Source organism: Triticum urartu, chromosome 6, assembly GCF_003073215.2.
Source record: "Triticum urartu cultivar G1812 chromosome 6, Tu2.1, whole genome shotgun sequence".
Taxonomy (NCBI): domain Eukaryota; kingdom Viridiplantae; phylum Streptophyta; class Magnoliopsida; order Poales; family Poaceae; genus Triticum; species Triticum urartu.
Genome location: NC_053027.1, coordinates 241,293,836 through 241,438,014, shown reverse-complemented (window position 1 = coordinate 241,438,014; position 144,179 = coordinate 241,293,836).

The following is a 144,179-nucleotide window of genomic DNA, read 5'->3' as shown; positions in this document are numbered from 1 at the left end:
AAGCGAAAACCAAAATCGAAAACATGTCCACATGCTTTGAGAGAGAGGTGTCGATAAAACAAAATACAGACATAGAAGCATCATGTTGATTATTATAACAGCAACAAAATTAAACATAGGAATTTTATCATAGAACTTTTATCATATACTTCTCATGAATAAGTAATAGTTCATCACACAATCGAAGTATAAAGCAAAAACTCTATTAGAAACCAACAAACTATGTTCTCAGTCAACTTTGCAACTACAATTCATCATCTTTTTAGGAAGGGTCATGTGTTGGAGCCTTTAGGCAAGTCCACATACTCAACCATCATATAGTCTTCTATGATTGCTAACACTCACCTCGTACCCATGAGCAAAACGTTTCAACCAGACCCATAGAAAGATAGGGGCTTATAGTTTCGCCTCCCAACATACTCACCTCATCTGTGATGTCAACAATAATAACTCATGCCATCTATATTCAACTGGACATATGTTCCAAGATCTTTCCTCACCACAGGATGCTTGCCAAAGGAGAAAAATAAGAGGAATAGAGAGAAAAACTTTGACTCTTTGCATAAAAGTAAAAGATAGGCCCTTCGCAGAGGGAAGCAGAGGTTTCCATGCGCTTATTTGTTTGTATGCTCAATCCCTTAGTGCAAGAGAACGTCACATTGTATTGCCCCTTAAGATGACAACCTTTATTATGCAGTCTATCACTTTTATTCTTTGTCATCCAAGTTCGTACAGCGCTCAATTTTCTCTTACACTAAATGATCTCACACTTTTAGAAGCAATTTTTATTGCCTTTTTGCACCTACGACAACTTACTTGAGGGATCTTGCTCAATCCCTAGGTAGGTATGGTGGACACTTGAAAAAGATTTGGGTTTAAGGGTTTTTGGATGCACAAGTAGTATATCTACTTAGTACAGAATTTTTGGCTAGCAAAGATAGGGGTCAAGCATCACATGTTAAAGTATCTATGACAATATGACTTCTATGTGAATATAAACAAACATAAATCATTAAGTTGTCTTCCTTTTCCAATGTCAACAGTTTTGGCATATAATATTTTGATGAGGGCTCACAATCATAAAAGATTTCTAGGATAGTATATCTATATGTGAATCTTCTCTTCCCTTATAAATTATTTCATGAGTTGCATCATTGACTAATGCCATGTTTGTCAATCTCTAATAAAAATTTTCTACTTATACTTTTCCTTATGTGATGCCATCACCTACCATAGGTTTAGTATATAATCCCATTGATTTATTTCCTTTATTCATTTATTTCCTTTCTCTTTTTCTTTCATTATTTCTTTTATTTATTTGCAACATGAAAGCAAAGAAAGCAAAAACTCAAACTAACTTTATTATATAACTTGCACACGATTACAAGTATAGATCACTAAGCAAACTCTTAAAGAAGAAAGGATCGAACTGAACTTTATTTCATCTAAAATAAATTGATAAAACTAAAATAAGTAAAAGCAAAAAGATAGTGGGATGATACGATACCGGGGCACCTCCCCCAAGCTTGGCGGGAGCCAAGGGGAGTGCCCATACCCGATACTCGGTTAAGATGACGGTGGTGATGAAGGAGAGATCTTGTCCTCGGATTTCCATGGCAATGGCCCGCCATCATAAGAGGAGGAGTGAGTCTCACGAGTCCTGCAACTAGCAGCCAAACTCATACCTTTAAACCTTGCCTCATATTCAAAGACTTGGTTTTGAAGATCATAAATCTGGCTTTGGAGAAAGTTGGTTTTCTCGTTGAGGGTGAAGATGATGTCCTTCATGGGCTTGCCATCCACCTTGAGATCACGGGAAATGTTTGTGATCATGAGGTGATTGGCATTGAGCCCATGCTCCACCATTCCCTTGCTCCGGAAGACGTCTTGCTCCACATCTTCAAGCCTGACCTCCATGGCTCCTGTCCCCTTGGGACACGACACATCATGGAGGTGAAGCACCCCCTCATGCATCTGGATGACCTGAGGGTGCTGCACCACTTCCCGCAAATATGGGTTGATGACGTTCCTGAAGAACTTGTCCTTGGAGGATCTTGAAGAGGCCATGGTAGATGGGATCTGACAGAAAATAACAAGGAAAAAGAGAACAGAGGATCCATGATACGGTGATCAACAGGTTCAGGAAGTATATATAGATTTTTTATCTTGGAGGACATGTATCTGGAAGAAAAACGGAGTACGGAAGGTGTCCCAGGTGAGCACAACCCGCCTTGCCTGGCGCGCCCTGGTATCTTGTGCCCACTAGGGGACGCTTCCTGGAAGTTTCTTTATTTCCGAAATTTTAAAATATTCCAAAACTGATAAAAAATATTTTTGCGGATTTTTCGGAGTCCGTTTACTTACCGTATCACGTACCTCTTTATTTTCACGATTCTGGAGTGTTCCGGAAGGACTCTTGTATGTGCTATGCCGGTGTCAAAGTTTGGATAATATTACTTTCAACATTAATAGGCGTACCTGAGATATAATGCTTTATTCGTTGCTCATAGACAACCTTCGGGTTAGTACCTTCGAAGTTATTTATTTTTGATGGCGCCAGACCGATAAACCTCCCTGATGACATATGGGCCTTCCCATTTCAAGAGGAGCTTCCCTGCACAAAATCTAAAACAAGAGTTGTACAAAAGAACATATTCTCCAACTTTAAACTCACGCTTTTGGATTCTTTTGTCATGCCATCTTTTAACTTTTTCTTTGAATAACTTTGCATTCTCATAAGCTTGGGTTCTCCATTCATCTAAGGAGCTTATATCAAATAACCTCTTTTCACCGGCAAGTTTGACATCATAGTTAAGTTCTTTAACTGCCCACTAAGCTTTGTGTTCTAACTCAAGAGGCAAATGACAAGCTTTCCCATAAACCATTTTATAAGGAGACATACCCATAGGATTTTTATATGCTGTTCTATAAGCCCAAAGTGCATCATCTAATTTCTTAGACCAATTTTTCCTAGACCTATTAACCGTCTTTTCCAAAATTAATTTTATTTCTTTATTGCTAAGATCAACTTGACCACTAGACTGAGGATGATAGGGTGATGCAATTCTATGGTTAACATAATACTTAGCAAGCATCTTGCGGAAAGCACCATGAATATAGTGTGAACCACCATCAGTCATTAAATATCTAGTGACTCCAAACCTTGGGAAAATAACTTCCTTAAGCATTTTAATAGAGGTGTTGTGATCAGCACTACTGGTTGGAATAGCTTCTACCCATTTAGTAACATAATCAACAACAACCAAAATATGTGTATTCCCATTAGAGGAAGGAAATGGTCCCCTGTAATAAAATCCCCAAACATAAAATGGTTAACACCAAGTGAATAATTCACAGGAATATCTCGACACTTACCAATATTACCTATTCCTTGACATTCATCACAAGAAGAGACAAACTTACGAGCATCCTTGAAGATAGTAGGATAATAAAATCCAGATTGCAATACCTTGTGAGCAGTTCTATCTCCAGCATGATGCCCTCCATAAGCTTCGGACTGACATTTTCATAGGATTGGTCCCTGTTCATGCTCAGGTACACAACGTCTAATAATACCATCTACTCCTTCTTTATAAAGATGTGGGTCATCCCAAAATTAATGTCTTAAATCATAGAAGAATTTATTTTTCTTTTGCTGGTATGTAAAGCTAGGTGGTAAATATTTAGCAACAATGTAATTAGCATAGTCAGCATACCAAGGAGTACTATGAGAAACATTTATTGCAGCTAACTTCTCATTAGGAAAACTATCATCAATAGGTAGTGGCTCATCAAGCACATTTCAAGCCTAGACAAATTATCAGCTACAGGGTTCTCAGCTCCTTTTCTATCAATGATATGTAAATCAAATTCTTGTAACAAGAGAACCCATCGAATAAGTCTAGGTTTAGCATCTTTCTTTTCCATAAGATATTTAATAGCAGCATGGTCTGTGAGAACAGTTACCTTGGAATCAACAATATAAGATCTAAATTTATCACAAGCAAACACCACTGCTAAGAATTCTTTTTCAGTAGTAGCATAATTTCTTTGAGCATTGTCTAGAGTTTTACTAGCATAATGAATAACATTAAGTTTCATATCAACTCTTTGTCCTAGAATAGCACCAACATCATAATCACTAGCATCACACATAATTTCAAAAGGCAAGTTCCAATCAGGTGGTTGAACAATAGGTGCAGATGTTAATGCTTTGTTGAGTGTTTCAAAGGCTTCTAAACAATCATCATCAAAAACAAAAGGAATATCCTTTTGCAAAAGATTAGTAAGAGGCCTAGAAATTTTAGAAAAGCCTTTGATAAATCTCCAATAGAAATCAGCATGACCTAGGAAACTACGAATAACTTTGATGTCCTTAGGACATGGCATTTTCTCAATTGCATCAACATTAGCTCGGTCCACTTCAATACCTATTTCAGAAATTTTATGACCCAATACAATGCCTTCATTAACCATAAAGTGGCACTTCTCCCAATTCAAGACAAGATTTGTTTGTTCACATCTCTACAAAACTCGCTCAAGGTTGCTTAAACAATCATCAAAATACTTCCCATAAACAGAAAAGTCATCCATGAAAACCTCAACTATCTTTGCACAAAAGTCAGAGAATATAGTAGTCATACATCTTTGAAAGGTAGCAGGTGCATTACATAAACCAAAAGGCATACGTCTATAAGCATAAGTTCCAAAGGGACAAGTAAAAGTAGTCTTTTCTTGATCAGGTTGAGAAACAGGTATTTGTGAAAAACCAGAGTATCCATCTAGGAAGCAAAAGTGTGGGTGCTCAGAGAAACTGTCAAGCATTTGATCAATAAAAGGCAAGGGGTAATGATCTTTTCTAGTTGCTTTGTTTAATTTTCTGTAATGAATTACCATTCTATAGCCTGTAACAATTCTTTGTGGAATAAGTTCATTCTTATCATTAGGAACAATAGTAATACATCCTTTCTTAGGGACACAATGAACAGGACTTACCCATCTACTATCAGCTATAGGATAGATTATACCTTCTTCTAGAAGTTTCAAGATATCCGTTCTTACCACTTCCTGCATTTTTGGATTCAACCGACGTTGGTCATCAACAACGGGTTTAGCATCAGGTTCCATATTAAATTTGTGCTGACATAGAGTGGGAATAATACCCTTTAAATCATAAAGATTATATCCAATAGCAGCCCGGTGCTTCCTTAGAACTTTCAATAATCTTTCTTCTTCATGTTCTGAAAGGTTAGCACTAATAATAATAGGATATATCTTCTTTTCATCGACATGGGCATATTTCAAAATGTCTGGCAATTGTTTTAATTCAAATATAGGATCACCTTTAGGTGGAGGAGAATCTCCTAGAGTTTCAATAGGCAAATTGTGTTTAAGTAGAGGATGTTGTTCAAAGAAAACCTTATCTATTTCATTTCTTTCATGCATATGTAAATCATTTTCATGGTCTAGCAAATATTGTTCTAAAGGATCAGTAGGTGGAACAACAATATAAGAAAGACCAATTAAGGCATCCTTACTAGGCAATTCTTTTTCATGATGATTCCTACGGAACTTGGAAAAATTAAACTCATGAGACTCATCACCAAAGCTAACACCAATAGTTTGTTTCTTACAATCTATCTTAGCATTAACTATTTTCAAGAAAGGTCTACCAAAGATAATGGGACAAAAGTCATCTTGTGGGGAACCAAGAACAAGAAAATCAGTAGGGTATTTTATTTTCCCACAGAAGACTTCAACATCTCTAACAATCACAATTAGTGATATAGTGTCTCTATTAGCAAGTTTAATAGTAACATCTATTTCTTCTATCTCAGCAGGTGCTATGTCTTTCATAATTTCTTCATATAAAGTGTAAGGAATAGCACTCACACTAGCACCCATGTCACATAAACTATGATAACAGTGATCTCCTATTTTAACTGAAATAACAGGCATGCCAACAACAGGTCTATGTTTATCTTTTTTACCATGTTTAGCCATTCTAGCAGCTTCTTCACATAAGTAAATAACATGCACATCCATATCTTCTTCTAGGAGATCTTTAACCATAGCAATACTAGGTTCAACTTTAATTTCTTCATCAGGTTTAGGTGTTCTAATATAGCTTTTGTTAACCATAGTTGAAACTTTAGCATGTTCCTTTATCCTAACAGGGAAAGGTGGTTTCTCAATATAAGCAGAAGGAACAACTGGATCAACATTATAAAGTATAGTTTCTTCTTTAACTGGTACTGGTTCTTTACTTTCTTCTTTAATAGGTGGGTGATATTTAAACCACTTCTCCTTAGGAAGTTCAACATGAGTAGCAAATGATTCACAAAAGGACGCTACTATCTCAGAGTCAAGTCCATATTTAGTGCTAAACTTTTTAAAAGCATCGGTATCCATAAAAGATTTAACACAATCATACTTAAGTTTAATACCTGACTCTTTACCTTCGTCGAGTTCCCAATCTTCAGAGTTGCGTTTAATTCTTTCCAAAAGATCCCACCGGAATTCAATAGTCTTCTTCATAAATGAAGCAGCACAAGAGGTATCAAGCATGGTTTGATCATTACGAGAAAGCCAAGCATAAATTTTTTGGATAATAATTTCTCTTGAGAGCTCATGATTGGGGTATGAATATAACATTGACTTAAGCCTACCCCAAGCTAGAGCGATACTTTCTCCTTCACGAGGCCAAAAACTATATATATAATTCCGATCACGTTGAACTAGAGGCATAGGATAATTTTTTTGGTGGAACTCCAATTTCAAACAATTCCAATTCCATGATCCAATGTCATCACATAGCCTTTACCATGCCAATGCTTTTCCCTTCAAAGATAAATGGCTAACCTTTTTCATAACTTCATCCCTGGGTAAACCTGCAAACTTAAACAATCAACAAATTTGTTCCACATATATCAAGTGCATATCAGGATGTCCGGTTCCATCTCCTGCATAAGGATTAGCTAGTAGTTGTTCTATCATACCCGAAGGAATTTCATATTCAATATTTTTAGTAGGTGCATTAGGTTGAGGGGTTGCTAAATTGTGGTTCCGTACAGGGTGAAGATACCCCGAACAAACTCCTCAAAGGATTGTGTTCCATAGTAACAAGTGACAATAAATTTCAGCACACTATATAAATGTTTCCTTACCAATTCCACTTACCAAAGGCACTTCACTCCCGGGAAACGGCGCCAGAAAATGGCCTTGATGACCCACAAGTATAGGGGATCAATTGTATCTCTTTTCGATAAGTAAGAGTGTCGAACCCAATGAGGAGCAGAAGGAAATGACAAGTGGTTTTGAGTAAGGTATTGTCTGCAAGTGCTGAAATTGTAAGTAGCGGGTAGTTTGATAGCAAGATAATTTGTAATGAGCAAGTAACAATAATAGTAACAAAACTGCAGCAAGGTAGCCCAATCCTTTTGAGGCAAAGGACATGCCAAAACGGTCTCTTATGATAAGCAAAGCGTTCTTGAGGGTACACGGGAATTTCATCTAGTCACTTTCATCATGTTGGTTTGATTTGTGTTCACTACTTTGATAATTTGATATGTGGGTGGACTGGTGCTGAGGTGCTGTTCTTACTTGAACAAACCTCCTAATTATGAATTACCCTCCCACAAGCATCCGCAACTACGAGAAAAGTATTAATAATAAATTCTAACCATAGCATTAAACTTTTGGATCCAATCGGTCCCTTACAGAATAGCGCATAAACTGGGTTTAAGCTTATGTCACTCTCGCAACCCACCATCTAATTGCTACTTCACAATGCATTCCCTTAGGCTCAAATATGGGGAAGTGACATGTAGTCGACGTTCACATGACACCACTAAGGGACATTCATACTATCAAGATGGGATAGTTGTTGGTGATGACGATGACGATGATTTCCCCCTCCGAGAGGGAAGTTCCCCGGGCGGATTCGCTCGCCGGAGGGCAAAAGTGCTCCTGCCCAAGTTCCTCCTCGAGGCGGCGGTGCTTCATCCTGAAAGTCCTCCTCTTGTTTTTTCTAGGTCAAAATGACTTATATACCAGAAGATGGGTACTAGAGGTGGGCCGAGGAGGCCACAGCCCACCAGGGCACGCCTGGGGGGGCGGGGGGCTGGCGCACCGAGGTGGCACTAGTGCGCGTCGGTGCTAAATGAACGGTTTTTAACCCCTTTCCGTGACGGCATTTCGAACCGTCACCAAGTGAGTGTGGGCGATAGGGCGTCCTTCCCACACGACCCTGAAACCGTCGGGGATAAGGACCTTACAATACTCCTACTCGTTTCTACTCGCATTGCCATCATAATCGGTATTCTGTGGTGCTACGTTTACGATGCGCGGCCCATCATGAACAGCTCACTATTATAGAACGTGTATGATGCGCGGCCCATCACAAATGGCTCACTTTTAAGAAGATTAGCTAATTGTTGTATGAGTGTCGGACAGGATTACGAAACGTCGGACCATCGTAACATCATCGTACACGACAACTATCGCACACGCTATTCTGTGGTGCAATGCTTACGATGCATACTTAATCAGAAATAGTTCATGGTTGCGAATCGTGTACGATAAGGCAACTAACACAAATGTTTAGTTTGCCTGCACTGTTTGTGATAATGTCTGACATCGCCCACACTTTGGAAACGGAAACTGTGTGCATGCTTGCACATGTTTCCTCTCTGTGAACCATCTCGGATTATGCTGTATATCACAAACGTTTGTGTTTTACCAACCATGTGTGCCGTATCAACCTGGATAGCATAATGTCACCATAATTTAATTGCTGCTATTTGAAATTGTACCGGATTTGAATTTGAATTTGAATGTATGCTACAGCTTTATTCATATCCATCAGGTTCAAACAACTAATGCATTATTTGATTCATAGGTACATATGTTCAAGACTTACATAAGAACCAAATAAAGAATGATGAACCACAGTTGTATACTTGTACTATTAAATACGGTAAAGAAAGAGGCGAAATATATTCTGGTTGCTGAACAAGGTGAAGCGGAATGCCCATATTGTGCCCTCCTACATGCATAAGGCACGCACGACTCTAGTCCAACCCCATGTGATGGCTGACCACCCATCCTTCACGGTCTTCCTGAAAACATCTAGATAATCATCATGTTCTAGTAGAAATACTTTAACCTTTGCATGCCCACCAATCATGTAGTTTGAGAGGTAATCTTGAGTAAACTGCTTTGGCAACCACTACAAAGGAAAAAGATTCAGACATTGTCATCTAACACAATTCATTATGGGCAGTAAAAAGAAGGTTGTAGAGTTCTTACTTACCATCCTGCAGTTCGCTGTTGTCTTGGATAAAGTGTAAACAAATAGTTTAATTGCCATTTTGGACCCATTTTACTAACAATCTTTATCAGCTTCCTCACTTGATGCTGGTTCATGGATATCTCATTTCCCCATAAGCAGAAAGAGTCGAAGCACGGATCTTTACAAATGACACATGTACCTAAAAGCACCAAGTTAATATTAGAAGCTAAACAGCAATTGCACAATGATGTAGTACAACACTCTTTTATAATATGTCTATATACATTCGTATGTGGTAGTCCATTTGAAATCTCTAACAAGACAAATATTTAGGAACGGAGGGAGTATCTTATAACATCCAATATACTCACATATTAGATGAATTAACATCTTATATTATGGGACGCAAGGAGTTTAGTGCATTCTTACTAATTATAGGCTGATTAACTGCTGCTGTATCCAGGGGTTACAGTTAGTTTGAGCTAGTTCGGGCTCAAATAGCCCTAAAGTATATCTAAACATGAGGGCTAGTTTGAGCTAGTTGCATCTATAACCCACCCAAAAAAACTATCCAACCCAAGAGGTGCTAATTAGAGCTAGTTCTCCTAGTGCATTTATTGTCAATCTAACCCTTCCATACAAACAACTCCTTGAATGGAGTTAGTTCAGCGTTAGTAATGAGGTAGAAACTAATTCTAACCTCTAGCTAAGTTGAGTATCCAAACAGTGTTGTGTTGTTGTTGTTGTTGTTGCTGCTGCTGCTCTTCTACGTATATCTAGACATCATGAGAACATTAATGTAAACTCTTCCTTTTTGCTATGTAGCCTAGGACTGCATATTTAGACATTAAGTACAGTGCATGTTGCTATGTAGCCTTGGATATATTACATATGGCCCTAGTTAACCTAACGATAAATGGGTTGCAGATATATTCAGTTAAAAGTCTGATTCATCAATTAGTTCCTTATCAGCCGCCGGCCTATATGGTACCAGCTACCGATATCCCAAACAGTGAGCAGATATAAGCCATGGGATGAAACTAACCTCGATGGAAAACAACAGTCGTTCCCAAAATTGTCCTGTGTAGGTACATCGAGAAGCATGTTAAGCACAACAGTTCATACTTGCACATATAGAACATAACATTGTGAATAACTAGAATAAACAAGGCATACTACGAACAACCAAATATAGCATTTGAAACTGGACATATGCTAACTACAAACAACCGAATAATCAAAAAAAATTAAAGAGGCATATTCTAGCTATAACAGGCTTAACAACAAGCAAATATATGCATTCCTATTAGTATGTTTAAAACTGGATTGATGAAATGTACTGCATAGTAAATAATTGAACATATAGAGCATCACATTGGGAACAACTGAAATAAACAAGGCATACTGCAAACAACCAGATATAGCAATTAAAATTGGACATATTCTCACTACACTACAAAAGGGACTCGACAAAACAAATCATGGGTTTCCCCCTGTGAAGAGGCACGTCAAAACAAATCATGGGTTTCATCACTTGTCACAGATGGGCTCGTTCCCGTGGGAAGAGCATGGACCCTGGATGCGCTCCATGTTGTCGCAGATGGGCTCCTTCCCCTTGGAAGAGCACGGCTGTAGGCTGCCCTCCCTGATGTCGCAGACAGGCGCTTTCCCCTTGGAAGAGCCAGAGTGGGTGCCCTCCTCATGGTCGCCATCGATGAGGTCTGACTTGGAAGCTGTGGATCCCAAGCCAACGTCGCAGAACGTGTCCTTTAGAAATGAAAAAAGGGGCTCGATGGCGATGTAGAATGGCAAATTGTTGACAACGAGCCAGAGGAGATCAGCGGCGGGCCCATGGATGAGATCGATGGCGGTTGAACCCGAGGGGTTTGGGGTGTGCCTCTTAACCCGTGACATAGCCCGCCTCAGGCCGTCGCTGTCGATGACCTCGATGTCGTAGCCAGCGGCCGAGACATGCCCGCATACTCTAGCCCACTGCTTGAGTGCCTGCCGCCAGTAATGGTCATCAGCTTCCTCGACGACGTTGGGCAGAGAGACCACTATACACCTCTTTTGAACCAGTCGCTCCTCGAGCTCCACAGGAATCGTAGCCGGGCTTAGGCTGCGACGCTTTGGAGTGGGGGATGGCGATGGAGATCTATGGGGAAGGGGGCGTTTGGCATGCGTCATCTAAGAAACTCAGGGTGTCCTAGGTATGGAGATCAGTGGGTAAGCTGCACGGGCAAACCGGTAGATGTTGACAATGGAGGCCTTGCGGCAGCGGCAGCGGGGACCTTGCTAGGGTTTCAAGCGAGGGAGGGGTGTGTGTGCGCGCGCATGCCTGAGGACGTTTTGGTGTGTGTGTGTGTGTGTGTGTGATGTGTGTGTGTGGAGGGCGGTGGGTGTTTGGGGAAATGACGCGGGTACTGAAAATTTTACTATGCTGGAGTCAAACGCGGGAGTGAAATGATGGGCTATTGAAAATTTTGATGGTAGTGGATCGCACACGGTCCTGAGATAGCAACCGTGTGTTATGAAACAGAAAAAGCCTCGAGGCGGGCCGATATTTTCTAGGGATGCAGGCGGGATTGGGAATAAGAAACATCGCAAACGGTCCGGAGATAACAACCGTGTGTTATGAAACAGATAAACCCTTGAGGCGGGCGGATATTTTTGAGAGGGGGAGCCTCGTGGAGCCCAATGTACTGTGCGGATGTGTGCGTGACAGGGGCACCGGCATGGCACATGGTTAGTTTGAGTGAACCGTGTCTTTGTGTCATCCGACTTGTCTAACGTTCATAAATTTGGCAAAAAAATAATGCGGGAGAGGGTCAGAACACGAACACGCTTGCATGTGGAGCAAATTTATGTATCAAAAGGGTGGTTTGATTTTCAAATACCAAATGCAACTTCGATGTGGCACCTCTCTCGCAAAGCGCACGGTGTTGCTTGCCCCCACCCCGCCCCCTCGTGTCAGCACGAATTGGGAATCCTAAGCTATGAATGCATGCCCCCCCCCCCCCCCCCAAACCGTGGTTCACCTAGCAAAGTGTGAAGTAGCTAGCAACCCCCCTCCTCCCTCGTGTCGGCACGAAGGGAATCCTAAGCTATGAATGCATGACCCCACCCCCAACCGAGAGTCATTCACCTAGCAAAGTGCGATGTAGCTAGCAGCCCTCCCTCCCTCGTGTCGGTGCGAAGGGGATCCTAAGCTATGAATGCATGCCCACCCCCAACCGAGGTTCACCCTAGAAAAGTGCGAAGTAGCTAGCAGCCCCCCTCCCTCGTGTTGGCACGAAGGGAATCCTAAGCTATGAATGCATGCCACCCCCCCCCCCCCCCAACTGAGGTTCACCCTAGCAAAGTGTGAAGTAGCTAGCAGCCACCCCCCTCTTGTCACCATGAAGGGAATCGTAAACTATGAATGCATGCCCCCCGACCGAGGTTCACCTAGCAAAGTGCGAAGTAGCAACCCCCACCCCACACACACACACGCACACACTTTCAGTCGGTGGGCGAGAGAGGCATATCTAACCAAGATGGGTCGTAAACAGGACCAAGAATAATCCACCTTGGTCGTACAACCTCTCTCTTGTTGTTGGTCAAAGTGATGGTCGTCCATGCGACCCCGGAGATGGGCTAGCTCACCAATAATCATGCAAGTAGCTAGTCCCCAAAGACAACCACTTCATGCGCGTGGCCCAAACATATGTATGGAGAGGTGTGTTTTTGAGTAAAAATGGAACAACTTTGATGTGGCACCGTGGTTTCGAACTAGAAATCCCCAAACTGAGTGAGGGTTAGGTTGATGATGCATATGTGTGTTACACCACACTTCAAGCCAATGACGGGGATTCATGCATGCATGTGTGCATAGTACATGCGCTCAAACTTACGGTCCAAATCTCACCATGACCTATACTACGATAACACGATCCAAATGAAGAATACGCCATGGTAACCTATCTTGTTGTTGGTCAAGGTGATCATGGATGTCCACGCGGGCCCACGAATATATAGGCTTGTCGCCGATAACCACGCGAGGGAGTGTATCGTTGGAAGGCAACCACTACATGCATATGTATGGAGGTGATGCGTGCATGCATGTTTGAATACACAACATTGATGTGGCGCGTGCGTCAAAAATCGTACAATAGCTCCCCACACAGAGCGAGATTGGTTCATGATGTGTCGTTGTACTAGCCACTTCAACTCAATGGGAGGGATTCATGCATACACATGCATGTGTGTGTGCTCAAACTGTATCATGCATGTCATACCAGAGCAAAACTAATAATCCCCTCCTAAGTCAAATTAACCTGTCTTGTTGTCAGGCAAAAAGTAGTGATGGACCAAGCGGGCTCACAGATGGAAAGCATCGATATCGCTGATAACCGCTTAAGTGGGTGTGAGAGGACAACCACCACTGCTTTGCATGTGGGCCAAATATATATATATATATATATATATATGTTGAATAAACGTAATGCACAACTTTGATGTGCCACATGCCTCAAAAACCGTAAACCATGCACCCACACAGAGCGACGTTCATCAAGCGTACTACATATGATGGTCCCCTTCCCCCCTCTTCACTGCATACTATATGCTCCTGCCGTAATATATGTACAATCCAAAAGAGTCCTCATCGGTGAAATTAATTAACCTCTATCGATGTAGGTCAAAGTGATGCATGCATGCATCGACGATGGCCTCGTGGGCCCACACATGGAAGCGTCACACGTGAGTGTCCTAGCTAGGATATGCATGTGGCCCAAAAAGGTGTTGTGTGATGTTTGAATAGCCAATTTCACAATTTTGATGTGGCACATGCCTCGGAAACCAAAAAGTCCCGACACTGAGTGAGGTGTACTTGTTCACGGACGCGTACGTATAGTATATATGCTAGTCCCCTCCCACCTCTTCGACGCGTACTATATATCACCATAACACAAACAAAAAAGATTATACCTTGCTGGTCAAATTAACCTCACTGTCGGTTGTTCGTCAAAGTGATGGACGATGACCTCGTGGGCCCACAGAATGCGTCACACGCGAGTATCGAGTGTCGTGTAGGACAACCATCGACTGCATGCGGCGAAAACATTTATGTATGAAAGGGTTGTGTACTGTTTTAAATAACGATTTCACGACTCTGATGTGGCACCGGCCTGCCTAACAAAATGGCCAACCCACGCGGTGGCCCACAACTCGTAGTGTACTACAATCCACCCGCCACCCCCAGACGCACACACCCACACACACACACACACCGAGAATCCACCGAAACTACGATGCATGTTAAATTAATTATCCCACGGTGAACATATATGTTACCAAAGGAGGGATGTATTAATTTCAAAAAAATCACAGAGATCATTAAGATGGTTAGTACATTGATTGATTGATTTTCTATGGGTATAATGTGCAAAAATCAAATATGAGCTACATGCACACGTGACAGTGCACCTAAATGGATTGCAAAAACAAATGTGTCTCACTGGGTGCATGTTTACTCCCCGTGCAACAAACTTCACACATTAAGAATCTTGATTTTTAAATTCTAGTACATCCAAAACTTATTTGAAGTTCATGAAACTTATCGTGTTCTCATATGGACACCAATACAAAGTGGCATTGTACTTTGTCAAATTTGAGACCAGTTTTGATGTAATCTTTATCTAATTATAGACGGGAGATTATTAATAATTGGGAACCAATATCCCAAACGGATTATTTATTCGAACCGTGAGCGTTAGACCAACAATGGATACGTGACATGCTTCGGTTAAGCAATAAAGCGGCAGCATTAATCATCCAAATAGAAAAACAATATACGTGCCGCCGTGCAACCCGTGTGCCGTGCGAGCAGGCGTGAGTTGACGGGATGCGTCCGCCGCGCAGGCAGACGGTGAGGCGTGCCTGTAGGTGTGTGAATTGACGGAGGCGTGCTCGCTGCGCAGTGTGATCAGGAGGCGTGCGAGTAGCTGTGTGAAACTTTGGTAGGCATGCCAGCAGTCCGGTGCGCAGGCTCACCGGGAGGCGAGCCATTGGTTTGACCGCCGCCTGCCTCTCTCCCACGAGTACCACTACTCCATATTAATGGTTCACCCGAGCAGCCGCACCCCCCATCCTCGCTACACACACACACAATCATGTCTCTCCGATCCGGTTGCATCCTCGACGCCGCTCTCAGTCCTCAAAGACGTCAGTGTATGAGGATGCCGCCGAAGCGCCCCATCGGAGGGAGTGGCGACGCCGGGGCTGCTAAAGCACCAAAGCACGCCGTGGAGATGGAGACAGAGGTTGCCGTCACCACCGGCAATTTATCGCCGCACCCTGACATCGTCGACAGCGTCAAGCTTCCAGAGCCGAAGGCGGAGTTCCACACCGACTCTGACGACCACTCCGGCGACGACTCCAACGACCACTCCGATGATACTCCGATGATGACCGACAGCTGGTTAGTCATCTATACCCATTTATCTGTCAAATAGATCATAGGGTTTCTCTAGTTACTCCTGCCTCCCCCATTTTGGAATAGAAATCCTATGGTTATGTTCTCAAATCCATGAAATCTGAGTAAGTTTCGTTAGATCCGTGTAGTGTATTGATTGTTTGAATAGTACAGGTGATAAGTGATTAGTTGTTTCATCTGTGCAAATGATTTCTGCTAGTAATCCAACTAGGGTTAGTGTTCATGATAATAATTCCTAGCCAGGGCTTGACAATTGATTTTGAATGACCTACATATGTTTGTGCCATTATTTTCTTCAAGATTGGTCTATACATAGACAACTATGCTTAAAAATCGAACCATAATCTTTGGATATGTATAAATAAATAGCCATAAATTCCTAATCCTACTTCACGGCATGTAATCATTGATTTGATGCCAAATTTGTTTCACTGTTTGTATAGGTGTTGTTTGACGATGTGGACAGCGAGGATGAAGATCACCAAAGGAGGTACAACAGGCAAATCCTGAGGGAGCTTTATGCGAGAATGCATAACAGGTGTATTAGGACCTGGAGCGACAGCTATAGATGCCCATTTTGCAACTAGAAGCTTCATAATGCGTATCTAAGTGTTCTGGCACATGCAAGAGGACGAGCCGTTGGCTCCTTCAAGCAGAAGTATTCTCGCATGGTGGCGCACGGCACGTACGCCAAGTACCTGGAGAAGCTTCAGGATCGTGCCAGCCGCATGTGAGATGAGATGTGGGATGGATCGAACTATGTACGCTTGAGTATATATGCCTAATGCGGTTGAACTATGTACTTATGGTTGAACTATGCTTATCTACGTGTACGCTTATTATCTATGTCTGAGTATGTTAAATATTTGGTCAAAATTTGGTGAAAATTACAAAGGGGGGCCAATAAACCAGGACAGAGGTAGTACATCAATCACACATGTTTCCCAAAATTGGAACCATGTGCAATGACTTTCATTTTTCCTATTGCGTCAATCACGCATGGTTCGCTCTAGCAAACCGTCGCCCCCAAAATTCTTTGTCGGACAGAAAACCCTCACCACCCAATTCAAAAAAGAAAACCATCACCGTCCCCACGTCACAAAAACCCTCATCCCTCCCGCCACCCCCTCGGCCCCTCCGGTACGTTCCCCGTTCACATCTGCACAAGCTCCTCCGCGTCTATGCCATGGCACCGCCTATCGCGGCGGTAAACACTTAGCTCGAAGCCTGCCGCCGCCGCCAGCCTACCGGCAAGGCCCACCGCATTTCGACACTTCTGCTTGCCGCCGCCTATCGCCATCGACTTTCTTGACGCTGCTCGGCGGTCGACCCAGCTCCGCTCGGTTGGGGAATCTGCCATACTGAGGGTTCTTTCTCATGGACGACAAGGTAAATAATTTAACGAGATATTATCTCATCTCTTATCCCAGTTCATCTGCCTTCTTTAATCACTCGGCGGAAATCGCCTTGAATTCATTTTTATTCGAGCTGATTTGAGGGTTTTCTTTCATTCATATAATGTACAGTGCGCCGACACTTCAGGACTTTGTGACCTCCGCCAGAGATTCCATGTGAAGAGTGCGGTATGTTCAATCTCACCCTAAATCGGTTGGCATGGCCTACTTTCCTGAACATATTCTAAATATTGCTACATTTTGATAAAATGTGCCACATGCACCAGATACGTCAAAGGGGATTTTTCCCCTCTCCTTTCTATATTAGGCAAATTAATGATGTATTGTTCTTTCGATTACTCTCATATTTCCATGACATCATGTTTACCCTATCTGTTTAATTCTAGATTTTTGTCCCTCGATGCCAACTGTTGTACAGTTCTTTCAATTTGGGCCCATATTTGCATGTTACCATATTTTCTTTAACAATCCTACCATTTTCTGCAGAACATCCCTTGCTATGCAACAGATTATGTAGTGCACAGTTTTTCCCTTTACATAGATGAAGGCTCCACAGATGTCATACTGCACACAAACCATGGATTTACAATCGTTGCTACTATAAGACTTGATGAACATGGTGACTCCTATTTTGGCACTGGCTTTTGGAAAGAAATTGCAAAGTTTTATGTACTGAAAGCTGGCACTAAAATTGCACTGCACATAAAAGGGCCTGGTCCTGAGATATATGCTAACTTCCCCGACAAAATCATCCGTCCAGACTTTGTTCGAAGTAAGTTTTCTTTTCAACTATCTGCATGTTGACTTACCCAGCAATGTCAAATGAATTGTGTAGTATTTAAGCAACCAATTGTTATTCCCTTTTCTTACAATATTCCTACCTAATAACTTCTGGTTACCAATACACTTTTCTATTGCCCTGTTTTAACTAAATATTCCCTGTACTCCCATTTCTATCTGAAAGAGCCGCTGACAAGGAGACTCTAGAGGTGGAGAATGGGGCTGCCAACAAGCGGAGGCGGGGCGAGCTAGAACCGCAAGCGACTCCAACAGGCCTAGACTTCATCAGCAGCCTCCCCGATGATATGTTGAGAGTCATCATCTCCCTCCTCCCAATAAAATATGGGGCGCGGACAATCGTCCTTTCCTGGCGGTGGTGCCCCCTATGGAAGTCCAGCCCTCTCGACCTCATCAACACCCACGAGCTCTACCATGGCTATCGCAAAAGCTTGGATGCGTTCTCCAAGATCCTCGACAGTCACCTTGGCCCAACCAAAGGCCTTAGAATGGGCAAGTTCTGTTCCAACGGCAAGGACCGAGCCAAGCTTGACGACTGGTTCCGATCCCCCGCCCTATATCAGCTCGAGGAGCTCACTTTTGATGATGGTCATATGCGGTCGCTGCCAATGTCTGCACTCCGCCTCGCGCCCACGCTGCGCGTCGCCAAGTTCTGGAACTGCCATTCCCCCTCCCCCCTTAATGACATGCCCGCTCTTATTCTACCACGACTGAAGCACCTCGAGCTCGTCGCCGTCTACCTCTCAAACGGTGACATGAAGCGCCTGCTCCATGGCTATACTACACTCGAGTACAATCGTCTTCAGGCGATCAATGGGTTGAGTACCTTCCACATCACCTCCATGACTATCCGGACTATTTATGTGTGTTGCTGGTGCGGTAGGAAGACATCACAAGATGTGTACCACGGTATGGTCATTGAAGACACACCTGCACTTGAGAGATTACCTGTAGTTTATCAAGAAGGTCCAATAAGAATCATTGTCATTTCTGTGCCGAAATTGACAGTGGTGGGCTACTCGTCTCATAAATACTCCGAACTTGTTATTGGATCCACACCCGTTCAGGTACAATACCCGCCTTCTACCTCTCCTTCTACAAATTAACATTATTTCTAATTTTGAAGATGTTTGTTTGTCTGTCATTCAGAAAATGATTCCGACAAGCTTGACCCCGAAAACTGCGCACAGTGAAGATCTTGGCACTAGAATCTATCGGCCCCAACCTAGAGCAAGTTGTCTATTTCCTGAGATGCTTTCCGTGCCTGGAGAAGTTATATATCGAGGTGATGTTCCTTTCATGTTAAATGTTAACCATAAGGGAATTCAAGTTTTCCTAGGGAACTTTTCATCCACTCCAACCTGTTGTGCAGAAGGCTACATTTTTCTAGAATGTAATCAAATGCCCATGTTAATCATGTCAGATCGAAGATGGCATGTTAGTGCATTTTACAAATCCTGCAAACCAAATAGGCATGTAGTAATGTTCAAAACTGCATGTAGGCACTAACACATTTTCTTCTTTTGCAGATAAGATTAGGCCCAGTGGTGGATAATGTGATACAATATAACAATCACGTCGAATGCCTAGATCTACATCTCTCAGAAATTACTTTGAACTCCTACCGAGGGACCTTACTGGAGATTATATTCGGTAGGTTCTTTGTTCTTAGAGCAAGGGTGCTGAAGGAAATGAGATTTGCCCTACATTTATTTCGCAAAAAAGAATGGTTTGTTAATCAGCGTCGGCCCCTGCGGTAGAATGGAGTAGGCTCCAAAAATGCTGAATTTCATTTTGGAACTTCAAATGACAGAGTAATTGGAAGTCATCGTGTCAACCCCATACATGACTTCTCAGTGGCTGACCCTTTGCAAAAATTGTGAGGTTTCGAAACCAGACTTAGAAGCGGTGATATTAGTTTGAACCTCTCTGATATCCATGTTCAACAGATCAGCGCGAGCGTTTGCAGTTGATGAGCTGAATTTCATTTCTAATATCAGTTCGAACCTTGTAATCTTCAAATTTGAGCCATATAACTCTGGAATTTGAACCTTGTAACAATTCGAGCTTTTGTGGTATAATCGTTGAAATGGCATCATATCAGACTCATATATTGTTAACACTATTTTCACCTTAATATGCAATGGTCTTAGATTTTATTAACCATTCTCGAATCAGTTTACCTTGACGATCTCACAGCACACGATCTGTATAGCTATGTCGACTGTGATCTTCGACATTATTGCAGATGGTTCGTTTCTTCCACCATGTGGACTATAGAGCGCAGAATTAATTATCGCACTCGAGTGCCCATCATCACCCTTCTGTGTAACTTTGACCTCATCACCCACGGGTAAACTTATGATCGAAGTCATTCCACACACTTTGTTTTTACAAAGCTTTTTGCCAATAAACGCCCATGATTTGTCCCTCTTCTAGCTGACGCGTGGCCAAACTAGCCGGGCAGGAAGCTTGCGCGGTAAACAGCACGGTAGCGCGGGAACAAGCTCACCGACGATACATTTGGCGCCTCTTTGAGCCCGCGCGTGCGGTCCGGTGTTGTCAAGCGTGCACTGGAATCCTCCGCTATGAACGCTGTGACAAGAAGTGATGATTATAGGTCGGCCAACCCCCATTTAATACAGCGCCCTTTTAACCCTTGTGTCTCTTCAACCTTTCGATCGCCCCCCACCATTGCAAGAAGCACACGCACACCGAGAAATTCTTAGAGGGTATCCTGCGCGACTCCAATGTTGCTCCGAGCGGCTACCGATGACGAGCAGCAGTTCACCATGCGTGCCATGCTGGACACTCACAAAAGGTTCATGGACCTCTCGATGGTGTACACCAACGACCTGGTCTTGGTGGAGCACTCCATCCACATCATGGAGCTGTTGCTTGCCGCGGAGAAGTACAAGGTGGTCGGGTTTGATCTCAAGTACACCTGCGCTCGTGCCGGGTCTCGTCCCAGGGTCGCCGTCAACCAGATGTGTGTGCGCCACCATGTCCTCATCTACAACAACTGCCTGGCCACAAGGCCTTGCGAGCATTTCGCCAGGTTTGTCAGCCCCACTACATGTTTTCTATGGTGGACATCACCAACGATGTAAAGGCGCTCGAGAATTCGGTCATCGCCTGCCAGAATCTTGTCGACATCCAGGGCCAATACAAGATCTGGGGCAGCAAGGAGCATGAGAAGGACTCACTGGTTCACCTCGCCGAGGCCATCATCAAATCCTACTTCAGAGACATGAAGGATTCGTGCAACAAGGACAAGTGTGCCTAGCACTCGGCCTAGATGGAGAGACTCGACAAAGCTCACATCGTGTACGCGGCCAAGGAGGCGTACACGAGCTACAACATGTACAGGTAGATCGTTGACATGAGGAAGTGCCTCCTTCCCCAAAATGTCCAGGGATGCAGCCGGAAGCAGAGCAATGTCAAGCATCATCGCAACAATAAGTAGATGATTAGATCATCGTTTCTCCTACTCTAGTATGCATGTAATTGCTTACTTTGGTGTGTGGAAATGTTATGTGTGTACTCACTTGTCTAATTGTATTCTTAATTTGGTTATTCAATGTTGTCTTTTTAAGTATATATGTCGATGCTCTATAGACAGAGTGTAGATGTTGTGCGGACAAAGAAAATCACATCGCACACCGACAAAACAATGGAACCCGTCGGTGATGTTTTCATCAATCACTCACAATTGTATACCAGTAATCGTTTGCTCACAATGCACACGGCTTATTAGCAGTAATCATCTGTGTTGTTATCGGTCTTCGCACACGTTTTCGATTACAGACCTGTTTGCCTCGTATCTCATACATCTTGTTCATTTGAACCATTTCTGCTCTCATGCCTCAACGCAAACAGTTCATCCGAGTGAACCGCATGTCGTATATCGCACACACCTTTGATCTGGCTGACCATTTCTTTTGTGTTGCCTAATCACAAACAGCTCATCCGAGTGAACCGTATGATGTAATCTCACACACCTTCATCTGGGTTCCCGTTTCTTTTGTTCCTCCTCATCGCAAATAGTTAATTGAGCTGAACCGTATGCCCTGCATCGCACACGCAACTAAAATCTGGACTGTGTTTGATGCGTCCTCCATCGCAAACGTTTTGTACCTTTTTTACGGGTTTTTTACACCACCGTTTGCGATTATAGCATCGCACATAGTTTCGTCGAAGGGTCTCTGGTCCTAGTGTCGCGTTAGCAGCAACCTGCAGTAGTGTGGGTTGTGCCCACCTGGTGGCCCCCCTCTGGTGTTTATTGGCTCTAGTATTTCTTAAATAATCCATAAAAAATCTCTGTGAAGTTTCAACTCATTTGGAGTTGTGCAGAATAGGTGGCCTGACGTAGCTTTTCCAAGTCCAGATTTCCAGCTGCCGGAATTCTCCCTCTTGGTGTGTTCCTTGCAAATTATGAGAGAAAAGGCATTAGAATTAGTCCAAAAAGCATTATTATGGATAAAAACATTATAAATAACAGTAAGAAAACATGATGCAAAATGGATGTATCACCCTCTTTCAAAGGGGGTTGCCCGCTCGATTCCGGAGTCGTATTGGTCTCCGAAATGGTGTTCGGCTGGGGGCCAGATTGGTCATGGCCACCATCATCAGTCTCCATAGGGGTTTGGTTCCACCATGTTATCGGCAGCCGAGGTATTACCCTCTGGCACCATCTCGACGGCCTCCCACACCTCTTCATGGCCTGGAGAAGATTTTCAGGACAACACTTCGGTGTCGTCCATAACGGTTGGCAGGGAAGCTCGCGGAGGTGTCTCGCTCTCCACCATCCTTGGCTCTAGCGAATTCCTCGAAGACGATGATTGGGGAAGATCGCAGGCCGGACTGAGCCACACAACACAAATATGTTAGAACTACAATTCTAAAAACTAGACATACGCATAGTGTCCTTGGGTACTTACGATGCGGCCAGTGGCTTCAACTTGGGGCGCCATTCAGGGAGGGCTTCGGCATCCGAATCCGAACCATCCAAGAGGGTTATTTTCTCCCTCTTGGACGCCGCCGCTCTCAGGTCTGTAGTGGCTGCCCTTTTCTTCTTCCTCCCCTTAGGGGGAGAATTGCTCTCTTCTTCCTCCTCTTCGTCTTCATCTCCCTCATGGGAGGAGAGAGCTTCGGTATCTCCAGATACAACATCGAAGTACCTCTACGATGGAGGCCACCTTTGGCCTCCTTGCTCTTCCTCTTGGCCTTCTTCTCTGGCGCCTGATAAGGCGCTGGGACTAGCATCCTCATTAATAGAGGATTGGCTGGGCTTTTAGGGAGCGGCGTCGGACACCTGATTTTCTTCGCCTTCACTATCCAGCCCTGAATAAGGAATGAGCGTCTTAGTATACCCTTTGACTTATGAACCAAAACTATGTTCGAAGGTAAGAAGCTTACCTCAGTAGTCGGATGTGCGCTGTCGAGACCTATGTCTTCGGTCTGCTCCGGCCATGACTTCTAGGCCTTAAAAAGCAGTTTCCAGATCTCTTCGTGCTTTGTACCAAAGAAGCGCTGCAGGGTCCGGGGGCCGTCCGGATTAAACTCCCACATGCAGAGAAGTCAGCGTTGGCATGGGAGGATCCGGTGGAAGAACATCACCTGAATCACATCAGTGAGACTGATGTGCTTCTTTATCATACTCTTGATGCGCTTTTGCAGCGTCATCACTCTATCGGTCGACCCCCAGTCCAGACCCTTGTTGGTCCAAGACATGAGTCGCATAGGGGGCCCAGATCTAAATTCGGGAGCGGCCGCCCATTTAGTATTGCGGGGCTCGATGATGTAGAACCATTTCTGCTGCCACACCTTCACGGTCTCCACAAAGGCTCCTTTGGGCCAAGTAGTGTTGGGGAGTTTGCTCACCATGGCGCCGCCGCAGTCGGCGTGCTGCTTGTCAACCACCTTCGGCTTCACATTAAAGACTTTGAACCAGAGGCCAAAATGGGGTGGAATACGGAGGAGGGCCTCACACACGACGATGAACGCCAAGATGTGAAGGAAGGAGTTTGGGGCTAGATCATGGAAATCTAGCCCGTAATAGAACAAGAGGCCGCAGACAAAAGGGTGAAGTGGAAACCCTAGGCCACGGAGAAAGTGAGGGATGAACACAACCCTCTCGCCGGGCTTTGGAGTGTGGATGATTTGATCTTTGGTCGGGAGCCGGTGTGCGATTTCCACGATCAAATGCTTCATCTCTTATATACTTAAGGGGCGACGGCCGATTGAACAAAAACACACAATCGCAAACACACCTACAGCTTTTTCATCTACGTCTTGTCCCTCCCTCGTTCTTGCTCCCTCGTTCTTCGTCGTTCTTCGTGTTGGAGAGCTGCAAACCGCGAGGCTCTAGTGGTGGCTTGGCCGACCTAGGGAATCCCATAGCCTCCACACTCCTTGACGGGGTCCCTCCTGGGAGTTTAGGGTTTCGGGTCCTCAAAAGCTCTCGTCGGCCGACTTGCGAATCGCGCTTCCGCTGAGACTCCTTCGACGTGAGCTGCGGTGCATCACCCCCGGCATCGAGGGTACACGTGACGTGTTCATGTGCGAACACACTTTTTGGCGACTCCACTGGGGACTAAAGATCAATCGTCATCATCTTCCATCATGTATGGCAACGAGAAGATTCCCAAGCCCTCAGAAATCAACACCGATAACATAATCAAGCCCAATTTTGAGGAGTTATTGGAGGAACATCGCCAAGCTTATGAGGAGTACAAGAAGGCATGTGAAGAGAAGGAGATGCAGGAGTTCCTTGCTAAGTTCAAGAAGGATCACCAAGGCAACATCACTCCGGTTGGAGAAATCAAGTTTCCTCCTCTTCATGATGAACATGTTAAACCCTCTGTAAGTAACACCTTCTCTCCTGAGGTATGGGCTGAAATTGATAGTCGCATTACTGATAGCAATAATCTTTTATACCAAATTTTCTTGGAAAATAGTAATGCTAAAAATAGTATGCCTCAATCATCTTGTGGTAATGTTGGTGTGCGTGTTTCCACAGAAATCCCTAGTCCAACTTTACCTATTTCATCGGCACCTCCTGTGCCGATGAATTTTTATCCTAGCCCCACAAATCAAATTGTTCCTGCACCCATGAATCCTATCATGAGTATGCCAAGTTCGGTGGTGACGCCAAACCAAACCCTACCTACAAGAGCAAACACTATTAGATCACTGTTGAATTACAATTCGGCATACATGCCACAATTCGCACATGCAACTACTAACCCTACTCTTCCTATGCTACTGCCACAAGCTTCATCCACCACTGTGGATGATGGTCTAGCTAATCTTAGAGAGGAGATGGCTAAGATGCTCCGATAGAATTTTGGAGTTGAGTTACCAAGGAACCGTATTTACCAAAAGCCATATCCAGAATACTTTGATGCAATTCAATGCCCTTCGGGATATAAAATTCTAGATTTTGTCAAGTTTAATGGAGAGGGCACAAAAACCACCTGAGAGCATGTTAGTCAATACCTGGCACAATTAGGTGAGGCAAGTTCATGAGATGAGTGGAGAGTACGCTATTTTCCTTTATCTTTAACCAGTACTGCTTTCTCATGGTTTTCTGCGTTATCACCCGGTTCTATTACTACATGGTTTCACTTGGAACAAAAGTTTCATGATCATTTTTATAGTGGTGATAATGAGCTTAAGTTGTCACATCTTATATCGGTTAGACAAAAGCATGATGAATCGGTCTCCGATTACGTCACCGGTGATATAGTTTGGTGATAACCGAGAGAGATTTGGCTGATCTTGTGCTTAGTGGTTTGAGAACTCACATTAGAGAAAAGCTAGAAGGACATGAGTTTTTAAATATCAACCAAGTCTTGCAAAGGGCTTTGGCTCAAGAAAGCCGAAGCAAAGATCTTAAATAGGTGCATAGATATAAAACTGATCGTCCTAAGATGAATATGGCTGAGTATGATAGTGACCACTTGGACAATGAGGGTGATATTTATGTTGCTGAATTTGTTTGGCCATCTAAGGCCAAACCATTTACTTGCAATGATTTAAAGCCGATTCATAAGAATCGCGATGAAGAGATGAAATTTACTTTCAACATTGCTAAGTGTGATAGAATATTTGATGCTTTATTGCAAGCGAAGATTATTAGAATATCTCATACTTTACCGCCGTTTGAAGAGCTGAAACGGTGTGCTTATTGCAAGTATCATAATTCTTTTTCTCATGCTACTAATGATTGTAATGTTTTTCTACGACATATACAATTGGCCATTAATGACGGACGATTGATTTTTTTTTGAGATGCAAGTTGATAATCAGCCTTTCCCAATGAACACCATGGATTTGGATGGGAAGAAGATGTTAATTCAGCCTAGCATAGCCGAATCAGCTAATAAGAATAATACTGTCATTGGTGAGCCCAGGAAAAATAAGGAGAGCAACAAGGTCTCGGGGAGACACGTTGTGCTTGATAAGCAACCCGATGGCAAGGAGATAATCAAGATCACCATCAAGAATCCTACGCTCGGGGGGCAACCACAAGTGCAAGAGAACACTTGTGTAAAAATTTTTAAGCCCAAGAGTCCAGAGGTTGGCAAGTGGAAGACAAATGAGGCTAAAGTACAGCACAAGAAAATCAAGCCAACTTTTTATATGTTGTTGTCCAAGTATGCCAATCAAGCGGCTGGTTCTAGCTCTAACCGGTCATCAAATTTTAAGCACTCAAGGACACCTCCTCGGGAAGAATTTCAGCATCATGCAAGGCCATATGGGTCATGGGCACTGGGACCATGGATGGCGCCACCCCCCTATGCGCCATACTACATGGGAGACTTCAATGGAGGATGGGGGCAGCCCCCAATGGCCCCTTATGTTTTTCATCTGGGTTGGGTAGAGCCAAGGAGGCCCATTCATGAGAGGCTTTCTTATCCCGCACAAGGCCGTTTGAACAATGGTGTCAATCGGCCAATGCAAGATAACCAAGAAAGGGTCAGCAAGCAAGTATGGCGTGCCAAATCACCAAGTGCTAAAATTTCAGAGCCGAGCAAGCAAAAGGAGAAGCATACTAGTGGTGAAACTATTATGATAGGCACTAAATAATTAATGATCAAAGAGCCGATTATTGTTGATAATCTGGTTGATTCTAATAAAGATGTGTCTGCGGTCCAGCAAGGCCCCATGGCTAATGATCATGAAGCTAGCATAAGCAAGGCCAAGTCGAGGGAACCAAAATATACTCAGCCTAAGTGGTGTCCTTCCGGTTTGACCAAGGCGCAAAAAAGGAGATTGCAGCGCATGAGGAGTCATGAGGAAGAGGAACAAGAAGCAGAAAAGCTAAGGGATAAATTATTCAATGAAAGTCATCCCATGATACCCCCAAAACAAGTGTGGAGGCCAAAGAAAAAGGAAAATATAGCAACTTCTACATTGATCATAGCAACACCTACACCACTAATGGAGGACGATGCGGCTACTATAACATCGTCCACTTTGCTTACTACTTCCTCTTCCCTTGGAGATATTTCGGAGTCAGTGGACGTGCTTGCAGAAGGAGATGAAATGCTTGATTATGAGTCTACACCATTTCATGAAGGTATGGATATTAATATGGTGTATTACTTACCCACTGAATTTTGTGATATAGATGAAGAAGGGGAAGTAGCTCAGCTAGATTTTGGTCCTAAAAATGCTATATTCGAGAAGCCAAAAGAACCGGTGACGCACTTGAAGCCATTGTTCCTTAAAGGTCATACTAATGGATCGTCGGTTGCTAGAATGCTTGTCGATGGTGGTGCTGTGGTGAATCTTGTGCCATATTCAGTCTTCAAAAAATTGGGGCTACGTGATGAAGAGTTAATAAAGACCAACATGGTGCTTAATGGATTTGAAGGCAAAGAGAAAACTGAAGACAAAGGTGTAATGTATGTGGAGCTTACGGTGGGAAGCAAAACTTTGGCTACCACATTCTTTGTCGCCGAGGTGCAAGGTAACTACAATGTGATATTAGGCCGTGATTGGGTCAATGCAAACCAATGTGTGCCATCTACTATGCACCAGTTTTTGATTCAATGGGTTGATGATGAAGTGGAGGTCATTCATGCGGATAATTCGGCTTGTGTTGCTTTGGCCGATGCATCGGTGGATTGGCAACATCCCAATGCTACATGCTTGACGGGGCGTGACTTATCAGAATTTGATTTTCTTAGCGCTACAAAAAGTGGTTTCGTGCCCATTTCTTTAAAGCCGGTTGGCGATAATCGGCTCCAAGATATGATGTATTTAAATGGATCCTAACTCAGAGTGGTTACAAAAGCGTCTTGTAGAATATCGGTCCAATGAGAACGATATGTATGAGCCCATAGAAGAGTTAGATGATATGGATAAATTAGGAAAAGGTTTTACATCAGCCGATCCATTAGAAGAGATAGATATAGGAGATGTTTCAATTACTAGGCCGACATTTGTAAACGAAAATTTAAGAGCCGATCATAAGGCTAAGTTGATCGAGCTGTTGAAAGAATATGTTTGTTGCTTTGCATGGGAATATCATGAGATGCCAAGTTTAAGCCGAGAGCTAGTGGAGCATCGGTTACCTATAAAGGCCTGTTTTAGACCATACAAACAATCGGCCAGAAAGTTTAATCCAAATATGTATGACCAGATCAAGGAAGAGATCGGTCGTTTGCTTAAAACTAATTTTATTAGGCCTTGCAGGTATGCCGAGTGGATTTCTAACATTGTACCAGTAGAGAAGAAAGGCTCCGACAAGTTGAGGGTGTGCATCGATTTCAGAGATTTGAATAGAGCTACACCTAAAGATGAGTATCCTATGCCAATAGCCGATATGCTTATTAATGATGCTTTTGGACATAAGGTCATTAGCTTTCTTGATGGTAATGCGGGATATAACCATATTTTTATGGCCGAAGCGGACATGTCCAAAACGGCTTTTCGATGTCCCGGTTTCCTTAGTTTATTTGAGTGGACAGTGATGACCTTTGGATAAAAAAATGTCAGTGCCACGTATCAAAGGGCTATGAATTTAATTTTTCATGATTTACTTGGTGTTATACTTGAGGTTTATATTGATGATATTGTTGTCAAATCGGATGCTTTTGAATCCCATCTAGCCAATTTGCGCTTAGCTTTTGAGAGCATGAAAAAATATGGACTAAAGATGAATCCTCTGAAGTGTGCTTTTGGTGTATCGGCTGGAAAGTTTTTGGGAGATATCCAAAAGTTCCTTGGCAAAGTCAATTATTTAAGGAGATTCATAGTCAACTTGTCAGGGAAGGTTGATGCATTCACTCCCATCCTTCGGTTAAAGGATGATGCCAATTTTATTTGGGGGCAAAACATCAAGAAGCGTTTGATATGATAAAAAGTTATTTGTGCACTCCTCCGGTGTTGAAAGCTCCCAAATGAAGAGAGCCATTTAAGCTTTATATTGCGGCGGAGGAAGGTGTTATTGGTGCTGTTTTGACTCAAGAGACCGAAGGAAAGGAGCATGCTATTACTTATTTGAGCCGACGCTTATTGGACGCCGAGACAAGGTATACATCTATTGAGAACTTATGCTTGTGTTTATATTATGCTTGCACAAGATTGAGACATTATCTAGTGCCTAGTACTTGCATTATAGCTTGTCAAACCGATGTCATCAAATACATGTTGCATAGGCCAATTCTTAGTGGTAGAATTGGCAAATGGGCTTATGCCTTAATTGAATATGATTTGGCTTATGAATCTTTGAAATCCATGAAAGGCCAAATCGTTGCTAATTTTATTGTTGAGCATCGGATTGACGACAAGCATGATGTTGATATAAACCTTGTCTCGTTAGTACCATGGAGATTATATTTTGATGGTTAAGTTTGTAGCAATGGCCAAGGTATTGGTATTGTTTATATATCTCCTCATGGTGCTGTTTTTGAAGCCTCGTGCCGCTTAGTATACTTTTGCACAAATAATCAAGCCGAATATGAAGCATTGTTATTCGGCTTAGAGATGTTGCTTGTCATAGGTGCTACACATATTGAGGCCTTTGGTGATTCGTTATTAGTAGTGCAACAAATATCCAAAGTCTTTCAATGTTTTGATGAATCACTTAATGTTTATCTTGATAAATGTCTAGATATAATTTCTACTTTGGATTATTCTAGCATCGTTCATGTATCTAGACATGACAATTGGAGAGCAAATGAGTTGGCACAACAAGCATCCGGCTATCATGTTGATTGTGGAATGTTTCAGACTTCTCAAAGGCCGATGTCTAGTCTTGCCAACATAGGGGAGGCCGAACTGGAGCCCACCGTTTAGGCCACTAATGAAATATTTAATGCAGGAGAAAATCAAGACTGGAGGAAGCCCATTATTGATTATGTGTGTGATGCTAATAAAACGGTGGACATGACTATTCGGCATATGGCTTTCAAATACGCAATGAGAGATGATGGTCTATATCGCTGATAGATTGATGATGTTCTTTTAAAGTTCTTGGACAAGGACCAAGCGAGAGTTGCTATGGGAGAGGTCCATCAAGGTATTTGCGGCACTCATCAGTCGGCTCCCAAGATGAAATGGTTACTATAACGTGTTGGGTTTTATTGGCCGACAATGGTTAGTGATTGCTTCCGGTACTATAAATGATGTGAAGCTTGTCAAAAGGTTGGTGATATTTAGTTAGCTCCCACTGCTACGTTACATCCTATTATCAAGCCGTGGCCTTTTAGATGTTGGGGATTAGACTTCATTGGAGAGATTCATCCTTCTTCAAAGGGGCATCAGTTCGTGTTGGTGGCAACTGATTATTTCACTAAATGGTCTGAAGCAATACCACTCAAAAATATGACGCATACAGAGGTAATTCAATTCATAACTGAGCATATTATTCATAGATTCGGCATTCCTCAAACATTAACTATGGACCAAGGTTCATCCTTTATGTCACATCAAGTCAGAGAATTTGCCGAATCATATAATATAAAGTTTCTCAATTCCTCTCCATATTATGACCAATCCAATGGACAAGCTGAGTCTAGTAATAAAGTATTAATCAAGCTCATCAAGAAGAAGATTGAGGATAATCCAAGGAGATGGCATGAGCTATTGTCCGAAGCTTTGTGGGCACACAGAATCTCAAGGCATGGTGCTACAAAGGTAACTCCATATGAGCTCGTATATGGTCAAGAGGTCGTTTTACCAGTGGAAGTGAATTTGAATACTTTGAGAATAGCCAAACAAAATGATTTATCGGCGGTAGACTTCTATAACTTGATGATGGACAATATTGATGAAGTCACCGATAAACGTTTTGGCTGCTTTGAATGCCATAGAGAGAGATAAGTTGAGGGTGGCAAGAGCTTACAATAAGAAGGTCAAGTTGAAGAATTTTCAAGTTGGCGATCTCGTGTGGAAGGTGATTCTACCAATTGGTTCAAAAGATAGAAATTCGGGAAGTGGTCTCCAAGTTGGGAAGGTCCTTTTAAGATTAAAAGAGTGGTTCCTGAAAACTCATATTTGGTGAAACCCGTACAAGGCACATTTTACCTCGAGCTCTCAATGGAAAATATTAAAAAAAGTATCACCCAAGTGTGTGGCAAGAAGCCTAGATAGGCAAACGGCCAATATATAACTATCGCCCTTAGCATAAACATGGCTGATATATAATTATTGCCCTAAGAACATATAAATGGCCCATGGAGTGTTGACATCGTCCTTAGAACAAGTACAAATTATTTTTCGGCACCCTAGCTTTGCAGAAAAACATGGGGCATGTGTTGACGCTCAAAAGTGGCACAATGGTAAAAGTTGCTTTAAGCTATGTCAAGATTAATTCAAACTTATGATTGAAGGTCATCATTGGATGGCTCTTTTCGAGAAGATCAAGATGGATATGAAGATGGTCTAAAACGGAGCTCGGATGTAAAATATTATGACAAGTTCAGAGATGCTCATGTTGACACCAGATTAAAGAATGACTTGAAACCCAATTAATATGTCCTCATATGGAAAAATGATCAACACGAATTGTCTTCGTCTCGTCGAAACAGTCGATTTTGACATGAAAATTGTTTTAATCCGAGGTCGTATGCAAAAGTTACAGCCAGTACAAGACGCTGTTACAATGGATGGCCAGACACTCCGGGGAAAACCATCCGGGTTTTGATTTTCTCTGTGGATGGCCGAACACTCTGGGTATGTTCGTCCAGGTTTTGAATTTCGCTGCTGCAGACTTCGAGAAAGAGCAAAAAAAAACCTCAAGATGGCCTCGGATCAAAAAACGTTCAACATGAAAGTTGTTCATCTCGTCGAAATGGTCAAGATTTCTTTTGGGCTCGTTTCCATCCGAGGTCGTTTACTCCGCCAAACATGGCCCGCAAGGTGCAGCCAGATTTTACCGAACAGTTTTGGAAAGTTCGGACCAAACAAATCCGAATTGGACTAGGGTTTTGGACGCAATTGAAGCCTTTTCCTTGCACGGGAAGTCCAGACGCCTCTTATATAATTAAGGGGTGTCGGCGGATTGAACAACAACACACAATCGCAAACACATCTATAGCTTTTTCATCTACGTCTTGTCCTTCCCTTGTTCTTGCTCCCTCGTTTTTCGTGCTGGTGAGCTGCGAACCGCGAGGCTCTAGAGGCGGCTTGGCCGACCTAGGGCAGCCTATATCCGCCGCACTTCCCGACAGGGTCCCTTCCAGGAGTGTAGGGTTTCGGATCCTCAAAAATTCTCGCCGGTCGACTTGCGAATCGCACTTCCAGTGAAACTCCTGCGATGTCAACTTCGGTGTGCCACTCCCAACGTCGAGGATACACATGGCATGTTCGTGTGCGAACACAAGTCAAACACGACCCGGAAACGAAGCCAGCCACGATCTGGACTCCTGTGTCCGCCCGCGTGAGGCCCGGCTGCCAGATCTGCCCGTCTTCGATGAGCCGCCACGCGGCGAGCCACCACGCTGCCTCCAGGACCCGGTGCCACCTCCGTTGGCCATCTGTGAGCCGCCGTCGCTGCTTGCCTATACCTATGAGTTGCCTTCGTCAGATGGTTTCCCCCTGCGCTACGCCTCTCGTTGCTCGGCCTTGAGCCGCCGGCCGCCTCCTCCGCCGTGGTTAGCTCCGGCCGCGGCCTTGCCAAGCTGACCCGCCTCAAGACCGCCCTCGCGTTTCCAAGTCGCCACGGAGAGCCGCCGTCACCACGGCGCATGCCTCTGTTCTACGGATGCTTCGTTCCCAGTTGCCGCAACACCCAAGTCGCCTCGGTTTCACTGTGGGTGCCCTGAGCCGCCCTCATGTAAGCTCGCGCCCGCGACCCTGAGTCGCCGCATTGTTGAGATGGATGAGATGGTAGAAGAAGTCATTGAGTAAAGATTGCTGGCAGGAAATTTTTGATACGCCCCAAGCGGAGTGCAATGAAGAGCCATGTTGTGTCCATGGTGCCAGGAACGCTGTTGGCCTTTCCTCTGTCAGCATATTTGATCGCTAGTGTTTCACCAAGACCCCAAGAGTTCCCGTCAATACACACGCTGGTTAGACGCTTCATAAGCTAGCTAGCTATGCAAATACGTGGAGCTCTTGGAGAATTTGATCTAGCGTTCAAAACCAACAGACTTTTTTGCCAACAAAATACGATCTGAACTACCTATGATGTTGACTGAAGCCGTCCGGCTCACCTTCCGTCTAAGAAGCCCGATCCAGCATCTTTGCGGCCACCTCGCATACTTCACCGTGTTTCCAAGTCGCCGGGGTGGGTTATGTTTCTGCCTCGATCCGTGGATGGCCATAATTATTAACGGACGCTACTTACGGACCATTTGTCATTCGGATAGATCAGGTGATATCTATCTAAGTCTATTTTTGGTACAAGCAATAATTACTCTGACTTGCAATATTTTTTGATGCAGGACAATTGTTTTACTGCAAGAGCGATGGGTGTGTCATGGATATAAAAGCTCGCGCCAAAATTATTATGCGCTAGCATTTGAGCATGCCATAATGCTCAATGAATAATTCATCATTACAAAGGAGACCATCAAGTTATGGCCCTTGCCTACACTGGATGGCTCAATGGACATGGTCATTATAACGTGCCGAGATTCAACATATTTCAGCAATCCGCTATTCAACTATATGTCGGTCTACATCACGGTTAAATATGAAGAATCTTAAGTCAACTTCTCGAGTCGTCTTGAGACTCAGGTGCTACAATGACATGACTCGATAAAATTGATCGGTTTTAGTGAATTCGAGAACTCCGGGTCATTGAAGGGAAAAATAACCTGTCGGTGTACAAAAGTAGGGGCCCTCCTTTTGCACCCCTTTACTTGTGCACGGGCAGTCAGAGCCGTGCCTACGGCTGCACTAAGCGGGGCAGAGGAGGGATGCCGAAGCACAAGACGACCAAAGCAACGCCAAGACCAGGGACGCAAAGAGAGCAAGAGGGCGAGGTGGACTCCCCCGGTAAGACCCTTGCCGGGGTGGCTTCTGCAGCCTCGGCAAGATCCTTGCCGGGGCAACTTGCCTGACGCCAGTAGAGCGTGCCAACCTTGAGGCCAAGGGGTTCCAACACCATCAACCATATTGGAACCAAGGCTAGGGAGGCACCTCTGTGGTGGCATGCAAATCTTTATAGAAATCATAGATACACAAGATCAGATGAGAACCAGAAGATGACGATCCTTGGTAAGATCCCTGCCAAGAAAATCCACGAGACCCCCGGCTAGATCCTTGCCGGGGACGACCGCGGTGCCGCAGCGAGACCCTTGACGGGCCCTTGGGAAGACCCTTGCCGAGGACGACTGCGCGGCCGCAGCCAGACCCGTGTCTGCCAAGACTCCACCGCTGTTCCCCATACAGCTGCCAGCTCGACCAGCTGGGCAGGCATCCGCGTGGCAGCGCACGGCCTCTACACCAACTCACCAAGCACCTGCATGGTGGCATGCAGATCTTCGTGAAGGCTCCACCACCGCGCCAGCCCAGCAGCCAGCCAACGTGGCGCTACAACGCCTCGTCAGCTTAGATGTGTGTCGGAGCCAGGCGAGGCGACGACAGCTGGGACGAGCTTCTTTGTTGTCCCCAATAAAGTAAGAAGGGCACGTCGGCAACGCATTAAATGTGTTTGTCCGACGATGCCAGGGGATAGACTCAGCCCGTGTACACCTTTCCACCTCATGTGTGCCACTGTGGCGACCCCTTTTTGTCTATAAAAGGAGGCCTGAGGCGTACTGGAGGGGGATTCGGCTATTTTGGACTAGGGAGACACCGTAGCTAGTTCAAGAACACAAGAACACTCCAATATACATCAAAGCAGGACTAGGGTTTTACGCATCTCCGTGGCCCAAACCTAGGTAAATGATTTGTGTGTTGACTGCTAGACCCGCTCTTTGCACAACCCCACACCCGCCAACCGTAGAAGGGATCCCAGTGACCCCATAGGTGTCGTTTTCCACCAACATCTCTGACGCCCTAGGTAGGGGGTGCGTAGTTGTGAAAATTCTGTCTGGTTGAAGCAACGGCTTCATCGTGGTCGTCACTTCAAGCAAGAAGATGATCGAACAAATGGCGTCCTCGATGGATGCGGCGAACGCTCACGCAGCGGCAAAAAGGCTAAGTCATGCAAGACTTTGAGTAATTCCTTTTTATATATAAGGTTATCGTCCTCGACGATCTTGCCCTGTGTATGGAAAACCTGCACGCAATGGGGCCCTACCACTAGTGGCAACACGCTCATTCTGTTTCGAGTCCGCTCAACACTTCGAGGGGCTGCGTCAAGAACAGCAGGGTGACCTTCTGCGATTGGCAACGCTCTCGTTCTGTCTCGAGTCCGCTCGACAACTCAAGCGGCCGCGTCAAGAGCAGTGAGGTGGCTTGCCCGGCAGCAAGCATACCCGGCAGGCCATTGAGGATTCGTCCTCAAGGCGCCGCCTGGGTTTCTGTGCCGGCAAACCTACTCGATTAACGTAGGGTGGACATACTAAGGGAGATCAAACAGGAAAATAACATGCATCGTTTCAAAAGTACTGCAGGGTTATATTACATCATTTGTTGCTGCGGTTCTAACTAAAGATAAAAATCGTCTTGGCCATGAACATGCAGCGATGATAAGAAACATGGTGCGTAGTCCCGGCGCTGGTCTTGTACCCTCTGAACTCCGTCGATGCGGCTGATGATAGGCTCGATGCACTCCTCGAGCGGCGCGGGGTCCACGTCCTCCGGCAAGCTATCCAGCGAAGCTTCGAAGTCGAGGTCAGGGTTCCAGTACGCCATTTTGTTGAGGACCTTGGTCATGGCACCCCGGCAAAGCCTCCGGGCTTCTACGGCCAGAGAGGCCACCCTGTTGGAGTGGAACCGCTCCAGGGCCTCGAGAACACCCTCGAAGAACAGATTCAGCCTGGCATTAGGACTCACGTTTGGCTCCGAGACGTACCTCACGTTTGGCATCCCCATGGTAGCCAGCTGCGTGGTGATCCTCCCGGCGACATCGGCGAGGCGGCTGATCCAAAGCTTCTCGCCCGCCATGAATTCCGCATGGCTGACGATGCCGTTCTTCCGCAACTGCCACTCCTCCTCCAGATTCTTGGTCAGGGTCTCCTCCCGGGCCCTGACCTCAGAGAGCATCCCCTCAAGGCCCTCCACCTTAACCTCTAGGTCCTTGATGGACTCATTGGCCGTGGAGAGCAGCTCGGCCTTGGCGAGGGTCGTGGCTTGCGCGTCAGCCAAAGTGCCTTTGGCCGCATCCCTCTCCCCCGTTAGCTCCAGGACCTACTTCTTCAGCTCGTCCCACTCCACCTCCAACTCGTTCACCTTGCCGGCATGGGCCTGGGCATGAGCGTTGAGGGCCTCCTCGTGCCTCTGCTCTCACTCCCGGGTCTGCTGCACGACGAGCTCCTTGACCTCCTCGTCCTTGCCGTGGAGTGTCGTGGCGAATTTCTCCTCGCGAGCGGCGAGGTCCTCCTCCTGGGAGTTCAGCTCGACCTAGTGCTGACGCCCAGCGGCCTCCTCCTCGGCGGCCTGCCTACTCACCACCTCCTGGGCCTTCTCGACATCGGCCTACTTCACGACAAGCTCCAGCTTGTGCTTGGCCAGCTGGTCATGGGCGGCCTTAAATTCCTCACAGGCCTGGCGGAACCAAGCCTGCGCCTCGGTGACACGCCCTTCGAGGTCCGCCGCCGCCTTGTCCACCGCTGCCATCCTGGACTTGGCCTTGTCCAGGCGGGCGCGGTGAAGCGCCTGAAGCTTGTGGAAGCTGGCGCTCATGCTCTGGAGGAGCCGCTCTTCCTGTGAACCGCCGCCACCGACGCTCGGTCTGTCAACGACCTCAAGCCCAGCGGTGGCAAGCACCTCATCGTCAAACACCTCCCCCTCGGCGGGCGCCCTGGTGCACGCCGTCCATGGAAGGTGGACGAACAAGTCGTCGCCCACCTTCAGATATTTGCCCGAGCCGGAAGCGGTGGAGGAGGAAGGCTGGTCGTCGACCACCTCCTCCTCGGCAGTGGCCTTACTGGCCTCCTCGGCAGACCCCTTGTTGTCCTCCTCGACAGCGGCCTCGCCGGCCTCCACGGCAGGCCCCTCAGCGGCGTCCTCAGCAATGTCCTTGGCGGCTTCCTCAACGGCGATCTTGTCGGCCTCGGCCGCGGCCTCTCTGGCGACCTCTCCGATCACGGTGTCCACGTCCTCTTGGTCTGCCGAGGATGGATCTAGGTACTGAGAAGGAAAATGAGGCGAAGTCAAGATCAAAATTTCAAAGAAGAAAGATGAGCGGGAATGGGAGGCGAACAACTCACCTATGCCAAACTGGGATGAAGTGGCCCCCTCCCCACCGACATCCGGGTGCCAGGACGGAGCCGCCGGCGCCCGGGGCCTCCTCCTCCTCCTCCATGCGCATGGGCTCGGTGCATGGCGCCCTTGCCGGGGACGCCCCTCGGGGGCGGCTTGGTTGATGGGGGCGGCGTGTTGGGGGTAGCCCTCAGTGGCTCCTCCTGATGTCGTTCTACTCCTGCAACCATGGCAAGGTCAGCATCAAGAAATCGTGCCCCAGTGCACGTCGATGAGGAGCGAGTGATTAACGCACGCTGGGGGCTCCGCCAGGGGCTACTCTCCCAGCTACTCTCCACCACTACCAACGGCGTACTCGAGGTGCCCGCCTGGGGCTGGCTGCCTGTCGAGGCCTTGGCCCTCTTCGCCACCCTCTGGGCCAGCGTCTCCCTATCCCCGCGAAGATGACGACAAGTCAAGAAAAGTGGCACGGTCCAAGGGGACGAAGATGACAAAAGACGAGACACTTACTCATCCTCCGCCTCTTCTTCCATGACCTTCCTATTCCTCCTCGGGCTAAGAGACCCAAGGTCGAAGAAGACCTCCGTGTCGTCACCTGCGGGGGCAGGGGAAGCAGGTGGAGTTCGGGGGCGCTTGGACGAAGAAGGGGTAGCTATTTTCTTCTTCACCACTGAAACCTTCACTGCCTTCCCAGCCGCCGCGGCCCTCGTCTGACGCATGGACGCCTTTGGAGGTTGTTGCGGCTGTGCGGTCCTGCCGGGCCGGACCGGCTCACTAGAGACGGCCCGCCGCAGGACGCACCCTCTCCCCGTGGTCGGGGGCTTGACAGCCTCAGCCTCCTCCTCGGACGACTCATCGACATCATCTTCGATGAGAGGGGCCCCGGTGCCAGCTGCTGGCCTCCCCAGTGGATTCCGCCCACTGGGCGAGCTCCTTCTTGTAACACCCCGAGACCGTTGAGCCAGGTGTCCTCCAGTTATTCACCGTCGTTGCCATGTCATTTGCTTGCGTGTTGCATCTTTTCATGTCATCATGTGCATTGCATCATCACGTTTTTGAAACTTGCATCTATCCCAGTCTCCCAGTTCCTTCTGTTGTCCGCTCTGAGCCCAGACACACTTGCACGCGCCCGCGCCGCATCCAAAATATTATTTTATAAGTGACCGGAAAATGTTCTCGGAATGGGATGAAAGTTGGCATGCGGTGTTGTTTTGTTGTCAGTCGGCTGCCTGCCAAGTTTCATCGCGTTCGGAGACCGTTTGATGCCCCAACGGATAACTATAGCGGCAGTATACCCGGTCTTATCGTCGGAGGTTTTCGGTCTCCGGAAATCGTGCCGGGCTGCATCTCTCCCCTCTTGTCTCAGACCAACCCGCTCTCCACAGTCCACCTAGGCCCATGCCTACCCCTCTTTGCACAGTGCATCGGACCTCCTCGCGCGCACGTCCGAAAGCTGTCCCGGACTCGACCCGGTCAGTCGTCACCGTTGTGTCCGGATCATCCCCAAACATCTACAAAACGTCTCCGTTTTGTTAATTGGACTTCCTTGTGTATTTTTCTCGACCGCTCGATTTTAATTGGAGGGACAGATTAGCCCCTAAACTCTCCCTCTTTCCTTATATATAGTCCCTAGTCTAAATCTGGACAAAAACCCTATTTCCTAGGGATCCTCCCCTGTCCAGCCGTCGCCGCCAGCCACCTGGTCTCCTCCTCTTTTTTCGCGCGCCCCCAATCGCGAGCCAGCCTCCAGATCCACCCGCAGCCATTCCTCTCGATCTCTCCCCACCAGCCTCCTCCTTCCTTCGATCAAACCAGCTGCAGGATCGGGGGAGGAGCCCTCACGCCCGAGCCTCGCCGACCCTGTAGGCCGCGCCCTCCGGTGACCCCGCCGGCGGCGGCCATGACCAAGACTGACCTCATCCCGGTCCTCTCCTCTTGTTTTTCCCTCTCTCTCTCTCTCTCACAGTGGCTCTCTCTCTCTCCTTCCCAGGAATGAAAAGGAGTTCGCCCAAGCTCCATGGCGCCACCGCCACCGTCCTGCTTCGTCTGGTGTCCTTCGAGCAGCGCCACCCGCCGGATCCGCTCGATGTTCGCCTCGCCCCTGCGCCCCAAGTCCCGCGTCGGAGCCGCCTGCAACCCGCCCTCGTCGCCACCTCGACCGCTCCTCTCCTCCTCGAGCTCCTCGTCGACGACGAGAGCCTCCAGCTGGACCCCGCAGGCCGCACCCTCCAGCTCATCGCCGCGGTCGGTCCTCCCCAATCCTCGTCGCCGGCCTCTGCTTCTGCGTTTGGAAACGACGACGAACAGTGACAAGTCGCCCGTCTGCGTTGACCCCCTCCTCTGCCTCGTGCGAAGCCCAGTTCCAGCAGGGCGTGCGTGGCCCAGCGCCAAGGCTCGGCTTCCTGGAGCCCGATGTGAGGAAGCCCATCCTTTGTTTGCTCCTGTGCAGCCCAGTTCGGGCCAGTTTCGGCCCGAGTTGTGTTTTTTTTCCGCAGTATGTTTTAGCTTATTCCAGAGTTTGCCAGTTTTGCAGAAAAGCCCTTGTGGATCATGCATATAATAACTCACAATTGGTGCATCAGATTAAAATGAATTATATATGAAAGTTTCTTAGAATTTTGTCTAGTTTAATAATATCCAACTTTCATCCATGTTTAAAATGTTTAAAATGCTGTTTGCATATATTTGCTCCTATGACATGTTAAAATGCTTTGATTCATAACTATTTAACCGTAACTCAGAATTTAATAAACTTTATATGTAAATGGGGTAGAATTTTGCCTAGTTTATCATGGTGACATTGTTTTGCATGGTAAACAACTCTAAAATATGGTTTAGGGCAGAACAGGACCTAACCTAATATATGCACATGAGGAGTTTCCGGATTTGTTGTTCGTTGCTTCCGGCCTCATTTAACCTTGACTAGATGTGTAGTTTCTTTATGCTTCATCTCTTTCCATGTTAATCAACATTTAATATTGTTGGGTACATAAACGAGAGAGAACTAAATAAGTCATGTGGTGTTTTCTTCAATATGCAACTCCGTTGCATAATGAGCTCCACTTAATTTGTAGGATTGTTTGTGCACTTTGCCATGCCATGCTTCATTAAACCGGACATGCATCATACTCGATTGTGCATCACGCCATGTTGATGTGTTGGTTGTTTACTATGTTGTATGCTTCTTTTCCGGTGTTTGCTTCTCCGGGTTGGATCCGGTAACGTCGTGTTGTGAGGACTCGTTCGTCTACGTCTGTTTGTCTTCTTCATGGTCTCGTTCTTCTTCCTTGCGGGATCTCAGGCAAGATGATCATACCCTCGAAATCACTTCTATCTTTGCTTGCTTAGTTGCTCGCTCTTTTGCTAATGCGATACCTACCACTTGCTTATCATGCCTCCCATATTGTTAAACCAAGCCTCTAACCCACCTTGTCCTAGCAAACCGTTGTTTGGCTATGTTACCGCTTTGCTCAGCCCCTCTTATAGCGTTGTTAGTTGCAGGTGAAGATTGAAGTTTTGTTCCTTGTTGGAACATGGAGATCGTTCCTTGTTGGAACATGTTTACTTGTTGGGATATCACATATATCTTATTTAATTAATGCATCTATATACTTGGTAAAGGGTGGAAGGCTCGGCCTTATGCCTGGTGTTTTGTTCCACTCTTGCCGCCCTAGTTTCCGTCATATCGGTGTTATGTTCCCGGATTTTGCGTTCCTTATGCGGTTGGGTTATAATGGGAACCCCTTGACAGTTCGCTTTGAATAAAACTCCTCCAGCAAGGCCCAACCTTGGTTTTAGCATTCGCCACCTAGCCTTTTTCCCTTGGGAGTCGCGCATCCCGAGGGTCATCTTTATTTTACCCCCCCGGGCCAGTGCTTGTCTAAGTGTTGGTCCAAACTAGAGCCACTTGCGGCGCCACCTCGGGGAAACTTGAGGGCTGGTTTTAGTTGTACGTAGTGTTCATCCTCTGAGTTTGCCCTGAGAACGAGATATCTGCAGCTCCTATCACAGGATGTCGGCGCATCGGGCGGTCTTGCTGGACTTGTTTTACCATTGTCGAGGATGTCTTGTAGAACCGGGATACTGAGTCTGATCGGAATGTCTCGGGAGGAGGTCTATTCCTTCATTGACCGTGAGAGCTTGTCGTGGGCTAAGTTGGGACACCCCTGCAGGGATTTGAACTTTCGAAAGCCATGCCCGCGGTTATGGGCATATGGGAATTTGTTAACGTCCGGTTGTAGAAAACCTAAAGGGACCTTAATTAAAATGCATCAACCGCATGTGTAACCGTGATGGTCTCTTTCCGGCGGAGTCCGGGAAGTGAACACGGTTGTTGGAGTTATGCTTGACGTAGGTTGTTTTCGGATCACTTCTTGATCATACTTTCTCGAACGTGCTTTGCCTTCTCTTCTCGCTCTCATTTGCGTATGTTAGCCACCATATATGCTAGTCGCTTGCTGCAGCTCCACCTCATACCTTTTACCTTACCCATAAGCTTAAATAGTCTTGATCGCGAGGGTGCGAGATTGCTGAGTCCCCGTGGCTCACAGTTACTTCCAAAACCAGCTTGCAGGTGCCGACGAGTCCATGCAAATGACGCAACCAAGCTCAGGAGGAGCTCGATGAAGATCTTGTCCTTTGTGTTGTTTCGTTCTAGTTGGTCAGTAGTGGAGCCCAGTTGGGGTCGATCGGGGACCTCTGTCGCATTCGGGGTTCTTCTTTTATTTTGGTTCCGTAGTCAGACCTTGATTGTATTTGTATGTTGTGATGCTTTATTCATGTATTGTGTGAAGTGGCGATTGTAAGCCAACTATGTATCTCTTTTCCCCTATTGTATTACATGGGTTGTTTGCGAAGATTACCTCACTTGCGACATTGCTTTCAATGCGGTTATGCCTCTAAGTCGTGCTTCGACACATGGGAGATATAGCCGCATCGAGGGCATAACACTTCTCCTCCACGGCCGCCGCGGCCTCATCCTCCATGCCACCGACGCTGCCGGCCTCCTTCGCGAGCTCTGCCTCCGCCGCCCTGGCAGCGATTTAGTCCAACTCCGCCTGGGTAGTGTCCTGGATGAGCAGCGGCTCCTCGCGAATGTACTTCTCCACCAAGGTGTCGAAGAACTCCTGCACTTCATCCTCCTCTGGGTTGGCCCAATTCGAGTCAAGGCCGTGCGCATTGAAGTCCGGCATCATGGCGATGATGTCAGTTTGGCGAGAGTTGTTTCTCAGCAGGACCACCCCTGCTGGCAACCCGAACAAGGGCCCCTTGGCGACCTTGCCGGCCCTCTCGGCCCTGCCGTCGCGACTCGCGTCGAGCTGGAAGAGCCGCTGGAAGAAGTGGGCCTGCCCCATCACCGTGAAGTTGTGGTTTAGCCCGGGGTGGAGCCGCATGATGTCAGCCGCGTTGCTGAAAAGCCAAGCCGGCCTCCCCTTGTTGTGCAGAGGAGTGATGCGGCGGCGGATGAAATCCGCCCCAATCATCTCCAGGGTGAGCTCAGCAGCGGAGAGGCGGTGGATCCTGGTGGTGGCGACTGTGAGCCTCCCGTCCTGGGTGTCGACGTCGCCCCAGTCATCTCTGTGAACCGGCGGCATCTATGAACCACCTCAATCCAGCACTACCGGCTCCGCCACTCCTCCCACCCCTCGTTCTGAGCGTCCTCCGGACATGTCCCTTCTCAAGGGGCCTTGGGATCCTAGTGACACAACCGGAGATGGCGCCTCCCTTCTAGATCCGAGGATAAAAGTAGTGGCGGAAGAGCGCCATGCTGGGAAGCACTCCGGCGAAACCCCCACATCACGCATGACCCCCCACGTCGCGTGTTCAACGCAGGTCGTGGGGAAGCATAGCGGACGGAGAAGTTACTGCGGTAAATATCCGCCCACCTGCCCATGCACCGTTCTGGGCCTAGCCCAACAACACGTCGCGCTTATGTGTGGCCCAGGCCCGGGGGCTCCTGTCAGTGTATGAAAGTAGGGGATCTCCTTTTGCACCCCTTTACTTGTGCACGGGCAGTCAGAGCCGCGCCTACGGCCGCACTAAGAGGGGCAGAGGAGGGATGCCAGAGCACAAGATGGCAAGACCTGGGACACAAAGAGAGCAAGAGGGCGAGGTGGACTCCCCCGGCAAGACCCTGCCGGGGTGGCTTCCGCAGCCTCGGCAAGATCCTTGCCGGGGCAACTTGCCTGACGCCAGCAGAGTGCGCCACCCTTGAGCCCAAGGGGTTCCAACACCATCAACCATATTGGAACCAAGGCTCGGGAGGCACCTCCGTGGTGGCATGCAGATCTTTATGCAGATCGTAGATACACAAGATAAGATGAGAACCAGAAGATGACAATCCTTGGCAAGATCCCTGCCAAGAAAATCCATGAGACCCCTGGCTAGATCTTTGCCGGGGACGACCGCGGTGCCACAGCGAGACCCTTGTCGGGCCCTCGGTAAGACCCTTGCCGAGGACGCCTGCGGGGCCGCAGCTAGGCCCGCGTCTGCCAAGACTCCACTGCCGCTCCACATACAGCTGCCAGATCGACCAGCTGGGCAGGCATCTGTGTGGAAACGCGCGGCCTCTACACCCACTCAGCAAGCACCTGCATGGTGGCATGCAGATCTTCGTGAAGGCTACACCACCGCGCCAGCCCAGCAGCCAGCCAACATGGCGCTACAACGCCTCATCGGCTTGGACGCGCGTCAGAGCCAGGCGAGGCGACGACAGCTGGGACGAGCTTCTTTGTCGTCCCCAATAAAGCAAGAAGGGCATGTTGCTAGTTCAAGAACACAAGAACACTCCAATATACATCAAAGTAGGACTAGGGTTTTACGCATCTCCGCGGCCCGAACCTGGGTAAACGATTTGTGTGTTGACCGCCAGACCCGCTCTTTGCACAACCCCGCACCCGCCAACCGTAGAAGGGATTCTAGTGACCCCATAGGTGTTGTTTCCCACCGACATAACCCGGCCACGAAGACTACTGCACCATAGGTGAAAATTTAAGGGCCGCTAGAAAATTTTCGGCTTAAAAGAAGGATTCTGGTTCAGAATCCGGCTCAAGGGAAATACCTCTCCCACAAAGTTTTGAGCTCTTAATATCCGGTTTGACATCCGTCTGAAGAGTAATTCATCTCTCGTAAGTTCGAGTTTTCAGAAAAATTAAAGGTTCGCAAAGAGATCTTGCTGCAGTGTGCAGTTCAAACATGGGCAACCTTCCTTATTGGCTTATCATATTATTGATCATTTGGGGGCTTCTTGCTCAAAGAGCATAGTTGTGCTTACCCTCTTGATCCGGCTTGCACGCCTTGTTACAAATTACATGGGGGCTTCCTGCTCACTGAGCATAGCTGTGACTACCCTTTTGATCCGGCTTATACACCTTGTTGCAACTGATTTGGGTGTTTTCTGCCCATGTTAAAGGTTACCAAAGAGAACTTGCTACAATGTGCAGTTCAAACATAGGTAACCCGCCTTGATGGCTTATGATAGGTCACTTGGGGGCTTCCTGTTCAATGAACATAGCTATATTTACCTTTTGATCGGCTTGGACGCCAGGTGTATTCACCACAAATCCGGGTTATCCTGCCTTTGTATGTCTGCCACTCCGATTAGGTAATCCTGGACTGACTCGCCGTACTCTTGAACAGTCAATCTTATAAAGACCCTGAACTTGTCAAAGTTAAAACGACGATTGGTCATGTGAGGCCCGGCTTACAGGTTTGAATTAAGGATTAACTCAGTGGTTGTGTGGTCCTTGAATAGCACCTGACATTGAGGCTTGGCAGCCTATGAATGCCTTGTTTTTTCCGGTTTATATTGATTTTGAACATTGTTTGGGTTCATCTTCTGTGCCATATTGATATATGGTTGAAAATTGGTTAGGGCCATGTCGCCTTGATCCTTATGATTCATATTTGGATCTATCCGGAGTTTTGGTAACCCGGCCTGGCTTTGGACGTTAAGTCGCCAGTGTGTTGATTAAATACTTAGAGTTCTGCACTCAAGTTTTTGGGATGTTATCCTTGCTGCATATGGCATTGTAAGCTGGGAGTATAAATAAATTGCACAGGGCGCTGCGCTTTGAGTCTTTGGGCTCTTACCCTTACTATGTGTGGCGTGGTGAGCCGGTAGTATGAACTGATTTCACAGACCATGTGCCTTGATTATATGATTCATAATTGAGCATCTTTGGGTTTGATAAACCGTCCTGGCTTTGGACGTTAAGTTGCCAGTGTACTTTGATTGCGCAATTGGTGTTATGCGCTATGAATCTTTGGGCTGTCAACCTCATTGAATATGGCGATGTAAGCCGACAGTATGAACCAAATTCGCAGGTATGTTTTGTACTTGTTATATGAAAATGCGTGGTTTGATGACCTGCCCTAGCTTTGGACGTTAAGTTGCCAGTATATTTTGGATTATGCCATTGGAATCATGCGCTTATAAATCTTTGGGATTGTCACCCTCACTGGATACGGCAATATAAGCCGGCAGTATAAGTCAATTTTATAGGTATGCTTTCCTGGTTATATAAGTACGCGAGGTTTGATAACCCGCCCTAGCTTTGGACGTTAAGTCACTAGTATATTTTGGATTGCGCCATTGGAATCATGGGCTTATAAATCATTGGATTGTTACCCTCACTGGATGTGGCGTTCTAAGCCGGCAATTTGAGCCAATTTTCCAAGTATGTTTTTAAATTGTTGGATGAATATGCGAGGTTTGATAACCTGCCCTGGCTTTTGACTTTAAGTCGCAAGTATGTTTAGGCTTGAATGGCCTTAATTCTAGTATTTTTCATAATTGCATAAGACTATATTATGTTTGGGTTGTTACCCGCCCTGGTTTTTGACGTTAAGTCGCCAGGGCATATGTTGTTTAAACTTTGTGTAGGACATGTAGAGCTTTACACATAAAGATACTACTATTGCTCATATGAAAAATTGTGTTTAAGCCCATCATCTGGCCATCTGAAATTATTGTTGGGTTATTCTGCTCCGGGTTATATTGCAACATATTGAGTTTATTGAGGCTGCAAGACGCCAAAGTGATCTTTTCAAAAATTGGACATGACTATGAGCCGCCATGGATGGGTTATCAATTATTGATTTTTACAAAGGCTATAAGCCGCCGGGTTACAAAAATCCCGGATTACAATGGATGTGTATTAAGTCGCCATCGGCCAAGAGCCGCCAGGTATTTAAACACCGGATTTACTTGTCAACAGATAAGGTATTCAAATCTTTAATAGCCAAACATGGCTGGATTTTCATTATAATATTGAATAACTGAGGTTTTCATATCGGATTATATTATTCAAATCTTGAATAACCAACATGGCTGGATTTTTATTATGGTTATCAATAACCAGTATTATGATTGATGTTTTCAAAGTCGCTTCAGCGCAATGGTTATTATTTTTTTATCAATAGATATGATTTATTCTACAATGGAAGGAATAGTTCCGAGTCGTTGCAGGCACACGACCCGGTACTTGGGGGCTACATTATTCAAATCATGATTATATCAAATATGGAAGTCCCATGTCGCTGCAAGCATGCACCATGACACTTGAGGGCTAATGCAAGGTCATTTTTAACTTGCCTTATTGAAGACCCGACTCATCACATTGTGATGAGCCAGCCCTTGGGGGCTACTAATTGCTCCTGTCAAAGGTAACCCGAATGGGAGCTACATATTTGGTGTTATTTACTGCTCAAATCTACATGATTATATCTACAAAGTCCGTGCTCATTATTATATAATGATCCGGCCCTTGGGGGCTACACTAGTTGATGTTTTTATGAGCATAAGGCAATTATAAGTCCTAGGAGGCTGCAAGCATGACAACCCGGCACTTGGGGGCTACATATGTGGAATATTCAGTTTATGACTAGTGACTGAGATGAACAACCCGGATTTCTTCAAGGTTGCGACATTTATATTGAAGCAAATCTTAAGTTGTTGCTACGCTCCCTTCTTAAGACTTGGGGGCTACATGTGATATGCATATAAGGGAGGTACATTTTCAAGCTTGATGTTAGCAACAATTATGACCCGATGCCATCAATATTTACAAGCCAACTGAAAATCAGATGAGTATTTCAAGACCAATATTTTTTGTTAAGCATTCGGAGCTGAATCAAATGAATTATTCGTCACAATATTTTTCTATGAGAAACCAATGTCAGCAAATTGATTATAAGGCTGGCCTATTGACCCGGACTTTCTAGAAGAAGAAAATGACAAGGACTAATGATCAGGGGCTGGTTTACAAGAATTTTTAACCCGGAGCACAACCTGTCAAATTGGTTCTTGTGTTTATTTTGTAGGATCAGTTTAACATGGATAAATCCAAATTAAACTGGGGGCTAATGTCGGGGATATACCCCGCGGTATGACCCGGCTGGATATATGACTCGGTCGGACTTGGCGACTCACTGGTGACCCACCATGACTTGGCGACTCACTAAGTGACCCGCCCGAGCCAAGTGATTCATTGCTGACCCGGCAGGCGGGTCAGAGGAGCGACAAGACCGGGAGGCCCAGAAGACGGTTCATGGAAGGCGGATTTATGTTATTGTGTGACGGCTTAAGAGAAAAGGCATAAGGAATATTCCCTTACAAAGGAAGGAAGACTAGGACTACACTTGTAATAGAGTAATCCTAATCCTACTAGGACTAGTCATGTAACCCGTCCCTTCAACTTATATAAGGAGGGGCGGGCACCCCAAGAGAGACAAGTTTTTCATAAGTTGGACAAGTTAGGGTTAGACCAACAAGTCTATAGCTCTCGAGATAGAGCACCCTTGTAATCGTGATCATCGTCATCATCAATATCAATGAAGCGGGATGTATGCTTTTACCTCCACCATGAGGGGCCGAACCTAGGTAATACCTCACGTCTCTCGTTCCACTCAAACCCTCTCAAGTTACCACATAGATGTGTTGGCCTCACGACTAAGTCCTCACACTAAAGACATCTGCCGTGACAAATCCATGACAAACGTCATGCACAACATGACCGTGCAACTGTCTGCAAACATCCGCGTAACCGCGAGGGTCGGCTCTGATACCAACTTGTAACGTCCCGGACACACCCGCCGGTGGTCGTTACTCCTGTGGGATCTAGACTGGCCCCACGGATCAATACTAGTCTTTTCTGCGCACTTTGTCCTCACTCGTGCGCACCCGGGAGCAACTTCCCGGTTGGTCACCCATCCTGAAATTAGTCCAAGCTGAGAACGCTTAACTTTGGAGTTCTGTCCGAATGGGCTTTCGAAAAATAAGGAATTCTTTGTTGATATGAGTAGTCTATCATCCCTATTAAGCCAGGCTATCACAAGTTAGAGCATGGAGGCGGCTGTCAGAATGGATGAATTTTCACAACATCAGAACAGGGCCGAGAAGATCCTGGCTGAGGCGGAAAGAACCCAAAGGTAGATGACGGATACTGAAAGTTTGCAAAACGATTGGCCATACAAAGGTGGCCACCTTTATTCCTTCAAGTCTGCCTTTACCTGAACATCAGAAATCACCAAAATCAAATAAACAAGACAGAGGTGCTCTAAACCCAAATCTTTTATTCATAAACATGAACAAACATTGGTGAATAGAGCAATCTTAGGTCATATAATAAAATAAATTAAGATATTATAAGCAACCAGATAAGAGCTCTATGAAGTGTAGCAAGCTAACAAAATTGAGTTTAGAATATATGCTAGCAAAATAGACTTGTACCAGCTCTCTAATAATAACAGAAAAAAGAGATACAACCAGCTTTCCTAGATGTATATATATCTAGCAATAAAAATCATTCTTACTGTTACTATAAGAAGGAACTAGTTTTAGTACTCATAACTAAGATATGATTCTGGCAATCTATCCAATACCAGTAATCTCTGATTTTCACCATATCCGGAACATTCTTAAAACAATAAGTTGTACAAAAGAACAACAACACACTACACTACATAGGCATGTGCGATGAGATCCCAAACTGGTAAGCTGGAGCACTGTAAATGCAAACTGGGTAAATAAAGTTATCTAGTATAGAGAATTATCATTTGCTCCAATGGTAAGTTTTCATTAATGCACAATCAAGAATGATGATACAATGATAGGAAGAAACAAGTAGTTATAAGAAAATATCCTCTATGCTGGTCACATGGCATGATCTTTCTAATTGAACCAAACCTCCAAAATCATGTCAACACAGAGGAGCTCCCTAATACAAAAAGAACTTTCTACTCCAAATGGGTTGTCTGAATGAATAACTGTCAACATGGGAGCGGCACGCAGAGCAGAGGTTGTCTACACACCAGTTTCCTGAAACACAAATAGGTCATATGATAAAGAGTTCTCCGTCGGCACACTCAAGTATATACAACAAAATGCCGGAGTAAATATACACACGTAGGATAGACTGCCCATGTACTTCAGCATATACAACAAAATGGGCGACTAACTATATAGACGAAGGATAAACTGTCCACATGGCAGAATGTAGAGTTTCTTTCACAAACACAAGCAAACCAGAAAGTCAGAGCTGCATACGACTGACAGTGAAGCGAGAAGAACAAATGTGTTTGACCTTTTAATCATTCATATAAGATACGGAACAACATGTATAACACATTAAATACTGAAAATTAGTTGTAATTCGAGTATTTGACATTAGATAAACTGGTCATTTGTAAACTAACACTATGTATCAAACAAACTAATTGGCAAATACAATCAGCAGCTATCTCACCTTGAAATATAGAATATTTCACTTCATTGACCCTGTGTTATGCTCGAGCTTACACTAGAGCTGACCTTCCTCCAGATGAGTACATATCAACATCAAGACCACCACATCAGATACTCCTAAACTGAAAGCAAAGTAGTCTATCAGTCAATCTTATTATGTTCCCATTCCCTGTACTATGCTCAATATCACAGGTAAACATTTGAATGAAAGAAAAATCTACTACAGGCAGCTTAATTATCATGGCTCTGGCATATCGCAACACACATGATTTCAGTCGAGTGGCTTTCAGGCCACTTCCATTCAGCAAAATAAGAGAGAATTGAGCTTGAAATCTGAGAGGAGGGGAGAGATGGACCTGTAGGTAATCGGCAATCAGTACGGCGACATCCTTGATGGCGCCCTCTGGTACCTGGTGGTGGTTGCGTCTTGCGCTCTCTCGTACCTGGTGGTCATCCACCATAAATCCCTTTGGATGGTTCATCTTCGCTTCTCGCATGTTGCTGAACATGGATAGCCATGTCATCATCACCTGGAAAACTGATGGCGAGACCCCCAGACTCCCTCCCCATGCTGCGCTGGGCGGCGAAGTTCTCCACTGCCGCTCTAGATGGCTCGCCGGAATGGCACGATGGATCGTTGTTCCTAGATCGGCCTGGTCTTTGTTTCCTTCGGAACGGCGACGGTAAGATCATGGAGGGGCTTCATCTATGAGCAGGCGAGAAGATCGAGAAGGGAAAGGAGATGGTGCTTCTTGAATGCGTTGTGTGAATCGGCGCTCGCGTCTTCACGGATCAGCGACGGCTGACGCTAGCCCCTGGGGTCCTATCGCCGGCGTCGCGATCAACTTTGCCGGCATCGTCGTCGCACTCAGAATCGAGGTTTGAAGCCTTGGCCGAGAGCGGAGAGGGATCCTGGTCGGTCGTACGGCATCGGAGGAAGACGACGGACGCCGAGCTCCTTCAGGAGTTGTGGAACGACGTGGGGTACCCTACGCCGGCGTCCAGAGTTTGGGAGAAGGGCTCCACCTCAGGCAGCAAGGTAAACTCCGATTATGCTCACGATCCTTCGTTTTCGTGCAGGGAGGAGATGCATGCTGAGTGTGACAAATCGCCGGCTGTGCCGAGGCCGCCGCCGGCGCCAGCGCGGCGGCGACGCGGGATCTGCATCAGGCCGTGGAAGGGGCCGCTTCCACACCCCAGGATCACGCCGCCGGTAGCGCTGGCCGCGTTCCTGCCGGCTTCACTTGCAGGTGCGTCATCTTTGGCGTCTCCGAATCAGCAGGAAGAAACGACAGCGGCTTGTACGGCATGCGACGATCCCGCGTTTCAAACTGCGCTGACTGGAGCCGGTGGAGTGGAGGATCCCTCCCATGGCGCCAGTGCATCAGGTGGGGCAGGGCAGGGGGGCCGCCATCTCGGTTCACGACAGGCTGACGCGACGTCATTCAGCTTTTGACCGCCTGACTGGAGCCATTGGGAGGGATAGGGAGTCTGATCTGCCATCTCAAAGGGTTTTGAATGATGGGAGCGCCAATAGGAATGCGCGGCCGCTCGGGATCTGATGTTGGGGCCAGTGGAGATGCCTCTAGAACCACGCCAGGTGGAGCCGACAGAGATTCGGGCAGTGCGTGGGCAAGGGCGCGTGATGGATAAGGTGGGCCCCGTGGTGCCTTCGATATCGGTGGCGGTTGAGGAGACAGCGGTTGCGCCAACTACCCATAGGTCGGCCTCGGAGGCCTTGGGAGTGGGGCAGTGGCAGACTGAGATCCGGGCACGGGATGTGGCCCTGGATGCTGCATCGCAATAAGGCATTGCGACTCTGGTCAACATTGTGCGGTAGACGGGTCCAGCCGGAGAAGATCCGAATCGTGTCGATCTGTGCGAGCCAGTTGTGATGGAGTTGGTGGGTGGGGACAGGACGATTCCGGAGACCCAGAAGATAGTGATCACCGCGGGATCCCAGGCACGGGAAGAAGACAGGGCAATCATTGCAGCTGATATTCCGGCATGTGTGGAGGAGCCCACACAAGTGGCATTGCTGGATTCGTCGGTCCCCTCCCCAGCCATGCAGGACGTGAATTTGGGCATGCAAGCCCGGATTCTGGAGGGCAATGATGGCATGACACCGTAGGAGGCGATCGCTTTTGGGAAGATGAAGTGGTTTTGTAACGTGATGGTGAGAAAGTTGGTGCCTCCACTCCTCCTTGAGGTGCAATCTTCACTCAGGCCCGAGGCGGAGCCATTTACCCCACGTAGAGAGACGAGGAGCGCTAGGAGAGCGCCGGCAGCCAAGAACAAGGCTACACAGGCGGAGAACGTGCTTATGCGGGCATTGGGCATCGTGCCGGAGGACTTGGAGGGCAATGATGATCACATTGCGAAGCTGGCTGAGATCTTTGAGTCTCCTTTGAGGGAGCAGCATATACGGGTGATTGTGGCACTATGTGGGAAGGAGGTCCCTCTGGTTCATGAGATGTGCCCTGGCAAGGCTGTGGAGGTTCGGGTGTAGTGCTCGCCTCACGCGCAGGAGGGTGTCTCATTTGTCTTCATGGATTGGAACCCACAGGTGCTTTGTTGGAACGTGAGGGGGCTCAATAACATGTCTAAAAGGAATGCGGTGAGGGATTTCGTTCGGGATGCTAGGGTTAATTTGGTGTGTCTCCAAGAGACAAAACTTGATGGAATTGACACCTATGTGGTAATGCAATGTATAGGGCCATCCTTTGATGGTTTTGCTTATCTGTCGGCTTCAGAGACTAGGGGTGGTATCCTTGTGGGTTGGGACCAATCTATTTTGGAGATTAACAACATTACGATGGATAGCTACTTCCTCACGGAGCAGGTGCAAAATAAAGACGGATGGGAGTGGTGGCTCACGGTGGTCTACGAACCACAAGGAGACGAGCTAAAAACGCAATTCCTAATGGAGCTTCAGTTGAGGAGGGATTTGTGCCCGGGTCCTTGGATGGTGCTAGGGGACTTCAACATGATCTTAAACCCCAATGAAAAAAGTAACACACATCTTAACAGGACCATGATGAGGAAGTTTAAAACCTTTGTGGACAACAACGAACTCAAGGAGGTGTATATGCATGGTAGACGTTTCACTTGGTCCAATGAGCGGGAGCATGTGGTGATGACCAAGATCGACAGAGTGCTTGTCCCTGTTGAGTGGGAGTTGCATTTTCCGGATGTCCTGCTACAAGCTCTTTCCACTAACATATCTGATCATGCGCCCCTCCACCTCTCCACTTCCGCCCCTTTTTGCGCTCAGAGAAGGTTTTGGTTTGACCTTTTTTGGACTCGTCTGGATGGTTTCGAGCAGGCAATTAAGGATGCTTGGGTTTGTGATGAAGCTATCGTGTATCCTTTTAAGAGGCTTGATGCGTTGCTCAGGAACATGGCTACGGAGTTGCAAGCGTGGGGGCAGAGGAAGACCGGCAATATTAAGATCTAGATGGCGATTGCGAATTTTGTCATTCTTCGGCTAGACAGAGCCATGGAGTCTCGAGCCTTGCCTACGGAGGAACGATGGCTTAGATCGCTCCTGAAAAAGGTGTTGTTACGTTTGGCCTCGCTGCAACGCACAATTGAGAGGCAAAGGTCACGCCTACGTTGGATCAAGGAAGGGGACGCTAACACTAAGTTGTTCCAAGTTGTGGCTAACGGCAGGAGGTCTAAGAACTTCATTACTGATCTTAGGCACAATGGGGAGCTGATCACGGATCAAAATAGGAAAGTTGAGCTTTTCACGGAGGCATATACACAGCTGTTGGGGCGCATGGTGCCGCGGGAGGCAGCAATGGACCTTGATTTTTTGGACATGGAAGTGCATGAGCTCTCGGATCTTGACGCCATTTTCACAAAAGAGGAAGTGTGGAACACCATCAAGGAGATGCCTCCGGACAGGGCACCGGGGCCGGACGGGTTCATCAACGCCTTCTACCAAAAGGCATGGCATATCATTAAGCATGATGTTATGGCCATGTTCATGAAGCTTTATATCAGGTATGGTCGTTGGTTCGGCAGGCTGAATCAGGCTCACATTGTGCTCATCCCTAAGAAGCCGGATGCTGAGGACGTGGGGGACTTCCGCCCTATCAGCCTTACTCATAGCGCGGCCAAGATCTTTGCCAAATTGTTAGCTAATCAGGCAAGACGGAGGATGATGGAGATAGTGACGGCCAACCAATCGGCTTTCCTTTTTGGCAGGCATCTACATGATAACTTCCTTTTGGTGAGGCAAGTTGCTAGGAAGATTCACGCTAGTAAAGATGCGGGAGTTTTCATGAAGCTGGACATTTCTCGTGCGTTTGATTTGCTCGCTTGGCCGTTCCTATTTGAGGTGATGAGAAGCAAAGGCTTTGGACGAAAATGGTGTGATTAGATCTCTATTCTCCTCAGGACCACTAGAACAAAAGTTATAGTCAATGGTGTGCCCGGGAAAAGTTTCGTGCATGTCAAGGGGCTAAGGCAGGGTGACCCCGTCTCACCCTTGTTGTTTGTTATCGCCATGGACGTCCTGTCCAAGATCATGATCAAAGCTGCAAGCATGGGAGTTATTAGCAACTTTACTGGCATTGCATCGCATCAGTCAGTTTCGATATACGCGGATGATGTGGCACTTTTTGTCAAGCCGGAGGGGCCTGATCTTTCCTTCATCAGGTCTGCTCTCAAGGTGTTGGGGGATGCCTCGGGGTTGAGGGTGAATTATCAAAGGTCGTTGGCAATCATGATACATGGGAGTAAGGCTGACAAGAGTCGCGTGGAGTCAGCACTTAACTGTCGATTGGGGAACTTCCCTTGCAAATATCTTGGCCTTCAATTGGCGATTAGATAGCTTACTAGAGCGGAATGGCAACCTATGCAGGATCAAGCAAAGAGTTGTGCCCCGGCTTGGCAGAGGGGTTTGCTACATAGACCGGGAAGATTGGTGCTTGTGAAATCGGTGATCGCGGCTAAGCCAATCCATCACTTCATGATTGAGGATGCTCCGCTCTGGGTGATCGAGGAAATCGAACAATGGATGCGGGGATTCTTTTGGGATGGTAAAAACAAGGCCAATGGGGGACAATGCTTAGTTGCTTGGAATATGGTATGCAAGCCTACCTGGCTTGGAGGGCTGGGAGTTCGGGATCTACGGCTCCATGGTTTAGCTTTGAGAGTTCGTTGGGAGTGGTTACAGTGGACGGATTTGGAAAGGCCGTGGCAAGGATTACCGGTTGCCGTTGACCGCGATGCTCGGGCGGTGTTTGATAGCCTGGTCCAGATTGTGGTCGGAAAAGGCAACAAGGTGTTGTTCTGGAGGGATCGCTGGATCCATTGATTCTCTATTCAAGACATCGCTCCTTTCCTGCACGCTCAAGTGGATACGCGTATCATAACAAAAGGATGGTGCATGAGGCTTTTGAGAACAGGAGGTGGCTGTTGGACTTGCACGGCAAGCTGAATTTTGGTGCTCACCTCCAGCTCTTGCACCTTAATCTGGCAATTAGCACGGTCGCTCGGGATCCCAACAGCGAGGGCTCTTTCACTTTGCCGTCGGACCCTTCCGGTGTCTACACTGCCCGGTCTACATATCATAGATTGTGTTTCGGTACAGAGAGGGTGGCTTATGCCTCATGCATCTGGAAAAGCTGGGCCATCCTCAAGTGCAAGTTGTTTGCGTGGCTGGCGGTGCAACATCAGATTTGGACATCGGATAGGAGAGCTAGGCATGGTCTCCAGGACCACCCGTCGGCATGCTACACCTGTCTTCAAGACGAGGACAACGCAGAACACATTTTGGTGCAGTGCGTGTATGCTAGGGAAGTGTGGCATAACATACTGACAACCACGGGCCTGCAGGGACATTGTACAGAGACTCAGGATCTTTTGTTGGATTGGTGGCTGGAAGGTAGGAAGAGCTCCAGGGCCGGTTGTAAGCGTGGTTTTGACACCCTTGTCACCATCACCATCTGGGCTCTCTGGAAGAAATGTAATGCCAGCGTTTTCAACAGGAGGAATCAACAACTGCGGGCGCCTGATTTGGCTAATGCGATCTTGGCTGAGTTGAGGGACTGGAAGATAGCAGGAGTAGGTGGAGGAGGGCTCATTGCGTTTTGTGAGAGTGTAGGTGTAGGTTAATACGTGGGGTGTGTTGGGTGTGTGCCTTAGATGGAGGTCTGTTCCTTCCTAAGGTCTCTTGTAAAAACCCTCTCTCCCTTCTATAAAGATAAGGTACGCTTTTGGCGTACTCTCAAAAAACATTGCGCTGACTTGGGACTCGGGCTCGTTGCATGCTCGTGGGCCCTGCGTGAGCAAGGCCATGCAGGCCTCGCGGCTAGGCCGTACGCTACGTCGAGGCGATCTGTTTCAGTACAGGGCATCAGACGCCCTAGCACCACGGTTTCGCATCTGCTCGGATCGACTTCACGTGTTCCGCCGCCGCCATCGTACGCCGATGTACTGCGCCAGGCTTCTGCGCCGTTGATGACCGGCCGAGATGGCAACCCGTCCAAGGGGGCTCCACCGGTGGGACAAACAAGTACAACTTTTGCATCAAACCCCGGATTCTCGGCCAGCTTTGGTGTGGCTGTTGGACCTATTCGCTTCGGAGTGTTGTCGTTATCGCTGATTTTTTTATTACTAGTAATTAGTACCGCAGCAATTAGAAAATTGATCATGGTTGGGCCGAAATTTGAAAAATAGGAAGGACACTATTGACAACGGCGTCCAGGCTGGACGCTATTGCAAATGATGTACACGGTTGGACGCTGTTATAAACAGCGTCCAGTATGTGGTTTGGTCGGGTGCTCTTGTTTTAACTATATTGAGAGTATTTCCTCTAATAGATTTAATATGTGAGCTTTGGTTTTTTTGTGATGGTTGTGAGGCATCGATAACAAATCACTGAAATGCCCATTTGTTCCATTCTAGACCAGTTTGCTTTTGCCAAATTAGAGGAGAAATAGTCTTAACACACATGAATGTATGTATTTCTAATTCATTAGCTACTAAAACTGTCGCAAGAAAGTCTAATTGTGCATTCTACACCTAAGCCGTGATTGTTTTCTGGGCTTCCTTGAGGGCGAAAGCTTCCAGCAATTCAACCATGGACAGTGTGCTCCGGTACACTCCTTGCTACTAAGAAAACAACTCAAGTGGTGAGCTAGTCAGGAGGCCTCCCCTCTTTCCCCTCTCCCTTCTGCGTCGCTCCCGTGAGCTATCGAGGGTAACCCTAGCCACCGTCGTCGGGGTTCCCCCTCCCACTCCCCCTCCTCCCTAATCGTTGACAAAGGGCGTGGTCAGGCGAAGCCCAGTCGGTGTAGGCGGCGACGGGGAAGTTATGTCTTCCATGCACAGGAGGTCAGGCCTGGGCCAAATCGAGCAGGCATGGACACCGCATTGGAAAACGGGAGTGCTGGTGCGCCGAAGCGGTTACAGATGGTGTTGTGGCGGCGGTGTGACAGGCGGCATGGTGGCACGGGCAGCGCAGGCTGCGATCGGCACAGGTTGCTAGGTGCGGCGGCGTGGGTCATGGGTGGAGCTGGCTGTGGGCGGCTACCGCTGCCATGGGCGTCCGGGCGGCATGGTGTCATGTGTTCAGCGACCAATAGTGGTCTCGGAGACGGAGAGTACGTGCGATAGGGTAATCCTTGTTTGGCTTGCACCAGGCCAATGGCAGTGGCAACTGTAGACGTGGTTACCTTCGTGAAGGCGGCGTTGCGGCTATTCTCCTCCTTCGGTTTGCTCGAGAAACCCATGATTTTTTTGAATCGGTGGTGGCGGTGCTCCGGTGTTGTGCCCTTCCTGAAGGCACCGTCTTGGAGTTCATGATTCATCGGGTGCAACGTCGTCTCTTTGTGACACCTCTGTCATGGAGGAGTACTCCGACCGCTTCTTGCAGGACACTCTTTGTATTCTTGTTGTGATCTTGGAGTGGGTTGTGGTGGTGTCGTTGTTATTTTGCATTGTTATATCCTGTCTCGGGTGTATATGGTGTGGTGTCGAGTTGTATGATCGTTGCGTTATCTATAAAGTGGGGTGTGAGCCTTATTTGGTAGAAAACAACTCGAGTTCATGCCAACATGCACATATATTCATGCACAAATTCACAACACATCCACTCACACGGTTACGCATGCCTAGTGTAGGAGAGCGAAAAGGGTGGAGAGAGGGCTCACGCTGACATGTTAGTAGTTAGTGTTGCTAGAGATGGCTTCGAGCGTAACAGGGAAGAGGTCGGGGCGGTCCTTGCTGAGGAGGATATGGCTGTCGGAGATGGACAGCCATGGCCTCGGCAGCAACAGGGGTTTAGCGGATCACCATTGCGAGCGAGGCACGATGATGGGAATTGGCAAAGAGGGATAACAAGGAGCGAAATGAGGGTGGTGCATTGCTAGAGTGCCATTTTCGGCGGGCTTGAGGTGGCGGAGTCTAGCTTTGGTCCTGCGGAAGTTGCTGAGGGTACAAGTCGAAGGCCGGAGATAGCCGGCCAGGGTCTGGTCGAACCAAACATAGTGGACGTTGTTTATAAGAGCGTCCAGCTTTGGACATTGTTGGTATTGGCGTCCAGCCCTGGACGTTATTATTCCTAGCGTCCTTCCTATTTTTCGAATTTCTCATTAGTGTTTCTTAGTTTTAGAATTACTGGAATATTAATTATCAATAATAAAAATTTCGGCCGGCATCGACCTCCACCGCTGCTCCGTCCGTCCAGCGGGCCTTGGCTCCGGCGCCGGCACCGGTCATCTTTGGTGTTAACAACCAGCAAGCACCAGATGCACCTCCCACTCGGTGTCCCAAGAGCAAGCGCAAGGGGGGCGTCGTGATGCTACTGCCGGCGCTGCCCCCGCGGCTGCGCGTTCTACACCGGCGTTCCCACCGGCGTCAGTGACGGCCGCCCCCAATGCTCAAACTCAATCAGCCATACACGCTAATGCGGCGATGTCGACCACTATTGACACTACTGGACATGTACCGAAGGGTAAAAAGACTGGTCTTTGGTGTTTTAAATGCAGGTCAGATGATCATATGTCTAAGGATTGCACGGTGGTTGATTACTGTCACATTTGTAACAACTACAAGCATCCTCTGCACCGCTGCTTTGTTCTCAAGCAACCAAGGCCAACCGCCTCCCTCGGTGGTTGCGGTTTAGTTAATGCAATGTTTGTATAGCTTCCGGACTCACTCTTCAAGGAGAATCTTGCCACACCTACTTTGCCGACTGCTTTGCTTATGATTTTGGGTGGTTCCTTGTCTTCTTCGGTGGTGAAGGTCGAGGCTGCAAAGATCGCTGCGGTCCAAACTTCGTGGAAGTGGGAAGCTATGCCTCATGGAGCAAATGCTTTCTTGGTTTCTTTCCCTTCAGTGGAGATTTTGCAGCGCGTGGCAATGTTTGAGTATAATGTTAAATCACATAATGTGAAGATCACTTTTAGTGAATGGAAAATCGAGGAGGTTCCGTCGCTACTTCCGTTGTAGCCTGTTTGGGTGCACGTCACTAGAGTCCCGCCAGCTCTTCGCCATTTCCTTGGTCTATGGGCGGTGGGATCAGTTATTGGCGCCACTCAGGATGTTGACTTGGTTTTTTTGCGCCATCACGGTATTGTGTGGATTCAGGTGGTTGTTCATAACATGGATATTTTCGTCAAACATGATGGGTCTGATGAAAGCTCGGTCTCCTCTGATGTCTATGTCAAGCTTAATGGATATGCGTTTCGGTTTGTGCTGGAGGAGAATGATTTTGTTCCGGATGATGACTTCGTTCCTCGGATTTGTGAAAATCATGATGATGGTGCTAACCGGGATGACGATATGCCAGATAGGGATGCTAGCAAGCGAGCAAAAAGGTCCAAATTAATGGTGGTAATACGACATGTGGAGCTCAATCTGTCTCCACTGTTGTCCCCATGCAGACTACAAATTTGGGCTTTGAACATGCTACAATGCCAGCACAAGTCAACCTTCTGCATAATCATGTGCAAGACGTTGCAGCTACATTTCTTGTGCCAACCACGTCTGCTCAAGCATTGGCGTCATCCAACGCTCCTTCAGGCCAGGGAGCTACGCACATGCATGGGCACGCAGTGACCATGCAGCCACAAGATGTGCATGATGTGGCCGCTCGCATGCAGCCAGCCGTGGCCACTGCTACATGGCGGTCAGCGGGTGCATGCACACCCATAAACCCACAAGCGGGTGCCCCATCTCAGGTGCATCAGCCGACAGACCTTGAGCAGGCGACGCTCGGGCAGTCAGCCACGGACGCGGGTGTAACACCCACAATGCGGCTATATATCCCACGTGTCGGGGCACGACTTAGAGGCATAGCCACATGGTAGGCTTGTCGCAAGAGGGGTAATCTTCACACAATCCCATGTACTGAATAAGAGAGGGATAAAGAGTTGGCTTACAATCGCCACTTCACACAAATACAAGTTAAACATATATCATCTAGAATAAAATCAAGGTCCGACTATGGAACCAAAATAAAAGAAGACAACCCCAAATGCTAGATCCCCGATCGTCTCAACTGGGCTCCACTACTGATCAACTAGAAACGAAACAACACAATGAACAAGATCTTCATCAAGCTCCCACTTGAGCTAGGTTGCGTCACCTGCACTGTCATCATTGGCACCTTCAACTGTTTGGAAGTATCTGTGAGCCACGAGGACTCAGCAATCTCACACCCGCGAGATCAAGACTATTTAAGCTTATGGGTAGGAAAAGGGTAGTGAGGTGGAGCTACAGCAAGCACTAAGCATATATTGTGGCTAACTTACGCAAATAAGAGCGAGAAGAGAAGCAACGCAGCGGTCGTGAACTAGAAGTGATCAAGAAGTGATCCTGAAACTACTTACGTTCGAGCATAACACAAGAACCGTGTTCACTTCCCGGACTCCGCCGAGAAGAGACCATCACGGCTACACACGAGGTTGATGCGTTTTAATTAAGTTAAGTGTCAAGTTCTCTACAACCAGATATTAACAAATTCCCATCTGCCACATAACCGCGGGCACGGCTTTCAAAAGTTCAAACCCTGCAGGGGTGTCCCAACTTAGCCCATCACAAGCTCTCATGGTCAACGAAGGATATTCCTTCTCCCAGGAAGACTCGATCAGACTTAGAATCCCGGTTACAAGACATTTCGACAATGGTAAACAAGACCAGCAAGACCGCCTGATGCGCCGACATCCCGATAGGAGCTGCACATATCTCATTCTTAGGGCAACACCGTATGAACACTACGTACAGCTAAAACCATCCCTAAAGTTTCCCCGAGGTGGCGCCGCAAGTGGCTCTGGTTCGGACCAACACTTACAGAAGCACTAGCCCGGGAGGGTTAAAATAAAGATGACCCTCAGGTTAATTACTCCCAAGGGAAAGGTATAGGTTGTTAGGCAAATGTAAAACCAAGGTTGAGCCTTGCTGGAGGAGTTTTATTCAAAGCGAACTGTCAAGGGGTTCCCATACACCCAACCGCGTAAGGAACGCAAAATCAAGTAACATAACACCGGTATGACGGAAACTAGAGTGGCAAGAGTGGAACAAAACACAAGGCATAAGGCCGAGCCTTCCACCCTTTACCAAGTATATAGATGCATTAAAGTAAATAAGATATATTGTGATATCCCAAACATATCCATGTTCCAACAAGGAACAAACTTCTTCTTCACCTGCAACTAGCAACGCTATAAGAGGGGCTGAGCAAAGCGGTAACATAGCCAAACAACGGTTTTCTAGGAAAGGTGGGTTAGAGGCTTGACACGGCAATATGGGAGGCATGATATAGCAAGTGGTAGGTAGCGCGGCATAGCAATAGAGCGAACAACTAGCAAGCAAAGATAGAAGTGATTTCAAGGGTATGGTCATCTTGCCTGCAAAGTTCTCAAAGTTGACGAAATCTTGATCCTCGTTAGCGTACTCAACAGGTTCCTCGATCACGTACTCGTCTCCCGGCTCTACCCAACGCAAGAACACAAGCAAAGGACCAACAATCAATTACGGTGCAATGCACAATCAACATGATGCAAAATATGGCATGATATGCGAGATGTGATATGCAATGCATATGTGTGCTCCTAAAGAGAAAGAAATATCAAGGCATCAACTTGGCAAACCAAGTATGCCTCTGTAAAGATGGGGTGATTTCGGTCGAAATCGATATAAGGATCACCGGAAACAGATGCACGGTTTGCAAATGGCAAGCAAAACAAGAATGGTGCAAAACTATAATTAACAGCATGATGGCACTTAGCATGCAACAAGAAACTAAGCTACTGCACTCCAACATAACAACAAAGCATATGGAAGTGATGTACTCAAGATGCTTTAAAAAACATGAACACTGAGCTATGGCTAAATCACACAAGAACAGGTTCAAACAAGCATGGCAAAAGTGCAAAAGATATCAGCTTCACGGACTTCATGAAAATACTAACATGCTAGAAATAACATCAGGAAGCCATGTTTAGAGCAAGCAAACAACATGCTACAAGAACATATCATAGCAATACAAGGCATGGCATGAATCTACTAAATGCATTGAACAAAAGTCCCTTACTGAACATGAGCCAAAAAGGCACAGAAGATATGATGGCACCCATGTAAACATAGCAAATTTTATTAACAGTATCAGACTTGGCAGAAAAATAGAGTATGGCATAAACAGAATTATGAAGGCAACTTTGCGAGCTCAAATCACTCACCACAAAGCATTTCATGACAAAAAAAGCATACCTACAGCAAGATGCCATGTTCATGAAGCTAACCATGGCAAGAGCAAGTTCATAGCATGCATGGATCAATAGCAACAACCATGGCAATATTGATTAACATGTAAACAATCTGCCAGGAACATTTTATAGCAAAAGTAGAGCAAGATTAAGACATGCTAGGGCACTCCATAATTGCACACAGGGGCATGGATGGATAGATCATAACCACATGTTCAAAACATCCTTACTGAAGCATCTCAAAACAAGCATTGATCTCACTGTAGCATCGAGTTTACATGGCATCAAAATAACAGCAGGAAAATGACAGAAAAATCCTAAGTCCCTGGAAATAGCAACATCACGAAGCCTACTTTGCATGCTTGTGCTAGTCACCACATTGATCACAAAAATAAATGGCAAGCACCCCTGTAAAGATGGCATGGCATAGTTCAAAACACATGTAGAGCTCATGCCCATATGAAGCACACATCAAATGTGACAAAAAATGACAAAACATCATAATCTGCTAAGTAACAGGAGTAAACATTTTATAGCACTCTTGCATCAATGATTTGGGCACCCATATGATCTCAATCAAGCGTGCCACATTGTAATGAAATGAAGAGCATCTCCCGATGAACATTTTGATATCTCATGCGCATGAAATGGAGCTACGGTCATGGAGTTATGGCATGAAGAATAGGGGCATAAAATAATGCAGAAAAGGGACTTAGTGGAAAATATACCCAACGCGGAAACAAGATCCAGGTCGGGGGGGGAGCTCCATTCCTCGTACAGAGCAGCCATGGCGGAAGTGAACGCCAGCGGCGAGGGGGCGTGGGACTCCGGTGGGCTTCGGGAAGGCCGGGAATGGGTCCGTGGTGGCACGGGCTTGCCGGATCCAGGCATGGCGGGGTCGGAGGTGCTCCGGTGAGGCGGCGGGTGGATGTGGATCACAGCTCCCATGGCTCCTTTTTGTGCAGGTACTGATCGAGAGAGAGTTCGTGAGAGGGAGAGAGAGAAGCATGGGGAGGAAGGAGGAGAGTGGCAGGAGGGCATGACCCTGGAGGTCGCCAGCGAGCGGCTCCGGTGAGGTTCGGTGAGGCGGCGGGGCGCGAAGCAGGCACTGGCCCTCTGGATCGGGAGGTTGAGGCGCGGCTGCAGGGATCAGGCCCGGGGCGGGCTCCCCGTGGGCCTAGCGGGCCGCGGTGGAGTGGGGCGCTAGGAAGGCGACATGTCGCGATGCGAGTGGCTGAGGGGCGGTGGCGGACATGTCCGGCGGGGAAGCGAACGCGTCTGGCGGCGCGAGGAGGAAGATGGCTAGGGTTTCGTCTGCGCGAAAAATGAAGGGGGTCACATATTTATAGCTAGGAGGAGGTAGAAGTGTCCAAATGAGGTGTAGTTTTCGCCCACACGATCGTGATCCGATGACGGAGGACATGGAGATGGTTTAGATGTGTTATTGGGACATTTTGGAGGGGTGTTGGGCTGCAACACACAAGAGGCCTTTGCGGTTACCCGGTTAACCGTTGGAGTATCAAACGGACTCCAAATGAAACGAAGTTTGATAGGCGTTCTACCGGTGATGTACCAAGGCCACTTGACAAATCTCGGCACATTCCGAGAACGTTTAACTCCCGCTCAAAAAAGAGACAAGAGAGGTGCGCTGGGTGCATGTGGGAGTGTCGGATTGCGAAACGGAGAACGGAGAAAATGCTCGGATGCATGAGACGAACATGAATGCAAATGCGATGCACATGATGATATGAAATGCATGACATGAACAAAATGCAAAACGAAAACAAAAGCCCAACCACGGAGGGAATCTCATAACACATAGCCGAAAATGGAAGGAGTTGGAGTTACAAATATGGAATTTTGTATCTGGGGTGTTACAACACTCCACCACTACAAGAGGATCTCGTCCCGAGATTTAGGATGGCACCGGAGCGAAATGGAAGGGGAAGAGAAGAGGTAAAACTAAGTTGCTTCTTAGACAAATGAGTGAAACCAGAGAACCTTGAGAGGTTAAACCATTGAAAGAACAATACAATGGAGATGAACGAGATTGCGAACACTCCGTTAGATAAGAGAAACATGGGACACGATGAGAACCAAGAAGTTGAGTGACAGATAGATATTGAAACCACTCCGGTTAAGACAAGATACAGAAGGAATATGATTTATATAATTTGGGCATCACTCCGACTGAAAGGAGAAGGAAAACTTGATAATATGAAAAGAACTTGAAAAGAGGAAACGACACCCCGGTTAAATGTATAAGCATGAAAAGAACATGGTCCTCACAACTCGAGATGATGAGAGAAGAGAGCAACATCACTATGCCTCTGGAAGAAATGCAAAAATGGAATGGAATGAACAGAGGGAAACAAGATCTTGAGAGAGCACGCTTACAACAAATGCTAGAACGGAGTTGTTGGATTATCAACAACGAAAGGATAAGCTTGATGTGGGCTTATGGAAGACATCTCAAAATTATGAGGTGACAACCTGCCACCCGCGGGGAAAAGATTTGATTGATAGCTAGAAAAGATAGAAATATTCTTCGACCAAGGTGATAAGAAAACTTGGATCATAGGTAATCATCACAAAGAGCAACATTCCCAATGGAAGGATTTAGGTGAAATCTATACCAAGATAACTCCATGGAATAAAATGATGGGTTTAAATATCTCATTCCTGACCTTGTGAATCAAGAAACACAAAGAAATTGTCAAGAATGACATAACACCACCTCAAAAGATAAGGGAGAAGGGATTGAACTTCGGAATGCAAGATGAAGAATGCTTGACCTCCTCAAAACAAACCATGTGTTGAACACCATGTTTATTTTAGAGTATAGCTTGGTGGATCTTAACTCCGAGAGAAATCTTGAAGAACAATTGGAGAATGAAAAGAATCCTTGACGAACCACCATGAAGAAACTCTCAAAGAACTCCGGTAATAAAAGAATGATCAAACAAAAGGGAAAGTTGAAAAGAACTCCGGGAGAAGGGATTTAACATTTGGATGAAACAAGAATAAGAATTACATTATGTGTATCCTTCATCAATTAAACTGATGACAAGCAACAGATTTGGCATACTACTTATTCTCGTAGAAAGGAGTAAGATAGATATAGCGTCAACTTGGGAAGGTCTTCTACGAACCCCCGGTAGGATTGGAAAGAACGAATGAATTGATATGATAACCAAGGAAGAGAACTCTTGAACGAACCACCATAAGAATTGAAAAATGAACGAAGTAAAGGGATGAATCACCGGTAAGAATTTGAAAATGAACAAAGATACTTGGGGAAATTTAGATACAAGAAAATGAAGAGATCCCGAGCTGATTAGATAATACTGGAATGATGCACCGGTATGATTTGGAGAACGAGAGCTGAAAGCTTGAATGAATAATTCTGAGATGATGGGCTACGGAGAATCAAACTGAAAAGACTCCTCGATTTCTCCGAATGGTTGAAAAGAATTCTCACAATCGAAAACAATTATGAGAGGATGGTATCAAGCTAGAACCATGAATCTTCGAGAGAACGGACCAAGATTTATAGGAAACACTTCTTTGGTCTTCAAAATCTATGAACGACGACGAGATACGACACCATGAATTATTTAGGAACTCTGGAATGAAGAATAGAAAGGTTGAGACAACGATGAAAAGAATTTGAAAGATCTTGGAGAAAGACATTTGACTGATGATAATTCATTCTTGCGTCACACTTTGAAATGAATTTGAGAATCACTCCGAAAAGAATTAGAGGAGTCGGGTAAGATCCTGGGAAAAGACCTGTGGGTTAGGGCCCACTCAAAACAAACACCGTTGAACGATTACTTGAAAGGGAGATTGCGCTAGTGAATTAAATGGCTTGAATGAGATAACAACCTCAAAATAGGTTGAACGAATCTTGAATGAAAAGACAAGCCTTCTAAGGTATCTTGAGCACTTCAGAACAAAAGAATAGCGAGAATTGAATGATTAAGAGGTGCACCGGCATGAGAAAGCATTTGAACCAAGGAAAGGACATGATCGACAAAGCTTGAATTAAATCCACCGGAGAAGAAAAAGAACGAAGAATGATGAACTTGTAGAGCATCTTCATGAGAACCACCGGGTAAGAACATTGATTGAAAAGAATGAAGAAACTTCACATGAATAAAATGGATACTTGATTAAGACATCTGATTCCTTGAAGAAAAAGGGTGGGAGGGCGGGAAAACAAAGGCAACTTGGGGACAGATGAAACGAACAACGTTGGAAAAACCGAGAGGTGATCTTGCGGCTGTTGAAAATGATCGGATCCACTTGAAGAGAAACACGCCAGTTGAAAAGGATTGACATGACAATCTCGATTATCATGAAGGATTAGTATTCACATAGAAATATGAGAACACCGCTTAGGAAATCTATGGAATCCACATTTGACTCCGAAGCAACTTGAATACCACAAACCAAAACAAAACAAAGGATTGGCTTGCAAAATAAGCCGGAAACAAACATATGATATACCCCATATCGTATCATGTGTCTGTTGAAAAGATATCCTACGAGATACTTGAATTCCCACTTATAAACTCCCAAAACATTCTGGTTATGCAATCAGGTGTTGGGGATACAGGGGAAGCATAATATCTCACCCAAACTAACAATTCCTACATCTAGTTGTATCCATCCTTCAACACATAACCAAGAAACCTTCGGAAATCGTGTACCTCAACCTTCAAAAAGCATCTGTTATATGAGTTATGGCAATACTCCCGAACTCCCGCCCCAGTACTGGGTGGCGTCGAGGTTATCTCACCAACAACTGCATAAAAGAGATTTTCAATGTCGGCAAAACTCAGGTATTCCAGAACTACAACGATAAAATTGTGACGACAACACCTCAGAGCTCAACTCCCCGGGACACTGCCACAACCCCTAAATGTCAGGAGGCACCAAGAACAATGTTCTTGTCACAAAACCATCGGAACGATTCCAAGATACCCGCGTGATCCTAAATTTTTTTAGTGAAATTTGAGGAGAGAAGAGTAAAAACTCTACGTTAGGAGGCCTCACCAGAGCGACGAAGGGACTGAGGAGTAAAAAGAATCCTACTCTTCGATATATATAATCCTAAGACTCAAAACATTTTGTTCTAGACTCAACAGCATCAGCGATTCGATCAAGCAGGGGGCTCCGAAGTCGGGGAAGGCTCTGATACCAACTTGTAACACCCACAATGCGGCTATATCTCCCACGTGTCGGGGCACGACTTAGAGTCATAGCCGCATGGTAGGTTTGTCGCAAGAGGGGTAATCTTCACACAATCCCATGTACTGAATAAGAAAGGGATAAAGAGTTGGCTTACAATCGCCACTTCACACAAATACAAGTTAAACATATATCATCCAGAATACAATCAAGGTCCGACTACGGAACCAAAATAAAAGAAGACAACCCCAAATGCTAGATCCACGATCGTACCAACTGGGCTCCACTACTGATCAACTAGAAATGAAACAACACAACGAACAAGATCGTCATCGAGCTCCCACTTGAGCTGGATTGCGTCACCTGCACTGTCATCATTGGCACCTGCAACTGTTTGGAAGTATCTGTGAGTCACGAGGACTCAGAAATCTCACACCCCTGAGATCAAGACTATTTAAGCTTATGGGTAGCAAAAGGGTAGTGAGGTGGGGCTGCAGCAAGAACTAAGCATATATGGTGGCTAACTTACGCAAATAAGAGCGAGAAGAGAAGCAACACAACGGTCGTGAACTAGAAGTGATCAAGAAGTGATCCTGAAACTACTTACGTTCAAGCATCACACAAGAACCGTGTTCACTTCCCGGATTCCGCCGAGAAGAGACCATCACGGCTACACACGCGATTGATGTGTTTTAATTAAGTTAAGTGTCAAGTTCTCTACAACTGGATATTAACAAATTCCCATCTACCACATAACCGCGGGCACAGCTTTCGAAAGTTCAAACCCTGCAGGGGTGTCCCAACTTAGCGCATCACAAGCTCTCACGGTCAACGAAGGATATTACTTCTCCCAGGAAGACCCGATCAGACTCGGAATCCCGGTTACAAGACATTTCGACAATGGTAAAACAAGACCAGCAAGACCGCCTGATGCGCCGACATCCCGATAGGAGCTGCACATATCTCATTCTCAGGGCAACACCGGATGAACACTATGTACAGCTAAAACCAGCCCTAAAGTTTCCCCGAGGTGGCGCCGCAAGTGGATCTGGTTCAGACCAACACTTAGAGATGCACTAGCCCGGGAGGGTTAAAATAAAGATGACCCTCGGGTTAATTACTCCCAAGGGAAAGGTATAGGTTGTTAGGCAAATGTAAAACCAATTTTGGGCCTGGCTAGAGGAGTTTTATTCAAAGCGAACTGTCAAGGGGTTCCCATACACCCAACCGCGTAAGGAACGCAAAATCAAGGAACATCACACCGGTATGACGAAACTAGGGCGGCAAGAGTGGAACAAAACACCAGGCATAAGGCCGAGCCTTCTACCCTTTACCAAGTATATAGATGCATTAAAGTAAATAAGATATATTGTGATATCCCAAACATATCCATGTTCCAACAAGGAACAAACGTTTTCATCACCTGCAACTAGCAATGCTATAAGAGGGGCTGAGCAAAGCGGTAACATAGCCAAACAACGGTTTGCTAGGAAAGGTGGGTTAGAGGCTTGACACGGCAATATGTGAGGCATGATATAGCAAGTGGTAGGTAGCACGGCATAGCAATAGAGCGAACAACTAGCAAGCAAAGATAGAAGTGATTTTGAGGGTATGGTCATCTTGCCTGCAAAGTTCTCAAAGTTGACGAAATCTTGATCCTCGTTAGCGTACTCAACAGGTTCCTCGGTCAAGTACTCGTCTCCCGGCTCTACCCAAAGCAAGAACACAAGCAAAGGACCAACAATCAATCACAGTGCAATGCACAATCAACATGGTGCAAAATATGGCATGATATGCGAGATGTGATATGCAATGCATATGCATGCTCCGAAAGAGAAAGAAAGATCAAGGCATCAACTTGGCAAACCAAGTATGCCACTGGAAAGATGGGATGATTTTGGTCAAAATCGATGTAAGGATCACCAGAAACGGATGCACGGTTTGCAAATGGCAAGCAAAACAAGAATGGTGCAAAACTATAATTAACAGCATGATGGCACTTAGCATGCAACAAGAAACTAAGCTACTGCACTCCAACATAACAACAAAGCATATGGAAGTGATGTACTCAAGATGCTTGACAAAACATGAACACTCAAAGATGGGAATTTGTTAATGTCTGGTTCAAACAAGCCTGGCAAAAGTGCAAAAGATATCAGCTTCACAGACTTGGTGAAAATACTAACATGCCAGAAATAACATCAGGAATCCATGTTTAGAGCAAGCAAACAACATGATACAGGAGCATATCATAGTAATACAAGGCATGTCATGAATCTACTAAATGCATAGAACAAAAGTCCCTTACTGAACATAAGCGAAAAAGGCACAGAAGATATGATGGCACCCATGTAAACATAGCAAGTTTTATTAACAGTATTAGACTTGGCAGAAAAACAGAGCATGGCATAAAAAGAATTATGAAGGCAACTTTGCGAGCTCAAATCACTCACCACAAAGCATTTCATGAAAAAACAAGCATACCTACAGCAAGATGACATGTTCATGAAGCTAACCATGGCAAGAGCAAGTTCATAGCATGCATGGATCAATAGCAACAACCATGACAATATTGATTAACATGTAAACAATCTTCCAGGAACATCTTATAGCAAAAGTAGAGCAAGATTAAGACATGGTAGGGCACTCCATAATTGCACACAGGGGCATGGATGGATAGATCATAACCACATGTTCAAAACATCCTTACTGAAGCATCTCAAAACAAGCATTGATCTCACTGTAGCATCAAGTTTACATGGCATCAAAATAACATCAGGAAAATGACAGCAAAATCCTAAGTCCCTGAAAACAGCAACATCACGGAGCCTACTTTGCATGCTTGTGCTAGTCACCACATTGATCACAAAAATACATGGCAAGCACCCCTGTAAAGATGTCATGGCATAGTTCAAAACACATGTAGAGCTCATGCCCATATGAAGCACACATCAAATGTGAAAAAAATGACAAAACATCATAATCTGCTAACTAACAGGAGTAAACATTTTGTAGCACTCTTGCATCAATGATTTGGGCACCCAGATGAACTCAAACAAGCATTCCACAATGGAATGAAATGAAGATAATCTCCCAATGAACATTTTGATATCTCATGCGCATGGAATGGAGCTACGGTCATGGAGTTATGGCATGAAGAACAGGGGCATAAAATAATGCAGAAAAGGGACTTAGTGGAAAATATACCCAACGCAGAAACTAGATCCAGGTCGGGGGGCTCCATTCCTAGTACAGAGCAGCCATGGCGGAAGTCAATGCCATCGGCGAGGGGGCGTGGGACTCCGGTGGGCTTCGGGAAGGCCGGGAATGGGTCTGTGGCGGCGCGGGCTTGCCGGATCCGGGCACGGCAGGGTCGGAGGTGCTCCGGTGAGGCGGCGGTTGGATGTGGATCACAGCTCCCATGGCTCCTTTCTGTGAAGGTGCAGATCGAGAGAGATTTCATGAGAGGGAGAGAGAGAAGCACGAGGAGGAAGGAGAGTGGCTGGAGGGCATGACCCTGGAGGTCGCCAGCGAGCGGCTCCGGTGAGGTTCGGTGAGGCGGCGCGGCGCGAAGCAGGCACTGGCCCTCTGGATCGGGTGCTCCTCTCCCGATCTGGAGGTTGAGGCACGGGTGCGGGGATCAGGCCCGGGGCGGGCTCCCCGTGGGCCTGGCGGGCCGCGGCGGAGTGGGGCACTAGGAAGACAACGTGTCGCGATGCGAGTGGCTGAGGGGCGGTGGCGGACATGTCTGGCGGCGAAGCGGACGCGTCCGGCGGTGCAAGGATGAAGATGGCTAGGGTTTCGTCTGCGCGAAAAAAATAAAGGGGGTCACATATTTATAGCTAGGAGGAGGTAGGAGTGTCCAAATGAGGTGTAGTTTTTGCCCACACGATCGTGATCCGACGACGGAGGACATGGAGATGGTTTAGATGGGTTATTTGGCCGTTTTGGAGGGGTGTTGGGATGCAACACACAAGAGGCCTTTGCGGTTACCCAGTTAACCATTGGAGTATCAAACAGACTCCAAATGGAACGAAGTTTGACAAGCGGTCTACCGGTGATGTACCAAGGCCACTTGACAAATCTTGGCCCATTCCGAGAACGTTTAACTCCCGCTCACAAAAAGAGACAAGAGAGGTGCGTTGGGTGCATGTGGGAGTGTCGGATTGCGAAACGAACAACGGAGAAAATGCTCGGATGCATTAGACGAACACGAGTGCAAATGCGATGCACATGATGACATGATATGAAATGCCTGACATGAACAAAATGCAAAACGAAAACAAAAACCCAACCACGGAGGGAATCTCATAACACATAGCCGAAAATGGCAAGAGTTGGAGTTACAAATATGGAATGTTGTATCCGGCGTATTACAGCGGGCGCAGCGCATGTTTTGCATGCTCCCGCTTCTGCTCTAGTACAAGTGCAACGCACGGTGGCGGGTTCTGCGATGGCTTTGTCACGCCCTCGATGCGGCTATATCTCCCACGTGTCGAGGCACGACTTAGAGGCATTACCGCATTGAAAGCAATGTCGCAAGTGAGGTAATCTTCACACAACCCATGTAATACATAAGGGACAGAGATACATAGCTGACTTACAATCGCCACTTCACACAATTACAAGAATAAAGCATTACATCATCCAGATACAATCAAGGTCCGACTACGGAACCAAAGTAAAAGAAGACTACCCCAAAAGCTACACAGATCCCCGATCGACCCCAACTGGGCTCCACTACTGATCAACTAGAACGAAACAACACAAAGGACAAGATCTTCATCGAGCTCCTCCTTGAGCTTGGTTGTGTCACCTGCTCGGTAACATCGGCACCTGCAAACTGGTTTTGGAAGTATCTGTGAGTCACGGGGACTCAGCAATCTCACACCCTCGCGATCAAGACTATTTAAGCTTATAGGAAGAGTAAAAGGTATGAGGCGGAGCTGCAGCAAGCGACTAGCATATTTGGTGGCTAACATACGCAAATGAGAGCGAGAAGAGAAGGAAAAAGCACGGTCGAGAAACTATGATCAAGAAGTGATCCTAAAACAACCTACGTCAAGCATAACTCCAACACCGTGTTCACTTCCCGAACTCCGCCGAGAAGAGACCATCACGGTAACACACGCGGTTGGTGCATTTTAATTAAGGTCAACTTCAGGTTTTCTACAACCAGACATTAACAAATTCCCATCTGCCCATAACCACGGGCACGGCTTTCGAAAGTTCAAATCCCTGCAGGGGTGTCCCAACTTAGCCCATCACAAGCTCTCACGGTTAATGAAGGATATTCCTTCTCCCAGGAAGACCCGATCAGGCTCGGAATCCCGGTTACAAGACATTTCGGCAATGGTAAAACAAGACCAGCAAAGCCACCCGAATGTGCCGACAAATCCCGATAGGAGCTGCACATATCTCGTTCTCAGGGCACACCTGATTGTCCAAACTTCCGGTAGGCCAGCCCAGAGTTGCCCCTGGTGGCCACCGACGGCTGACAAGTTGGACCAACACTCAGAGGAGCACTGGCCCGAGGGTTTAAATAAAGATTACCCTTGGGCAGGCCTACCAAAGGGAAAGAAAAGGCTAGGTGGCAAATGGTAAAACCAATGTTGGACCTTGCTGGAGGAGTTTTATTCAAGGCGAACTGGCAAGGGGTTCCCATTATAACCCTACCGCGTAAGGAACGCAAAATCCGGGAATGTAACACCGATATGACGGAAACTAGGGCGGCAAGAGTGGAACAAAACACCAGGCATAAGGCCGAGCCTTCCACCCTTTACCAAGTATATAGATGCATTAATTAGATAAGAGATATTGTGATATCCCAACAAGTACACATGTTCCAACAAGGAACAACATCTCCATGTTCCAACAAGGAACAGACTTCAATCTTCACCTGCAACTAACAACTCTATAAGAGGGGCTGAGCAAAGCGGTAACATAGCCAAACAACGGTTTGCTAGGATAAGGTGGGTTAGAGGCTTGGCTTAACAATATGGGAGGCATGATAAGCAAGTGGTAGGTATCGCAACATAGGCATAGCAATAGAGCGAGTAACTAGCAAGCAAAGATAGAAGTGATTTCAAGGGTATGGTCATCTTGCCTGAAATCCCGCAAGGAAGAAGAACGAGTCCATGAAGAAGACAAATGGACGTAGTCGAACGGGTCCTCACAAACGCGACGTTATCGGAACCAACCCGAAGAAACAACATCAGAAAGAAGCAAACAACATAGTAAACAACCAACACATAGCCAAGGCACGATGCACAATCAAGTATGATGCATGTCCGGTTTAATGAGGCTTGGCATGGCAAAGTGCACAAACAATCCTACAACTTAAGTGGAGCTCAATATGCAACGAGTTGCATATTAACGAAACACCACAACAAGTTATTTAGTTCGATCTCATTTATGTACCCAACAATATTAAATGTTGATTAACATGGCAAGGGGTGAAGTAAATGAAAACTACCTATCTAGGAAAGTTTAAATGAGGTTGGAACAACAAACAACAAGTCTGGAAAAATCCTCATATGCATATATTAGGTTTGGTACTGTTCTTCCCTAAACCAAATTTTATAGTTGTTAAACATGCAAGATGAGTGCACCATGTTAAACTAGGCATTTTTCCACCCCATTTACATATAAAGTTTATTAAATTTGGAGTTACGGTTATTTAGTTATGAGTTAAGTCATTTTAGCATGGCATAGGAGCAAATTTAAACAAACATCATTTTAAACATTTTGAACATGGGTGAAATTTGGAAATTATGAAACTAGATGTAATTCTAAGCATGTTTCATATATTAAGTATTTACATGTGATGCAGGGTTTGAGAGTTACAATATACATGGAGCTTAAGGGTTATTCTGTAAAACTGCCAACTTTGAAATAAATAGGAAATTCGTCCTGTGGAAAAAAACATGAAACGGGCCAAAACAGCTAGCCTAGCCCAAATGGAGGGGAAAAAAGAAGGGGCGCAAGGCAACCCACCATGGGCCAAGGCCCGCTGGATCTGGCCAAGAGGAGCTGGGTCTGGTGCGCGAGATAGGCCCAGGCGCGGTCAGCGAGCGGTTAACAGGCGTGGCATGGGCTCGAACGTCTCGATACAGAGGCGCCGTCCTCCTCTGCTCAATAGGAAGCATGCACGGCGGCGTCGAGGACTCCGGCGAGCGCGGGGAACAAATGGATGGGCGCGGGAAGGCGCCTTGAAGAAAAAGACAAAGAAAGAAATCAGAGGGGAAACATGGACGGGAAGAAGGGAGAGACGATAGGGAGATGGCAGGGACACGACAGCCTAAGGCGAACCTGCGGTCGCCGGCGAGAGTAGGTAGCGCTGGGAACGGTGGGGATGCTGCAGGTAGTGGTCGTCGAGCTCGGTAGGGGCGGCGCCCATGGCCACCTGGTGTTCCTGTGGAAAGAGAGAAAAGAGGGAGATCTGAGACCGAAGGAAGAAAAGAGATGAACAGGGAAGGAGGGTAGAGAGGGGACGCGGGGTTCCGCTGGTAGCCGGCGACGGCTTGCTCCGGTGGCCTCGGTCATGGCCACGTCGGCCGGTGGGGTTGAGGAGAAGCTCGATAGGCTCCTCTCTTTCTGGAGCGAGAGGGTACATGCCCCAGGAGCGCGAGGCCCTTGGTCAGGAGGTGCCTGAGGCGCGGCGGATGAGCGCTGCTCGCGAGGTGGATCGACGGACAGATCGGGAGAGAAGCGGGCTGCAGGTTGATTCGGTGGCGCTGAAAACAAGGGGAAGATGGCAGCAGATCCAAGGAGGGGGAAGGCTGTAGGTGGCGGCGGCTAGAGGGGACAACCTCCTATAATTTAGGGTTTGGTCTAAAAATAGACAAGGAGGTCTATATATAGCAAAAAAAAATCATTTTAGGGCGGTTAGGTCCCTCCGATTGTAATCGGACGGTCTGAGAAAAATAGGTTAGGAGACTCCAACGAGAAAATGATGATACTTTATAGATGTTTTGGGATGATCCAGATCCAACGTTGACGACTGTCCGGGTCGGGTTCGGGTAAGTTTGGGACACGCGCGAGGGGTAGATGCACTGACGAGAGAGCCTAGGTTAGGCCTGGCGGTAGGTAGTGGACTGTGCAGAAGGCTCATACTGAGAAAAGAGACAAGATAAAGGCCCGACGACTGTTTCCGGAGACCGAAAACGTCCGACGTGTGCCCGGCTATAATGCCGCTATAGTTTAACGGTTGGGCTATCAAACGAACTCCGAATGCGATGAAATTTGACAGGCGGTCTATCTACACTATAATAAGACCACACGCCAACTTTCAACCCAATCCGAGAACATTTTCCGGCCACTTATAAAATACTATTTCGGACATGCTGCGGGCGTGTGCAAGTGTGTCTGGGCTCAGAACAGGCAACGGATGGAACTGGGAGACCCGGACTAATGCAAGTTTCGAAAACATGATGATGCAATGCGGATGATGACATGGCAAGATGCAACACGAAAGCAAATGACATGGCAACGATAGCGAATAACTAGAGGACACTTGGCACATCGGTCTCGGGGCGTCACAGGCTTCCTCAGCTCGCGCTCCGGTCGCCATAGTTCCTCTTGGTCCAGGGGTGGCTTGTTCGGGTCCTTCTGCCACGACACCTGTCGGTGTCAAAACTGGCGGATCTCGGGTAGGTGGTCCCGAACTGTGCGTCAAGGCCGGATGGTAACAGGAGGCAGGGAACACTTTGTTTTACCCAGTTTTGGGCCCTCTCGATGAAGGTAATACCCTACTCCTTCTTGATTAATATTGATGATATGGGTAGTACAAGAGTAGATCTACCACGAGATCAAGGAGGCTAAATCCTAGAAGCTAGCCTATGGTATGATTGTTATGTATGGAGTTGATTGCCTACGGACTACAACCCTCCGGTTTATATAGACACCGGATAGGGTTAGGGTTACATAAAGTCGGTTACAATGGTAGGAGATCTTGAATATCCGCATTGCCAAGCTTGCCTTCCACGCCAAGGAAAGTCCTATCCGGACACGGGACGAAGTCTTCAATCTTGTATCTTCATAATCCAGGAGTCCAGCTACCCGAACACCCCCTAATCCAGGACTCCCTCGGTAGCCCCTGAACCAGGCTTCAATGACGACGAGTCCGGCGCGCAAATTGTCTTAGGCATTGCAAGGCGGGTTCCTCCTCCATGTCCTTCATAGAATATTGTAAACACCAATAATAGTGTCCGGCTTTGCAAAATAAGTTTCCACATATTGCCATAGAGAGAATAATATTGACACAAATCAAATCTGCCGACGTATTCCGCAGTGCGTCATCACACTACGGCCAAGTCCTTTACTTGAATCGTTTTCACCTTTCCACCTCAGCATGTTTTGCGAGGCGGTTTCCATGGCACGTCTTGTCAAAGCAGAGATCGTGTGCCCCCCCCTTACGGGATTCTCATCAATACGGACGTGGGTAACCCAATCGTGCCCGTTAGCATGTTTTCTCGATTAAAGGCGAGTCCCAAACGGTTACGGGGAGGGCTCCTGGTATTCAACCTCTTATAAAGAGACCAAGGCCTTACTCCTTTTTCCAATCTCAAAACGAGTTCACCCGTCGCCTCGAGTTCCAACACCCTAGGCTCCAGATTCTAGGCGCTTCGGACCTTCGACAATGTCCGGTTCCGACCTTCAAGGCCGATGGATGCCCTCCTCCGTCACAGAGGAGGACGTGCTAAAGTTGAGAGAGGCTAAGTTCTTGACCGCCGAAATTCCGCACAGGTTGCCTGCTCAAGGGCAGGCTATTCCCAGTCCCCGGCCCGGTGAGAGCGTAGTGTTCATGTCTCACTTCCTTCGGGGGTTAGGCTTCCCGATGGATCCCTTCGTGAGGGGGCTGCTATTTTATTACGGGCTGGAATTTCATGACTTAGCTCCGGAGTCCATCCTCCACATTTCCTCATTCAGCGTTGTGTGCGAAGCGTTCCTCCGTGTTACTCCTCACTTTGGATTATGGCTCAAGACTTTTGGATTGGAGCCGAAGATGATCGAGGGACGGCACACAGAGTGCGGAGGCGCTGTCATAAGTAAGAATGCTGATGCTCCATGGCCCGAGGGCTCCTTTCAAGAAGAGCTCAGCTTGTGGCAACGAGAATGGTTCTATATCACCGCTCCCAGGAGCGCCAAGTGGGTGGCGCCTCCTGCCTTTCGCTTGGTTCCCCCATCATGGCTAGCGTCATGGGTCAACAAAGGATTAGATTGGGGTTTGCCCAAAGACGTGCCCCTGTTACAGGGCCGAATTAAGGATCTCTTGGAAGGAGACCTCAGTTTGGTCAAGGTGACGCAGGTCATGCTGATTCGCCGAATATTGCCCGGCAAACGTCGCCCCCTTCGCCTATGGGAGTTTAATGCAGAGGGACCGCGAGCTCTCCAGAATTTTATGGGCGCAACACCTGCGGAGATGTATAGAATGTTCTTCGGATCACAAGAGATGTGTCCGGATTTAACCAAGGACGCGGGCCTAAGCTGCAATCGCCTGGATAATCAAGTAAGAAACCCTGTGCCTGGACCTTCTATCCGTATAATTGTCATAAACTTGCCCCTAAAAGAGCCGTCCTTTTAAACAGGAGTGGATAGCGAAGGCAAAGCTGATCAGGTGTCCGGCTCCCCTTCCTGAAACCAGGCCGGATCCCGTGCTGGTCAGGATGCTGGAGATAATGCCTTTGGAGGGGGAGGACAAGGAAGCTATGGCCTCCTCGAAGGAGGCTGCTCCGAAGGGAGGAACCTACAATTCCTCTCCTAAGGGGAAGAAGAGAGCCGCCTCTGACGACCCGGAAATCATGGCCTCAAAACGGGGGAGAAAATCCTCGTCAGAGGGTCCGACGCCAGGGAGTTCCTTGGCCGGACTACGCCCTCAAGGGGATCAGCCCTCTAGCGAGCCGTAAGTGAAGAAAAGATTTTCCTTTTGAGGGATGAGAGAAATCCTTGATTTTATATCTGAGAATATTAACTGAAATTTTACCTTGTAGCTCGGACCTCAGCCCTTCGCAGCAGAGCTCGTCTTCGGGGGATCTTCTTCCGGAGATGATGGAGAGCAGAACGCCTCCCCCTGCCGTGCCGCCCAGCGAGGCGGGCGACCTTGAGGTATCGTCGCGAAGGGTTTCTCCGAATCCGGCAGGGGCGGAAGATAGCTATGTGGCCCCCTGAGGTTCTCCGCGTCCGGCCTTCGAAAGAGGTCATAGGGCAAGTTCGGCACCGTCTGGTGCTCGGCCGGAGGAACTAAAGATTCTGCTGGGGCGAGCTTCTATCTCAGAAGAGCACCGTGCATTGATGGGCACGGTGATTGAAAGGATTTCATCCATAGAAAGCGGATTGCATGAGGCCGTCAAAAGTTTACTGACGGGTTTTGAGGTACGTTAGATAATGTACACTTTTGTCAGTTGTGCATAAGTAAGATGTGCCCTATGTAGATAGTAGCCCCTGAGACTCTGCGCGTTGTCAAGAAATGACGGCTCGCAGAGGATCATAATCCCAGGTCTAAGATGTCGCCTTTGAATGTAGGTGGCGAGGTGTCCGAAATCACGCCGAACTGATGATGTGGCCGAACTAAAGCGGCAACTGGACGTGGCAGATGCCGACATCGTGCTTTTCAACAAGCGGCTTGATGAGGCTCAAGGTATGTAATTCTTCGGGCGGCATCAGGTAAGAGGAGCTTCATGCCAGTGTCTTACAATGTGTGTGCTTGACGCAGATGGTACGGCCGCCGTGGATAATCTTAGGGCAGAACTTGCCCGAGCTAAGGAGCAAGCCAGAAAAAGCGATGCGGCTGCCGAGAAGGCCCTTGAAGAGCTGAGAGCCGAACAGGCTGCTCACTGCCGAAGCAAAGAAGAGATGGCCGAGATGGCCTAGAAGTTAAAGAGCGCTGCAGACCGTTGCAAACTTCTTGAGAAAGAAGACCAGGCGAGACAGACGGACTTAGAGAAGGCCGTTGCCGATGCCAAGGACGCTCGCTCTGCGATGAGAGCTGCGAAAGAGGAGCTGCGTCAGGCCGAACAGATTGCGGCTGGAAAGCCCTTTATGCTGCGGAGGAAGTTTTGTGATCCAAAGTTTGCTCCGTTGGACCGGATGTGGAGTGTGGAGGACACCTATCTGGACTTGGCAACGAGTAACGCTGATGCGACCGAACACTTTCGAGATCAGAAAGATTGCGAAGTGGAAAAGCTTTTCTGGTCGCAGTTTCATAATCCAGAGCGTCCACTGGCAGTGGATGATCGTTTGGATCAATGGGCCGAACTAAATAGGTTGTCCGGACTCGCCATGAAGTACGTCATGGATCATCTGTGGCCGGGGAGATCGGAGCCGAAGAGTTATTTCCGCTTGGTGCAGCAATTCCTTGACGCGGTGCCGCGTATTAATGCAATGAAGAGGTCAGCATGCATATAGGGCGCAAGGATGGCTCTTGCCCGTGTCAAGACATACTAGGCAGAGATGGAGACCACCGTTGTTGCGTCTCGAGATTCGGACAAAAGCCGAGTATCTTCTGAGCACTATTTTCAGGAAGTCCTTGAAGGCGCTCGTGTAATAGAGACGCAGTGCTCGAAAGATGCTATGTTATGATAGCATATGTAGTTGAAAGGTAGTATTTTGATAAACTGTAGTGGCCTTTTTTATACTTGTGCCTCCAAGTATTGGGAACCCCTCATGTGCGGCCGTTTTAAGATATATATATATATATATATAGAGAGAGAGAGAGAGTCTGAAAGATGGCAGTCGTTGGCTTCAGCCCCCACGCGCATAGTGCGGGGGTGCTCGCAGAAGACGCATTTTCACACTTAACCCAACGTCTTGGTCCTACAAAGGAGGTGATAGCGCAGCGGGCCAGGCAACCGGACTATAATGCTTTAACAGTTTCACTTAGCCATAGGAGTTTGACAATGAGACTCTTTAGGTAGCTCCTTGGTGGCAACTGCGCTCGTCCGAGTTCGGGGCGCGTATGTGCCTGACCGGGAAGCGGCCCTTCGTTAAAGCGGAGGAATCTGATAGATTCCGATAGGTCATCGAGTGGCTGACCAGTCTCACACTACATCATGACAGTCAGTTTTCGGCTTTCTCTCTGCTGAGGTGCTCGCCCTGGCCGAACCAGGGGCACAATCGCAGTAGTTCTCCTGGTGCTACCTTAGCTGATAGAGCGGAACATAAGGTAGCCGAACTCAGGGCCGGGCAACCCAACATTTGACCAAAGACATGATTCGGAGCTGATGCATATAATGCCAAAACTCGCGACGCTGAACACTCCCTAAGGTGTTCGGTCTTTTATGAGTGCGGGCGAAACAACACTCTTTATTAAAAAAGCCCCTAGTGTCCAGGTACGTGCAAAAATTCGGACGTGGCCACATGCCAAGACGCCAGCCTCCTCCTTGGTTATATTAGAAAGAAAAAACCAAGGGATGTGTAGCAACAAGAGACAGTAAAAAAGGTTTACGCAGGGTCTTAATCTAAAAAGAATCCTTTAGGACGGGTCCCGACTGCACGTCTGCGCCTGTGTCTCCGTTGTGCCGTATCCTGGACGGGCGCCGCACGACGTTCATCTGTAAAAGAGAGGAACTGAGTTGAAAACGGGTCGTGCCGACAAAGTTTAGAATAAGCAAAGTATAAAGTAAGATATATGAGATTGAGCTTTATTGTCTCTTATTGTATATGCGTGGAGCCCCTAGTGCGGGGGTATATGGCTTCTAGGCCTGCATCAATGATGATTTTGCACCGAACTCGTCTATCCGCGTTCGTGGTCTTGAATGACCTATTTTGAAGTTTATTGGTCGGTGAGGCCATTTTGTTGTGGGGTTGTCGAAGTGGCCGCACAGTCCTCCGCTTGGGGAGGCGCACTTTAGTGCTTCCCCTTCAAAGAGATGATGCCTCGTGGACCAGGCATCTTGAGCGTAAGAGATGCATAATGCGGTATTGCGTTAAAGCGAGCGAAAGCTTCGGGTCCCAGTAGTGCTTGATAGCGACTTGAGAACGGGGCGATATGGAAGGTCAGCTTTTCGCGGCGGAGGTTCTCGGCAGAGCCGAATGTGACTGTGAGCCGGAGAAAACCCGTACAATGGGTGTACGGACCAGGTATTACCCCTTGAAAGGAGGTTTTGCTGCGGTGGATTCTTGCTGGGTTTATCCCCATGTGCTAGATTGTATCCTGATATATCAGGTTTAGTCCACTGCCGCCGTCCATAAGGACATTTGAAACCTGGAGTCCGCCAATTATTGGATCGAGTATCAAGGCAGTCCAGCCTACATTCTTGATATTCTTAGAATAATCTAGCTGATCAAAGATGATCGGTTTTGACAACCAGTGGCAGGACCCTTTGGGGATGGGCCGTGTGGTGCATACCTTTACGGGCGCTGCACATTTTGTTATGTGAAGTGAGTTCACTGTTTTTACTTCTTGTGGGAAGTTCTTTTGTTTCCTGGTGCTCTGCTTTTGGGGTTCGTCCTCGTCTCCGCTTGGTGTGTCGAGCCCCTTGTGTTCGGCATTGAGTCTGCCGGATTGTTTGAAAATCCAACAGTCTTTGTGGGTATGGTTAGCAGGCTTCCCGGGAGTACTGTGTATCTGACATATCCTGTCCAGGATTTTATTTAGGTTGGATGGATCGTCCCTGTTATCCTTGGGGGGCGATTTCTCCAGATTTTGTCATGAGCCTTTGAATCCGGCATTGACAGCCGTGCTCTTCGGACTTTTGTCCTTAGTCCAGCGACGGTCCTTGTTGTGTCGCGGTTTTCCGTTTCCATCCCTGGTTTCGGATGTACTTGGGTTGCTGGGGTTGCACCTTGCCAACCAGCTATCCTCCCCTGCACAAAAGCGGGTCATGAGGCTTGTTAGTGCGGCCATTGTTCTTGGTTTTTCTTGGCCAAGGTGCCTGGCGAGCCATTCGTCTCGGACATTATGCCTGAAAGCTGCTAAGGCTTCGGCGTCCGGACAGTCGACTATCTGATTCTTTTTAGTGAGGAATCTATTCCAAAACTGCCGAGCTGATTCTCCGGGTTGTTGAGTTATGTGACTAAGATCGTCTGCATCCGGGGGACGGACATAGGTCCCTTGAAAGTTTGCTCGAAAAGCATCCTCAAGCTCTTCCCAACTTCCAATTGTGTTTTCTGGAAGGCTTTTAAGCCAATGCCGGGCTGGCCCTTTAAGCTTAAGGGGTAGATATTTTATGGCGTGGAGATCATCTCCTCTAGCCATGTGTATGTGGAGGATATAATCCTCGATCCAGACTCCAGGGTCTGTTGTTCCATCATATGCCTCTATGTTTATGGGTTTGAATCCCTCTGGGAATTCATAGTCCAGGACCTCATCGGTGAAACATAGGGGGTGTGCAGCGCCCCTGTATTTGGGTGTGCCGTATTCTGACGATGGCTTCATAGTATTGCTTACGAGAGATTGCTTTCTTGGCCCATAAATGGACCTGACTGGGCCATGATGCGAATCCTTAAGTGGGTCGCATGCCGATTTAGGTGCGGTGTCGCTTGCCGCTTTATGGGGTCGTCTATCCGACCGTGTGGCTTTTTCATTTTTTGAATGCGAGGGCTCTAGGGCCTCTTCGTCGAATTCAGGTAGTAGCTTTCTTTTCGGATAGCTTTTAGTGCGGCGACTGTCGCCGTACTTATCTGTGGTATTGATTACTTTGCTCCATCTAATGCGGAGTGCATCTTCCGCTGTTTTTAGCTTTCGCTTCTGCTTTTTTAGGCTGCGTGCAGTTGCAACGAGCCTCTCGTGGAGATTCTCTTGCTCCATAGGTTTATTCGGCGTGAGGTCGTCTGGAATGCCGTTTTCACCGGAGGAGGGATGTTCGGTTTTTCTATCCATGTTTCCTTGTTCGGACAGTTGCTCTAAGGCCTACTTGTCGTCTACCGGCTCGTCCTGCTCTATGGCCTGGTTTTTGTCGAGGCGGGGCTTGGGTCGGCATTTACGCCGACGCTTTGATTGATTTTCGGGGGGTCGATCTCCCGTCCCATCCCCTTTTTGCTCGTTGTCGCTTCCTTTAGGGGTATCCACCATGTACACATCGTGAGATGAGGTGGCTGTCCAATGCCCTATGGGCGTTAGTTCGTCGGTATCTCCTGATAAAGAGAGAGACTTTAGAGAATTCAGGATGTCGCCGAAGGGCGAGTGCTGAAAGATGTCCGCGGCGGTGAACTCCATTATTGGTGCCCAATCGGGTTCGATCGGCAGGGACGCGAGGGGTTCGGAGTTCGGAGAGGAATCCGGCTCCTTGGAGTCACGGGCCGTGCAGAGTGCGGGGCTGGCGTTTGGCTCGATCGCCTTTGAGATTACAGCCCCCGAGGTGACGTCCGACCGCTCACCCTCGATTGGTGCAGTTGGCTCCGAATTAAGGGTCAGAGCCGGTGCGTTTGCGGCCTCCAGGGTACTATTCGGCGACAGAGCTAGATCATGCCCCACGAGATAGTGCGGCGCGCTTGGCTGTGGCTCGAATCCGTCGAAGATCAAATCTCCGCGGATGTCTGCCGTGTAGTTTAGGCTTCCAAACCTGACTTGATGGCGAGGGGCGTAGCTTTCGATCTGCTCCAGGTGGCCAAGTGAATTGGCCCGCAGCGCGAAGCCGCCGAAGACGAAGATCTGTCCGGGGAGAAAAATCTCACCCTGGACTGCATCGTTGTTGATGATCAAAGGAGCCATCGGGCCTAAAGGCTACGACACAGAGGAACTCTCAATGAAAGCACCAATGTCGGTGTCAAAACTGGCAGATCTCGGGTAGGGGGTCCCGAACTGTGCGTCAAGGCCGGATGGTAACAGGAGGCAGGGAACACTTTGTTTTACCCAGGTTCGGGCCCTCTCGATGGAGGTAATACCCTACTCCTGCTTGATTAATATTGATGATATGGGTAGTACAAGAGTAGATCTACCACGAGATCAAGGAGGCTAAACCCTAGAAGCTAGCCTACGGTATGATTGTTGTGTATGGAGTTGATTGCCTACGGACTACAACCCTCCGGTTTATATAGACACCGGATAGGGTTAGGGTTACATAAAGTCGGTTACAATGGTAGGAGATCTTGAATATCCACATCGCCAAGCTTGCCTTCCATGCCAAGGAAAGTCCTATCCGGACACGGGACGAAGTCTTCAATCTTGTATCTTCATAATCCAGGAGTCCGGCCGAAGGTATAGTCCGGCTACCCAAACGCCCCCTAATCCAGGACTCCCTCAACACCCATGACGACTGTTCCGGTGGGACCGGCAGCACATTCTTGTTTAGTGACCTCTCGGACAAGGGTGATTCCCCAGCCTTCATTGATGGCCCACCCAGCGACACTAGTGGGTACTATGTCTGGAGGATTGGCTTCGCCCCTTCGACGTAGTAACCGCCACCCAGTCTCGGCGGATGGTTCTTCTCCGACAGATGAGCATGCACTGGCAAAGGAATGCCCCGCTAGGCCTCGAGGAATTTGGACTCCACGCTAGGTACCTCTTCCGTTAAATCATTTCTTTCTTTTCCAGATACTCGCATTTATAACAGCTTAAATAACGTGGGGGTCTCTATGGGAAAGAATGGTAATGATATTAATCTGTCGATTGGGGTACTTAAACATATGGAGATCGACCGTTTAAAGGTTTCTCCGAAGTGTAATACCACCATTCCTGACCCAGAAACCGAGGACGATGATGAAGCGGATGCCAAATATGGTGGTCTGCTAATCTCCCACTTGGTTGGTGAGGTTACTGAGGTTGTATTGGATGACACAAGACTTGGGTCCATGTTATGTGGCTTCACAGCGTCTTCGCGGAAATTTAAATCACATGCCTCTAAAAAAACAAAAACCGCCCAAGAAGGCGAAGAGTTCCACACCAATCTGAGTTTCCATATGAGAGGCATGTTTTGGAATAGCAGAGGTCTCTCAGACTTGGCTAAAAATAAACACATCAGTGATTGTGTACGGGAACATGGTTTGGATTTTGTGGCAATTCCCTAGGCTGGTAAGTGTGACTTTCACCCGCATGTCCTCGATCACCTATCAGGTGGTTTCGACTACACATGGCATGGTCTACCCGCTCGTGGAAGCTCTGGGGGAATCCTTCTTGGGATACTGAAAACAGTCATGGACTTGTTAGCTTTTTCGATCAATGAATTTCATATAAAATTTCACCTAAGAAACAGAGCTAATAATTTTACATGGACTCTTCTCGCTGTCTATGGGGCTGCCCAAGATGAGCATAAGTCCGCTTTCCTTCGGGAATTGGTAAATCTGGCTAAGGATAACCCGCATCCAATGCTTATTGGAGGGGACTTTAATATCCTTAGGTATCAGGAAGAGAAAAATAATTATTGTTTTGACACTCAATGGCCTTTCCTATTCAATGTTGTGATAGACAGTTTGGATCTTCGAGGGGCCAGTATGTCGGGATGGCAGTTCACTTGGGCTAATAACCGACATGTGCCAACATACGAGAAGCTTGATAGGGTACTCATGGATACCGAATGGGAACTAAACTTTCCTCTGGTAACCGTGCGAGCCCTAGAGCGTATTGAGGCTTTATCAGATCATGCGCCCATCATTCTGGATTCTAATTCTACGAACCTAGCTACCCGACGCCCTTTGAAATTTGAATTGGGATGGATGCATAGGGATGGATTTGTAGACATGATCAAGAATATTCGAGAGAGGCCCGCTGTTGGTCGTACACCTATTCAGAGATGGAACTTTAAAATAAGGGCCATGAGGCAACACCTCTCTGGATGGGCAAAACATACCAACGGGATTTATAAAAAAAGAAAAACAATGACTCTCTACCATTATTGATGACCTCAACAAAATTGCAGAGACGCGCATCTTACATCAACAAGAGATTCAATTAAAAAATCAATCTAATGAGAAGATTGCCCGTCTTTTGCGAGAAGAGGAGATCAAATACTACCAGAGATCCAAAGCCGATTTCATTTTGATGGGTGATAGTAATACAAGATACATCCAATTGGTCGCTAATGGGCGGCATAGGAAGAAATGTATTTATAGTCTCCAACAAGATGAGGGGCGGATCGAAGGTCAAGAGGAGCTCAAAAAGTATATCATCAACTACTACAAATCTCTGTTCGGAGCGCTGGTTGAAGGGAATTTCACCCTTGACGAGACCCGAACAGATGGCATTCCACAAGTCACGACAGAAGAAAATGATATCCCGATGGCACCATTCTAGGAAGAGGAGGTGAGAGCTGCAGTGTTCCAAATGGAACATAACAAAGCTCCAAGCCCAGATGGTTTCCCCGCAGAATTCTATCAGAATTTTTGGGATATCATCAAGGCTGACCTTATGGAGTTGTTCAATTGTCTTCATGCCGACCGACTTGAGCTATTTAGGCTTAATTTTGGTGAGATTGTCTTGTTTCCAAAGATTAAGGAGGCTGAACGGATCTAGTAGTTCAAAGCCATATGCCTCCTTAATGTCAGGTTCAAGATTTTCACCAAAGTGACTTTGAAACGGCTTAACTCGGTAGCTAACCATGTTATCCGACCATCTCAAACAGCTTTCATGCAAGAAAGGAATATACTTGATGGCATAGTAATCCTGCATGAGACCGTCCATGAGATGCATCAAAAAACCTAACTGGAGTTCAAAATTGACTTTGAAAAAGCCTATGACAAGGTCAAATGGTCTTTCCTCCAACAAGCCCTAAGGATGAAAGGTTTCTCTAAAAAATGGTGCCAGTGGACCCAAAATTTTGTAACTAGAGGTAGCGTGGCCATCAAAGTCAATGATGATGTAGGTCATTACTTCCAGACAAAAAAAGGACTATGGCAGGGTGCCCCGTGTCCCCAATGTTATTTAACATTGTGGCTGACATGTTGGCTATTCTGATTGAGCGCGCCAAGTAGGACAGGAAAATTGCTGGGGTAGTGCCACACCTTGTGGATGGTGGCCTCTCTATTCTGCAATATGCTGATGACACAATACTTTTTATGGAACATGACCTAGATAAGGCTCGAAACATGAAACTCCTGTTGTCAGCGTTTGAGCAAATGTCAGGTCTTAAAATTAACTTCCATAAAAGCGAAGTGTTCTGCTTTGGAGAAGCCGTCGAGGTAGCGGCCTATTACACGGACCTGTTTGGTTGCACACTTGGCCAATTCCCGATCAAATATCTGGGAATACTGATTCATTATCGACGTCTCGCCATTACGGAGTGGAAGCATGTAGAGGAGCGGCTAGAGAAACGGTTGAGCAATTTGAAAGGCAAGTTGCTCCCAGTTGGAGGATGACTGGTTTTGATAAACTCTGTCCTCACAAATATGGTTCTCTATATGCTTTCTTTCTTCCAACTCCCAAAAGGGGTCTTGCAAAGATTGGACTATTTTAGGTCCAGATTCTGTTGGCAAGGAGATTGTGAAAAGAAAAAATACCGGCTGGCCAAATGGAGTGTGGTTTGTAGGCCGAAAGACCAAGGTGGCCTTGGAATTCATGACCTGCAGGTCAAGAATGAGGCCCTACTTAGTAAATGGTTGTTCGAACTTCTTACTGAGGATGGTGTTTGGCAAACCATGTTGCTCAACAAGTATCTAGGCCAAAAGGCGGTGTCTCGGGCATATTGGAAACCTGGCGACTCACACTTTGGGGCTGGCCTAATGGCGGCAAAGAAACAATTCTTTCACTTTGGGTCTTTCACAATAAAGGACGGGTCGGAGATTCATTTCCGGGAAGACATCTGGCTAGGCAATGCAAGTCTCTGAGAACAATATCCAGCCTTATACAACATTGCTCGCGATAAGAACAATACTATTGCGTAGGTGCTCAGCTCATCCCCGTCAAATATTTCGTTCAGGCGGGATTTGGTTGGCGTCTGACTTATGTCATGGAATAATATCTTATCCCGTCTGGATCTGATTAACTTGACACAAGGCCGTGATGTGTTTCGCTGGAACCTTACTACATCGGGGTCTTTCACGGTAGACTATGTATCATGCGCTCACGCATTCTGAGGTACCGGAGAGCAATAACAAGAAAATCTAGAAGGCAAAGATTCCACTAAAAGTTAAAATATTCATGTGGTATCTTCGTAGAGGTGTTGTGCTAACCAAAGACAACCTTGCACGACGCAACTGGCCAGGAAGTAAGAAGTGTTGTTTTTGTACTCATGACGAGACAATCAAACACCTCTTTTTTCAATGCAAGTTTGTGTGTTTGTGGTCAGTCATCCAAAAAGTGTCAAATTTTTATCCGCCCACAAGTGTTGCCAATATTTTTGGTCATTGGTTGGACGGTATTTCAAATAGGTTCAAAAAGCTAATCTGGGTGGGAGCGTACGCCTTACTATGGTCGCTTTGGCTATGTAGAAATGATTTGGTTTCTAATGACAAAAATGCTTCTCCTCTGCGGGTTATTTTCCGTTGTACGCGCTCGCTTCGTATGTGGTCTATGCTACAACATGCGGAGTACCGACCGCTATTCAAGGCGGTGTGTACGCGATTGGAGCAGGTGGTTACGGAAATTTTTACCCAACATGGGTGGCAGCATAATCTCCGCGTCGGACCACCAACCGTTTCGACATAGGCATAGTGTCGGTCTATAGGACTCTACTGTTGCCTAATTGACATTTTTTTCTTGTCAGATTTTTTTATGTTTGGCTGTGTGCATCCTAGTTATGCAGAGGCCGGATGATACTCTAAATGCTTTGTATCACTTGATGCTACATTTTGAGATAATAAAAGCGCCCTTTATCGAAAAATGTCATCATCGCCTTATGGAAAATGTAGATCACAAAACAGGGTAGCTTTGTATAGGACAATCATCTTACATAAACAATGTGAAGCTTAATTTTGTAGTTGTAAATAGTACCAGGGCCTTACCAAAGCAAACAATCTGTATTGCATTAACATGGGTTCATGCCTAATTAGGTTTAAGGAGGTACTTGCATTATCGCCCTGAACCCAGAGTTAGCATAGATTTTATACCTACATCTACATATAATGGCAGGCTGGCAACAATAGGGCGCTTTAACTGGATAAATACATCAAATGATACATAACTAAAATCAACCTCATCTCTTTGAATCTCATATGATTAGAGGAAATGCCAAAAGGGATGAACCTAAAGTTAGCATAGAATTTATAAATACATGTAATTGTAGGAGTAGGGTGCTATGCTATTGGTGGTTTCCTTTTTATATATATCCCCACTGGTAAGCTGACATAAGAAAAGGAGAAGATAAGAAGGGTACAATAGTTACGAAGATATAACATTTATTAAACAATGTGTCAGGCTCACTGGAAAAAACTCATTGAGTTTTTGTAGGAGTAATACAAAGAAAATCTAAAATTGAAAATATACACTAAAAGAGTGGTCGAGATCAATTTTCCGCATAACACAGCAAATGCAATTTCATAAGAGGCAGCAAAACCATGTAATGCAAATAGGCTGTGTTTTTTTGGGATGTATAGAACAAAACTATTTTGTCCTTGTTGATTTGGTCATACAAAACAATCACTGTGGTTCATCAGTGACACCAGAGCATGAAAAGTATTACTGATTAGTAGCACAGGTAAGAGGTGGGTGCAAGCTACCTCTAAAGATCCATTACCAGTTAAGTTACTACTAAATCAATTATACAACTGCAACACTCATCAAGAACAGCTTCCATCCCAATGCCCATCATAAAATAAACAAAATCTCTGAAAGGATTTGATATACAATCAACCTCTTAATGGGTAAGATACCATCATTTACTTTAGTGAAATAATGTTCAACATTTCACACTGAATTATAAGATAACATATTGTGCCAGAGATGAAAAAGACACATTTAGACAATGGAGAGATTGTGAATGAAACATTAAACATTCATGATTATAGAAAGTATGGTCTTTTATGATAATTATAATGTACTTGCCCGAAGTTTCCATATATCTTCTATCCTTTACATCCTAGCCTGTGTTGACCAATCTAGTCAGTAGTTCTTTCAAAAGCTAGGAATATGTAAGTAGCTTATTAGTATGTTTCTTGTTGATGTAGTGGTCGTGCTCGCTGCAGCAGGCATCAAGGCCGTCGCAGGGCTCCTCCCCTCCGTAGCCACTCTAAAGCTAGAAATCATCACATAACCAATTCCCCGGATCAGGACAATTCATCTATTTCCAAATATATTGTATTTTGGAAGATAAATAGGTTTCACGTAGTCCTTGACTTATCATAACCTTCCAACTGAATGCATCATTACTTAGTCAGGTACAGGATAGTACATCACAGACCATCAACATTTTACAATGAGGAGCCGGTAAATGCAGGACAACACAAACTATGAACGTTGTACAACGAGATTGTGCATGAATGGATTCACATATTAGAAATCACAAAAACACATAGGATTTAAAATGATTTCGCCGATTGTTTAGTGTTTGATTTTAGAACATGCCACCTGAGATAAAACAACAGTACCCTAGTGCAGGCACCTCCTAGACATCATCCAATCACACTTGCTAGCAGTCATGCACTCGTGTAACCAACATGTATATCTATAGATGTTCTCCATTTGTCACATCCTGTTATAGTAAATGTCCTAAAGCTGAACATATTTGAAGCCTGTACAACCATTTGAGTGATCAGTTCTCATGTGAATGCCTAATCATGATCTTAAAATTATTATAGTTTAGTTTGATTATAATTTATATACCTAAGCAGGCCAATTATGCAAGGGCAACAACGGATGGTTCAAAACTTCAGGTGGTGCTTACTATATCATCGATATAGCGTTGCATCTTGTTAGAATCAACAAATAAATGGATATGCTAGCAAGTAGCATTCCCAGGGAGAAAAAAACAATCCCTTACTAAATTATGCTTATACAGCTAGCCATTATATGTATATATAACCTTTACTAAATATATGTATTTACTTAGTTTTTTTAGCCATCATGCTCAAAGGTTCTAAACATGTCTTATATATCAATTAGACCTGCAATTAGACAACAAACCGAAGCAAGCAAGCAAACAAACTAAAACTAAAACTAAAATATTGGCATGAGCTCAGAAAAATGGATTAGAACCTTGAGAGAGAGAGAGAGAGAAATCTGAGAGCATGATCGAGCGCATCCAGGTACTCCTTCCACTTGCTCCTGCCTAATCAAAACATGGGATTTGATCTTTGATTAGTTCTACGGATAAGACCGGACTTTACAAGTAACCAGAAACTGAAAGAATCGACCATTGAGTCGTTGCCTGGAGCCAGGACAGAAATCAGTACCTGTAGTTGAAGGAAATATGCCCTAGAGTCAATAATAAAGTTGTTATTTATATTTCCTTATATCATGAAAAATGTTTATTATTCATGCTAGAATTGTATTAACCAGAAACTTAGTACATGTGTGAATACATAGACAAATAGAGTGCCCCTATTATGCCTCTACTTGACTAGCTCGTTAATCAAAGATGGTTAAGTTTCCTAACCATAGACATGTGTTGTCATTTGATGAACGGGATCACATCATTAGAGAATGATGTGATGGACAAGACCCATCCTTTAGCTTAGCATAATGATCGTTTAGTTTTATTGCTATTGCTTTCTTCATGACTTATACATGTTCCTCTGACTATGAGATTATGCAACTCCCGAATACCGGAGGAACACCTTGTGTGCTATCAAATGTCACAACATAACTGGGTGATTATAAAGATGCTCTACAGGTGTCTCTGATGGTGTTTGTGGAATTGGCATAGATCAAGATTAGGATTTGTCACTTCGTGTATCGGAGAGGTATCTCTGGGCCCTCTCGGTAATGCACATCACTATGAGCCTTGCAAGCAATGTGACTAATGAGTTAGTTAGGGGATGATGCATTACGGAACGAGTAAAGTGACTTGCCGGTAACGAGATTGAACTAGGTATGATGATACCGACGATCGAATCTTGGGCAAGTAACATACCGATGACAAAGGGAATGGTGTGTGTTGTTATGCGGTTTGACCAATAAAGATCTTCATAGAATATGTAGGAGCCAATATGAGCATCCAGGTTCTGCTATTGGTTATTGACTGGAGATGTGTGTAGGTCATGTCTACATAGTTCTCGAACCCGTAGGGTCCGCACGCTTAACGTTCGATGACGATTTGTATTATGAGTTATGATATTTGATGACCGAAGTTTGTTCAGAGTCCCGGATGAGATCACGGACATGACGAGGAGTCTTGAAATGGTTGAAAGTTAAAGATTCATATATTGGAAGGTTGAATTGGGAAATCGGAATGGTTCCGAGTGGTTCAGGCATTTTTCTGGAGTATCGGGAGGTTACCGGAACCCTCGGGGAGAAGTATTGGGCCTATTGGGCCTTATTGGAGGAGAGGAGAAAGGCCACGTGAGGGGGGCACCCCCTTGCCCAAACTGAATTGGACTAGGAGAGGGGGGCGGGCCCTCTCTTTCCTTCTCCCTCTCCGTTGGAAGGAAGGAGGGGGGCCGAATCCTACTTGGACTAGGAGTCCAAGTAGGACTCCCCCCTTATGGCACGCCCCATTAGGCCGGCCACCTCCTCCCACCCTTTATATACGGAGGCGGGGGGGACCCCCACCGCACAACAAACATCTCTTAGCCGTGTGCGGTGCCCCCCTCCATAGTTTAGCACCTCGGTTGTAACACCCTCGATGCGACTATATCTCCCACGTGTCGAGGCACGACTTAGAGGCATAATCGCATTGAAGGCATATGTCGCAAATTAGGCAATCTTCACAACATCCCATGTAATATAAATCATAAAGGGGAGATAACATTGTTGGCTTACACTCGCCACGTCAATCAAGTACGTAAATAACATTACATCATCCAAACACTCATGGCCCGACTACGGCGCCAAAATAAAAGATAACCCAACATGCGACACGGTCCCGATCAACCCCAACTGGGCACCACTACTGATCATCAGGAAAGGAAACATAGTAACATTGAGAGTCCTCGTCGAACTCCCACTTGAGCCCAAGCGCGTCTCCTGGAGCGGAATCATCAGGCCCTGCATCTGGTGTAATAGTAATCTGTGAGCCACAGGGACTCAGCAACCTCGCACCCTCGCGATCAAGACTATTTAAGCTTATAGGTAAGGCAAGGTAAAATATGTGGAGCTGCAGCAAGCGACTAGCAAATATGGTGGCTATCCTGTTCGCAAAAGAGAGCGAGAAGAGGAGGCAAAGCGCGAGCGAGAAACTAGAGAGCAACCTGCGCAAACATTACTCCAACACCGTGTCCACTTCCCGGACTCCGCCGAGAAGAGGCCATCACGGTAACACACTTCGTTGATTCATTTTAGTTAAGTTAAGGTTCAAGTTATCTACAACCGGACATTAACAAATTCCCATCTTCCCATAACCGCGGGCACGGCTTTCGAAAGTTCAAATCCCTGCAGGGGAGTCCCAACTTAGCCCATGACAAGCTCTCACGGTCAACGAAGGAATAGACCTCCTCCCAAGACGTTCCGATCAGACTCGGTATCTCGGTTCTTCAAGACACTTCGACAGGTTAAAACAAGACCAGCAACACCGCCCGAATGTGTCGACAAATCCCGATAGGAGCTGCACATATCTCGTTCTCAGGGCACACTCAGATAGGTCAAGCTACGAGTAAAACCAACCCTCGAGTTTCCCCGAGGTGGCCCCGCAGGCTGCCTGGTTCGGACCAAGACTCAGAGGAGCACTGGCCCGGGGGGGTTTAAATAAGATGACCCTCGGGCTCCGGAAACCCAAGGGAAAAAGAGGCTAGGTGGCAAATGGTAAAACCAAGGTTGGGCATTGCTGGAAAAGCTTTAATCAAGGCGAACTATCAAGGGGTTCCCATTATAGCCCAACTGCGTAAGGAACGCAAAATCCGGGAACATAACACCGATATGATGGAAACTAGGGCGGCAAGAGTGGAACAAAACACTAGGCGAGAGGCCGAGCCTTCCACCCTTTACCAAGTATATAGATGCATTAAGATAACGAGGTAATATAATGATATCCCAACAAGTAAATAAATGTTCCAACAAGGAACGGCCTTCAATCTTCACCTACAACTAGCAACGCTATAAGAGGGGCTGAGCAAAGCGATAACATAGCCAATCAACGGTTTGCTAGGAACATGGTGGGTTAGAGGTTTGACATGGCAATTTGGGAGGCTTGAAAGCAAGTGGTAGGCATCATAGCATTGGCATAGCAAAAGAGCGAGCAAACTAGCATAGCAAAGATAGTAGTGATTTCAAGGGTATGATCATCTTGCCTGCACAGTTGTCAGAGTTGACTGGATCCTCGAAAGCAAACTCAGCGGGCTCCTTGTTAGCGAACTCGTCTCCCGGATCTACCCAAACAAGACAAACAAGAAACAAGGACACAATCAACCACGTGCAAGGATCAAACAAGATGATGCAAAGATGATATGCTATGCGGGATGCGATGCGGGATGTATATGCAAAATATGACAGGAAATGCAAGAACCTGGCCTCAACATGGAAATCCAAGTGTGCCATTGGAAAGATGAGATGAAATCGCTTGAAAACGATATAAAGAACGCCGGAATCGGAGTTACGGTTTTGAAATGGCAAGCGATTCAAATATGACACCGGTCTGCGATTTACAGCAAGTAGCCATCTAAATGCAAAGAGATGAACAAGCTACAGCACCCAAACATGGCATAAAAATACATGGAAGGGATGCATTCATGATGCTTAACAAAAGTCTAGCACTGAGATACGGCCAATTCATCCATTAACAGGTTCAAACAAGCATGGCAAAAATGCATATGGCAAACATATCTCAGACTTAGTGAAATCAACACTTGTCTGGAATTTCAGATCAGGTAGCACACTTCGGAGCAACAAAACTACATGCTATAGGACCTGAACATGGCAAAGTAAAGCATGGCATAGAGCTACTCAAAGAGCTTAACAAAAGTCCCTTAGTGACCTTGAGCCAAAAGGGATCAAAAAATACAATTGCAAGCATGTGAACATAGCAAAAATATAATCAGTTTTCAAACTTAGTGAAAACTGGAACATGCTGAAACATATCTCAAGTAGGTATGTTTACGAGCTCGATGCACTCACCACGGAGCAAGTCATGAAGATCTAAGCATACATCTATCAAGAACACACAAAATGCAAGCTAGACATGTCAAGAACAATAGCATAGCATGCACGGATCAACTACAACATCATCGGCAAAATTGCAAACAAGTTGACAATCTGCCCAGATTCACAAAGTAGCAAATGTAGAGCTCGATTGACTCAAGCTAGGGTGCTCCATAATTGCAAACAAAGACATGGATGGATAGAGCACTACAAGATTAACAAAACATCCTTACTGATCATCCTCAAAAGAGGCACGGATCACTCGGAAACAACATGAACATATGGCAACATGAGATAAACAGCTCAAGGATTTAGTGGAAATGCTAAGTCCCTGAAATCAGAATTACCAAGTGCACCACTTTGCAAACTTGTGCTAGTCACCACACACGTCACAAAAATACATGGGTTGCACCTCTGGAAAGATGACAAAACCCTTAACAAAACATATGTAGAGCTCATGGGCATATCAGGCACACAATAATCATGGCAAAAAATGACAAATATCTAAATGGAGTAGCAGATCTGACAAATATCTCAAGTAGCCCTCTTCTAACAGCATTTCGGGCATCAAGATGAACTCAAATGAAAATGATGCAATGGAATGAAATGATGTACTCTTTGAGATGAACATTTTGATATGCTATACGCCAAAAACGGAGCTACAGATGCACAGTTACGAGGCTATGAACATGAGCAAAAAAATTAGGGACTTCGGGAAAAAATGGGGTCAACCCTAATATTTCAGATCTGGATCGGGGCACGCGGATTGAGGTTCGACGGAGCTCTCGCCAGAGCTCTTGATCTTGCCGGAGATCGGAAGCAGAGGGCATGGATGTCGGCGCCGGCGAGGAACCCGTGCGGCGGCACGGCGGCCAGTGATGGCGCACGGGGCAGCTGGTGGTGGCGCCGGCGGGCGGAGACCGCGGCCAACAGGTGCGGTGGCGGCGCTCGGGCAGCAGGGATCCCAGGCGGCGCGGGGCGGCGAACGGGCCTCGGGGGCCCGGTTTGGGCCTCCCGGGCCGGCGGCGGAGAGGAGACCAGCAGGACACGTGTCAACGTGTGGTTGGGTGCGGGGCGGCGGCGGACATTTTCCGGCCAGAACGGACACGTCCGGCGCGGCGTGAGGAGATTTTTAGGGTTTGAGACGAGGGGAATCCGGGATTTCGGAGGACGGGCTATATATAGGCATAGGGGGAGCTAGGAGAGTCCAAATGAGGTGCGGTTTTCGGCCACGCGATTGTGATCGAACGCTCTAGATGATGGAGAGGTTTTTGGTGGGTTTTGGGCCACATTGGAGGGGTGTTGGGCTGCAACACACACGAGGCCTTTTCGGTCCCTCGGTTAACCGTTGGAGTATCAAACGAAGTCCAAATGGTACGAAACTTGACAGGCGGTCTACGGGTAGTAAACCAAGGCCGCTTGGCAAGTCTCGGTCCAATCCGGAAATGTTTAATCCCCACACACGAAAGAAAGGTAGAAATGACCACCGGAGGAGAACGAAGCGCCGGAATGCAAAACGGACAACGGGGAAAATGCTCGAATGCATGAGATGAACACGTATGCAAATGCCATGCACATGATGACATGATATGAGATGCAAGACAACGACAACAACACACGGAGACACAAAGACCCGAACCCGAGAAAATAAAATAACTTAACGCCGGAAACGGCAAGAGTTGGAGTACAAATTGGGAAAGTTACATCCGGGGTGTTACATCGGTCATATCGTCGTAGTGCTTAGGTGAAGCCCTGCGCCTGTAACTTCATCATCATCGTCGCCACGCCGTCGTGCTGACGGAACTCTCCCTCGTGCTCAACTAGATCAAGAGCTCGAGGGACATCATCGTGCTGAACGTGTGCTGAACACGGAGGTGTCGTACGTTCGGTGCTTGGATCGGTTGGATCGTGAAGACATTCGACTACATCAACCGCGTTACTAAACGCTTCCGCTTTCGGTCTACGAGGGTACATGGACACACTCTCCCCTCTCCTTGCTATGCATCTCCTAGTTAGATCTTGCGTGATCGTAGGAAAATTTTGAAATACTACGTTCCCCAATAGTGGTATCTGAGCCAGGTCTATGCATAGATGTTATATGCATGAGTAGAACACAAAGAGTTGTGGGTGATAATAGTCATACTGCTTACCACCAACGTCTTACTTTGATTCGGCGGTATTGTTGGATGAAGCGGCCCGGACCGCCATTACATGACCGCGTTCATGAGACTAGTTCTACCGATGTGCTTCGCACACAGGTGGCTGGCGGGTGTTTGTTTCTCCAACTTTAGTTGAATCGAGTTTGACTACGGTCAGTCCTTGTTGAAGGTTAAAACAACACACTTGACGAAAAATCGTTGTGGTTTTGATGCGTAGGTAAGAACGGTTCTTGCTAGAAGCCCGTAGCAGCCTCATAAAACTTGCAACAACAAAGTAGAGGATGTCTAACTTGTTTTTGCATGGCATGTTGTGATGTGATATGGTCAAAACGTGATGAGATATAAATTGTTGTATGAGATGATCATGTTTTGGAGAAGTTATCGGCAACTGGCAGGAGCCATATGGTTGTCGCTTTATTGTATGAAATGCAATCGCCATGTAATTGCTTTACTTTATCACTAAGTGGTAGCGATAGTTGTAGAAGCAATAGTTGGCGAGACAACAATGATGCTACGATGGAGATCAAGGTGTCAGGTCTATGACGATGGAGGTCTTGACGGTGCTTTGGAGATGGAGATCAAAGACACAAGTTGATGATGGCCATATCATGTCACATATTTTGATTACATGTGATGTTTATCCTTTATGCATCTTATTTTGCTTAGTACGGCGGTAGCATTATAAGATGATCCCTCACTAAATTTCAACATACAAGTGTTCTCCCTGAGTATGCAATATTGCTACAGTTCGTCGTGCCAAAACACCACGCACTACAAAAAAAAACACTTTCGTAATGATACGTGTTTGTCACAGTAGGTCACGCTTTCTGTCATGCATGTACATCCATGACGATTTTATGATAGAATCAAGATAGTCATACATGTGTTGTCGTAGAAGTGTTCCATGACATTACCAAAATTATCATCACGGGAGTGTCCACTTCCATGATGATAAATCGCGCGTCATAGAAGTGCTTTCGTAAAGGGTGTACGTCACGTGGCACCCACCATAACGGGTCGCCGTTAAGCTATCGGGTCTAGTTTGGGATCCGATAACCCGTTAACAGCCCGAACCAGTGAGGATTTTCCACGTGTAAAATTGTCATTCGCCAGAGGAAACACGTGTTGGCTCATCGTTGGGACAGATGTCATCCATTCATTGGACAGGAGGCGCCTATCATACATCGACACATGGCACGGCCCAACAGAGGCCCATTCCGGTGAGGCCGACCCATTTGACTTGGTCAAAAGGTAACGGGCCGGCCCACGGAAAACCCGTTAATGGCATGTTCGTTTATAGCCCATTTATGACCTGCTAACTTACGGCCCGTTATGGCCTCTCGGAATTAAGCCCAGTAGCTTTATCTAGGCCATCCAATATGATTCCAGCCCGTTGTAACTTCCGGTCCATGTATGGCCCATGATGTATTTCGGCCCACACGAGGCCATTTGTAACTCTTGGGCCATTAACGGCCCATGGTGTAACTCTTGACCCATTAACGGCCCATTATTCCATTGGGCCGTTTCCAACCCGTCTTATCTTTCAGCCTTCTCAAGGCCCATTTATTCTTGGGCTTATTTCCAGCATTCGGTTACTTACGGCCCATTAATGGCCTTTTCTGCTTGTGGGCCAAACTCATCCGTGGTTACAATCGGCTCGTTTGCGGCCCATTAATCTGTTGGGCCATTTTCATAGCGTCATCAAATACGGCTGATTAACGACGGCCCGTTATGGTCGGCCCATGAATATACGATTCCAAATCTAGCCCGTTTACGACCCATAATGCGGTATGTTATTGGCCCATGTTTGGCCAATCGGTCACACGGCCCGTAGAAGGCCCATTGATGCTACGGCCCGTAGAAGGCCCATTGTTTGTATGGCCCTTAGAAGATCCATTGTTTCTACGGCCCGTAGGAGGCCCATGGTAACTACAGTAAATATGTAGCCCATGATTATTGTGGCCTAGTTTTAAAAATAGGTTATTGTGGCCACTAGCAAACCGCGGAAAAAGAACTGCACTCACTACAAGCAAACAAATAAACAAGACAACAAGGAAATAAATAAGCAAGCAACTTACGCTAGGCTATCACGGCTATTACACATATTACATCCACAGGGAATCAAAGTTCACCACCAGTGCAAATATAGGGAACAAAGCCGCGTATCATATACACTGGTTGTCAAAGTTGGCGACCAGTGCAAATAAATGCCGCAGCAAAACAAGTCCAGAACTGAAACCACTTCAGAAGAGCTCAAGAAACAATATCCTGGGTACTCATAATGCTGTGTAGCGATCTGACCTCAAACGGTCAAATCTCTGTGCATAAGTGTCATCCCTGGATCGGTAATGCTGACACACACATTATTTGAAGGATTTATAATAGAGTGCAATCACACACTTATTACATCGAATGTCTGAAAAAGAGAACTTAATACAATAATATGGCTTAAGGCCATCTAAATAAGATAACTGCGGAAGCATCGAAGGTAAATGAGTCCATCAACTCCAATGGCATAGCTGAGTGCAAGACAACGACCTAGCGCACCTTACTCTTCGTCTGAAAAGTCCGCAACATAATACGTTGTAGCTCGAAACGGGTCAGCACATGGAATATGCTGGCAAAATAACACTGTAGAGAAATGAACAAGGTAAATGCTAACACTACATGCATAAATGGTTGGTGGAGGCTCTATGGTTATCATGTTTTTGTGAAAAGCCAATTTTTCCCTACTGCAAAGGAATATAATTTATTTAACTACAAAGTTGGTTGATAAACATTGAGAATGGAAACCCCATCTCAATCCCAATTAAATATTAATTAACAACCCAACAAAATTAATTTAGAGTGTTGAGTTCACATCAATAATTCAAGAACCAGATACTCAAAATGTCCATAACAGGGGACACGGCTAACCATGATTAGTTTGTACACTCTGTAGAGGTTTGCGCATGTTTCCCCACAAGACTCGATCTCCTCCATTGGATTTCTCACAATACATGATGTTTGAGAAACGGATGACCGAGACACCGTCTTTCCGAAGAGGTCCCCTTAACCGATAGATAGGCCGATACACCTACAATCCCCTACATCTGCTAGCCCATCATGGAAAGGATTCCCACAACTTACTCAACTATGCCAGAGCCCATAACGGCTTGTGGCTGCACATGGAAGTTTCTAGCATGAATAATCTTATGATCCCTTTGATCCTGGGTGGCGAACCATAGGATGATCACACGGATTCCCCGGGATCTCCTTGGACAACACTGGATTCCCCAAGTGCCCACAAACAATCCACCCAGATGTGTGTTAAAGTAGCCACCTTAAATAAACCCTTAGTTCATAATAATAATCACAACTGTCATGAATCACTCAAACCAAACCACATCTACGAGCATAGCATAGTAGTGTAAGCATAATGTAGTAACTCCCAGGGTTTAAATAAAGGACAATAGTTCTACCTTGTCATCTACTTCCCAATACCCACATGTTATCAAATCCTAACCATGCAGTGTTTGAGGGTTGAAACTAATGCATAAAACTGGGTAGTAAAGTGGTATGATCAAAGTGCTACTTGCCTTGGTGACGATCTGCAAACCCTAGAGACTCATAGTAGCACACTTCGCACTCCGGAAATTCTATCCCCAACAAACAATAGCATATATATAAGCACTCAAGTGTAGATGCAAGGGTAAAATTCGGATGAGAAAGTCCAAACTAAAAGTTCAAATAAAGTGCTTCGATTTGCAAAAAGAATCAATCAAATCGAAGCTACGAAACTCAAACTACGATCAAAAGAAGTTCTAGTTCAAATCTGCTTGAAACCAAATTTTAATTTGTCAAAACCATGTTCAAGTTGACTAACTAGAAAGAGGGGTTCGAGATAAAGATTTTGGCATTGGTTTCACTGGATTTGGACGAACGGTTAAAAAGTTGCGAGGGTTTAAAGATCAGGGGCTAATCTGTGATAAAAATAATCGCGGATAGGTCCCTGGCCAAAAATAAAAGAAAAAGACTAATGAACGAATGTTCGTTAGCAGAGATGAACGAAGGAAAACGTTCATGAACAGAGACGTTCAGGTGAACGTTCGCTAGTTAGCGAAACCAAAAAAACAAACCGAACCGATCAAACGAAAAAAAACCGGGGACAGTTTTGTCGGTTTTACCGGTCCAACAGAGAAAAACCGGCGGCGGCGGGATCCCGTGACGGTGACTTCGAGCAACGGCGAGGCGGGGCAGCTCCGGCGGCGGCTTGGGCGGCGGGGTGGCAAAGCCGCGACAGCGGCGGCTCGGTCTAGCGGCGCAGGTGGCGGCTCGGGACGGGTGGAGAGGCGGCGGGGTGGCGCGGTATTTAAGGAGGGGGCGTCGCAGCTTGGGGAGGGGGCCGGCACGAGCGGGAGTCCGGGTCGGACTCTCTTCGGTGTCCGCGCCACGCACGGCGGTGCGCGGGAGGAAGGCGGCGGCGGGAGCTGGGTCGCGGCCTGCTCGGCTGGGCCTTCGGCCTAGTTGGGCGGGAATGATTTTTTTTAAAATAAATTCTGCCGAAAACAAAAATCCTAATAAAATATAAAAAATATCTAAAAATGCCAAAAACAATTTTCACCGTCTAAATAAAATATTTAGAACAAAGTGAACATTTTTCTCGCCTAAAAATGCATATTTTTCTAATGAAATAAAATAGCAATGAAATTCCAAATAAAATATTTATTTGGTTTTAACATTTTTCCTCCAATATTCCCCTCTTATTTTGGAGAAGTAATTTTACCTCCACTCGTTTATTTTAATATTGGAAATATTTCAGAGAGAAAAAATATTAAACGAAAATGATCCTCTTTTCAAATGATGTTAAACATGGCAAGATGTGAAGCATAATAAAACTACCTATCTAGGCAAGTTTAAATGAGGCCGGAAACAACAAACAACAATTCCGGAAAATCCTCATGCACATATTTTGAATTTGGTACTATTCTGCCCTAGATGATATTTTAGAGTTGTTAAACATGCAAAGTAATGCCACCATGTTAAACTATGCATTTTTTCTACCCCATTTGCATATAAAGTTTATTAAATTCGGAGCTATGGTTATTTAGTTATGAAATAACTCATTTTAGCATGTTATTTATGCAAAATAAATGCAAACATCAATTTAAACATTTTTAACATGGATGAAAGTGGCATATTATGAAACTAGATGAAATTCTAAGCATTTTACATACACAAATCATTTTAATTCGATGCATGGCTGTGGAATTATTAAATGCATGATGTTTAGGGGTTTTTTCATAAAATTGGCGTCCTCTGGATAAAAGAAAAAAACGTGACAGGAAAAAAACACGCATGGGCCGAATCTAAGCAGAGGCCCAACGGTGCAGAGGGGGGCAGCTCACCCTGTGGGCTGTGGCCTAGGGCGGTGGAGGAGGCGCCGGTAGGAGGGTGCATAGTTGGGTCGGCTAGTGCGGTCCACAACGTGTAGGAGGCAGGCCAACTCGGTGCTGCTCGCTGGGAGCGGTTGCTGGGCCTTGGCGCTCCTCGAGGCCCACGCGAGGCAGAGCTCGCGCATGTGCAGACGCGGTCCAAGTCGACGTGGTGCAGGGGAAAATGGCGGCCGACAGCACGAGATCCGGCATGAAGGACGACGGAGCACAGCCAGGAACGAGTTGATCCGGTCATTGGGGCTCAGATCAGGGCAACGACGGTAGCGGACGGGTCTCGAGGCGGTGCTACTATCGGCAGAGCTTCGAGGTGTGTGCGGCCATGGTGGTCTCCTGTGGGCAAAAGGGAGAGAGGGAGCGGGGAGATTAGAGAGAGACAGTGAGATGGAGGGCAGGGCGCGAGACGGCGACCTGGCAACGCGTTCCGGTGAGGCGGAGCTGACAAGGTAGCGGCACAAGGAGGTTGGGAAGGAGGGCGCGCCGGCGGGGATGCTCGGGGCTTCGCTCGTGGAGGCCTCGGTCCGATCTGGATCGAGCGCTGCAGGAGCCACGACGGTGGCGCTTCGGGCCTGGGCTGGCCCCCGATGGGCTTCGCGGGCTATGGCGGCTGGGAGGTGGAGGGGAGGCGGCGGTGGAGGGGATGGCTACGGAAAACAAGGAGGGGGAGCTATGGTTTTGAAAATGGAAGGGGTAGGGTGTCCATTTATAGGCAGGGGTCTAGTGTTGGGAGTTTAATGGGATTTCGGAGCCCTCCGATCGCGATTCGATGGCTCGAGTCGGAGGAGTAGGTTTAGGTGGGCTATTGGATCCCTCCGATAGTAATCGGACGGTTGAGAAAAAATAGTTTAGGTCAGTCCAACAAAGAACCGAAGATATTTTAGGGATGTTTGGGAATGATCCGAATCCAACGGTAACGATAGCCCGGGTCGGGTTCGGGATAGCTTTGGACGACCAAGTGAGGGGGTCGATGAAATGCATGGAGAAGCTGGATAATGAATGAGAGGGGAAATTGAAGACAACAGGGTTTGACAAAAGGCCATGGAGAAGACAAGAGAGAAGAGAGTGCTCCGGTTGGTCTGAAAGAAAGTCAACAGAGACAAGGAAGACGCGGCAACTACAAGTGGGTGCAAGTTTTATGGAAATGATGACAGTGGACTACCGATGTAATGCAAATGATGACATGATGAAATGCAACATACAAATAAAACACACGGCGGTCACGCAAAACCTGGAAGGCATCTGGAGGGCCGGTCTCGGGGCGTCACAGAACCATAGCTACAGAACCTGACCTGAGAACAATTCTTCTTCTCCTTTAAGCGTTGAGTTGGGATTCAGAGTGGTGGTCCTCGTGCTTTGGGCACTGCAGTTCCCTTACTAACTGCTCGTGTTTGGGTGCTCTGTGGTGGAGACGGTGTTGTGTCAACTGGAACTGGGTTACTATCTGCTAGGGTTGGGGTTAGAAGGAGTGTAGCTGGTTCTCTGTCCAACTGGGTAGGGGTACAATCTACGAGAGTCTGGGTTATGTGTGGTGGGGCTAGTTCTTGGGCAAGTACAACCGTGGTTCTGTCTTCATCAACTGGTAGCACTATCTTTTCTGAAGACTGTGTTGTTACTCCCTTAGATACTGCCATCACCCTCTCCAATTCAAATGGCTGATAAACAAGAAGAGAAATTGAATGTACAGACATTTTATGATAGACAGGCGCAATGGATAGTGGGGAATAAAAGAGGGCATGAAATAATTCACAGTTATGTTGTCTAACCAAACAGGATAGCATGACACAATTTCACATATATGATGCCTAACTAAACAAGATAGCATGACACAATTTCACATTATGATGGCTAACTAAAAAAGATGGAAAGACATAGTTCAAAATATGATGACTATGTAAATAGGATGACATAATATAACTATATAATATGTTTATTAAATAGGTTGGCATGGCATAATTCACATACATGCCACCTATGGAAACATGATAGCATGATATAATTCACGGATAGAATGACATAATTCAAAATATGATGACTGTAAACACTAAACAGGATGAGATGATATAACTATATGATGTCTTTATTAAATGGATTGCCATGCCATAATTGGGATAGATGCTGTGCTTGTAAACATGATGGCATGATATAATTCAAATATATGATTTATATAGTAAGCAAGTAAGCAGATGGCAATCCATATATGATGGAAAAACTAAGCAATGCAAGACATAATGCATGACATGGGTAATATAACCCTGCCAAGTTTGAGCATAGACCTCAGGGGGGAAATAGGAATGGTCATCAGTGTAAGAATCCTCCTTTGAGGAGCTCTCTGTAACCAGCAAGATGTTTGCCACAGCAGGTAGCATTGTCTGCTCTGAATACCTTGTTTTCACTCCAGATACTTCCTGTTGACACCAGATTTTGACACGTCCAAGAACTTAATAAATATGGCCTCAAATGAAAAAGTTCTCAAAGTGAGAAAGTTTCATATCATCAAAAGGATAAACTTTGATATTTGGGTCATAGCCATCCGATCTCATCTCTAAGGGCGAAGTTGTGTTCGAAGTACTGGGATTTTGTATCCAGAACACTTTTTGGCTGATTACACCCCCAAGACTGCCCCATATTGAAAATTGATCTACATGAATTGTCTTTGTCTCGTCGAAACTGTAGGTGATGGGATTAAGCTTTCAAGTAAAGAAGTTGTTGAAGAGCATAATGAACATAATCTTGAGGGTGAAAATTCCATCGAAGCTACAATGGAGACGCCAAGGACTGGGGGGCAGCAAGCAAATTCAGAGATCAGTGCAAGCACAACCAAAGGAAACAAAGGCCTCAATAAGCACAAGTGCAAGAAATCCAAGGTCACTTTTGCACAATTATTAGATAAATATCAAAATAAGAGTGAAGAGAAAAGTGCTTATCGGCCAACTAATGCAAAAGCATCAAGATCACCCCCAAGGCGCAAATATGAGGATTGGTATTGGAAAAGTGAAAATTTTCATGCAACATATTCATATCCTTATTTTGGGCCGCCAATGCCAATGTCCTGGATTTATCCCTATGCTCGTGTAGATTCATATCCATCATGGGACAGGTATGATACAAGGGCACATTCTCCATCTTATTTTAGACCATCTCATCAATATTATGCAGCTCCGAGAAGATCATCATTTGAACAATCACATGTTAAAGACCGTTTCAATCATAAGGAATCGGTCCAAAGCTCAAAGAAGAAGAAAGAGGTGGTCAAGCAAGTTTATCGTGTTAAAAGAGATGGTCATAAGAGTGCAACTTCAGATTTGATCTCAAATGAAAAAGAGCCAATTAAAGTGTTGACATTGGCTACTAAAGGCAATGAGACGAAGCAACCAATTATTGAGAGTCAAAGTGCCAAATCTGAAGAAAAGAAGTTGAGAGTGCACAAGGTCAAAATAGAATCACAGCCAAGATGCCCACTCGGTTTATCGTATTGGCAAAAGAGGGAATTACAAAATCTTATTGCACAAGAGCTGAGACAGAAGAACATGGCATTTGTTCCCAAGAGGATCAATCATAAAAAAAGGATGTGCATGCTTCTATTGCAATAAGTACAATAAAAGTGAAGAAAGAGAAGAATGGAAGCAGCAAACAATTAAGCCGAAGGTGTGCATCACAACATCAAAATCTTCGGTTAGCACATCATTCATTTTCTTCAACCATGCCATTGATGCCTTTGCCATGGAATTCATCCATAGGTATGATCAATTACCCTCCATGGACTTATTTTGTTCCATGGATGCAACATAATTTTCTATATCATGACAGGGTATTACCAAATCACTATACATTTGGTTAGTTACATTTTTGTTGCTAATACAAAAGGGCTGAAATGTTTTATTGCTATTTCATTTGTTTATTTTGGCTATACATACTTTGGTGGGTGAATTCTACATGGACCTCATGGGAATGGCCGATACTTATATATGTCCCTAAGAATATCTAAGAATGGCTGGTGTGGTATTCTAACATCGTCCTTAGTTTGATTAGAGATTGAGATAAGTCATTGCAAAGGAATTTGTCAAATTGATGCCATTGAAGATATTATGCATAGACCAATTCATCAAAATTGCAAAGTGAACTTATGTTTTGATTGGGTGTGCTTTGGCTTATTAGTTTTCAGAATTTACGTAAGGCCAAATCATGGTTGATTTTTTTATTGAGCATCATATTGACATCATGCATAATATTGTTTTTAGCTTGATCTCTCTAGTACCCTGGAGATTATATATTGATGGTTAAATTTGTAACAATGGCCAAGGAGTTGGTGTTGTTTATTTATCTCCATATGAAGCTATTTTGTGAAGCCACATGCCACTTAAAATATTTTTGCACAATGATCAAAGCCAAATATGCATTGTTATTCGGATTGGAGCTTTGCCTTGCTATAGGTGCTATACATATTGAGGCTTCGGTGATTCGTTATTAGTAGTGCAACAAATATCCAAGGGTTATCAACGTTTTGGCGAATCACTTCTAGTTTATCTTTTGGTATGTCTAGATGCAAGATTTACCTTGGGTTGCTTTAAAATTGTTCATATATCTAGACATGAAAATTCGAAAGAGTTGGCACAGCAAGCATCCGGCTACTATGTTAACCATGGTGTATTACATTTCTATCAATAGCCGATGCTAGGTCTTGTCAATATAGGTAAGGCCAAACCGAAGCCCACCACTTCGGCCACTAATGAAACTTTTATGCAGGCGAAGTAAGGATTGGAGGAAGTTCATTCTTGATTATCTGCAAAATCCTAGCGAATGGGAGAACAATATGGTTCGGTGGATGGTTGTGGTCTATGGAACCTTATCACCAGATTGTTATAGAAGCTGAGAAGTTTTCACCCAAGTTTGCCTCAAGAGGTTCAAACAAGCAATGGCCGATATATACTTATCGTCCTAAGAACATGCAAAATGGCCGATGGAGTGTTGACATCGTCCTTAGAAAAATCATCGTGCAAGTTATTTTTCAGCACACAAGTTTGCCGAAAAACAGGGGGGCATGCGTTGACACCAGATTTTGACACGGCCGAGAACTTAATAAATATGGCCTCAAATGAAAAAGTTCTCAAAGTGAGAAAGTTTTGTATCATCAAAAGGATAAACTTTGATATTTGGGTCATAGCCATCCGATCTCATCTCTAAGGCCGAAGTTGTGTTCGAAGTACTGAGATTTTGTATCCAGAACACTTTTCGGCTGATTACACCCCCAAGACTGCCCCATATTGAAAACTGATCTACATGAATTGCCTTCGTCTCGTCGAAGCGATCGATTTTGATATAAAGATCGTCTCAATCCAAGGTCATATGCAAAAGTTAGAGCCCGCACAGCGCGACCCTCCAGTGAGCAAAAATATGATGCCCGGAACCAAACACATATGTGGGTATGTGTGATGTGCTGCGTGAATAATTAGATGTCTTGCATGAGCGATTTGACCCTCGAGATGACCTCTGATGAAAAGACGTTCCACGTGAAAGTAGTTCGTCTCATCGAAACGGTCAAGATTGCTTTTTGACTCATTTTCATTTGAGGTCGTTTGCCACCACAAAAAAGACCCGCAAGGTACAGCTAGTTTAAACCAAACAGTTTTGGAAAGTTCGGATAAACAAATCTGAATTTGACTAGGGTTTTGGACGTGAATTGATGTAATTTTCTTGTAAGGAAAGCCTAGATGAATCTTTTGCTTGTACAGGAAGTCCAGCCGCCTCTTATATATGTTGGGGTGACGGCCGATTGAAACAACACACAATCGAACGAATCAATATACTACTTTTTACCTTTACCTTTATCTTCCTCCCTTGTTCTTCTTCTTCTTCGTTCTTCTTGTTGCAGGGAGACGAACCTCGAGGCCCTAGGGGCGATCAGGTCAACCTATGGCAGCCCATAGCCGCCGTGCGCCCTGACGGGGTCCCTCCCGGGCGCTTGGTGGTTTCGGGTCCTGAAAAGCACCCGCCAGATTGCTTGCGTACCGCGCTTCCGGTCGGGTCTCCTTCGATGTGAGCTGCGGTGCATCACCCTCGGTGTTGGAGGTACACGGTGACATGTTCGTGTGCGAACACTTCCATCACCGCTTCAAATGGCTGATGCACAGGAAGAGTAGTTGAATATACAAACGTTGTCGACAAATGGAACACGTAATACAAAAAATGATGGCATGATATACCTCACATACATGATGATTGGCTAAACAACATGGCATTGCGTAATTCACATATATAATGCCTTTGCAACAAGATAGCATTGCATAGTTCACATATATAATGTCTTGCAACAAGGTAATTAGACACTAAACAGGTGGCATTCACACAAAGCATGTCTAAACTAATCAAATGACATAGCAATGCAAGACACCATACACACGATATGAGCAACATAACCCTGCCAAGTTAGAGCATACACCTCGGGGGGGAAATAGGACCGGTCGTCTGTCTCTGAATTCTCCTCTGAGGAGCTATCCGTAACCAGCGAGATATGCACTTCGTCAGATAGCATAGTCTGCTCTGAAGACCTTGTTTTCACTCCAGAATTTTCCATCACCGTGTTAAATGGCTGATGCACACAAAGAGTAGTTGAATGTACTAACATTGTTTACAAATGTAATACATAATAGAAAAAAGGATGGCCTGATATAATTCACATATAAGATGACTGGCTAAGCAGGATGGCATTGCAAAAATTCACATATATGATGCCTGGCTAAACAAGATGGTGTTGCATAATTCACATAAACGATGAATAAAATAAACATATGGCATTCACACAAAGCATGTCTAAACTAAGCAGATGACATATTTGATGTATAAAGTAAGCAATGCAAGGCACCATATGCATGATATAACCAACATCAGCATGCCAAGTTAGAGCGAAGACCTCAGGGGTAAATAGGAGTGGTCTTCTCCTTCTGAATCCCCCTCGGAATAGATATCTTCCTCTCGATTACAATTTGAAATGGGTGGAGGGGGGCTGCCTTTGTGCCTGCCATGGAGCGACGTCTGCATGAAATTTTATTGCCACGCAAGGCTCATCTCTTTTGCTCTACATGTTTAGTTCCATTGTGTATAATAACTGACATGCATATGAATAAAACATAGTGAGATTATGTAAGGAGTGCATGCAGAAATCCAGAGTGATGGTAGCAACCTGTGGATAGACCCAAAACCAATGATAGCAGGTAGATAATGGTTCAGTTAAAAAGTACAGATAATGGCTTCTTCACTATTTGTTTCCCACCCAACATGAAACTCATAGTAGACACCAGAGATTAACCATATAGTAGATAGATACTATTGATTGCAGCCCCGATATGTAACCCACAACCATTTAAAAACTCAAGTTTGACCATTAGTTTGGAGCTGACTCAGAGTCTAATCGGTGAACAGGACGATAAAGTAGTATGTAATAGTAAGCGATGCATAACGTAAGCATACATGAAAGAGTGTGAGCTCTCTTGCGGACTCGTGTAGTCCTCGAGGTCATATGCTTGGTTGATGATGGTAATGCAGTTGTCGTGGCTGCCGGCAGCAGGGAAGAAGATCTGAGGTGGCAAAAGACAGTCTGGAAGCCGGATCCCTGCTGTAATGGACCCTTCTGTCGTTGGACCAGCTGAGCTGGGGTGGACGATGGCGCAGCATGAGCGAGACAAACCACACAAGGTTTTCTTTGACAACTATCTGTAAGAGAAGTAATTTTGTAAGGGCTCGTTTGAATTGGATGATTCTAACGATGCAGGGATAGGAAATACACAATAATAGGATTGGAATGCATGTGCAAAACAGAGAATTTACAAACACATGATTTCTGCCAATTTGGGTGTTTGGTTCATAGAATCGGAAGATCACAAGATGCAAAGAAGCATGGTGAGATTAAGTCAAACCACAAGAAAATGTATGGTTATAATGCTATTATGCTACTATCTCTTAGTATTGTGCTTCATGAATAGGAATTTGAAAAGTAGGACAAGTGGATATTAAAATTCCTACGGTTTTTCTTTCGAGGAGACACTAAAGGAACAAATCCTATAGTTTTCCTTTGCTCCATTCCTTTGAACCAAATGCATGAATAGTAGTACCATAGGAAACTTTCCAATTCCTATGTTTTTCCTTCACTTTTCCTTTCAAGCACTGGCAATTCTAGTAGGCAGGCTTGAGCAAGGAAAAGCCTACACTCAAAAAATGTTTTTGTGCTACTTCTACTACTTTGGACCCAGGCCACTGCCCTACTAGCTCAACTCCCAGGCCCATCGACAAATGCACAACTCAAACGCGCAGAGATAAATTATGATGGCATTCAAGAGAGTCCATCATGGATAGCTAAGTTTCCTGGTAACTCACTGCTTGTCTCATAGTAGGAGAAACTAATCGTATTTCATGTTACTACGTGTGCTAAGTGGAAAATATATATAACATGTAGAGTAAAAAATAGATGCAACAAGTGTACAACCTCTTTGGAGAAGCCATGTCGATCTCAGCGTGATTGGGTTGGTCGGTGAGGATGATCTGGCTGACTTGGCTGTCGAAGGAGGGGAAAATATCTTAGGCATCTTGAGATGGAGCCCCGGGTACTGCTTTGCTGTGATGGAGGGTTTCATCGTTGGAGTAGCTCCGGTGAGTTGTACGACGTCAAGGCTGAAGCAGGACAAGAGAGACAACGTTAACCCTGAGTGGAATTCTAATAGCATCTCCAATAGATGACGTAAAATACATAACCACAAAGTGCTAGATGTAAAATACATCAGCCGCTCATCTCTGAACTTAACTGTTGAAACTTAATTTAACTGTCGAAACTGAACTTAACTGTCGAAACTGAATTTTGTTGTTGAAACTGAATTTTACTGTCGAAATTGAATGCACTAGTAGCAGAAAAGCAGTAGCAACAGAGCGTGCGAGAGCCGAGGCAGCTGGTCGTGTAGCAGTTCATCTTCAACCTCCACCCCCCTGAGCCGCCGGCCACCACCGGCCAAACCGCCGCCCCCCGCCGCCCACGACCGGCGGTGCACCGTCCCGCCCGCCCCAAAACCACTCCCCACCATAGGTTCTCCGCCGCCCCGGACATCCCTCTAGCCCCCCCCCCCATGCCGAGCTTTTTCTCTGGCGATCCCCACGCCACCGCCCCACCACCGCAGGCGGCCACCGCCCCCACCCTGAACCCTAAGATAGATAGTGGGGTACCTCTTCGGTGTGCCCCCTCCCCGTTGTGGCTGGTTCTTCCATAACTCCGGTGAGGCCCCCCTGAAAATCGACTGGCCCAAAAGTCAATTCTGTCGACTGAAGTGTAGCCAAATCGGAGCAGCATCGCAAGCAAGAGCAAGAGCGAGAGCAGCAGTGCGAGCAAGATCAAGAACAAGAGCAGACCAGGCAGGGGATCAGGAGTAAGAGCATAGCAGCAGCACAAGCGAGATCTAAAGCAGCAGCAGCTCCTACTGATGTGGACGCCGCCACTGAGGGAGCGACACCGTGGAGGAAGTGGCCGGCAATGCCACCGTGGATGGAGCCACGCCATGTCGGCTCGGGACCGAGCACCGGCAGCACCGTGAGATCGAATCAAGAAGAAAATGTGGCAATTAGTGCATCCCCTCTTTCGTCCACTTCCATCGGTAATTTACTTAGAGCTATATTTTTATTCACAAACATGATATGTGTTTTGCTTGGAGCGTCTTGTATTATTTGTGTCTTTGTGTCTTAGTATGCCACAATCATCCTTGATGTACACACCTTTTGAGAGAGCCATACATGAATTAAAATTTGATAGAATACTCTATGTGCTTCACTTATATCTTTTGAGCTAAGTAGTTTTGCTCTATGTGCTTCACTTATATCTTTTGAGCCATGTAGTTTTGCTCTATGTGCTTCACTTATATCTTTTGAGCGTTATAATTTTGCTCTATGTGCTTCACTTAGATCTTTTAGAGCACGGTGGTGGATTTGTTTTAAAGAAACTATTGATCTCTCATGCTTCACTTAAATTATTTTGAGAGTCTCTTAATAGCATCGTAATTTGCTTAATAATAATATGCTTGGTATTCAAGATTTGTGAAACTTTCTTTTGAGTGTGTTGAATACTAAGAAAAGATTGAAGCATGATAATTGTTTTGAGATATGGAGGTGATAATATTAAAGTCATGCTAGTTGAGTAGTTGTGAATTTAAAGAATACTTGTGTTAAAGTTTGTGATTCCCGTAGCATGCACGTATGGTGAACCGTTATGTGATGAAGTCGGAGCATGATTTATTTATTGATTGTCTTCCTTATGAGTGGCGGTCGGGGACGAACGATGGTCTTTTCCTACCAATCTATCCCCCTAGGAGCATGCGTGTAATACTTTGCTTTGATAACTTCTAGATTTTTGCAATAAGTATATGAGTTCTTTATGACTAATGTTGAGTCCATGGATCATACGCACTCTCACCCTTCCACCTTTGCTAGCCTCTCTAATAACGCGCACCTTTCGCCGGTATCATACACCTACCATATACCTTCCTCAAAACAGCCACCATACCTACCTATTATGGCATTTCCATAGCCATTCCGAGATATATTGCCATGCAACTTTCCACCATCTAGTTCATCATGACACACTCCATCATTGTCATATTGCATATCCCGGTACACCGCCAGAGGCATTCATTTAGAGTCATATTTTGTTCTAAGTATTGAGTTGTAAGAAAAATAAAAGTGTGATGATCATCATTATTAGAGCATTGTCCTAGTGAGGAAAGAATGATGGAGACTATGATTCCCCCATAAGTCGGGATGAGACTCCGGACGAAAAATAAAATAAAAAAGAGGCCAAAGAAGCCCAAATAAAAAGAGGCCACAAAAAAAAGAGAAAAGGCCCAAACAAAAAAAGAGAAAAGGCCCAAATAAAGAGAGAAGGGACAATGTTACTATCCTTTTACCACACTTGTGCTTCAAAGTAGCACCATGATCTTCATAGTAGAGAGTCTCTCATGTTATCACTTTCATATACTAGTGGGAATTTTTCATTATAGAACTTGTCTTGTATATTCCAATGATGGGCTTCCTCAAATTGCCCTAGGTCTTCATGAGCAAGCAAATTGGATGCACACCCACTTAGTTTCTTCTTGAGCTTTCATATACTTATAGCTCTAGTGCATCCGTTGCATGGCAATCCCTACTCACTCACATTGATATCTATTGATGGGCATCTCCATAGCCCGTTGATACGCCAAGTTGATGTGAGACTATCTTCTCCTTTTTGTCTTCTCCACAACCACCATTCTATTCCACCTATAGTGCTATATCCATGGCTCACGCTCATGTATTGCGTGAAGATTGAAAAAGTTTTGAAAAAGTTAGAGTATGAAACAATTGCTTGGCTTGTCATCGGGGTTGTGCATCATTTAAATATTTTGTGTGGTGAAGATAGAGCATAGCCAGACTATATGATTTTGTAGGGATAACTTTCTTTGGCCATGTTATTTTGAGAAGACATAATTGCTTTGTTAGTATGCTTGAAGTATTACTATTTTTATGTCAATATAAACTTTTGTCTTGAATCTTTCTAATCTGAATATTCATACCACAATTAAGAAGATTTGCATTGAAATTATGCCAAGTAGCACTCCGCATCAAAAATTCTCTTTTTATCATTTACCTACTCGAGGACGAGCAGGAATTAAGCTTGGGGATGCCTGATACGTCTCCAACGTATCTATAATTTTTGATTGCTCCATGCTATATTATCTACTGTTTTGGACTATATTGGGTTTTATTTTCCACTTTTATATTATTTTTGGGACTAACCTATTAACCGGAGGCCCAGCCCAGAATTGTTGTTTTTTGCCTATTTCAGTGTTTCGAAGAAACGGAATATCAAACGGAGTCCAAACGGAATAAAACCCTCGGGAACGTGATTTTCTCACTGAACGTGATCCAGGAGACTTGGACCCTGCTCCAAGGCACAAAAGAGGCGGTCACGAGGGTGGGGGGCGCCCCCCCTAGGGCGCGCCCCCTGCCTCGTGGGCCCCTCGGTGCTCCTCCGTCATACTCCTTCCTACTATATATACCTACATACCCCCAAACGATCAGAACAGGAGCCAAAAACCTAATTCCACCGCCGCAACTTTCTGTATCCACGAGATCCCATCTTGGGGCCTGTTCCGGAGCTCCGCCGGAAGAGGGTCGTCATCACGGAGGGCTTCTACATCATCATAGCCTCTCCGATGAAGTGTGAGTAGTTTACCTCAGACCTTCGGGTCCATAGTTAGTAGCTAGATGGCTTCTTCTCTCTCTCTCTGAATCTCAATACAAAGTTCTCCCCCTCTCTTGTGGAGATCTATTCGATGCAATCTTCTTTTTGCGGTGTGTTTGTTGAGACCAATGAATTATGGGTTTATGATCAAGTCTATCTATGAATAATATTTGGATCTTCTCTAAATTCTTCTATGTATGATTGGTTATCTTTGCAAGTCTCTTCGAATTATCCGTTTGGTTTGGCCAACTAGATTGGTAGTTCTTGCCATGGGAGAAGTGCTTAGCTTTGGGTTCGATCTTGCGGTGTCCTTTCCCAGTGACAGAAGGGGCAGCAAGGCACGTATTGCATCGTTGCCATCGAGGATAACAAGATGGGGTTTATTTCATATTGCATGAATTTATCTCTCTACATCATGTCATCTTGCTTAAGGTGTTAACTGTTTTTAACTTAATACTCTAGATGCATGCTGGATAGCGGTCGATGAGTGGAGTAATAGTAGTAGATGCAGAATCATTTCGATCTACTTGTCACGGACGTGATGCATATATACATGATCATGCCTAGATATTCTCATAACTATGCTCAATTCTGTCAATTGCTCAATAGTAATTTGTTCACCCATCGTAGAATACTTATGCTCTTGAGAGAAGCCACTAGTGAAACCTATGGCCCCCGGGTCTATTCTCATCATATCAATCTGCATCACTTTAATCTTGCTTTGCCTTTTACTTTGCCTTTACTTTTTACTTTGCATCTTTATACCAAAAATACCAAAAATATTATATCTATCATATCTCACTCTCGTAAGTGACCGTGAAGGGATTGGCAACCCCTAATCGCGTTGGTTGCGAGTAGCTATCGTTTTGTGCAGGTACAAGGGACTTGAGCGTGGCCTCCTACTGGATTGATACCTTGGTTCTCAAAAACTGAGGGAAATACTTACACTACTCTGCTGCATCATCCCTTCCTCTTCAGGGAAAAAAAAACGCAAGCTCAAGACGTAGCACCCACCGCCACCGGAGCAGGCCGTGCCCGCCGTGACCGGAGCTCGCCGGAGAGCACCTCCTCGCCCCGCAACCTCCCGGATCCGGCACCTCGGTGACCGAATCCGCCGTCTCGTGCCTCCTCCGACCCCACCTAGCTCGCCTGGAGCTCCTTCCCCCATCGGATCCGGTGAACCACCTCGCCGGCCGCCGTCCTCGTCCGTCTCCGGCAAACTTTGAGATGCGCGCCGACGAACCCTAGGTCAAATTTTGCCTAAGTCCTTTTCCCTGCATATTTTTTTAGCTATGTTCATCGCATCATATATCACCATCCGTAGCTCCGTTTTGGGCATGCCATATATCGAAATGTTCGTTAGGATGTCCACTTCATTTCATTCCATTGCACCATGCTTGTTTGAGTCCATCTTGGTGCCTAAAATGCTGTTGCAAGAGTGCTATAAAATGTTAGTTTCTGTTTCTTAACAGAATATGGGCATTTGTCATTTTTGCCATGATTATTGTGTGCCTCCTATGAACTTGAGCCCTACATGTGTTTTGGGCTATGCCATGCCATCTTTACAGGGGTGTATGCCATGTATTTTTGTGATCAATGTGGTGACTAGGACAAGCACGCAAAGTAGCCCTCGTGATGTTGCTGATTTTAGGGACTTAGAATTCTTCTAAGTCATTTCCCTGATGTTATTTTTATGCCATGTATTCATGTTGCTACAGAGTGATCCATACCACTTTTGAGCATGTTAAGTAAGGATGATTTTGAGATATTGTTATGTTCTATCCATCCCTGTCTTTGTTTGCAATTATGGAGTATCCTAGCATGACCCAATCCTGCTCTATTTTTGCTATAAAATGTTCCTGGCAGATTGTTTACATGTTATTCAATTTAGCCAAGGTTGTTGTAGTTGATCCTTGCATGCTATGAGATGGTTCTTGCCATGGTTAGCTTCTTGATCATGTCTTCTTACTGGGTGTATGCTGAGTTTTTCATGTAATGCTTTGTGTTGAGTGCACCGAGCTCACAAACATGCCTACGTAACTCTGTTTTTGCCATGTCCAGTTTTCTGCTAAGTCTGAATCTGTTAACGAAACTTGCTATGTTTACATGGGTGCCATCATATCTTCTGGTCCTTTTGGCGTATGGTCGGTAAGGGACTTCTGTTATATGCTTCGAGTAGTTTCATGCCATGCCTTTCCTTGCCATGATATGTTCCTGTAGCATGTTGTTATCTTGCTCTAAACATTGCTTCCTCATGTTAATTCCTGGCATGTTGTTATTTTCACTGTCTGTGAACCTGATATCTTTTGCACTTTTGCCATGCTTGTTTGAACCTGCTATTGTGTGATTTAGCCGTAGCTTAGTGGTCATCTTTTTTCAAGCATCTTGAGTGGATCACTGCAATGTGCTTTTTTGCTATGTTAGAGTGCAGCAGCTTAGTTTCTTGTTGCATTTTAGATGGCATCATGCAGTTAATCGTAGAATTGTGCCATTATTGTTTTGCTTGCCATTTGCAAACCGTGCATCCGATTCCGGTGATCTTTATATCGATTTCGACCGAAATCAACTCATCTTTCCAGCGGCACACTTGGTTTGCCAAGTTAAGGCCTGGTTCAATATTTCCCTTCCGAAGCACGCATATGCATTGCATATTACATCCCGCATATCATGCCATGTTTTGCATCATGTTGTTTGCGCATTGCACCGTGGTTGATTGTGGTTCCCTTTTCTTGTGTTCTTGCCTTGGGTAGAGCCGGGAGACGAGTATGTGATCGTGGAACCCGTTGAGTACGCTTACGAGGATCAAGCTTACATCAAAACGGAGAACTTTGCAGGCAAGATGACCATACCCTCGAAATCACTTCTATCTTTACTTGCTAGTTGCTCGCTCTATTGCTATGCCTATGCCTCGATACCTACCACATGCTTTATCATGCCTCCCATATTGCCTTGTCAAACCTCTAACCCACCTTGTCCTAGCAAATCGTTGTTTGGCTATGTTACCGCTTTGCTCAGCCCCTCTTATAGCATTGCTAGTTGCAGGTGAAGATTGGAGTTTGTTCCTTGTTGGAACATGTTTACTGTTGGGATATCATTATTATATCTTGTTTACTTTAATGCACCTATATACTTGGTAAAGCGTGGAAGGCTCGGCCTTATGCCTGGTGTTTTGTTCCACTCTTGCCGCCTTAGTTTCTGTCATACCGGTGTTATGTTCCTTGATTTTGCGTTCCTTACGTGGTTGGGTTATAATGGGAACCCCTTGACAGTTCGCCTTGAATAAAACTCCTCCAGCAAGGCCCAACCTTGGTTTTACCATTTGCCACCTAGCATTTTTCCCTTGGGTTTCGTGGACTCAAGGGTCATCTTTATTTTAACCCCCCCCCCCCGCCCGGGGCCAGTGCTTCTCTAAGTGTTGGTCCAACCTAGAGCACCGTGCGGGGCTGTCCCTTGGAAACTTGGGTTACGTTGGCTCCCGTACGCTTAGCTTATCCGGTGTGCCCTGAGAATGAGATATGTGCAGCTCCTATCAGGATTTGTCGGCACAGCGGGTGGTCTTGCTGGCCTTGTTTTAACATTGTCGAAATGTCTTGTAACCGGGATTCCGAGTCTGATCGGGTCGTCCTGGGAGAAGGAATATCCTTTGTTGACCGTGAGATCTTGTGATGGGCTAAGTTGGGACACCCCTGCAGGGTTTTGAACTTTCGAAAGCCGTGCCCGCGGGTATGGGCAGATGGGAATTTGGTAATATCTGGTTGTAGAAAACTTGAAACTTAACTTAATTAAAATGAATCGACAGCGTGTGTAGCCGTGATGGTCTCTTTTCGGCGGAGTCCGGGAATAGAACAAAGTCTCGTGTTATGCTTGAACGTAAGTAGTTCGAGGATCACTTCTTGATCTTTGTAGCTTCTCGACCGTGCTTTGCCTTCTCTTCTCGCTCTCATTTGCGTAAGTTAGCCACCATATATGCTAGTGCTTGCTGCAGCTCCACCTCGCTACCTTTTCCTACCCATAAGCTTAAATAGTCTTGATCGCGAGGGTGTGAGATTGCTGAGTCCCCGTGACTCACGGATTACTTCCAAAACCAGATGAAGGTGCCGATGATACCATTCCAGGGGATGCAACTGAACTCAAGTGGGAGTTCGACGAGGACTCAGGACGTTACTATGTTTCCTTTCCAGACGATCAGTAGTGGAGCTCATTTGGGGTGATCGGGGATCTTATGCATTTGGGGTGGTCTTTATTTTGGTTCCGTAGTCGGACCTTGATTGTATATGGATGATGTAATGCTATATTTATGTATTGTGTGAAGTGGTGATTGTAAGCCAAATGCATGGTATGTGTAAAGATTACCCCTTTGCGACATGCCTACAATGCGGTTATGCCTCTAAGTCATGCTCCGACACGTGGGAGATATAGCTGTATCGTGGGTGTTACAAGTTAGCAATCAAATCCTTCCCCGACTTAGGAGCCCCCTGCTTGATCGAATCGCTGGCGTTGTTGAGTCTAGAAAATGTTTTGAGTCCTTTAGGATTATATATGTCGGAGAGTAGGATTCTTTTTACTCCTCAGCCCCTTCGTCGCTCTGGTGAGGCCTCCTGACATAGAGTTTTGACTCTTCTCTTCTCAAATTTCACTAAAAAAAATTTAGGATCACGCGGGTATCTTGGAATCATTCCGATGGTTTTGTGACGAGAACATTGTTCTTGGTGCCTCTTGACATTTAGGGGTTGTGGCAGTGTCCCGGGGAGTTGAGCTCTGAGGTGTTGTCGTCACAATTTTATCGTTGCAGTTCTAGAATACATGAGTTTCACCGACATCGAAAATCTCTTTTATGCAGTTGTTGGTGAGATAACCTCGACGCCACCCAGTGCTGGGGCGGGAGTTCGGGAGTATTGCCATAACTCGTATAACGGATGCTTTTCGAAGTTTGAGGTAAATGATTTCCGAAGGTTTCTTGGTTATGTGTTGAATAATGGATACAGCTGGATGTAGGATTTGCTAGTTTTGGGGTGAGATATTATGCTTCCCCTGTATCCCCAACACCCGATTGCATAACCAAAAAATTTCGGGAGTTTCATAGGTGGGAATTCATGTAGCTCTAGTATTTCTTCTGCAGATATTTGGTTTGTGATTGGGTAATCCTTACCAAGTATTTGTTCATGTCCATACCTTGTTGTTTTATTCATCTACCTCTATCTAAGTGGCTTCTCAATTTATGGAAGTGTGATCATTTAATTTGGAATTCATTCGTTCATTCTTGTTTGAATGTTAAGGCTATATGTTGCAATTTTGATCCATTTGATTCAGCTTGAATATATGTCTTTCAAGATGCTAATGGATGTCACCCTCTTCAGGATGGCTCCTCCAATGCGTCAGAATCCGGAACCACCGCCACCACCTCCACCTCCGGAGGCATGGCAAGCTGTGATGGCCGCTACCAACGCCAACACGCAGTTGATTATGCAACTCTTGCAAGAGCGCAACCAAGGAAATCAAGGCCATGGCAACAATCAAACTCAGTTTGCTACCCTCAACCAGTTCCTCGCAAACCAGCCAAAGTCTTTCAGTAACTGTGTCGAGGCAACAGACGCTGACGATTGGCTCGTGGATATCTGCAAACATTTTGAGTGTAGCAATGTCAGGCTTGAGGACTTTGTCAAGTTTGCTTCGTTCCAACTCAAAGACCAAGCTGTTGAGTGGTATCAACAATACAAAGATTCTAGAGGAGGTCGTGTGATTACCTGGTATGATTTCCGCCAAGACTTCAGAGCTCACCACATTCCTCACAGTGTTGTTGAGAGTAAGCGTGAGGAGTTACGCAATCTGAAGCAAGGCAGCTTGTCTATTTACCAATAAACATCCTGTTACAGAGGCTCGCTCGCTTCGCCAAGCAAGATGTCCCTGACGAGAAGAGCATGATTTATCAGTTCAGAGGTGGCCTCGGAGAAGATCTGCAACTAGCTCTCGTGCTTTTTGAGCCGAAAAAGTGTGATGAGTTCTACAACATGGCATTAAAGCAAGAGGCTGCTCAGCTCAAGTGTGATGCTTCCAAGAAGAGAGTCAGGGATGCAACTCCTTCTTCTTCAACTCAAGTGGCAGCTAAGCAGCAAAAGTACTGGTTGCCTCCTCCACTTCCATTCCGCCAGCCTTAGCAGCACAAGAGCAAAGGTAGCAATGGATCTTCCCACCCACCCAACCCAGGCTTTCAGAGCAAAACTTCATCTCATGCTCCAAGGTCAAGTGCTCCGTATCACCGGCCGCTCTCAGAGGTTACGTGCAACAAGTGTCAGCAGAAGGGTCACTATGCAAACAAATGTTTCGACCAGAGGCATCTTCCACCTCCTCCTCCTGTGAGATCTGCTAGCAATGCAGTGGTCAAACATAATCCCAAGTTTGCAAAGGTCAACATGGTGAACGCAGCTCAGGCAGAGGACTCTTCAGAAGTGATCATGGGTAACTTTACAGTTAACTCTACTCCTGCAAAAGTCCTTTTTGATACTGGTCCATCACATTGTTTCATGTCAAGATCATTTGTTTCAAAGCATGACTTTGTTTCGGAAATGTTGGGTAAACCTATGGGAGTGGTTTCTCCGGCCAAGTCTATGAGGGCTACCACGATGATCCCGAATGTTTCTATCATGATGGGTGACTATAAGTTTCTGTCTTCTCCAATGGTCCTTGGTGACTCGGATATTGATCTAATTCTCGGAATGGACTGGCTTTCTAAGCACAAGGCTCAACTTGATTGTGCTGCCAGGCAGATTCAATTAACACACTTGTCTGAGGATGTGATCGTCTTTGCCGCTCGTGATGATACCATTCGACTGTTTTCTCTCAATGAGAAGGGCGGGTTGAATGCCATCTCTCAGATTCCAGTTGTTTGTGAATATCAAGACGTCTTTCCAGAAGAGCTTCCAGGAATGCCTCCTCACCGGCCAGTTGAATTCGTCATCGATCTTGAGCCTGGCACGGAACCTGTTTGCAAACGTCCTTACAAGCTTGGACCAAAAGAGTTGAAGGAGTTGAAGAAACAACTCGATATACAAGAGCGTATGGGTCTGATCCGACCAAGTTCTTCTCCATGGGGTTGTGGTGTTCTTTTTGTCAAGAAGAAGGATGGCACGGACTGACTCTGTGTCGACTACCGTCCATTGAATAAGAAGACCATAAAGAACAAGTACCCACTTCCCAACATCAACGAGCTTTTTGAACAACTCAGGGGTGCTCAAGTATTCTCCAAGCTTGACCTTCATATGGGCTATCATCAGATTCGCATTCGTGAACAAGACATCCCCAAGACAGCATTGAGAACAAGCTATGGTTCCTACGAATACATTGTCATGTCTTTCGGCCTTGTCAAAGCTCCTCCAACATTCTCTCGCATGATGAACTTCATCTTCAACCCCTACACAAATGACTTCGTCTTGGTCTATCTTGATGACATTTTGGTCTTTTCCAAGAACAAGGAGGATGATGCCAAGCACTTGAGATTGGTGTTGGACAAACTCAGAGAACATCAGTTCTATGTGAAGTTTTCAAAGTGCGAGTTTTGGCTCGATGAGGTTCTCTACCTTGGGCATATCATCTCCACCAAGGGCATAGCTATTAATCCTGAGAAGGTGTCTGCAATTGTGAATTGGGAACCACCTCAGAATGTCAAGCAACTCTGCAGCTTCCTTGGGCTCGCAAGCTATTGTTGAAGATTCGTTGAGAATTTCTCTAAGATCGTGAAGCCTCTTTCCAACCTTCTCCAGAAGCATGTGAAGTATGTCTGGACACCTGAATGTGACATCTCTTTCAACACCCTCAAAGAGAAGTTAGTCACAGCTCCAGTTCCGACTCCTCCTGATGAATCCAAACCATTCGAGGTTTTCTGTGATGCTTCCTTGCAAGGTCTCGATGTTGTGTTAATGCAAGATAAGAAAGTTGTGGCCTATACCTCGCGCCAGTTGAAGCACAACGAAAAGAGTATATTTCGAGTTGGCGGCAGTTGTCCATGCTCTTTTAACATGGAGACATCTCTTGTTGGGAAGGAAAGTGGACATCTTCACTGATCATCAGAGTCTCAAGTACATCTTCACTCAACCCTACCTCAACCTCAGGCAGACTCATTGGGTCGAGATGATTCAAGAGTATATTTCGAGTATTGAATATACTCCAGGAAAGACCAATGTCATTGCTGACGCTTTGAGCAGGAAGGCTTACTGCAACAGTTTGATTCTCAACCCTTTCCAATCGGACCTTTGTGAATCTTTCCGCAAACTTAATCTCCAAGTTGTTCCTCAAGGATTCCTTGTCAACCTCCAAGTATCTCCTACTTTGGAAGATCAGATTCGTGAGGCTCAACTTCGTGATGCTATGGTGAAGAAGGTGAAGATTGGGATTGCCAAGAGCCAACCCAAGTACAGGTGCTATCGCCTTGATGACAAAGATACTCTATTCTTCGAGGATCGCATTGTTGTTCCTAAGGGTGACCTTCGTAAAGTCATTATGAACGAGGCTCAAAATTCACTCCTTTCTATTCATCCTGGAAGTACGAAGATGTACCATGACCTCAAGCAGTCGTATTGGTGGACTCGAATGAAGCGCGAGATTGCTTAGTTCGTGAATGAATGTGATGTCTGTAGAAGAGTGAAAGCAGAACACCAACGGCCAGCTGGTCTCCTCCAACCTCTTGCCATTCCAGAATGGAAGTTTGACCATATTGAGATGAACTTCGTGACTGGATTTCCCAAGTCCAAGCCTGGCAATGATGCTATCTTCGTTGTCATCAACAAGCTCACTAAAGTGGCTCATTTTCTCCCTATCAAAGAATCTATCACAGCAGCTCAGTTGGCAGAGCTATATACCTCTAGGATTGTCTCTTTGCACGGCATTCCGCAGTTGATATCTTCAGATTGTGGAAGCATCTTTACCTCTAAGTTTTGGGATTCCTTCCAGAAGGCCATGGGCACCAGCATTCCCTTCAGCACAGCCTTTCATCCTCAAACTAGTGGACAAGTCGAGCGAGTAAATCAAATTCTTGAAGATATGCTCAGGGCTTGTGTCATTGCTTTCGGCATGAAGTGGGAAGATTGTCTTCCATATGCCGAGTTCTCCTACAACAACAGCTTCCAAGCGAGTTCGGGCAAGGCCCCATTCGAGATTCTATATGGCAGAAAGTGTCGTACTCCTCTTAACTTGTTAGAGCCTGGTGAACGCCAACTTCTTGGCAATGACTTAATCACGGAGGCTGAAGAAATGTGCAAAGTCATTCGTGAAAATCTCAAAGACGCGCAATCGCGCCAGAAGAGTTACTATGATAGCAAGCATCGTGACTTCGCTTTCGAGATCGGAGACCGTGTCTACCTCCGCGTCTCTCCAATGAAAGGTACTCGTCGCTTCGGTATCAAAGGGAAGCTTGCCTCTAGATACGTGGGTTCATTCAAGATCATTGGCAAAAGAGGCGATCTCGCCTATCAACTTGAGCTTCCATCCAACTTTGCAAATGTGCATGACGTGTTTCACGTGTCTCAGCTTTGCAAGTGTTTCAAGACTCCAGACCTCACCATCAACTTTGAAGAGATTGATCTCCAAGAAGACTTGTCTTATCATGAGCATCTTGTTGCTATTCTTGAAGAAACTGAGCGCAAGACTCGCAACAAGTCTATCAAATTCCTGAAAGTGAAGTGGTCGCACCATTCCGACCGTGAAGCCACCTGGGAACGTGAGGACCACCTCCGTTCCGAATATCGGGAGTTTTTCCAGTCCTAGATCATGGTGGAGTGTTGTAACGCCCCGTATGTAACTTGGCATATTTGTATTCCAACTCTTGCCATTTTCGGCTCTAAGTTATGATATTCCCTCGTGGTTGGGTTTTGTCTTCGTTTTTCATTTTGATCATGTCATGCATCTTATATGATGTCATCATGTGCATCGCATTTGCATACATGTTCGTCTCATGCATCCGAGCTTTTTTCCCCGTTGTCCGTTTTGCGATCCGGCACTCATATGTCCTCCAGCGTCCCCTTTTGCCTCTTTTCGTGTGTGGGTGTTAAATGTTCTCATATTGGACCGAGACTTGCCAAGCGGCCTTGGTACATTACCGGTAGACCGCCTGTCAAGTTTCGTGCCATTTGGAGTCCGTTTGATACTCCAACGGTTAACCGAGGAACCGTAAAGGCCTCCTGTGTGTTGCAGCCCAACACCCTTCCAAAGTGGCCCAAAACCCATCCAAACCCCCTCCATCCTCTCGGTCGTTCAATCACGATCCTGTGGTTGAAAACCGCACTCCATTTGGACTCTCCAAACTCCCTCTAGCTATAAATATGTGCCCCCCTCCTTCATTTTCGGGTCCAAAACCCTAGCACCTCTCCCTCTCCGCGCCGGACACGTCCGCCGACGTCGGACGCGTCCAGCCGCCACCTCTCGCCCAATCGATGCGCGCCACCTGTCGCCGGCCGCGCCCGCCACGACCGGAGCTCGCCGAGAGCACCTCCTCGCCCCGCAACCGCCCGAATCCGGCACCCCGGCGACCGGATCCGCCATCTCGCGCCTCCTCCGACCCCGCCTAGCTCGCCGGAGCTCCTTCCCCCACCGGATCCGGTGAACCACCTCACTGGCCGCCGTCCTCGTTCGTCTCCGGCAAATCTCCGGCGAACCTCGAGATGCGCGTCAACGAACCCTAGGTCAAATTTTGCCTAAGTCCTTTTTCCTGCATATTTTTTAGCTATGTTCATCGCATCATATCTCATCATCCGTAGCTCCGTTTTGGGCGTGCCATATATCGAAATGTTCGTTAGGATGTCCTCTTCATTTCATTCCATTTCACCATGCTTGTTTGAGTCCATCTTGATGCCTAAAATGCTGTTGCAAGAGTGCTATAAAATGTTAGTTTCTGTTTCTTAACAGATTATGGGCATTTGTCATTTTTGCCATGATTATTGTGTGCCTCTTATGAACTTGAGCCCTACATGTGTTTTGGGCTATGCCATGCCATCTTTACAGGGGTGTATGCCATGTATTTTTGTGATCAATGTGCTGACTAGCACAAGCATGCAAAGTAGCCCTCGTGATGTTGCTGATTTCAGGGACTTAGAATTCTTCTAAGTCATTTCCCTGATGTTATTTTTATGCCATGTATTCATGTTGCTACAGAGTGATCCATGCCTCTTTTGAGCATGTTTAGTAAGGATGTTTTTGAGATATTGTTATGTTCTATCCATCCATGTCTTTGTTTGCAATTATGAAGTATCCTAGCATGACTCAATCTTGCTCTACTTTTGCTATAAAATGTTCCTGGCAAATTGTTTACATGTTATTCAATTTTGCCAAGGTTGTTGTAGTTGATCCTTGCATGTTATGAGATGGTTCTTGCCATGGTTAGCTTCTTGATCATGTCTTCTTGCTGGGTGTATGCTTAGTTTGTCGTGCAATGCTTTGTGTTGAGTGCACCGAGCTCGCAAACATGCCTACGTAACTCTATTTTTGCCATGTCCAGTTTTCTGCTAAGTCTGAATATGTTAACGAAACTTGCTATGTTTAAATGGGTGCCATCATATCTTCTGGTCCATTTTGGCGTATGGTCAGTAAGGGACTTCTGTTATATGCTTTGAGTAGTTTCATGTCATGCCTTGCCTTGCCATGATATGTTCCTATAGCATGTTGTTATCTTGCTCTAAACATTGCTTCCTGATGTTAATTCATGTCATGTTGTTATTTTCACTAAGTCTGTGAACTTGATATCTTTTGCACTTTTGCCATGCTTGTTTGAACCTGCTATTGTGTGATTTAGCCGTAGCTCAGTATTCATCTTTTGTCAAGTATCTTGAGTGGATCACTGCCATGTGCTTTGTTGCTATGTTAGAGTGAAGTAGCTTAGTTTATTGTTGCATTTTAGATGGCATCGTGCTGTTAATCGTAGAATTGTGCCATTATTGTTTTTCTTGCCATTTGCAAACCGTGCATCCGATTCTGGTGATCTTTATATCGATTTCGACTAAAATCAACTCATCTTTCCAGCGGCACACTTGGTTTGCCAAGTTGAGGCCTGGTTCAATCTTTCCTTTCCGAAGCACGCATATGCATTGCATATTACATCCCGCATATCATGCCATGTTTTGCATCATGTTGTTTGCGCATTGCACCGTGGTTGATTGTGGTTCCCTTTGCTTGTGTTCCTGCCTTGGGTAGAGCCGGTAGATGAGTACGTGATCGAGGAACCCGTTGAGTATGCTTACAAGGATCAAGCTTACGTCAACTCGAAGAACTTTGCAGGCAAGATGACCATACCCTCGAAATCACTTCTATCTTTGCTTGCTAGTTGCTCGCTCTATTGCTATGCCTATGCCTCGATACCTAGAACATGCCTCCCATATTGCCATGTCAAACCTCTAACCCACCTTGTCCTAGCAAACCGTTCTTTGGCTATGTTACCGCTTTGCTCAACCCCTCTTATAGCGTTGCTAGTTGCAGGTGAAGATTGGAGTTTGTTCCTTGTTGGAACATGTTTATTGTTGGGATATCATTATTATATCTTGTTTACTCTAATGCACCTATATACTTGGTAAAGGGTGGAAGGCTTGGCCTTATGCCTGGTGTTTTGTTCCACTCTTGCGGCCTTATTTTCCGTCATACCAGTGTTATGTTCCTTGATTTTGCGTTCCTTACGCGGTTGGGTTATAATGGGAACCCCTTGATAGTTCGCCTTGAATAAAACTCCTCCAGCAAGGCCCAACCTTGGTTTTACCATTTGCCACCTAGCCTTTTTCCCTTGGGTTTTGCGAACTCAAGGGTCATCTTTATTTTAACCCCCCCCCCCGGGGGGGGGGGGCTTCTCTAAGTGTTGGTCCAACCTAGAGCACCGTGCGGGGCCATCCCTTGGCAACTTGGGTTACATTGGCTCCCATATGCTTAGCTTATCCGGTGTGCCCTGAGAACGAGATATGTGAAGCTCCTATCGGGATTTGTCAGCACAACGGGTGGTCTTGCTGGTCTTGTTTTAACATTGTCGAAATGTCTTGTAACCAGGATTCCGACTCTGATCGGGTCGTCCTGGGAGAAGGAATATCCTTCATTGACCGTGAGAGCTTGTCATGGGCTAAGTTGGGACACTCCTGCAGGGTTTTGAACTTTCGAAAGCCGTGCCCGCGGTTATGGGCAGATGGGAATTTGTTAATATCCGGTTGTAGAAAACTTGAAACTTAACTTAATTAAAATGAATCGACAGCTTGTGTAGCCATGATGGTCTCTTTTCGGCGGAGTCCGGGAAGAGAACACGGTCTCGTGTTATGCTTGAACGTAAGTAGTTCGAGGATCACTTCTTGATCTTTGTAGGTTCTCGACCATGCTTTGCCTTCTCTTCTCGCTCTCATTTGCGTAAGTTAGCCACCATATATGCTAGTGCTTGGTGCAGCTCCACCTCACTACCTTTTCCTTCCCATAAGCTTAGATAGTCTTGATCGCGAGGGTGTGAGATTGCTGAGTCCCCATGACTCACAGATTACTTCCAAAACAAGATGCAGGTGCCGATGATACCATTCCAGGGGATGCGACTGAACTCAAGTGGGAGTTCGACGAGGACTCAGGACGTTACTACGTTTCCTTTCCAGATGATCAGTAGTGGAGCTCATTTGGGGCGATTGGGGATCTTATGCATTTGGGGTTGTCTTTATTTTGGTTCCGTAGTCGGACCTTGATTGTATCTGGATGATGTAATGCTACATTTATGTATTGTGTGAAGTGGCGATTGTAAGCCAACTCTGTACCTCTTTCTTATTCAGTACATGGGATGTGTAAAGATTACCCCTCTTGCGACATGCCTACAATGCGGTTATGCCTCTAAGTCGTGCTCCGACACGTGGGAGATATAGCCGCATCGTGGGTGTTACACCGCTGGAGGGGGAATCAATCACGGAGGGCTTCTACATCAACACCATAGCCTCTCCGATGATGTGTGAGTAGTTTACCACAAACCTTCGGGTCCATAGTTATTAGCTAGATGGCTTCTTCTCTCTCTTTGGATCTCAATACAAAGTTCTCCTCAATTCTCTTGGAGATCTATTTGATGTAATTATTTTTGCGGTGTGTTTGTCGAGATCCGATGAATTGTGGGTTTATGATCAATATTATCTATGAACAATATTTGGTTCTTCTCTGAATTCTTTTATGCATGATTTAAATATCTTTGCAAGTCTCTTCGAATTATCAGTTTGGTTTGGCCTACTAGATTGATCTTTCTTGCAATGGCAGAAGTGCTTAGCTTTGGGTTCAATCTTGCGGTGTCCTTTCCCAGTGACAGCAGGGGCAGCAAGGCATGTATTGTATTGTTGCCATCGAGGATAAAAAGATGGGGTTTATATGATATTGCTTGAGTTTATCCATCTACATCATGTCATCTTGCCTAATGCATTACTCTGTTCTTATGAACTTAATACTCTATATGCATGCTGGATAGCGGTCAATGTGTGGAGTAATAGTAGTAGATGCAGAATCGTTTCGGTCTACTTGTCACGGGCGTGATGCCTATATACATGATCATTCCTAAATATTCTCATAACTATTCGCTTTTCTATCAATTGCTCGACAGTAATTTGTTCACCCACCGTAGATTATGCTATCTTGAGAGAAGCCACTAGTGAAACCTATGGCCCGGGTCTATTCTCCATTATATTATTCTCCCAACAACTAGCCATTTCTGTCGCCGTTTATTTTGCAATCTTTATTTTCCAATCTATACCACAAAAATACCAAAAATATTTATCTTATTATATCTATCAGATCTCACTCTCGTAAGTGACCGTGAAGGGATTGACAACCCATTTATCGCATTGGTTGCGAAGTTCTTGTTCGTTTGTGTGGGTACTAGGCGACTTGCGTGTAGTCTCCTACTGGATTGATACCTTGGTTCTCAAAAACTAAGGGAAATACTTACGCTACTTTGTTGCATCACCCTTTCCTCTTCAAGGGAAAACCAACACATGCTCAAGAGGTAGCAAGAAGGATTTCCGGCGCCGTTGCTGGGGAGATCTATGCACAAGTCAAGACATACCAAGTACCCATCACAAACTCTTATTCCTCGCATTACATTATTTGCCATTTGCCTCTCGTTTTCCTCTCACCCACTTCACCCTTGCTGTTTTGTTCGCCTCTTTTCCGTTCGTCCTTTTCCCGTTTGCCTTTCTTTCGCCATGGCCGAATCAAAAAGGGGTAATGCTTTTCTCCTGAGTTCTAGCACTTTGGATAGACCCTCTGTCCTTTCTAAGCTCATAAATAATGATGCTATGGAAAGACCTACCGGGGTTATCAATGAGAGTTTGGATAATTTCGATGAAGATGATCCTGGAATCTTTCGTTATTTGCTTGATGAGTTTTGAAAGACGCTTGGGATAGGTTATTAAGGATCCGAGCTAGCTATGTGCCCCAATATCAAATTGAGATATACCTAAAAAGTTTTTATGTTGGCTTACCCTCTTTGTTCAAGCAAGTTTTGGATTCTATTTTTCAAGAAATTTTTCTTGAGGGGGATGCCATAGATACCTATGAAAAGATGAAAACTATATTTGTCCACCCCATGAGTGAGAAGGTTGAATCCACCTCTCTTTTTTGCTTTTATCAAAATGAAATTATCAAAGAGATGAAGGCTAGCTTAGATGCAAACTTTTGTAGCATGCTTAATATTTCTTCCACCATTAATGGCCATGTGCTTTCTCAAAATAGAAGGATAAATGATATAGATAAGAAATTTTATCTTTTCTTTCCCAACACCAAAGAGGACAATACCTAGATCTATTCTTGTTTTTATGCCTAGCTAGGGGCGTTAAACGACAGCGCTTGTTGGGAGGCAACCAATTTTATTTTTGTTTCTTGATTTTTATTCCTGTTTAGTAATAAATCAATCATCTATCCTATGTTATGATTGTATTTTTTATGCTTTAATTAGTGTTTGTGCCAAGTAAAGCCTTTAGGGTCTTCTTGGATGATTGTTGTTTGATCTTGCTGGAAAAAACAGAAAGTATGCGCTCATGAGAATAATTTTCATTTTTAACCAGAGAGCGATAAAATACTTATTCCAATTGCAGTAGATCAACATACAAATTATTAAGGTCTTCCTAATTTGGTAGGATTTTTGGAGTTACAGAAGTATTCTGAACTTACAGATTACTACAGACTGTTCTATTTTTGACAGATTCTGTTTTTCGTGTGTTGTTTGCTTATTTTGATGAATCGATGGCTAGTATCGGAGGGTATGAACCATAGATAAGTTGCAATACAGTAGGTTTGACACCAATATAAATAAAGAATGATTTCATTACAGTACCTTGAAGTGGTGGTTTGTTTTCTTATACTAACGGAGCTCATGAGATTTTTCTGTTGAGTTTTGTGTTGTGAAGTTTTCAAGTTTTTTGGGTAAAGATTTGATGGATTTTGGAATAAGTAGTGGAAAGCGCCTAAGCTTGGGGATTACCAAGGCACCCCAAGGTAAAATCCAAGGACAACCAAAAGCCTAAGCTTGGGGATGCCCCGGAAGGCATCCCCTCTTTCGTCTTCGTCCATCGGTAACTTTACTTGAGGCTATATTTTTATTCACCACATGATATGTGTTTTGCTTGGAGCGTCTTGTATGATTTGAGTCTTTGCTTTTTAGTTTACCACAATCATCCTTGCTGTACACACCTTTTGGGAGAGACACACATGAATCATAATTTATTAGAATACTCTATGTGCTTCACTTATATCTTTTGAGCTAGATAATTTTGCTCTACTGCTTCACTTATATCCTTTTAAGAGCACGGTGGTGGTTTTATTTTATAAAAATTATTGATATCTCATGGTTCACTTATATCATTTTGAGAGTCTTTTAGAATGGCATGGTAATTTGTTTTGGCTATAAAATTAGTCCTAATATGATAGGCATCCAAGATGGGTATAATAAAAAACTTTCATATAAAGTGCATTGAATACTATGAGAAGTTTGGTACTTGATGATTGTTTTGAGATATGAAGATGGTAATATTAGAGTCATGCTAGTTGAGTAGTTGTGAATTTGAGAGATACTTGTGTTAAAGTTTGTGATTCCCGTAGCATGCATGTATGGTGAACCGTTATGTGATGAAGTCGGAGCATGATTTATTTATTGATTGTCCTTATGACTGGCGGTCGTGGACGAGCGATGGTCTTTTCCTACCAATCTATCCCCCTAGGAGCATGCGCGTAGTACTTTGTTTTGATAACTAATAGAATTTTGCAGTAGGTATGTTAGTTCTTTATGACTAATGTTGAGTCCATGGATTATACGCACTCTCACCCTTCCACCATTGCTAGCCTCTCTAGTACCGTGCAACTTTCGCCGGTACCATAAACCCACCATATATCTTCCTCAAAACAGCCACCATACCTACCTATTATGGCATTTCCATAGCCATTCCGAGACATATTGCCATGCAACTTTCCACCGCTCCGTTTATTACGACACACTTCATCATTGTCATATTGCTTTGCATGATCATGTAGTTGACATCGTATTTGTGGCAAAGCCACCGTTCATAATTCTTTCATACATGTCACTCTTGATTCATCGCATATCTTGGTACACTGCCGGAGGCATTCACATAGAGTCATATTTTTTTTCTAGTATCGACTTGTAATTCTTGAGTTGTAAGCAAATAAAAGTGTGATGATCATCATTATTCGAGCATTGTCCTAGTGAGGAAAGGATGATGGAGACTATGATTCCCCCATAAGTCGGGATGGGACTCCGGACGAATAATAAACAAAGAAAATAAAGAGGCCATAAAAAATAGAAAAGGCCCAAATAAAAAAAGAAAAAAAGAGAGATAAGGGACAATGCTATTATCCTTTTACCTCACTTGTGCTTCAAAGTAGCACCATGATCTTCATGATAGAGAGTCTCCTATGTTTCCACTTTCATATACTAGTGGGAATTTTTCATTATAGAACTTGGCTTGTATATTCCAATGATGGGCTTCCTCCAAATGCCCTAGGTCTTCGTGAGCAAGCAAGTTGGACGCACACCCACTTAGTTTCTTTTTGAGCTTCCATACACTTATAGCTCTAGTGCATCCGTTGCATGGAAATCCCTACTCAATCACATTGATATCTATTGATGGGCATCTCCATAGCCCGTTGATACGCCTAGTTAGTTGATACGTCTCCAACGTATCTACTTTTCCAAAAACTTTTACCCTTGTTTTGGACTCTAACTTGCATGATTTGAATGGAACTAACCCGGACTGACGTTGTTTTCAGTAGAATTACCATGGTGTTATTTATGTGCAGGAACAAACATTCTCGGAATGACCTGAAACTTCACGGAGCCACTTTTCAGAAAATATGAAAAATACTTACAAAAGATGAAGGCCAGGGGGCCCACCACCTCTCCATGAGGGTGGGGGGCGCGCCTGCCCCCCTACGGCGCGCCCCCCTACCTCGTGGGCCCCCTGTTGCCTCTCCGACTCCAACTCCAACTCTATATATTGAGTTTCAGGGAAAAAAACCAGGGAGAAGAAATCATCGCGTTTTACGATACGGAGCCGCTACCAAGCCCTAAAACCTCTTGGGAGGGCTGATCTGGAGTCCGTTCGGGGCTCCGGAGAGGGGAATCCGTCGCCATCGTCATCATCAACCATCCTCCATCACCAATTTCATGATGCTCACCGTCGTGCGTGAGGAATTCCATCATAGGCTTGATGTACGGTGATGGGTTTGATGGGATCTATCATGTAATCAAGTTAGTTTTGTTAGGGTTTGATCCCTAGTGTCCACTATGTTCTGAGATTGATGTTGCTATGACTTTGCTATGCTTAATGCTTGTCACTAGGGCCCGAGTGCCATGATTTCAGATTTGAACCTATTATGTTTTCATCAATATATGAGTGTTCTTGATCCTATCTTGCAAGTCTATAGTCACCTATTATGTGTTATGATCTGTTAACCCCGAAGTGACAATAATCGGGATACTTACCGGTGATGACCGTAGTTTGAGGAGTTCATGTATTCATTATGTGTTAATGCTTTGTTCCGGTTCTCTATTAAAAGGAGGCCTTAATATCCCTTAGTTTCCGTAAGGACCCCGCTGCCACGAGAGGGTAGGACAAAAGATGTCATGCAAGTTCTTTTCCATAAGCACGTATGACTATGTTCGGAATACATGCCTACATTATATCAATGAATTGGAGCTAGTTCTGTGTCACCCTAGGTTATGACTGTTACATGATGAACCGCATCCGGCATTGGTGTGAGACTATCTTCTCCTTTTTGTCTTCTCCACAACCACCATTCTATTCCACCTATAGTGCTATATCCATGGCTCACGCTCATGTATTGCGTGAAGATTGAAAAATTTTGAGAATGTCAAAAGTATGAAACAATTGCTTGGCTTGTCATCGGGGTTGTGCATGATTTAAATATTTTGTGTGGTGAAGATAGAGCATATCCAGACTATATGATTTTGTAGGGATAACTTTCTTTGGCCATGTTATTTTGAGAAGACATAATTGCTTAGTTAGTATGCTTGAAGTATTATTATTTTTATTTCAATATTAAACTTTTATCTTGAATCTTTCGGATCTGAACATTCATGCCACAATAAAGAGAATTACTTTGAGAATTATGTTGGGAAGCATTCCACATTAAAAATTCTGTTTTTATCATTTACCTACTCGAGGACGAGCAAGAATTAAGCTTGGGGATGCTTGATACGTCTCCAACATATCTATAATTTTTGCTTGTTCCATGCTATTATATTATCTGTTTTGGATGTTTTATGGGCTTTAATATACCTTTTATATTATCTTTGGGATTTACCTATTAACTGAAAGCCTAGTGCAAATTGCTGTTTTTTTGCCTATTTCGGTGTTTCGCAGAAAAGGAATAGCAAACGGAATCCAAACGGAATGAAACCTTCGCGAGGATCGTTTTTGGGACAAGCATGATCCAGGAGACTTGGAGTGGACGTCAAGAAAGAAAGCGAGGAGGCCACGAGGCAGGAGGGCGCGCCCCCACCCTCGTGGGCCCCTCGCAGCTCCACCGACCTACTTCTTCCTCCTATATATACCCATATACCCTGAAAACATCCAGGAGCACCACGAAACACTATTTCCACCGCCGCAACCTTTTGTACCCGTGAGATCCCATCTTGGGGCCTTTTCCGACGGTCCGCCGGTGGGGGAATCAATCACGAAGGGCTTCTACATCAACACCACAGCCTCTGCGATGATGTGTGAGTAGTTTACCACAGACCTTCGGGTCCATAGTTATTAGCTAGGTGGCTTCTTCTCTCTCTTTGGATCTCAATACAAAGTTCTCCTCGATTCTCTTGGAGATCTATTTGATGTAATTCTTTTTGCGGTGTGTTTGTCGAGATCCGATGAATTGTGGGTTTATGATCAAGATTATCTATGAACAATATTTGGTTCTTCTCTGAATTCTTTTATGCATGATTTAAATATCTTTGCAAGTCTCTTCGAATTATCAGTTTGGTTTGGCCTACTAGATTAATCTTTCTTGCAATGGGAGAAGTGCTTAGCTTTGGGTTCAATCTTGCGGTGTCCTTTCCCAGTGACAGCAGGGGCAGCAAAGCACGTATTGTATTGTTGCCATTGAGGATAAAAAGATGGGGTTTATATCATATTGCTTGAGTTTATCCCTCTACATCATGTCATCTTACCTAATGCGTTACTCTGTTCTTATGAATTTAATACTCTAGATGCATGCTGGTTAGCGGTCGATGAGTGGAGTAATAGTAGTAGATGCAGAATTGTTTCGGTCTACTTGTCACGGACGTGATGCCTATGTTGGAAATATGCCCTAGAGTCAATAATATAATTGTTATTATTATATTTCCTTTTTCATGATAATTGTCTATTTTTCATGCTATAATTGTATTATCCGGAAATCGTGATACATGTGTGAATACATAGACCACAACATGTCCCTAGTGAGCCTCTAGTTGAGTAGCTCATTGATCAACAGATGGTCATGGTTTCCTGACTATGGAAATTGGATGTCATTGATAATGGGATCACATCATTAAGGGAAAGATGTGATGGACAAGACCCAATCCTAAGCATAGCACAAGATCGTAGTTCGTCTGCTAGAGCTTTTCTAATGTCAAGTATCTTTTCCTTTGACCATGAGATTGTGCAACTCCCGGATACTATAGGAATACTTTGGGTGTGCCAAACATCACAACGTAACTGGGTGGCTATAAAGGTGCACTAAGGGTATCTCCAAAAGTGTCTGTTGGGTTGGCACGAATCGAGACTGGGATTTGTCACTCCGTATGACGGAGAGGTATCTCTGGGCCCACTCGGTAAGACATCATCGTAATGAGCTCAATGTGACTAAAGGGTTGGTCACGGGATGATGTGTTACGGAACGAGTAAAGTGACTTGTCGGTAACGAGATTGAACGAGGTATTGCGATACCGACGATCGAATCTCGGGCAAGTAACGTACCGATTGACAAAGGGAATTGTATACGGGATTGCTTGAATCCTCGACATCGTGGTTCATTCTATGAGATCATCGTGGAACATGTGGGAGCCAACATGGGTATCCAGATCCTGCTGTTGGTTATTGGCCGGAGAGTTGTCTCGGTCATGTCTGCATGGTTCCCGAACCCGTAGGGTCTACACACATAAGGTTCGATGACGCTAGGGTTATTAGGAAGATTTGTATGTGATTACTGAATGTTGTTCGGAGTCCCGGATGAGATCCCGGATGTCACGAGGAGTTTCGGAATAGTCCGAAGGTGAATATTTATATATGGGAAGTCATCATACGATCATCGGAAATATTTGGGGGTATGCCGGTATTGTACCGGGACCACCGGAGGGGTTCCGGGGGTCCACCGGGAGGGTCCACCTGCCCCGGAGGGCCTTATGGGCTGTAGGTGGAAGGGAACCAGCCCCTAGTGGGCTGGGCGCCATCCCACCCTAGGGCCCATGCGCCTAGGGTTTGGGGAGGAACCCTAAAGGGGGCGCCACCCTTGCTTGGGGGGCAAGCCCCCTCCCCCTTGGCCGCCCCCCTCTAGATCTCATCTAGAGGGGCCGGCCCCCTTCCCCCTTGTCCCTATAAATAGAGGGGCGAGAGCAGGGCTGCAGCACCACACCCAAGGCGCAGCCCCTCCCCTCCCCAACACCTCTCCTCCTCCGCGTGAGCTTGGCGAAGCCCTGCCGGAGAACTGCCACTCCATCACCACCACGCCGCCGTGCTGTTGTTGGAGCCTTCTTCCTCATCCTCTCCCTCCTCCTTGCTGGATCAAGGCGCAGGAGACGTCACCGGGCTGCACATGTGTTGAACGCGGAGGCGCCGTTGTTTGGTGCTTAGATCGGATTCGGCCGCGGTCTGAATCGCTATGTGTACGACTCCTCCAACCGCGTTCTTGCAACGCTTCCTTCTCGCGATCTTCAAGGGTATGAAGATGCATTCCCTTCTCTCTCGTTGCTAGTTACTCCATAGATTGATCTTGGTGATGCGTAGAAAAATTTTAATTTCTGCAACGATCCCCAACAGTGGTATCAGAGCCAGGTCTATGCGTAGTTTCTATGTACGAGTAGAACACAAGTTGTTGTGGGCATCGATTTTGTCAATTTACTTGCCGTTACTAGTCTTATCTTGATTCGGAGGCATCGTGGGATGAAGCGGCCCGGACCGACCTTACACGTACGCTTACGTGAGACTGGTTCCATCGACTGACATGCACTAGTTGCATAAGGTGGCTAGCGGGTGTCTGTCTCTCCCACTTTAGTCGGATCGGATTCGATGAAAAGGGTCCTTATGAAGAGTAAATAGAAATTGGCATATCACGTTGTGGTTTTGGCGTAGGCAAGAAATGTTCTTGCTAGAAACCTATAGCAGCCACGTAAAAACTTGCAAAAACAATTAGAGGACGTCTAACTTGTTCTTGCAGCATATGCCGTGTGATGTGATATGGCCAAAAGGATGTGATGAATGATATATGTGATGTATGAGATTGATCATGTTCCTGTAATAGGAATCAGGACTTGCATGTCGATGAGTATGACAACCAGCACGAGTCATAGGAGTTGTCTTAATTTATTTATGACCTGTGTGTCAACATAAACGTCATGTAATTACTTTACTTTATCGCTAGCTGTTAGCCATAGTAGTAGAAGTAATAGTTGACGAGACAACTTCATGAAGACACAGTGATGGAGATCATGATGATGGAGGTACATGGTGTCATGACGGTGACAATGATGATCATGGCGCCCCGAAGATAGAGATCAAAAGGAGCAAAATGATATTGGCCATATCATGTCACTATTTGATTGCATGTGATGTTTATCATGTTTTACATCTTATTTGCTTAGAACGATGGTAGCATAAATAAGATGATCCCTCGCAATAATTTCAAGAAGATGTTCCCCCTAACTGTGCACCGTTGCTAAGGTCCGTTGTCCGAAGCACCACGTGATGATTGGGTGTGATAGGTTCTAACGTTCGCATACAACGGGTGTAAGCCATATTTACACACGCAATACACTTAGGTTGACTTGCCGAGCCTAGCATGTACAGACATGGCCTCGGAACACGGAAGACCGAAAGGTCGAACATGAGTCGTATAGAAGATACAATCAACATGAAGATGTTCACCGATGATGACTAGTCCGTCTCACGTGATGATCGGACACGGCCTAGTTGACTCGGATCATGTATCACTTAGATGACTAGAGGGATGTCTATCTGAGTGGGAGTTCATTAAATAATTTGATTAGATGAACTTAATTATCATGAACATAGTCTAAAATTCTTTGCAATATTTCTTGTAGATCAAATGGCCCACGCTAATGTTGCCCTCAACTTCAATGCGTTCCTAGAGAAAACCAAGCTGAAAGACGATGGCAGCAACTACACGGACTGGGTCCATAACCTGAGGATTATCCTCATAGCTGCCAGGAAAGCATATGTCCTTGATGCACCGCTAGGTGAAGCACCTGTTTTCCCAGCAGAACAAGACGTTATGAACGCCTGGCAGATGCGTAGTGATGATTACTCCCTGGTTCAGTGCGGCATGCTTTACAGGTTAGAACTGGGGCTCCAAAAGCGTTTTGAGCAACACGGAGCATATGAGATGTTCCAAGAGCTAAAAATGGTTTTCCAAGCTCATGCCCGGGTCGAGAGATATGAAGTCTCCGACAAGTTCTACAGTTGTAAGATGGAGGAGAATAGTTCCGTCAGCGAGCACATACTCAAAATGTCTGGGTTGCACAACCGCTTGTCTCAGCTGGGAGTTAACCTCCCGGATGATGCGGTCGTTGACAGAACCCTTCAGTCGCTCCCGCCTAGCTACAAGAGCTTTGTGATGAACTTCAATATGCAGGGGATAGAAAAGACCATTCCTGAGGTATATTGAATGCTGAAATCAGTGGAGGTGGAAATCAAAAAGTAACATCAAGTGTTGATGGTGAATAAAACCACTAAGTTCAAGAAAGGCAAGGGTAAAAAGAACTTCAAGAAGGACGACAAGGGAGTTGCCGCGCCCGGTAAGCAAGCTGCCGGGAAGAAGACAAAGAATGGACCCAAGCCTGAGACTGAGTGCTTTTATTGCAAGGGAAACGGTCACTGGAAGCGGAACTGCCCCAATTACTTAGCGGATAAGAAGGCCGTCAATGTCAAAGGTATATGTGATATACATGTTATTGATGTGTACCTAACCAGCTCTCGTAGTACCTCCTGGGTATTTGATACCGGTACGGTTGCTCATATTTGTAACTCAAAATAGGAGCTGCGGAATAAACGGAGACTGGCAAAGGACGAGGTGACGATGCGCGTCGCGAATGGTTCCAAGGTCGATGTGATCGCCGTCGGCACGCTACCTCTACATTTACCTACGGGATTAGTTTTAAACCTCAATAATTGTTATTTAGTACCAGCTTTGAGCATGAACATTGTATCTGGATCTCGTTTAATGCGAGATGGCTACTCATTTAAATCTGAGAATAATGGTTGTTCTATTTATATGAGAGACATGTTTTATGGTCATGCCCCGCTAGTCAATGGTTTATTCTTATTTAATCTCGAACGTGATGTTACACATATTCATAGTGTGAATGCCAAAAGATGTAAGGTTGATAATGATAGTCCCACATACTTGTGGCACTGCCGCCTTGGTCACATTGGTGTCAAACGCATGAAGAAACTCCATGCAGATGGACTTTTGGAGTCTCTTGATTATGAATCATTTGACACGTGCGAACCATGCCTCATGGGCAAAATGACCAAGACTCCGTTCTCCGGAACAATGGAGCGAGCAACCAACTTATTGGAAATCATACATACTGATGTGTGCGGTCCAATGAGTGTTGAGGCTCGCGGAGGCTATCGTTATGTTCTCACCCTCACTGATGACTTGAGTAGATATGGGTATGTCTACTTAATGAAACACAAGTATGAGACCTTTGAAAAGTTCAAGGAATTTCAGAGTGAGGTTGAGAATCAACATGACAGGAAAATCAAGTTCTTACGATCAGATCATGGGGGAGAATATTTGAGTCACGAATTTGGCACGCACTTAAGGAAATGCGGAATTGTTTCACAACTCATGCCGCCTAGAACACCTCAGCGTAATGGTGTGTCCGAATGTCGTAATCGCACTCTATTGGATATGGTATGATCTATGATGTCTCTTACCGATCTACCGCTATCATTTTGGGGTTATGCTATAGAGACTGCTGCATTCACTTTAAATAGGGCTTCATTGAAATCCGTTGAGACGACACCGTATGAATTGTGGTTTGGTGAGAAACCTAATATGTCATTTCTGAAAGTTTGGGGATGCGATGCTTATGTCAAGAAACTTCAACCTGAAAATCTCGAAACCAAATCGGAAAAATGTGTCTTCATAGGATACCCTAAGGAAACTATTGGGTATACCTTCTACCTTAGATCCGAAGGCAAGATCTTTGTTGCCAAGAATGGATCCTTTCTAGAGAAAGAGTTTATCTCGAAAGAAGTAAGTGGGAGGAAAGTAGAACTTGATGAAGTATTGCCTCTTGAACCGGAGAGTGGCGCAGCTCAAGAAAATGTTTCTGAGGTGCCTGCACTGACTAGAGAGGAAGTTAATGATGATGATCATGAAACTTCAGATCAAGTTGCTACTGAACTTCGTAGGTCCACAAGGACACATTCCGCACCAGAGTGGTACGGCAACCCTGTCCTGGAAATCATGTTGTTAGACAATGGTGAACCTTCGAACTATGAAGAAGCAATGGCGGGCCCAGATTCCGATAAATGGCTGGAAGCCATGAAATCCGAGATAGGATCCATGTATGAAAACAAAGTATGGACTTTGACTGACTTGCCCGATGATCGGTGAGCCATAGAAAATAAATGGATCTTTAAGAAGAAGACAGATGCAGATGGTAATGTGACCATCTATAAGGCTCGGCTTGTCGCTAAAGGTTATCGACAAGTTCAAGGGGTTGACTACGATGAGACTTTCTCACCCGTAGCGAAGCTGAAGTCCGTCCGAATCATGTTAGTAATTGCCGCATTCTATGATTATGAGATATGGCAAATGGACGTCAAAACGGCATTCCTTAATGGTTTCCTTAAGGAAGAATTGTATATGATGCAGCCAGAAGGTTTTGTCGATCCTAAGAATGCTGACAAGGTGTGCAAGCTCCAACGCTCAATCTATGGGCTGGTGCAAGCATCTCGTAGTTGGAACATTCGATTTGATGAGATGATCAAAGTGTTTGGGTTTACGCAGACTTATGGAGAAGCCTTTGTTTACAAGAAAGTGAGTGGGAGCTCTGTAGCATTTCTCATATTATATGTGGATGACATACTATTGATGGGAAATGATATAGAATTCTTGGAAAGCATAAAGGCCTACTTGAACAAGTGTTTTTCAATGAAGGATCTTGGAGAAGTTGCTTATATATTAGGCATCAAGATCTATAGAGATAGATCGAGACGCCTCATTGGTCTTTCACAAAGTACGTACCTTGACAAGATATTGAAGAAGTTCAATATGGATCAGTCCAAGAAGGGGTTCTTGCCTGTATTGCAAGGTATGAGATTGAGCACGGCTCAATGCCCGACCACGCTAGAACATAGAGAAAATATGAGTGTCATCCCCTATGCCTCGGCCATAGGGTCTATTATGTATGCCATGCTGTGTACCAGACCTGATGTAAACCTTGCCGTAAGTTTGGTAGGAAGGTACCAAAGTAATCCCGGCATGGAACACTGGACAGCGGTCAAGAATATTCTGAAGTACCTGGAAAGGACTAAGGATATGTTTCTCATTTATGGAGGTGACGAAGAGCTCGTCGTAAAGGGTTACATCGATGCTAGCTTCGACACATATCTGGATGACTCCAAGTCACAAACCTGATACATGTATATTTTGAATGGCGGGGCAGTTAGCTGGTGTAGTTGCAAGCAAAGCGTCGTGGCGGGATCTACATGTGAAGCGGAGTACGTGGCAGCCTCGGAGGCAGCACAAGAAGCAATCTGGATGAATGAGTTCATTACCGACCTAGGAGTTATTCCCAATGCGTCGGGCCTGATGACTCTCTTCTATGACAACACTGGAGCTATTGCCCTTGCCAAGGAGCCTAGGTTTCACAGGAAGACCAGGCATATCAAGCGTCGCTTCAACTCCATTCGTGAAAATGTTCAAAATGGAGACATGGATATTTGTAAAGTGCATACGGACCTGAATGTCGCAGATCCGTTGACTAAACCTATTGCTCGAGCAAAACATGATCAACACCAGAACTCTATGGGTGTTCGATTCATCACAATGTAACTAGATTATTGACTCTAGTGCAAGTGCGAGACTGTTGGAAATATGCCCTAGAGGCAATAATAAAATGGTTATTATTATATTTCCTTGTTCATGATAATTGTCT